The 135399-nt window shown below is 38.0% G+C and overlaps 2 protein-coding genes across 3 annotated transcripts in view; one reads left to right on the forward strand and one right to left on the reverse strand.

Moving 5' to 3' along the window:
- The first annotated feature begins 59496 nt into the window (after nt 1–59496).
- Nucleotides 59497–120926, forward strand: vcana (versican a). The gene is made up of 15 exons (XM_049470367.1): nt 59497–59811; nt 62426–62493; nt 65570–65941; nt 67238–67412; nt 68644–68771; nt 70863–71156; nt 79446–80960; nt 87246–100367; nt 101855–101968; nt 102065–102178; nt 106256–106414; nt 108260–108342; nt 116869–117013; nt 118203–118385; nt 119016–120926. Exons 2-15 carry the CDS (start codon nt 62430–62432, stop codon nt 119159–119161), a joined length of 16614 nt encoding a protein of 5537 aa, XP_049326324.1. The 5' UTR covers nt 59497–59811; nt 62426–62429; the 3' UTR covers nt 119162–120926.
- Nucleotides 120927–133078: 12152 nt separating this feature from the next.
- Nucleotides 133079–135399, reverse strand: part of hapln1a (hyaluronan and proteoglycan link protein 1a) — a 17675-nt gene continuing 15354 nt past the window's right edge. For both annotated transcript variants that reach the window (XM_007234547.3, XM_007234546.3), the window contains exon 4: nt 133079–135399. This exon is cut by the window's right edge and continues 716 nt beyond it. The gene's annotated coding sequence lies outside the window, so the exon portion shown is untranslated.

The following is a 135399-nucleotide window of genomic DNA, read 5'->3' on the forward strand; positions in this document are numbered from 1 at the left end:
CTAAAAAGTAGAAAACAAATTTGGTTTATTACAAAAGTATATTGTAAAAAGTATGCCGCTTTGGAAAAAATACACATGAAAGCTGTAATTAAAAATCAGGGTTATTCCACCAAATACTGATTTCTGAATTCTTAATACATAAGTATTGTTGTTTCTAAATGAATATGATATGATACTTGTTTTCTTTGCATTATGTATGGTCTGAAAGCTCTGCATCTTTTTTGTTATTTCAGCCATTTCTCATTTTCTGCAAATAAAAACTTTAAATTACAATATTTTTATTTGAAATTTGTTAAAAAGTTTATAGAATAAAACAACAATGTTCATTTTAGTCAAACATATACCTATAAATAGCAAAATCAGAGAAACTGACCATTCTGAAGTGGTATATAATTTTTTTTTTTGTCAATTTGCTGAAGTATAACTTTAAAACAGTGTGCTGTAGTCTGCTCAAACAGCTGTTCCAGACACACACACACACACACACAGCTAATAGTCAGGTTCTTGTCTTCATTTGCTAGTACATTCACAATATGTGACTTGTCTGCTGGAAGACCAGATGTTGGTAATGAATAGAGGATAGATGAGGATGATGATGATGATGAGGAGGAGGATAAGGACATAAAGCCACCTGCTTGAGAAGAGCTACGTACTGTATATCTCACACACCTGTCTTAAAATAGCTACTGGTGTGATATACTTTTATTGTGGGCATTAAAAATGATCTAATACTGAAATGTGTTGTCTTTAGTACAGGTACTTTTTTAGTTAATCATTGAGTCAATGTAGAATGTATTTTTTTTATTTTTATTTTAGCCATTCTACAAACTCTACAACACCTTTTTTGTGATTTACATTTTCTCATACAGTAAGGGAAAGTGAGATAATCCTGTATCGAGTTCCAGTTTGTTGTCTCTGTATCTCTGTAGAGCTACTGCAGGGGGTTCAGCTTTAAACAGTCAGCTGATAGTGGAACTAAAGGACCGTAAAGAGTGACACCAAAATAGCTGTTTTTACGCATGTTACTGATAGTGATAAGCATGGGAGTGTGTGTGTGTGTGTGTGAGATTGTGTGCTTAGGCAACAAATGTCTATGTGTGAAAGACTGCAACATTATGTGTGCATTTAGTCAAGTTTTTAGCTCTTTGTAGGGACCTGAGTAGATCAGTCCTTAGTATGATGATAAACCAAAAAAAAAAAGCTTTTAATGTTTTTTTTTAGAGATATTTGACTTGAATAAGCCTAACTGGCTCATTATTTGGTCATAATTGGCATGACTGATTATTTAAAAATTTAAATATTTGAAAATGCACTTTGTTGTTTTGGTTTTGCATCATTTTTATTGAGGAAGGTTTTTTCACCTGTCTGAACAAATTCAGATTTTGAGCCATGAAAAGCTATTATTATTATTTTTTTTATAATTTGATTTTTAATTTTTCCCATTTTCTCCCCAATTTACATGGCAAATTAACACATGTTTCCTCCAATATATGTGAAGTCATCCACTGCTTCTTTTCCAGCTGCTGCTGATGCAGCATTGCCGAGCAGCCAGGGCGCTTGGAAAGCGGCTCGGTTCTGATACATCAGATCACAGATGCCCTGTGCTGCAGACATCACCCTAGGAGTGATGTGGGGAGAGAGCGCCATCTACCCACCCGGAGGGAGCAGGGCCAAATGTTCTCCCTCTGAGTGCCGGCAGCTTGATGGCAAAGCTGCATGAGCGGGGGTTTGAACCTGCGACCTCCCGATGAAAAGCTAAATTAATAGAGATATTATGACTAAAATCACATAAAAATCTCTGTATCTCAAAAATGGCAAGTTTACAGAGGAAGGAAAAAAACCTTCTTAGGTTTCAGTGCAAGTCAATGTAAAGTGATTGTATTGAATTATTTAAAATCATTTCTATTGGTCTATTCATCGTGAAATGTTCACACAATGTAGAGTAAACAGTTGGTCAAGGGCTGAATACGAATATTGAACACTTTTTAAGCATGTTTTAATTTACAATACCAGTCAATTCAATATGTTTTGTTTCTTTTTATGGTTTTTACATTGTATATTTAAGATTAAAGACTAAATTATCATCCCAAATCACCATCTTAGTTGATCAGATTTAGATCAAGGGGTTATGGAGGACAAACCCTTTTTTGTGTACTTCTTACTATGTAATCCCATAAGTGTCCCTTAATTGTTTGATGTCTTTAATAATAATCTACAGTGTAGAAAATAAATTAAATAAAGAAATAAAAGAAAAATACTGAAGGAGAAAAGGGGTGTCCAAACTTATATCATAAACTTGAAAACGTCTTGCTTATCGAAAAAAAGAGACAATGACAAAACTACACATTAAAAATATTATTATTTTTAAATAAACACTTTACAGTTTTGTTTAGTATAAATTGTTGGGCCCTTTCACTGGAGTGTCTAAATTATATATATATATATATATATATATATATATATATATATATATATATTTTTTTTTTTTTTTTTTCATAATAACTTCATTATTTTACTTGTTTTATAGAAATAGTTCAATAGTGTTGTCAATGTGCCCCATAATAAGACTTTCATGTTCTAGCAGTAATAGTTCCCTTTAAGAAAAGAAACCCACTTAAAAAGTATTATTTAACAAACAATATTGCTGGAAAACACATTTAATTTTATATTGTATTGAATCTATTAATTTGTTTTTTTGGTATTTGATGTGGATTTTCCTTTTTTTCCCTAATTTTTATTCATTAAAATACTACCTTTACCTCTATCTATTTATGCTCATTATTTACAGTCATGTTTACAGTCACATTTAAGTCAGTGGAAGTACCCCACACAGATAGGAAAACAAGCATTCAGACCTGCATGCATGTGTGTGAGTGAGTGAATGTGATGACAGGGCCACCCATGCAGGTCCCCACCAAGTGGCCCACTAGCGGAGTGACACGGCCCCGCCCCTAAACAAACACAACCTCCGCCTGCACCTCTTCCCTCCGCAATCTGTTCCTGACTGAACCCCCTACCCGGAACACAGCCTGACTCTTCACCTGATCACCCTGCAGCAGCTTCTCCAGCTTTCCTCCATCCCTGTCCATCACACCACAACACACTGCTGGGTAAAAAAAAAACAAATACACTTTATTTCCTGCAGTAGAACCATCCACAACCATCACTGATTGTGGAAACTTCACACTAGACCTCGAGCAGCTTGAACTGTGTGTCTCTCCACTCTTCCTCCAGACTCTGCTCCCTTGATTTACAAAGGAAATGTAAAATTTACTGATGATCAGTGATGGTTTGGAGAGAAATGTCAGCTGCTGGTGTTGGTCCACTGTGTTATATCAAGTCTAAAATCAGTCAAAAAAAGTTCATATTGTAAAGTTTAAAGAGTTCAGAATTCAATATTTGGTGGAATAACCCTGGTTTTTAATCACAGTTTTTATGCATCTTGGCACATTCTCCTCCACTAGTCTAACACACTGCTTTTGGATAATTTTATGCCACACCTGGTGCAAAAAATCAAGCAGTTCAGTTTGGTTTGATGGCTTGTGGTCATCCATCTTCCTCTTGATTATATCCTAGATGTTTTTAATTTGGTAAAATAAAAGAAACTCATCCTTTTTAAGTGGTCTCTAAGTTATTTTCCAGATATAATCCCAAACTTCTTTGCCATCACTTTTACTGTCCATCAAACCATTAATTAAAAGAAATCAGTCTAATCTCACTGTCACAAACTAGATTGCCAAGGAAAGAAACACAGGAGATTAATTACGGCTGCGAGTTTTATTTACTATATAATTGGCTTTTCCAGGGGCTGGCCACAGGACCCACCAAGGGCAGCCAGGGCTCAGACCACCCCAGGCCCGGGTGTGGAGGCGCCGGAGACCACCAACTATTGGAGGATTTGATGAATTGAGCTTTTGTCAAACAACCCTGCTGTTATGACCCAGCAGGGACTTAGCCAGGGCATCCACAAACCCCAGACCACTCAGTTTGTTGCCACAGATGTGTGAGAGAAGTGTGTGTGTGTGTGTGTGTATGTTTATATGTGTGTTAATGTGAGAAGCCAGAGAAGTAGAGAGAGATGGTGTGATTGAGTGTGTATGGTGCGTATGGAAGTGGTGTGAAAGTAGGGTGAGTTTGGCTAAGGTGGTCTTCCTTTTATGATTAAGAGGGTTGTATACAATTCGTATTCATGACGTGTTTACCCTGTATGTACCAGAGCGAGAGAGGTTTAAAGAGACCTGAAGAGTGAAACAGAGAGAGAGAGAGAGACAGTGAGAAAGAGAGAGAGAATGAAAGAAATGCTAGCATCAACTCCCTTTATTTACAGAACATTGATTCATTCTTCCTTACATCTCTTCTATGGGGGTAGGATGTCCTCTTTATTGGCCAGTGATGTATATAATCTGTTGAGGTGAAGACAACTTCAGGCAAACATCAAGCTATAAGTACCACTCCTATGGTGGAGGAGAACTCCAGGCAAGTGTAAATAGATTGTAAAGTGTACTCAAACATGAAGGCTTCGCAGTTTTAATGGACTTTTATTGAATTTTAAGTTTACATGGACACAAACGCAAGCATTTCCTTTACGTGCATGTATTAAAAATGGCAAATTCCTACATGGTTCAAGCAGTACGTATGAATAGAAAATTGTATGTGGAGTAAAGATGAGCAGATAATATCCAGTTTGTCATCAAGTGCATCTGAAAATTATTAAAATGTTTAAGTAATAGTAATAGACTGGCAGTGCTTTGCAGATTTCTCCCTCTACAGCGCATGATATCAGAACTTGGTTCTGGACCAGAACCAATCTGGGTTCAAAAAAGGACACTCTACCGAGACGGCTCTGTTGTCTGTGACTGAAGCGTTGAAAACTGCCAGAGCTGCAGGTCAGTCCTCAGTGCTCATTCTGCTGGACCTCTCGGCCGCATTTGACACAGTCAACCATGACTTCCTCCTAACTATACTCTCAAACATGGGGATCGCAGACAATGTGCTGTCATGGTTCAGATCGTACCTCACTGGGTGCTCATTCAAGGTGTCGTGGCAAGGACAGCTGTCCTCAGCCCGCTCCTTATCCACTGGGGTTCCCCAAGGTTCGGTACTGGGACCCGTTCTCTTCTCCATATACACCACCTCTCTTGGTCAGGTTGTCCGCTCACACGGATTTTCCTACCATTGCTTTGCTGATGACACCCAGCTATACCTGTCGTTCTCACCTGAAGATCACTCAATCTCTGCACGGATATCGCAGTGTCTCTCTGACATATCCTCATGGATGAAGGAGCATCACCTTCAATTAAATCTCTCAAAGACTGAACTTCTGGTTATACCAGCAAAACCATCTTTTCAACACAACTTCTCTATAAGTATCGACTCTCTCTCTCTCTCACCGACAAAGGTTGCTAGGAACCTGGGTGTTCTGGTTGATGACCAACTCTCCTTCACGCACCATGTGGCCTCGGTTGCTTGGTCCTGCCGCTTTGCGCTCTATAACATCCGAAAAATTAGACCGTTCTTGACGCAACAGGCCACCCAACTCCTGGTGCAAGCTGTCGTCATCTCACGCCTCGACTACTGCAATGCCCTGCTAACTGGCCTCCCGGCCTGTGTAGTAAAACCACTCCAGATGATCCAGAACGCAGCAGCACGTCTGGTCTTCAACCACCCAAAACGGGCACATGTCACCCCGCTGCTCATTGAGCTCCATTGGCTACCAGTTGATGCTCGCATCAAATTCAAAGCTCTTACAATCGCCTACAAGGTGATGACAGAACAGGCTCCTTCCTACCTGCACTCGCTCATGAAGGCTTACGCTACCTCCCGGCCGCTGCGCTCCTACAATGAACGTCGCCTCGCTTTGCCAAACATTCACACAAAGCAATCCAGACTGTTCTCATACAGAGTTCCCCAATGGTGGAACAAACTACCTTCCACTACCAGATCAGGAGAATCTCTCGCTATCTTTAAGAAACTCCTGAAGACAGAGCTCAGTTCTTATTCAGTTCTTATTCAGTTCTAATTCAGTTCTTATCCTGCGTTCACACTGGCAGGTCACAAGTCGGTTTTGTTGCTTGGGTGGCCGATTAGCGTGCAAGGAAGCTACAGATCAAGCTCAATCCACTTCTTTCTTCTTAAGATTTATTTGTCTCCAAATTGCCCCTGTATTTGTGCAAAAACGCATCAAATAAAACAGGAAAAAGCAAAAACAGCAGTTAGAATCCTCTATGTCTTGTTCAGAGCCACATTGCTCACAGAGAAGAAGCTGTGAACCCTGGATACCTTGTCTTTGATTGTTACAAAGAATTAGTTCAGCCAATTTATGTAGAAAGTTGCATTACTGAGAGGAAAGCTCGTTTTTCACTTGTTGCTGTGTTGTGGCTCTCAGAGAAAAATGATTGATCGCCTGTGACTCATCTGTGACTGTTCATCTGCTAGTGTGAATGCAGGCTAACAGTAATAAATGTAATCTCAATTAGACTCACTAATGTTCTTACTTATGAAAAGTTCAATTAAAGTTATTATTATTTAATGTCATGAATCTGCACTGCTATCGATTGCTTCTAATCTCCGCTCAGCAGCAGTTAGAGCATTGTATGCAGAGCCTTTGAGGAATTTCAGACATGTTTGTTTAAAAGCTCTCACTGCCGCTGTTTCAGCCTCTTCAGATGGCGGCCTTTTGTGTGTCAAAAACAACACCGATGAGGAACAGCTGACAAAGGCCAACGAAAACGGCCGGCGACACCAACAGGGGATTTGAGCGACTCTTCATGTCACCTGTCTTGAAGTAATTAATACGGCTTCCTCTGTGACAACCAGTGACGACTGACCCTACAGAGAGATCAACAGTGTTGGATTAACCCCCTAAACCCCTAAACCCTGAGGTTCTGTATGTGGGTCCATGATTTTGTTCTCTACTCAGTCCTCTAAGAACACTGCATTCCCCACACTCTTAAAAATGAAGGTGATTTCACGACTTGTGTTTCATGACTTGTGTTGGAGTTTTTGGATTGCAATGTTATTCGGAAGAAAGATGAAGGTTACCAGCAAAAGTAAATGACTAAAGAATTACACTGATACATGTATGGGCAATATTTATCTACCTACACATACAGAAGAAGTGTGCAATGTACAGTGCTGGAAAAAAGTAAGAGACCACTTCAGTTTCTGAATCAGTTTCTCTGATTTTGCTATTTATAGGTACATGTTTAAGTAAAATGAACATCGTAGTTTTATTCTATAAACTACAGACAACATTTCTCCCAAATTCCAAATATAAATATTGCTATTTACAGCATTTATTTGCAGAAAATGAGAAATGACTGAAATAACAAAAAAGGATGCAGAGCTTTCAGATCTCAAATAATGCAAAGAAAACAAGTTCATGTTCATAAAGTTTTGAGAGTTCAGTAAGGTGACATCATGTAAAAAAAAAAAATAATGTGTGGCCACGCCTTATTACTCCAAGAGACTTAAAATATAACCATAATTCATTCAGAGATTAAAATAAAAATAAAACCACTTCACTCTTCATTTTTTTACTAAAGATTATTTTTTTATTTAAAGGAGCTGGGATGTAATATTCAGTTTCTTCATGGGCAATAATTTACCAAAAAAGCAAGCTTTATTATTTTCAGCTAGACTAAATTAACTTTTTCCCATGCCTTAATAAGTCGTGGCCACACCTTAATGATCTTGTTCCTATGCCTTAGTGATCTCGTTCCCATGAATTAGAATCTCATTCCCACGCCCTAATTATCTCGTTCCCACGCCCTAGGTTCTCGTATTTTTTACATGATGTCATCATAGGGGCTCCGTAGAAATCAGCTTTAATTCGCTTTTATTTTATTTTATTTTTTCGTTCCGCCTTAAATGCTGCAGCTTCTGCCGTCTGCTGCACCATTTAAGGTGGAACGGGAAAGTTAGCTTGCTAGCTGCTCATACACTAAGCACGGTGTCTTAGTGGTTAGCACGTTCGCCTCCTAGCACTGGGGTCTTGGGTTCAAGTCCCCATCTGGGTGGAGTTTCCATGTTCTCCCCATATCTGGGTGGGTTTCCTCCGGGTACTGCGGTTTCCTCCCACAGTCCAAAATCATGGAAATCATTGAAATCAGGTAAATTGGAAAAAAACTTTAAACTGATCTGACAAATTGAATACTCTAAATTGATCTGATAATTGAATACTCTAAAATTGATGTGGTGTGTATGTGTAAGTGTGTGGTCTGTATGTAAGTTTGTGTGTGTGTAAATGTATGTATGTATGTGCCCAGATATGGATTGGCACACTGTTCTGTGCAGTCCTACAGGTGGACGGTTGTTTCCGGTTGAGAGTAAGCTGTGCGCTATTGGCTGCCGATTCTCACCGGTGTGTGGATGAGTGCTTGAGTATAAATGGTTGTGTGTAAAATGTGTAAATTATAAGGCGTCCTTGGGTTTCTAGAAAAGCGCTATATAGAATTTAAACTTTCTTCCTTTCTATGTTTTTTATGCTTGTTATGAAGAATTTAACCATAAAACATTGAAACTACACATTAAACTACGTTTGAAGGGCTAACAAGCCCCATCCCTTCTGCCTACCACTCCAGCCTAACAAGAATCAGGACACCCCTACCCCTCGGGCGTGCACGCGCAAAACAGAGGGGTAAGGGGTAAGGGGTAGGGCCAAGGGGTGAATTGGGATTGGGCCATAATCCACTGCTACCAAATCTAGTTGTACAGAATACAGAAAGGTTGTGAAAAATATATTTTAAGAAATAAAGGAGGGAGAGAATTTTGAGTCTACTGAGAATTCTGAAAGTGGAAAAAATCTATTTTACACTCAAGAAAGAAAAAAGTGAAATGCGTGAAGCCCCTGGAAGTGAACTGGTAGATTTTGGCAGTGTTCATGGACCCTGTGCATTTTCCACTCTGTATCTACCCAACGCCTCTGCAATGTGGACAGACTGACTGAGAGGGGGCATGCTTTCCTCCTGATACTCGTAAACTGACTCCCACCCACCCACACAACACTAAACTCTCACCCAAACACACACACACACACACACTGACTATCCCTGCTATCTCATCTCTCCAAGATATCAGCCTATTTTCAGCATGGGAAAGCCAGCTCCCTGCAAGGCAAATTTAGCTGCTAATCCAATATGATTGATGTGTTTCTTGCTCAGAGGAAACTCACTTCTGATTACAGGCAATTGGTGGTGCCCACGTCATGGATTATTATGTAAAAATAAAAATAAAAAACCCCAAAAAAAAACAAATATGGCAACAATGGCTGGAGTATTACACCCGCACAGGTTTCCACTTTAACTCTTTGGTAAAAAGTGCCATAGAACAAGTCCAACAATATAAATACAGCATGTACAGCTCTGGAAAAAATAAAGAGACCACTTCAGTTTCTGATTCAGTTTCTCTGATTTTGCTATTTATAGGTATATGTTTGAGTAAAATGAACATTGTTGTTTTATTCTATAAACTACAGACAACATTTCTCCCAAATTCCAAATAAAATATTGTAATTTAGAGTGTTTATTTGCAGAAAATGAGAAATGGCTGAAATAACAAAAATGCAGAGCTTTCAGACCTCAAATAATGCAAAAAAACAGGTTCATATTCCTAAAGTTATAAGAGTTCAGAAATCAATATTTGGTGGAATAACCCTGGTTTTTAATCACAGTTTTCATGCATTTTGGCACATTTTCCTCCACCAAAGAAAATAATAACTTTTAAGTAGTTTCCTTTTTTCCCCAGAGCTGTATGTGAAGCAGATTTTAATTTATTAGTACAGTCCAGCAAGTGCAAACTAATATCCATGGTTCCAAATTTTGCACCTAGTTGGCCCATAAAGAAGATATTTTAATGATTTACATTTCTGGATATCTTTCAAATGTGGATGCCAGTTAATCAGGTTCAAATCTCTAACTTTCACAGAGTTTCTGGAGATGGACTTCTGAATGAACCTTTTTTCAGGGCTTATATACTGTAGCTGCACCCTATTTAAAGTAAAATCAACAATTTAAAAATATATTTGTTTTTTTTAAACGTTCAACACCTCGCCAGAATTTCCATTTAACTCACTAAAAGTGATAAATTATTTGGATAAAGAAGATTTGTCAGACAATATGACTGACAATTGCATATTCTTTCTTATACTTTACAGAACAGAAAATAGCCTACAACACTATATAAGATGTAACTGAATACCCAAAGGAAGTTGGTAACCCTGGTGGGCAAGACTTAGGGTTGGGGGGAACAGACTTATTATGAAAATAAATGATACCAGGAGCCAAAGAAGAGTGTGCAAAGAAGTGTTGATCCTACTTTGTAATAAGTGTCTTTATTAACTGTGTAGTTACACATTAAAAATCCATGTAATAACATTGTAACTACTGGTGAAGTACTCATTGGATGAATTGATTACAGTGGTACAGGTTATGTAATATGATTTCTCTTAATCTTCCTATGATAAAATCTGAGTTATGATGTTAAGTATTCAAAAACAATAAGGTGTCCTTTACCTGTAGTTGCAGTTTTATTTTATGGCTTGGTATTGTGTAACTACACAGTTATTAAAGACACTTTTTTGTGTCCAAAGGAACTTTTTTGGGAACAAAATGTTAGGTAGACTTTATCTTATTTGTAATGTGTCTCAGCTGTTCAATCTACCCAAACAAAGTGAGTTGGTTTAAACATATTGAGTAGATTCTATCTTATAAGATATAAATAAAAAATGTTGAATATATACAAAAACACAAATAATAAAATATATAATATAATTTAATATATTACAAAAACAATGCAAAGTGTGGAAGTAACCCACTGTAGATATGTGGTACTGCGGTAATACAGTATAGATTAAATATAAGGGATAGCATGTATCAGCAAAAACAACAAAAACTAAATATAAACCTGGGCAAGTATTGTATTTAAGGTAAGTGTAAATAGTGAAAATGTACAGAATGTACAGTAAATTGTCAATAGAGTAAGAGTGCAGATTTACAGGCTGATTATAGTGTGATTTTCTGAAATAATCAGCTCTGTTAAATGACTCCAACACTGAAAACCATTTAAATCTGATTTAAAGAGTTAAAATTACACATTAAAAGTGAAAATCAACTCTGAAATCAACTGTTTACCTCTGAAATTTCAACTCCCCGGTTTTTGCAGTGCATGCTGGATGTACCACATCTGTGTAGAAGAGTAGATCACCAAAACCTTAAGGAAACAAACAGACCCCAGAAAAACAACGCTGCCTTTTTGACTCTTGCTAATGAGGGTGACTCGAGGATACCACCAAAGATTTACAGCACTGCTGAGAAATGGCATTTTCCTCCAGCGCCTACAGTGTGTTATGGTAACATTTTCACTGGAGTCAGTTTTTCTTTCTTCCACACCTACACTTCCTCAGCCCACCTCGGGCCTGACCCAAAAGGCCAGTCTGATAAAGGCTGGTTTCAGAAGAACAGTGCAGAGCAGTGTTTGGAAACTGGTGCTGAACACAACTGGAGGCAACAAACCTCTTCTTCTCTCTGCTGAATGAGACAAGACTTCTGTTCAATGGTCGAAAAGGGGAGTTTTTTAGGTAGGTTAGAAGAATGTCAAGCTGCTGAGAGTATTCTCAATTCAAAAATGATGATATTTTGAAGTGTGGTTTTGGGTATAATTGTACATCATTTCAATAGGCAAATTTCTCATTTTCAAAAGGCATCAATATACATGAATGAATTAATGAAGTTACACTTATGTAGCACCTTTCTAGAAACCAAAGACTGCTTTAAAATGTTCACATTTTACACACAACCATTCATACTCAGCACTCATCCACACAGTGTACTCTCAACCGGAAACAACCGTCCACCTGGAGGACTGCATCGGGCACGACAGCATTTTATCCAGGGCAAAATGCCAATCCATATCTGAGCTCACAGTCATACATACATTTACACACACAAACTTACATACATACCACACACTTTCACATACACACCAGATCAATTTGGAGTATTACATTTTTTTCTTTCATTTTTAGAGAATACTGATCTCTATGTTTTTGGACTGTGGGAGGAAACTAGTGTCCCCAGAGGAAACCCATGTAGACGCAAGGGGATCATGGAAACTCCACCCAGATAGGGACTTGAACCCAAGACCCTAGTGCTGGGAGGCGAAGTCATTGTCTTGCCCACATGCTGTACAGTGTATTGTATTTTACAGTGTATTATACAGTGTATTGAATGTATTTTAAAGTTAAAAGGACTCATATAAAATCTTTAAAATTACTTATATTAAAGGACAATTCTGTAGGAAATAAAAGCCATGCTGAGGCTTTTTTGAACCAGCCTCGCTTACTAGCTTCCATGCTGCAGCACCGCTCATTTGTAGCTCGTAGGTTGTGTATTGGCAACCTCAGGGGTGGAGTTAGTGTTGGGGAATGAGCAGCAGGCGGAGTCATAGGCCAAAACAAACACAGATACTGTGACGCACTGCACAGTCCAAATAGGAACGTACTGGCTGAAGCTCTGCTGACAGGAGCTGCCAGTGCTTTAACTCAGCATGTTTCCTTAATATCTGATGACACATCCTGATAATTTTATCATTTACTACTGAAATTAAAATACCTATTGTTCCTTTAACATATTAATAAAGGTATAGTAAATACACATTCTCTTCTTTTACAAAAAGTAGAAAAATCTTTGTTCTAACAACATGATTCTTCTTTAACAATAAATCGACCAACAAATTCATGTGGCATGTCAAGAGCTTGCATTGTGCATTGGCCTGTCACATTGACAGGTCTATCCCTGATTGAAAATGTGTGAGATGCCAATGGATGCACCATGAACACCCACCAACCCCCACCCAACCCTACTACAACATGTGCAGGAACTGTGAAAGTATTTTGAAGATGCATGGGATGGATTATTGCAGGACCATTCCATTAGGAACATGTGTTACCCACTACTTTTTAATGTGTAGCTCAATAAATATAGCCAATTACTTTTGCAATTATTATTTTACTTAGAGGGATATTTGGCAGATTTGTATTACGAAATATATTTTATCATAATTAGCAAAACAGTGTCAAATAGGCAGTGTATGGATGATTATGTCTGTCCACTCCCTGTTTGAAACATGACAGTGACATAGTTTAGCGAATGTTTGCTAGCACAACTTGCTCAGGGCTGAGAAAATGAATCTCTGAATCAGCAATTCAACTAGACCTGCTAACCTGCTTCCATGTGGACACAAACCTGTTGACTGGTAAGATGAGTCTCTGTATATAGAGGATTGTCCATGAATGCTTTTAAAATGTTGGTCTGAAATCATAAATGTTGAATGTATCATTACAGAAAATAACTTTATATTTATATTTTGTGTTTTGCATGATGTTTGAATTGTTTCATTTTTGTCTACTGGCATAATTAAGATGTTTCCTGCCTGTTTAAGCACAGTAGGCCTAGATTTCCAGATGTACACTAAGGCTAGCCGTGGTTAGCGGCTAATGCTGCCCAACAGTGCTACACGGAGGAACCATGAGGGTTCCAGTAAGCCAGAGTGATATTAGCTAGCGATTAGTCCCACATAGCTTGTTTTAACATGGTAAATGTGCAGGCTACAGGCCGGTAATAACTCAAAATGGCAAAAGAGCTAGTGCTTAGCGTGGTTAGTGGCTAATGCTAATACTGCTCCAGCAGTGCTACCCGGGGTTAGCAGCAGGTTACAGGCAGATAATACTCAACTCTAAACGGCAAAAAAGCTAGGGTTTAGCATGGTTAGAGGGTAATGCTAATGCTGCTCCAGCAGTGCTAGCTGGGGTTAGCAGCAGTCTACAGGCTGATAAATTTTAGAGTTAAAATTGACGTAGGGTCTAAAAGGGTTAAAAAATAAAGTGCAAATTCAGGCATAGATTAAGGTTTGGGTGTAGGTTACATTCTACGATGACGTGTAGGTTGCGTTTAGGTTGAGGTTAAGGTTTCCGATGCTTTTATTTCTGGTTCTTTGTATTGCATCAGTAACTGTGCATGTGCATAAAGGTCAAACAAAATTTAGTACACACTGTACAAATTCTAAAACTGCATTTTATTTCATATTTAGGAATTCCTCTTCGAACCAGGCAAGCTGAGCAACATTACATCATGATTCTGAGGTTTCTGGACCTCCAGCCTCAAAGTAACTCTGTATAATGACTCAGAGTCTGTCAGATGATGCCGCAGAGGAATGGGATGAAGGGATTGGTTCACACCTCGGTATGCACCCCTCAGTTCAGTACATTTTTGGTATGGTTGGAAAAAATAAAGAGGTTGATTATTCTGTATATCCTCACCTTTATTAAATTTCTTTATAATCATGTTTAGTTTTTTGGGATGGATTGGTGTAATGGGGCTCGAACACTTTTATTAAATACTTGAAACTATGATGACCTACTGTTATCATGAGAGATTTATCTTTTAGGGCCAGTTGTTCAAAAAATGTAATCCGGATCAAAAATATCCAGATTTGGTAATCACATTTTTTGCTATCCAGGATCAGGTGATCTGTCTTACTTTTAAGCCAGTTTTTCAAAGCAATATTGGATTGGATCAACCTGATCCAGAAACACAGTTTTCAGGATTACCTAATCCGGATTACCAGCTATGTAAACAACAGATAGAAGAACCAACAGGGGTTGATGACTCCTTTTCTTAAGATACTGCTTATTGCAAAACAATACGAGCAATTGAGCGTTCTGCAGAGACGCTTTGCATGCCTTAACTATTTGCGAGTCGAACCACAGGGAGCATGCAACATAACACTTGCATGTATTGTCCTGCCCAATGTTGCTACCAGACGCAATGTCCCTCTCTGTGATGTTCATGATGCACCTGAGCCTGTTGAAGAACCAGGACAAACTCTGGTGTTCTTTTCAATTGTTCGAAATTATTTTTGACAGCTTCATATCTGATAAATGTTTCTTTGACATTAATATACAGTGATGAATGACAGTGACGTAGATGAAAAAATGAATATATTATTTTTGTTTGTTATTGAAATCTTTTGGGGGGTTTATTTAATGGGGTCAAGATTGTTTTTATTTTTACGTTACTATAGTAAAAGGCTTAATTGGTAGCCAATGTCTACTTTATTACTGTAACGGTTAAACAGGTCAAGTGCAAAATAGAAGTAAATGTATATACACTAAATTGTACAAATGTATTTTTTTTTTACTTTAAAACTTTGATTTTAAAGTTTTACCACATTTACTTCCTGAAATCCCCCTTGAAATTCTACCCCTTGTTGGGATCAGGGTAATCCTGTTTTTTTGGATCAAAGTTATCCAAATCCTACTGAAACGTTTTGAACAACAGAAACTGAAGGTTTGATCCATTTACAAAGTACAGACAGCAGGCAGCAGACAGCAGGCACCAGCGAGAGATAGAGGGAGAGAGAAAGACAGACGGTGCGAGTGAATGAGAGAGAGAGACAGACAGATGACGTGAGCGAAAGAGAGAGAGGGAGACAGTACAAGCGCCTAACCCTGCATTCACAACTGGAAAGCAACAGGCGACCATTTGTTTTCTTCCTGCTTGTGTGCTCCAGCTTCAGCGCAGACTATGGGCTAGGTCAGTAGCGAGTTGCTTATAGCAACAGTGCTACAGCTGCACTTGCTGGGTTACGTTCATTGGTTCCACAAGTCTCCTATAGACTGCCTGTGTACCAAACTGTGACCCTCGTGCTGTGATGGTTCATAAAGAAATACACCTATCTTTACGTCCCTTGTTCATGGGATCATATAATATATACTATATTCCTATAAATGTTGAAATCGTTCGTTTTTTTCAGTAGAGAGCACTGTACATTTCCGTGCCTGAGCTCCAGGGCTCGGCCAGTCTGTGTGGGTGGGTGAAGTAGGGGTTGGCATCTAGAAGAGACAAGGCAGTTTTTCACTCTCGCTGGATGTTGGGCAGCTCACTTGAAGGAAGAGAGTGAGTGAGAGAGTGAATAATAGATAAAGGCAGTCTCTATCTTGTCCTTGTGGGCATGTGTGTGTGTGTGCTGGCAGCCGGCGTCCTCTCGAGGATGAGGGTTTGAGTCAATACATCCTGTCGAGATGGCCGGCCCTGTTCAAGAGGAGGAGACAGGGTATCACAAACACTTTTCACTCTGTTTAAACACAGATGACACAGAGGTTCCTATTTCTCATCTGGGTGCTGAGTGTGTTAAGAGAGTGCTGTGTGTGTGTGTGTGTGTGTGTGTGTGTGTGTGTGTGTGTGTGTGTGTGTGTGTGTGTGTGTGTGTGTGTGTGTGTATGCGGGTGGGTGTGGATGTGAAAGTGCATGATGTCCTCAGTTGGCTAATTTGAACCCTTTTTGTTAATGCCATGACAACAGCAACTACTGTGCCTCAGATTTTAAGTGAAATTATCTAATTTTAAGGCATTAAATCTTATTTTTTTTTCTGATAAGAATGTTTGTCTAAACAAGCATTATGTATGCAAGTGTAGGATTTGTTTGATTATTATTAACTTAAGAAACAACAATCTTACTTAGAAGCTTCACCTTATTTTAAGGAATTTGAAACTCAAATTAAGCACATAAATTCACCAGTCATGTTAGACAGATTCTTGTGTCCAAATATAATAAGTGTTATTTCAAGGATTTTGAGATTTTGAGAAAAAAAAAGTTTGGCAAAAACTAGTTTAAAAAATCTGCTTTGGAAAAAATTAAGAGACCACTTGAGTTTCTGAATCAGTTTATCTGATTTTGCTATTTATAAGTGAATGTTTGAGTAAAATGAACATTGTTGTTTTATTCTAGCAACTACAGACAACATTCTTCCCAAATTCCAAAAATCCAAATAAAAATATTGTCATTTGCAGCATTTATTTGCAGAAAATGAGAAATGCAGAGCTTTCAGACCTCAAATAATACAAAGAAAACAAGTTCATATTCATAAAGTTTTAAGAGATCAGAAATCAATATTTTGTTGAATAACCCTGGTTTTTAATCACAGTTTTCATTCATGTTGGCATATCCTCCTCCACCAGTCTTACACACTGCTTTTGGATAGCTTTATGCCACTCCTGGTGCAAAAATTCAAGCAGTTTAGTTTGGTTTCATGGCTTGTGATCATCCATCTTCCTCTTGATTATATTCCAGAGTTTTTCAATTTTGTAAAATCAAAGAATCCTATTTTGTCCCAGAGCTGGTATTCTACATTGAAATGTATATGCTTATATTAAGTAAAAACACTGATTAAAAAAATGACTGATCTGTCTTACATTTAGAAACAAGAATCAGAATAACTTGACTGGTGACCTTTGAAAAGGAGTTGACTTAAAATAAGGTAAAAATTCTGATTAAGACTGATTAAGATATTTATTCCTAAATAAGATGTATTATTTAATAAATCACAATGCTTAGTAAGACAACACAATTGTTATTCGAGAAATATTAGATCATTCTAATTACTAAGATTTTGCAGGAACATTTGAGCTGTGTAGGATGAATTATTGCTGGACACCATTAGGAACCTCTACAAGTCCCTGCTGAGATATCTAGCATGCATTTCACACTACTTCTGTATGTGTAACTCAATAACTATGATCAGGGTTCACCCATATCAGTCTTTTTTTTAAATAATTCATTATTTCTGGTAACCTTTATCTTCTTTTTAAGATGTTAAAACTAAGTTTAAATGCATTGTGAAAGTTTGGTCTTCAGCATATCTTCGGAAAGCATGGGTCCACCATGAAAAGGAGAAACCAGGTGTCGAACCTGCCAGGACAGTGAGGACCAAGGCCAAAAACGAAAGGTATTTAATGGTTGTGTTTGAAGCCGGGTCTTTATTACAGTGAGACTGTGACCTTGAGGCAACCTCACTGAAGCCTGAGCAGCTCATCACCTTCTGGTTTGCTGGGCTGTCATTAGCTTGACTCTGCTGTTCTGGAAGCACAAAGTAGATGAGATGCTTCCAAGACTGGTGGACAGTTTTAAGTAAGTCTTGTCAAAATGTGAGGACTGACTGTCGGACAAAAGCAGTGACTGACTGATCAAAGAATTCAAATGAAAATTAGAAAAGTTCCTCTCAAGGTTTCTTCTTTTTAGTATGAGTTTAACTCTCACATTATGTTAATTTGTCAAGAACAGCAATGGTTTTCCGGGGTTAATTTGACCCGATGTATTCTTAATTTTCCATAAGATGTCTTAAACCCCAAATAATCCTTACAAGCAGTGTAAATATTTAATCACTAACTCAATTACCAATTATTTTATCAATATTTAGTGCAGTGGTGTTCCTTACCTCTTACAGGTAATGATTCTATTAGGATAATTCACTCGTTTAAAAAAAATACATGTTCAAACTTTTTTTAATGTTTCACTACTTTAATACTTTTAAAAGACCACCATATAAAACAATAGTTTAATAGTTTTTTTTTTGCAGGGAATGGTTGCAAATATGTGATATGAACCATTTTAATTGTATATGTTAATTACACTAATTAAGGCAAGCAGAAGGAGTTTCCTACTGAAAAAAATACTTTTAACTATATTTCCTAGATCTTCAAACTTTAAAACGGGTCAAATTGACCCAGAACATAACAAAAGGGTTAAGTAGGAGTTTTTCCTTTCCACTGTTGCCACCATCACTGTGGTGCTTACTAAATAAAGGCTTGGACCGAGGGGCTCTGAGTGTTCCAAAAGTCTAAAAGCACAGCCACTATGATTGGGAGTTTGATCTGGTTCAAATCCCAGCTAGGCAGCTTGCCATCAGCCGCTGGAGACCTGAGAGAGCACAAGTGGCCGTGCTCTCTTTCCGGGTGGGTAGATGGTGCTTTTACCCTTCATCACTCCTATGGTGATGTCGATTAGCACAAGGCATCTGTGAGCTGATGCATTGGAACCGAGTCACTGTACTTTCCTCCAAGTATGCTGGCTACACAACGATGCTTGAAAAAAGTGGTGGCTGACTTCACATGTATCGGAGGAGGCATGTGCTAGCCTTCACCCTCCTTGTTTTCCAATGATCGCGGATATACGTCTAAGTTGCAGCTGAATGGGTGGGACAAGCTAACTAGCCTAGATAAATTGGAAGAAAATGGGAAAAAAATTGAAGACAAAAAGGAGGCTTGGACTTGTATCTCTGTAAAGCTGTTTTGTGACAGTGTTTGTTGTAAAAAAAAGTGCTATATGAATAAAACTGAATTTAATTTAAATTGGATAATTCCAAAAACTTCCCCAGAATGCTATTTTATATTTCCTGATTCCAACAAGCTCTTTGTAAAAGAAAATTGCTGCTGTCCAATGAAAAACACTTATCTCTAAAACTGCAACTTTGCAGGAGAGAGAAAAAACCTTGTAAACTTTCAATGGAAGTCAATGTAAAAAGAGTTTATTTCAGGTCATTTTAACGTGTTTCTATTGGTCCGTTCATCAATAAATTTTGGCACAGTTTAAGGGACAGTTTGTCTGTTAAATTATGTAGTAAACTAAAAATCGACAAAAATGGAGATAAGTGTTTTCATTAGCACAGCGACGAAATTCACTTTTGACTTAACTTATAACTTGTAAACACAAACAAACAATGTAAGCACACACGTTTTTAGAATTTCCAATGCATCCAACAAATCAAGTTAAAGACATCTTAAAAAAAAAGTCTTTCTACTTCTGAACAATGCACCTAAGCTCAGTATTTTTTTTTACTGGAGCTCTGCAGAGGTATGGACGAATAAAATAGCCCATACGTTTGACAGATCTGGGTTGAAAAGCTAAGCTGAGCAGCACAGGCAGTAATGCTACTCTTGGTTCATTAATCACTGCTGTGTTGTCTCTCCTGCATCACCAGGAGGATTCTACCCTTTCTCCTCTTCCTAATTGTGCCATCAGGCATCTGCAGCTGATCCAGAAAGTATACATGGCCTCAACTTATCACATTATTTATTGTTTAACACTTTTAAGTTACTACATGATTCCTTATGTGATCCTTCATAGTTTGGAAATACAATAAAAATGAAAACATTGAATAAGAAGGTGTGTCCAAACTTTTGTTGACTTGTACTGTATGTGGACTCATTGCTGTATAAGATGGTAATGTTTACATTTTTGAAATTATTTTAGAAATTGTAGAATTTAAATAAAATTTTTAGGGCTGGACCCGAATATTCGGGTATTCGGATATTCGTTCGTTGAGTAGGTATTCGGTTTTTAATTTTGGTATTCGGATATTCGTTTTTTTTTCTCCTTTCCAGAGTTCCACCTCACTCTAACCACTTCTGTTCTCGCGGGTCCCGTCAGAATATCTTGCGCGCGGGACAGAACTGAACTGTTATTGGCTGGAGCGGGAGTTTAATCCAGACGATGCGGGAGCAAATTAATAAGAAAACTGTAATAATTGTAAAAAAAAAAAAAACCTAAAGAAAACTCTCAACGCGCAGGATGGACCGAAACACACACGCACACACCGATGGTGTTTGGACTGGGGTAAGGAACGGGACCGCACTATTCAGCGCTGCTGTTTTAATAAATATATAAGTAAATTTGAAGCATTAAATGTAGTTTATTTAATTTATATTAGGAACGTGGGGCGGGAGCGGCAGAAATGTGTATGTGGCGGGCGGGCGCGGGATTAAAAGAAGCAATTTTTTTGCGGAGCGGTAACGAGACAGAAACGCGGGAGTGTGGAAGAGTGGGTTTAAAAATCAGTCTCGCGCAGACCTCTATTATACATGATAAAAAAAACGAAACTGATTTATATAATAAAACGTAAGGGGTAATGTGGCAACAGTAGGGGCTAAATCGGTTACAAAAGCCTGGCCTACAAAAATGATGTCTGAACGAATTTCCTCTTATCTAATATAATTTAAAATGGTTTAAAAATATAAAATAATTTCTAAGCAAACGAAATATTTAATATTGAGCTTATAGCCCAAGTGCAAAAATACAAAATCAGTAATACGGCTATGCCCTGCACAATCCTTAAACCGAAATAGACCAAGTACAATAACGTCATTAACAATGACTTTCCTCTACTCTAATATAATTTAACATGGTTTAAAAATATAAAATAATTTCTAAACAAACGAAATATTTAATATTGAGCTTATAGCCCAAGTGCAAAAATACAAAATCAGTAATACGGCTATGCCCTGCACAATCCTTTAACCGAAATAGACCAAGTACAGTTTACAATGACTGTCCTCTAATATAATCAACAATGTTTAAGAATATAAAATACTTCCTGAACAAACGTTTTTTTTGTTTGTTTTTTTAAGCAAATAGCCTAAGTGTGAAAACACAAACAGCAATTTACTGGGCTGGCTTGCGCAGCGGAGAAACCGTGCAGCAGCAGCCTCCTAGCCTGCTTACGCAGCGGATAAGCCGCGTGTGGGGCACCAGAAATTCCGGGATGAAAACACAAAGAAATCTGGGCTAAAAACACAGAAAAAATATGGGGTGAAAACACAAAAATCCGGGATAAAAACACCAAAAATCCGGGGTGAATATGTCTCGTCGGTCAGAGCAAATTGAACATTTTTCAGTGGATTAAAGGGGCCGTGATTTGCTTTTTTTTTATTATTTTTTTTTACCTCTTTTTTTAAAAACGAATATTCGAATATTCGCTTCGAATCAGTGCCGAATATCCGGAGCTCAAAAAACGCTATTCGGGCCAGCCCTAAAAATTTTGGTACTTTGGGAGCTGGTTTGTTTCTGACTAGCACAGCACAACTCTCCTTTTAAAACTTCATATAAATATGTTTGAAGCACTAGAAGTAAATAATATTGGTTGGGAAAAAGCAAATTGCATGTATTTCTTTGTTGTGGGAAAGTCCCTTTTTTAGTTTATTTTTTAGTTTGAGTTATAATAGAAGAATAAAACAAGGAACTTTGAAGGACATACTATTTTTTTAGGTGTATTTCTGTGGATGCTTTAACACACTGGGATGTTTCTGCTATTTTTAGAAAGATTAAGTTCCGCCCTTTCTAACCATATATGGATTATGCTGATATGTGAAGGAATTCCTGAGTAATTAAGCTAAAAAAAACACAGGGTGCGATTTTGGACGGAAAATCCGTCTGTAGGGTTTTAGGGGTTAAACACAGTCATAGCCACAGCAGCACAGTCAATATTACTGGGTCAATATTACATAGTCAAGTTGTCAACAACGAGGCTGGGAGTATAAGACAGATGCACACACCAAGGAAAGTGCATCAAAGAGAAAACGAGCAAAGCAAAAAGCAAATATATGCCAGGAACCAATAGGAACAATGCTTTGCTCTTATGCTAAAAGGTCGTTGTTTTGGTTGTGGGTGGAGTATAGTGATTTGTACATCAGTTGAGGTGATAAATAAGCTGACCTTCTAGCCCTGATTTGGCTGTTCTTTCTTTGACTGCATGAACTGTTCCTAGGAGTTTGGGCTTGTTCAGCTCGTACCCGTGCTACGCTGAAATGTTCTTTAGCGAGGGAGAACAGTGCGGTCCCTGAGAGAAACTTCCCACCCTGTCTGTCTGAGTTGACTTCATTTCCTCCAGATCAGGCTGTTTCCTGTGCTGGTGTAATGTCACTTTAGTGTTTTTTTTGCTCTTGAGAAACCAACAACATTTGGAGTATGTAGTATATTTAGAAGTTATTTTAATGGGATTTCTATTGCAGCTGTACATATTTTAGAGATATTAATGTCTGCTGAACAATACATGATTATGTTTAAATTAGTGCAGTCTGCATTATAGATTAAAACTAGTCATCCAAACTATGAGAAAAAAACATATGGAATTATTCAGTAGACCAAGTGTGTTAAACAAACCAGAATATGTTTTATATTTTAGATTATTAAAAAAGGAACACCTTTTGCTTAATCTTTGTACATCTTGGCTGGATTTTTTCAGCCAGCTTTATGAAGTAGAGTCACCTAGAATTATTAATTTTCGAAAAACAGCTGTGCTTGTCAAGGGTTATTTACTTGAATTTCTTGCCTCTAATCCATATTATAACAAGAACTACTCACCTAAGTAAAGAAAAAATAATAATTTCAAGGCAGAATCCTCAAGTGCAGTCGCCAAAACCATCAAAAATGTTTGGATGGACTGGCACTCATCAGGAGTTTCCTCTAAGGCACAGGATACGTTACTATGTATATGTTACTCCATTCACATAGTGTGTACTAAAGTAGGTGGCATTTATTAAAATAAAAAATATTTATATATTTTGTATTTTGATCATTTCTGGGACAATATATCGTCCACAAAAAATCTAATCGTGTCAGACCTTAGAACTGAGATTAACCCATTCAGACCTGAATTATATTCCAGTAATGAAAAATATTAGACAAATGCAGTTTTCTGTCTGTAATACACTCCAAACATGAAATATATATATATATATATATATATATATATATATATATATATATATATATATATAACATTTGCTATTTTTTTCTGTAACTAATTTTTCATTTTACAAATCATCCCTAAGCAGTCCAGTGCAGTAGGTGGGGCTAAGCTGCTGTTTGATTGGCTGATAAATGTCAATTCTGTTGGACAACAGGCCTCAATCTGTGTTACATGCAAGAATACACAAGAAATAAGAAACAGATGTTGTCCATTGCAATGAATGCAGGGTCTGAAAGAGTTAAACACAGAATATTGTTGTAATTAATCTGATTCATATTTATTAATCATTTTTCTTGGGCACCATTAGTTTAAATATGATTATCTTACTTCTCATCACATTTCTGCTTTATTTAAAACAAACAAACAAGTAAAATTGTCATGTTTTCTGATGTGTCTGGTGTCTGAGGCTGCATGTTCTCTAGACTGCTGCTGTTTACAAGGTGAGGTATGGCAAGATCCTGTCAGACTGTCAGAGTTGAGGATAGGTGGGGTTAATGGGTCACCTGGTGAGGAAAATAAACACGGAGGGAAATGATGCTTTAAAAAAGTTACACGTCAATCATTGGAGAAGAAGGCCGGCTTGATCTGCGAGGAGTCCGAGAGCATTTAATTAGGGGTATTTACATGACAGCTGACCACGTGGCCAAATGATGGAAAAGTCTCAGCTTTATATGTCTGGCTGTGAGCTTGAAAACAAGGTGTACTTCTTTTACTCCAAGCTTGAGCTATAATTTTCAGATTGGTCATGTCTTGTTTTGAATGAAGGTTTTATTTTTTTTCTTTGCTGTTTCAACTACGAAAGCGCAAAACCACGGTGTACGATGAACAAAGCCCGCAGTCTACTACCAACTACTGCCGCAGTCTAGGACTGTGTGGGTTAAGGCAGATGTTGAAATGCGAAGCTGCCAGGAGCTGACATCAGAAGGGCTGGATCTAGAACAAAGGGTTTAGGAGGCAGGTCTGGTGCTTCTCAGGCACACAGTATACAGTAGTTCAGTTTTTACCACTGGCATCCACATACCTTGTAAACACTGAGACCACCTATGATTCCGGCTATAAGAGTAGATCCCGTTTCCCAGGAACAAACTGTATTTAAGTGTATTACAGCCTAGGGTCCATTACATGATCGTCATCAAAGGCCTGGTTAGTGTCCTGTAAAATTAAAATGAAAGTTCTGATTGTAGTTGAATAAAACTCGGGACCCTCTGTCATAAAGTCTAATGTTCACAAGCGAATTAAACTAAAATAAAGAGTTTTCTTCATGATTTTTTTTAGCAGCAGCAGTAGGCCCACACATGCAGAACATCAATAACTTAGCATATTGCAGCATTATGGGCCTATCATACATCTGAGCAAGGCGCGTCACGTTGCTCATGGGTGTGGTGGTCTGAAGGTGAGGTGTGTTCAGGTAGATTTCTGGCGTGTTGCTATCTTGCAGTGGAAAATATACAGTAGGTGCTCCACTGACTGATATGAACCTAGACAATAGTCAATCATCAGAGTCCCTTCCTATAGGTGCACCCAGCGCGCTGTTAAACACACATACAGACGCACTGCAGAGCGCAAACCCGACTTTTACCTCAACAATAAACAGAATAAAGAATAAAATAACATTGCTGTTACTTTAAATGAGCTGCTGGTGTATATTCACAGCCTGAACGAGCAGGTCAATATCCTCTGCTGAGACCCACAAAGCAATGTGCTGTTAAAATACAAATGCGCCAAAGTCAGAGCTCACCTGGCTCTTAAAGGGAATGACACCTAGCACACTGAATGGTTTATTTAAGCACATGAGAGGCAGTGCTATAACTTGTAATATTGGCCCGCAAGCCAAGTGCGGTAGATCAGGACAGCAGTGCCAATATTACACGTTATAGTGTATTATTACAATTACCACAGTTCGATTATCACTGTTTACTAAAAGATTTTGAGTTAAAGAGGATGAGAAAATATGATCTGTTTGGTTATAAAAACTTGAGTTCCATTGATGTGCTGTTTGTAGCTGCGCTGTTTGGCTGGTATGCTCTGCATCATTGCTAGGTTACCTGTATGTGGCAGAGTAATACATGAAGAGCTAAGGTTACAGTGCATTACCGGCAGATAATGGCACTCACAGAACACCTCTCAGCCAATCATATTGCAGGGTTGGAACTAACTGTGGTATAATTCATGTTATGCCCAAAAGACACCCATAATTTATTAAGAGAGTTAATATTCAAGACGTATTTTTTGCTCCCTCATGATATCAAAAGCCTAAATCCAGCTGTGCGATTCACAGCTGGTAATTGACTGGTGCACTATAGATTGCTAAAAAGGGCTCTAGGAGCGTGAAGACCAGAACATGCCTCCTATGATACATGTTAAAACACCACCAACACTTTTTCCAAACAGCCACCAAATCACCATCACTAGGCAACCAGCCTTGATAAACCCAACTGTCTCTACTATTCAGAAAAGGCTTTTTACTAGAGTTTGTTGTTATGCTCTTAGTGAAAAGAGCATTGAGTGAGGTCAGAATGTTGGATGATCAGCACCCCACCCGAAATCAAACCAAAATGAATTAAGCACCATCATTCCAGAAAACACAGTTCCACTGCTCCTACTGTATTGGCATTCGGCTAACTGGTTAATCACTGGGCTAATTGGTTAACACTTCCCAATAGGGACTAGACTAGTGGATGTATATTTGCACATATATATTTTTTAGCTCCATGCATTCATTAGAAGCAGAGTCTTCAACTATTTGGAAAGGTAAGTATGGCGTTTTTGAAGGTTACTGAAGCTCTAAACAATCAAAGGATTGAAGCATTTGTGCTTCTACTTTTAAAACAATTTATAACATGATTTTTTAGCATTTAAAGAGTTTTACTACTTGAGTTTCCAGGCTTTAATTTCCATAAAATTTCTTCTACCTCTCTTACAGTACCCTTCTCCAACTGAGTTCCCAAAAGGCAATCTTTAGGCACTCATGGCAGACCTAAAGCAGCCCCTCCTCAGAGTTACAACGAGGACTTCTTGGAAATAACAGCATGGAAATGCCGCCGAGCCTTATTAAACTATACTGCAGCCAAGTGACTGCATTACTCCACAGAAGCAAGAGACACAATCATTTCTGGCACCGCTGCAGAGCTATCCAATCACTGCAAACTTAACTACTTTTGGCATTCTTTTTTTTTTTCAAAGGCATTTTCTTCATGCAGCCACTCCCTCTTCTCGTACTGCAGAGATTGAATAAATGACTGTTCTTGTACTGCTAATGAGAATCGTTTTTTTTACTGGGCCATCAAGATTCACCTCAAAGCAATTATGTACATTTGGGGATTCTATATGAGCCATTATATAAGAATAAACAAGAGTTGTTGGTGACTTCATATGTATACATCTTGTCATATTGTTGAGAGTGAAAAGAGCTTATGTCATAGCAACAGCAATCTAACAAACATATTGTTCATTAAGTGCTTCTTTGAGTTGCATAAATGGTAGGGAATGTAGAGCACAGGCTTATATTAAGCCTATATAAAAATAAAAAAATAATAATAAAAGAATCTAGACTAAATTAAACCTCAATCTGGAAAAAAAATTACAAATGGAAAAATAATAATAATAATACAGTGTTTCTTACATTTATGTAGAGTTTTATTTCATCGCAGACAGTATGAACCCAGTTTATTTCATATTTTGTCTGCTCAACTTCAATTAATTTGTCAATATACATCTATTCCTGCATTTCAGGCTTGAAAGACATCACAAACAAGTTGGAACACATGCAATTTAAAGCTAGTACTGTATTTTTCGCACTATAAGGCGCACTTAAAATCCTTAAATTTTCCTTTAATAGCTTTGGTTTGAAGTTCAGAGGTGAGTACTATCGGCCTGTATCCAGCTTCTAATCCTGGCTAGCTCTGGTGAAGCAGTTTTAGCATTACCCGCTAACCGCTCTACTAGCTAGCTATTTTGATGTTCAGAGGTGAGTATTATCGGCCTGTATCCAGCTGCTAACCCCGGCTAGCACTGCTGGAGCAGTACTTTTATTGCTGAGCACTAGCACTTAACTGCTAATGCTAGCGCTGCTGCACCCAGCCTTAGTGGAAATCTGGAAATCTAAGCTTATGGTTAATAAATGTAAGCACTTTACTCACCCAAATAAACAGTTTTCAGATAGATTAACATCCACTGCCTTTAATTTCTTTCTTTTTTAAGAATTACAGTTTTCTTTACTCTCACCACCCAGTGGTGAAACCTGCTGAATTAGAAGGAAAACATGGTGACACCCCTGTTACTCACTAGTGTTGCATAACGCACTTTATAATCCAGTGCACCTTATGTATGAAAATACACCAGAAAATAGACATTAATTGATAGTACGCCATATAATCCTGTGCCAAAAATATGATAATAATGTTGAGGTTAAGTTAATTGTACTTATGATTTGGCACAAAAGCATGAAAGGCTGAATGTTTGAGGAGCAAAAGAGGGCAGAGGATATCCAGCTTGTCAACAAATGTATGAGAAAATTATTTAAATTATTGAAAACACAATGTTCCTTAGAGAACAATTGGATGCATTTTGGATATTTTTCCGTAGATATTATTGTCACAGTGCATAATATAATTAAATAATTCAAGAAATTGTGTGGACTTTTGCTGCACAAGCCAACTCTTGGAAAAAATATAGTATAGTTAAAATATAGTTAAGTGCATTAAAAGTATGTTTAAATTAGGTAAAGAATACTAAAAGTGCATTTTGAATTTAATATACTTTATACTTAAGTATTTTATACTTAAATACACATTAAATATACTTTCACTGTATTTGCATTAAATGTGTTTTTAAGCAATATGCTTAAAATTATACATTGTGTTGATAGAAAAATGCTTAAAGTGCTTAAAGTGCACTTTAGTGTATTTTTTCCCCAGTAGCATTAAGGAGTACACAATATGTGCATCAATACGCAAAGTAGTACATTTACAAGTGTATAAAAAAGGTGTGTAAAAAAACACATACTTAAATCTTCTTAAGTTGTACAAAAAAAGTCCTCAAAAGCTTGAGTGCTAATGCTTTTTTGTTGTGTATAAATATAGCTTAATTACAAATGAAACATACTTGTTGCCATAAGTAGTTCCCAAATAGTACATTTAGTATGTATTTTAAGTACATATTTTAAATTTAAAAAGTAAGTATTTTCTATGTTAAGTATATTTTTGAAAAAATATACTTTATACACTTTGTCACGCCTGGCCCTGTTTCCTGTCTGTCCTCGTGCCTGTGTTGTCCCACGTGACCCGTGCCCCTGTGTTCTGTCAGTGTTTTTCCACTCACCTGTGTCCATTTGTAGCTCCGCCCCTCATTAGTCTGTCCCCAGGTGTTACCTGTTCTCCTTCCCGCCTTGTGTGTATATTTAAGCATCTCAGTCATTAGTGTTTCTGTCGGTTCTTGTGCGTGTATACGTCTGTCACGGCTGTGTTAAATCCTGCTTGTTAATTAGTCTCTTGTTTCTGTTTGATTTATGTTTTGTTTTCTGTCCTTTAATAAATGATACTTGCGTTAGCGTCCGCTCTCCTCGTCCAGTCTTTCACACAGCGTTACAGAAGAACCGACCTTAATTATGGACGCTGCAAGTAATCCGTTTTTTGGATCCAGGCTGGCTATCCGACCCACTCCCTTCTCTCGCGGCGTTCAGGAGGAGTATGCGGCTGAAAACTCCTCCACTTCCCGGCGCCGGAGGAGAAGAGGTGGGCGGCGGCGCTCTCAGCGCTCCCTCTCACCTGTGGAGGATTTTCGGAGCGGAGAAAATTTTGGGGGGGCGATACGGGTTGGTGCGGTTAGCCTCGGTCCTCTTTACAGAGGAGGCCGGGCTATCCGGGAGCCGTGGGACTTTCTTGGCTGTGCTCCCAGCAGCTCCGAGGACGAGGAGCCTTTCTCCCCACCAACCCGCCTTCCGCTGCCTGATCCCGCACCTGTTTGCTGGCCGCCTCGTGTTTCCACGCCAGCTCGCGTGAAGCTCGCGGCCGAGACGCCGCATTCCGTGAGGTCCGTGGATGGGACGCCACACTCCGTGACTCCCGTGGCTCATCCGCGCTCCTCGACTCTTGCGGCTGAGACGGCGCACTCTGTGAAGCTCGCGGATGAGACGCCACGCTCTGGGACTGCTGCGGTGGACGAGCCGCACTCCAGGAGTAATAATCCAGTCCGGGTTTTTGTTTCACCCGCGGCTCTAGGCCTCGCAGCAGCAGCGCTGGATCTCCACACGCCCAGCTCCGAAACTCACTCGGCGGACACGCCCATCTCCGAGGTATCTTCGGCTGCTGAGCCACGCCCCCGGACTCCTGCCGTGTCTGCAGAAGCTGTTCAAGTCTCTGTCTCTGCTGAAGCTGTTCAAGCCTCCGTGTCTGCTGACAATGCTCAATTCTCAGTGTCTGCTCCAGCTGCCCAAGTCTCCGTACCGGTGCCAGCAGTTCCAGTCTCCGTACCAGTGCCAGCTGCCCAAGTCTCCGTACCAGTGCCAGCGGTGCCCACCGCCAATGTTCCTGTGTCAGCGGTGCCCACCGCCTATGTTCCTGTGCCAGCGGTGCCCACCGCCAGTGTTCCTGTGCCAGTGGTGCCTATCGCTCCAGCTCCGACGCCAGCTGCACCCGCCGCCGCGCCTGCCCAAGCTGCACCCGCCGCCGCGCCTGCCCAAGCTGCACCCGCCGCCGCGCCTGCCCAAGCTGCACCCGCCGCCGCGCCTGCCCAAGCTGCACCCGCCGCCGCGCCTGCCCAAGCTGCACCCGCCGCCGCGCCTGCCCAAGCTGCACCCGCCGCCGCGCCTGCCCAAGCTGCACCCGCCGCCGCGCCTGCCCAAGCTGCACCCGCCGCCGCGCCTGCCCAAGCTGCACCCGCCGCCGCGCCTGTCCAAGCTGCACCCGTCACCACACCCACGCCAGTTCCAGCTCCTAGAACTATGTTTGGGCCCAGGCCCCGTATTTCCAGGCCTGCTCCTAGGCCTCCTGACTTTGCCCCCAGTTATGTGCCCAGGCTATCCCCACAGACTTTTGCCAGTCCTGGGCACCCACCTATGTTTTTTGTTCCCTTGTCTCTCCCTGTCCTGGTCCCCATATCTGTGTTCGTTCCTGTTCCTGTCCCCTGTGGTTTAACTGTTCCTGTCCCCGTCACTGTGCTAGTTTCTGTCCCAGTTAATGTTTTTGTCCCTGTTCCCCTGTCCAGTCCTGTCCTGTCTGCATCCCTGTCTAGTGTCCAGTTCCCCGTCCAGTCTCAGTCTCCTGTCCAGTTCCCCGTCCAGTCTCAGTCTCCTGTCCAGTTCCCTGTCCAGTCTCCGTCACCTGTCCAGTCTCAGTCTCCTGTCCAGTTCCCCGTCCAGTCTCAGTCTCCTGTCCAGTTCCCCGTCCAGTCTCAGTCTCCTGTCCAGTTCCCCGTCCAGTCTCAGTCTCCTGTCCAGTTCCCCGTCCAGTCTCAGTCTCCTGTCCAGTTCCCCGTCCAGTCTCAGTCTCCTGTCCAGTTCCCTGTCCAGTCTCAGTCTCCTGTCCAGTTCCCCGTCCAGTCTCAGTCTCCTGTCCAGTTCCCCGTCCAGTCTCAGTCTCCTGTCCAGTTCCCCGTCCAGTCTCCGTCACCTGTCCAGTTCCCTGTCCAGTCTCCCGTTCGGTCTCCTGTTTTCCCCGGCCTCTCCCTGCCGCCAGCCCCCGGGGTTTGTTTTTACGCGCCTCGGGAGCTGCGCGTTTAGGGGGAGGTTTCTGTCACGCCTGGCCCTGTTTCCTGTCTGTCCTCGTGCCTGTGTTGTCCCACGTGACCCGTGCCCCTGTGTTCTGTCAGTGTTTTTCCACTCACCTGTGTCCATTTGTAGCTCCGCCCCTCATTAGTCTGTCCCCAGGTGTTACCTGTTCTCCTTCCCGCCTTGTGTGTATATTTAAGCATCTCAGTCATTAGTGTTTCTGTCGGTTCTTGTGCGTGTATACGTCTGTCACGGCTGTGTTAAATCCTGCTTGTTAATTAGTCTCTTGTTTCTGTTTGATTTATGTTTTGTTTTCTGTCCTTTAATAAATGATACTTGCGTTAGCGTCCGCTCTCCTCGTCCAGTCTTTCACACAGCGTTACACACTTTTCTTTTACAAGGGATCCATGATCCTCAATCCTTTAGACAGCACTGCATCAAGAACCGTCATTCAACAATAGCTTATAGAACCACATGAGCAAAGGGATTACAGCTCTACAACACAGAGTTACATTCACAAATGACAAATGACAAAACTTTACTGTTTAAGACAAAAGCTATATGTTAACCATGTCCAGAAGCGGAATTGATTTCTCTGGCCTTGGAGGCCTCTCAGATGGACCATCACACAGTGAAAACTTATATTGTGGTCAGCTAAATCAGTATTCCAGACCTTTTTGAGAGAAAAGGACAATGTGAGCTAAGTTATTCTTTGGGATGATCTCAGATCAGTACTTAAATTCTACTATTAAATACTGCACTTACAGCACTTTATTATACAAGCTTGACTTCAGTTGATTAATCTTTCTCAGTGCTATTAACTCCTGAGGATAGCAAATAAAAGCTCAATGTAACAGTAAAGTAGTAATATTACTCATAAAATGGGTCAACAGCCTTTTTTTCCTGGCACTATAATGTCAAAGGTGGTCTTCCATTCCTCAATCCCATAATGTAATGACTAATAATGAATCAGTTAACATTGTTCTCCTTTCTTTAGCATTCAACAGGAACTCTCTCTCTCTCTCTCTCTCTCTCTCTCTCTGCCATTGGCATTTCTACAGCCAGATGATCAGAGGAGTGATCCACTGTGTCCTAGCAACTAAAACATTTTAATAAACAACAAAAAAGAGAGAATTCGTCTCAATCCTAAACTCGTGAAATCAAGACTCTATTTTTAGCAAGGCAGAATTACAAAATAAATGTATTTTCACATAGAGAGATCTCACCAGCTCTATCTTGCCATTTTCTGTCCCTTTTAGAATGAGCCAATTAAGGGCTCTGTCCGTTTTATGCAAAAAAAACTGCCATGTTTATGCTGAGGGTTTGAGAGTTTACCACACATTAGTTTTAGCTTGTGCTAAATGACCAAACATGAACATGAACTGCAATAGAAGAACAAAACTCAAAAGTGCACTTACATTTCCCTCATCTGCTGACTTTGCCACGGACAGTAGGTATAGATTCCTCCTTCAGACGAAGCATAGTTCTCAACCTGCAGACCGCAAAACTGATTTAGTGGGTGGGGCTTTGGTAGGGGTTGAACAATTGAAACAAGAATTTGAATTTTTATCATGTCTTTGTTGGTCCAGGTATTAAGAAACCTTCTAGGAAAAGTGGAAATGTGTTTTTACCACTGAGAAAATGCAACCGGACTGAAGTGTTAATTAGAATTAATGCTCAGTAACCAGTGGAAGTGATTTAGTTAATGAATGTCCTGCCTGGATCTGACCAGGGACTTATCTGGAAATTGTTACAAAGCCATTTTCATGGCTTGAAAATAGAAAAAAACCTTTCAAACAGAAGCCAAAGTAGTCAAAGAGAACACACCTTCTTAAAATCTTACCAAATGCAAGATTATTAAGGAATAAATGCTTGTCTTAGATTAATCATGGAACACCAAGATAATCCTTGTGAGCTGTGGGACAATGTGTTAGACAGATGAATTTAAAGTGAAGCTTAGGCCCTGTTACATCTGATGAATATCTAATGCTGCTTTACAAAGTAGACCCACTGATATTTCTGTTGTGTGTACAGTATATGTATTTTAGGCAGTAAGAATTAAACACATTAATTACCAGAATCCCTGGTAATGATTAATGCCAACCAGTCATACCTGTGCAGCATGGTATAAAAACACAGTCCAAAGCATAAACACTTAGTTGCTGTTGGTGTTTGGTAACAAAGGGTATAACAAATTACAAGAAAAGAAAAGAAAAGAAAAGAAAATGAAGTTATTAAAGAAACCCAAGGCAAGGATACATAGATGGTAGTGGTAGTGTTAGGTCTGACACATAAAATGTATCTGCAAAATGATGGGTCGCAGCATCCAGGGGTAATGCTTAGCTTTGACCTTGAACTGTGCTTGTAAAAGTCCCAGTTGAATTTTTTTTAATTGATTTCTATTTTTTTCCCATTTTCTCCCAATTTAGCTAGGCCAATTGTCCCACCCATTCGGCTCCTCCGAGACATGTGAAGTCAGCTACTGCCATTACCAAGTAGCCAGCTCGCTCAGAGAAAAGCACAGTGTCTCGGTTCCGATACATCAGCACACAGACGCCTTGTGCTGATCGACATCACCCTCTGGAGTGATGAGGGAAAATAGCACCATTTACTCACCCAGAGAGAGCAAGGCCAATTGTGCTCTCTCAGGGCTCCAGCAGCTGCTGGAAAGCTGCATGACCGGGATTCGAAACAACAATCTCCCGTTCATAGTGGCATCGCTTTAGACTACTGGACCACTCAGCACCCTATTCCAATTGATTCTGATGCAAAACCTTGGAGGAAGGTGGCCAGCTTATGGCACTGCTGTGAACCTCATTCGCTCCAAGTTTTGCCAAAGGATCTTAATTAACCTGCCTCCAGCAGCTTGTGAGTTTGCCAATCTGCTGATCAACATCCTCCAGCTCTTTAGTGAGGTACCTCCTAATTGGTAGTGGGTGGATCCCATGTCTGATTCCAATTAAACACCATCAGGTGCAGAGTAACTAAATAGCTGCCAAACAGGACCATGACTTAGCCTTGTTATACTGTCCTTGGTGGTGCTACAGTATAGCTGCATAAATTTAGAGCTGTTTAACACCATCACATTACCCTCACGCACCACATACTGTACTAGTGCATCTCAAAAAAAGTGAATATCATTGAAAATATACTTTATTTCAGTAATGCAGTAATGTGAAGTTCATATATTATGTAAATGTATTAAACACAGAGTGATCTATTGTAAGCATTTATTTCTTTTATTGTTGATGATTATGGCTTACAGCCAGTGAAAACCCAAAAATCAGTATCTCAGAGTTATTAGAATTAGAATATTATATATTAGAATATAATATTATATGTTATACATATATTAGAATATTATATATAACCAAGTGGTTCTTTTGGCAGTGTGCCAAGTCCTGCAGGAAAATGAAATCGGGAAAACACTGCACGGACTTTAGACTTGATAAAACACAGTGGACCAACACCAGCAGATGACATGATTCTCAAAGCCATCACTGATTGTGGAAACTTCACACTAGACCTCAAGCAGCTTGGACTGTGTGCCTCTCCACTCTTCCTCCAGACTCTGATATAAAATACAAATAAAATGCAAAATTTACTGATGGTCAGTGATGGTTTCTATATAATACATACATCTCACATTGTAAACTGAATTACTGAAATAAAGTAACTTTTCAATGATATTCAAAAGTTTTGAGACCCTTTGAAGACCATGCATCCCCAGTTTCCTCTTTTTTTTTGAAAAACAAAAATAAGGCCACCCTAGTTGCTAGCAACGTTGATTCTTTTCCATTTTCTTTTCTTTACCACCACATGGACTGAAAAGTTCACACTGTAAATTTGCCTAAGGATGTGCACATTAGAAGAAAGAAAGAAGTGAAAAGGATGTGCATGTAAGTGTGTTAGGAAGTGTTAGTGTGTGTGTGTTTGCATGCACATTAGCAAGACCGACTCACAGGTCAGACCTGCTAAGCCATTACTCATCTCCGTACAGGACCCCTCATTATTTGTAGAAATTGCAAACAGCAGTGTTCGCAGGCAGCATCAAGCAGGACAGGGCTCTTACCTAAATTCTTGGAACATCAACCTTTACAAGCGCCCGCTTCTAAGTAGTGTGTGTGCCCCAGCGTGCACGTGTGTAATTTCCTACAAACCTGCATGTGTCGGGTTTCTCATAAACATGGCAGGGAAAGCAATGACATGTTAGCTATACTGTTTAATTGCCCTGCAAATGCAGAACAGCTGACTGACAGCAAAAAAAAACTGTGTAGCACATTGTTTTATTGACTCGAACTGGAATAATATGTGGTTAGCATCATGTGTGAGAGTATGTAGAGAAGACGTTGCATTGCGGTTTCCACCTCATCTGTTTGTTTATGACTTTTCGCTGTATTGCTGTTCAGGATAATAGCCTTAGCACAATGATCTAAAAGACGTCACACGTATTTGGATCATTCACACCAGTTTTCTTTCCACTCCAGCTCTTTTGTGCCTCAGCATTTCGCTCATTTACAGTAAGCTCTGGCTGTCTTTATCGTGCCATACGAGCCTTTCAACCCCCCCCTTTCCTACGTCTCGTTTTCCCTCGGATCTGCCTGTTTTCATGGGAGAGAATGGGTGTAACACATTGCATCATCAGCGCAAAGAGCGACTGTGAGAATGTGCTGTGGTGGGATTGTACAGAGCTGTTTACAGAGAGACCAATGTCTGCCAAGCAGTGTTAAGCACTGTAAGAACTGTACTGAACATTAGATGTAGATTGAGATAATTAATGCAACAATTTTAACTTAAAATCTTGAAACTTAAAAACTAAAAAACAGGCTAATCGCTTATTCCTATTAGAAACCACAGTACAAGGTGTGAGATTTTAACTGTACCAGCAAATGTAGCTCAGTGGTGGGGGACTTCACACTTGGAAATGGAAGGTACACACTGCAGACTCTAAAGAAATCCAAGCACTTAACACCTTAAAATGGACAGCTGCAGAATTAAATGTCCCCTGTGCTAACTGCAGGCCCACTGCAACAAGGCAAGCAAACCAATCAATTGCCTAGGGGCACTGTGCTGGCCCTGACCAATATTCTCAGAACGTTCAATCTGCCAAGTTTTTCTGTCAACATTCTTATTTATTTGTTTTAAACATTCTGGTAACATTGTTGTAACGTCACTTGTGCCTTTTAATTTTTAGTTCTTCGCTGGGAACATTATGTAAGAAAGCTTGTAATGTTTTATGTGGCACCTGTGAGCCGCTGCACTGCCGTGGAGCTTTTGAGGCTTTTGTAAAAGAAAAGCTAGTAGTAAAAATACACAGATTGTATTGAACAGCTACTTTATTACGATATAATGTAGTGGTTACGGAATACAGGATTTTCTTTTTCTATAATGTGTGTAGACTTGCTATTGGTGGAACCATGCACGTACACTAGACAGTATAGTTTTAAAAAGGCTTACACTGTATTTATGTAAATATATTATTGTGGTTTTGTTTTAAAAAAATGTTTAGACTTGGTCTCTGCTTGTCTCAGACACACGTCAGCTTTATTTGTTCAATAAAAAAACAATATCTCTGTTTTTGTTGATTTTTATTTTACTACATAATTTGAACACCCAAATTGTCCCTTACACTGTGTCAAATTTCTTCAATTTCTTGACGCATGAACCAATAGAAATTCTCCAAAATGTCCTAAATTAAACTCTTTTTACATTGACTTCCATTAAAAGTTAAGAAGGTTTTTATCTCTCTCCTGTAAAATTGCTCTTTTAGAGCTTTTCATTGGACAGCAACGAAATCCAACTATACCTTTTGGGTCTATGGGTGGGTTTTCCCCTAATAATTGATCTAGACCAATCCTGGCATCCAATCCTGCATTCCTGCCCAGTTCCTCAGTGGTCAGTGTTTGGACAGTGTTTTGTGTGTCTGGTTTAATCCCTGTAGTGAATATAGTGTTGCAACATCAGTTGAAGAAAAAAAAAGTCATGGTAGATGTTAGGTCCTCTCACTGCACGTTTCAAAGCCTTCCTATTGCATCAGCCTGGTTCTGTTATCATCTCCACGGGTCTTGGCCCAGCTAAAGCACCTATTATGCAGACCCACACTTCTTCAGAGAGAGAGAGCTGAAGGAGAGTACACTGCTTGTGCATTTACTCTGATCTCGCTGAGTTCTGGCCCACCATCATTATTCTCTATGGCTTTGAGCCCTGGAGCTCTACTTAAGATAGAGTATTTCACAGTATTTCAGTCTGTTATATCTCACTGATTCTCAAACAAGCTCCGGGGGAGCGCTCAGCTTATTTGTCAACATGGAGGTCCTGTGGAAACGGTTTGCTGACATCACGATCATTCTGTTCCACACCAAATTGAAAACTTCTGGAATATAATCAAGAGGAAGGTGGATGATCACAAGCCATCAAACTAAGCTGAACTGTATGCATAAAGTTATCCAAAAGCAGTGTGTAAGACTGGTGGAGGACAACATGCCAAGATGCATGAAAACTGTGATTAACATTCAGGGTTATTCCACCATATAATATAACTCTTAAAACTTTATGAATATAAGCTTGTTTTCTTTGCATTATTTGAGGTCTGAAAGCCCTGCATCTTTTTGTTATTTCAGCCATTTCTCATTTTCTATTTGGAATTTGGAAAAATGTTGTCTGTAGTTTATAGAATAAAAGAAAAATGTTCTTTTTATGGAAACATATTCCTATAAAATGCAAAATCAGAGAAACTGATTCAGAAACTGAAGTGGTCTCTTAATTTTTTTCCAGTGCTGTATGTGTGCTTAATTCTGACTTGTATTCAATATGTGAAAAATGCAATTCAGTCTGAAAGGCCAGATTGGAATTCGTGCAACTTGAGGTGTATGCAATTTAACAAATTTAACAAATTTCCTGTGGTTTGGATTCAGGTTTGGACTTTTTAGTTATGAAAACGACCTTAGAAGTGTAATTAAGCACAAACACTTACTTCTTTCAGCTTGTTAATAGAATATTTATGCTCACTACAAATCACTGTGAGAATTGGCAAGAAAGTTCACATTCAGTTTTCTGTCTGAACCCACAATGTTTGTCCAGTTGCATTCTTAGGGTGTGCTTGTTTGTCCAGTCTACACTCACTTGTGGTTCTATGAGGAACTACAATATCTGTTTAAAAAAAAAGGTCTGAAATCTCTCTAAACATTGACTGAATTTCCTTCTGCTTGCATCATACAAATATTCGATTGTGTGAATAGAATTTTATGAACATTGGATTTGGTGAGAAAATCGTATTTGGGACACTTTCATCTGCTGTGTAGACGTAGCCTATTGCCGATATATTCTGATACCTCTGTTGGGATTTACTTCCCTCGTAAATTACAGTGTTGTTCATTTAGAATACGAGTCTGCTTCTATTCTCTCAACATCATACAGCTCTGTATCAAAATACACAATAATCTGTAACAATACACTTCCGTTTCTCTGATTTTGCTGTTTGTAGGTAAATGTTTGAGTAAAATGAACATTGTTGTTTTATTCTGTAAACTACAGACAACATTTCTCCCAAATTCCTAATAGAAATATTGTAATTTATAGTATTTATTTGCAGAAAATGAGAAATGGCTGAAATAACAAAAAATATGCAGAGCTTTCAGACCTCAAATAATGCAAAGAAAACCAGTTGATAATTATTAACTTTTAAGGATTCAGAAATCAATATTTGATTAAATAACCCAGGGTTTTAATCACAGTTTTCATGCATCTTGGCATGTTCTCCTCCACCAGTCTTACACACTGCTTTTGGATAACTTTATGCCTTTACTCCTGGTGCAAAAATGCAAGCAGTTCAGCTTGGTTTGATGGCTTATGATCTTCCTCTTGATTATATTTCAGAGGTTTTCAGCTTGGTAGAATAAAGGAAAACATCAATAAGTGGTCTCTTTTTTTTTTTCAAGAGCTGTATGTAAAAAGTGGCCCAAATGTAGTTTGTGTTTTGTCATTCACACTGCCACACAGATGACACTTTTGTGAGAACAGAACATATCCTTACTCTATTCAAAAGCACATACTTTCTTCATTAGCATTTACTCTAATCTGAGTGATGAATGTTTTCCCTTGTATGCTCTCCCCTTTAAAACCACACCTCCAGTGTCTGTAGACACATAGACACATCTGTAGAAAAAAAACAATTGTGTCTTTTTCGAATAAAAAACATGCTGATGGAAGATACAAAGTTTTCATAAGGCTTTAATTAAATGGTGAAATCTTCATGCAACTACACACTGTAAAAATAATCAGCAGCATACTTTCTTTTCCTTAATATTTTAAAGCAGTATTATTCATAAGTGGGAAGGGGTAAAATATTCTAATTTATGAAAATGAAATGGTAATCTCTGTAACCTTTAATACAATCATGCTAAAATCAGAGTAGTCTGGTAGGTTAGTTTGATGTAATGGCTCTCTACATAATGACAGTATTTCATGAATGAACCAAATGAACTAATATGCTCTGAGTAATTACACCTTTTTATATAAGGCAACAAAAGGATGGAAAGGTAAGTGGTACAGTTCAGGATTATCAGTTTTTAATCCAGTATCATCTGATCAATGCTGACCATCAGCCTTGTCCCTTGTGCCCAAGGATCCCTCCAGATTCTTTGAATCTTTTGATGATATTATGTAATGATACAATGAAGGACATAATTATTTGATCCCTTGATGATTTTGTAAGTTTGTAGACCCACTGACAAAGACATAACAGTCTATATTTTAAGGGTATGTTAAATGTAACAATGAGAGATAGACCATTAAAAATGAAATACAGAAAATCTAAATGAATTGGCATTTTGCAGAGAGAAATAAGTATTTGATCCCTTTGACAAATAAGACTTAATATTTGGTTGCAAAACCCTTGTTTGCAAACCCAGCAGTGAGATGTTAGCATTGAGTTAATGCCAAGGAGCTCATTTTTTGTAGGAGCCAGACATCTTAATGGTTGGCAGAGGATTAAATGCAAATACATTGATAGAATTTATATAGTGTGATTTTCTGGATTTTATTTTTGCTATTCTATCTTTCACTGTTAAAACTAACCTACCCTTAAATTTAAAGACTGTTGATGTCTTTTGTCAGTGAGCAAACTTACAAAATAAGCTTAATTATTTCCTTCATTGTACATGGTGGGATATCCAAAGTCTTCATGTTGAGGAATTTTTTTCTAAAATTCTTCCATGATTCTTAGATTTTGCAGAGCCTTTCCTCTCTAAAATTGTATTTTTATATCCAATCATGTGTTCTATTTGCAAATTTCTCCAACTTTCTCCTACTAAATTTTATCTCTTCCAAACTTGCAAAACAATTTTTTTTGTATTATTCTTGTATGTGATGCACCTTCTGCTAATGCTTTTAACATGTAAGGCCACATGTTCACAAGAATTCCAATCACTGCTTAGATGAGTCTGCATGTGGCTTAACAAACAATTTGACTCATTTTCCTTTTAATTTGTAGCTTCAGACCATGAAATATTTTTTGTGGAAAATTCCCCTCACAGTCTCCGGGGTGAAAGAAATTAACAAACAAATCTGTGGTTTCAGTGAAGGGTGTGACCTATCCCTGACAAGCTTGTCATTTGCTGAACCAGAAGCAAGCTAAGTAATATGGGCTCACGCTCGATGTTTTTGTAGTTTTTAATGCAGTGTGTATTCCTTTTGTACATTATGTTTTTTACATTTCAGGCACTATTGTCAAAGCAACTGTTATGTACTATTTCTTTAGTTGTCAATTGATTAAAAAATTTAATCGTGATTATATTATATTCCGTGATTAACTGTGATTAATGCCACATTTTCTTCATAAGACACATGTTTTTTTATAGTGGATATTTAAATGTAAATAAAATAATTAATATAAGAATTGTAAGTGCAACTATGTTTATATTAGTGGTGTTAATTAAAATATTTGTATTTTAATATTTGAATTTTAAGCTCTTTTTTTGTATACCCAGGGTTGCCAGGTCCAATAAAAAACATCCAGCTCAAAGTCAGTCTAATATCCACCCTTGAGGAGCAAACTAGTTTTAAAAAAATGTCTGTCACACATTTAAAGCAAATGGGAAAACGTCTATGAGTGTATCACTTCGTATCTTATTTTTAAGGATACTGATTTATTTTCAGTATATACATATATTTATAAGTCATAATAATATTGTAACATTAGTGTTTAATTGGTTCTGTTATAACAGTTTTATATCCCAGTCAAGAACAGTTAATAGTAACATAGTTAGCAAAAAAAAAACTGACTTTTACTTACTATTTTCTGTTCTTGTCCCTCCTGAAACCTCTTCTCTCCTCTTTAACAGTTTATTTTCATCTCCTTGTGATTTCTGATTACATTGCAATCTCTCTCTCTCTCTCTCTCTCTCTCTCTCGCTCTCTTTCTCTTGCTCTCTTTCTCTCCTTTATGTCATTATGTTCTCCTGGTTCTTATTGTTGTAATCAAGGAAGACTGACTTTAGTGCCCACCGTGTTGACATAAAATTCTAGGCAACACCCACTTTTTTTTTTGACGGCCGCAGTAATTTTTAAAGGTAAAATTTAAGCCCAAAAAATCGCTCCCTGCCACCCCTGTATTTTCACCCTGGATTTTCAAACAAGATAATTTATTGGGAAAACAATGAACCTGGCAACACTGTGTATGCCACATACTCACTCTCCCTTGTAGGCTTCTTAGGAACATGACTTCTTTGGAGGTGTTTTTAACTTTAACTTAACCTCATCTACAGTTTTCACTACTGCAGTTTACATTTGAAAAAGTGGTAACTGTGATACAATATGAAAATGTGGGCCAAAACAATGCTTACCCAGCCAACATGGTTATATCAGACTGGATGGATTGAACATAGACTATGTGTTCCAAGTGTGTTCCAGGTGGGCATGGGCATGGGGTTTGTATACACAGTATCTTTTTTGACTGGTCCCAGTTGAGATTACAAAATGGCTTTCCCATCATTACAGCACATTATAATCACACTGGAATTCTGTCTATTCCTCATGTGAAGTGTACAACCCAGACAGAACCCATGTTTAACCCTTCTGGTTCCATCACTGGCCCTGATGGCGCACATCACTGACATCCAAATGTGGGGCCAACATGGAAAAGGTGGATAAAACTTTCTTCTTCCAAGTGCAATCCCCAAATGGGCATCTTATGTTGGTATTATTATTATTTTTTTTTTCATTTTTTAACAACCAAATCTGACATGATATTGAGCTTTATCTTTATTTTTTTGGTGTCAAAAACTTTATCCTTAATAACAGTGACATTCAGCCACTGTCAAACCAAAGTCAAAACAACAAAAATTTAAGGTAAAAACATACAGTTCACATTTCAAAAAGTGGTAACTGTGATAAAATATATCAAATGTGGGCCAAAACCATGCTTACCCAGCCAACACGGTTAAATCAGATTGGATGGATTGAACATATGCTAAGTGTGTTTCAAGTGCGTTCCAGGTGGGAATGGGTGTTAATTGGTTTGTATACGTAGTATCTTTTTACTGGTAGTTGAGATTCCCAAATGGCATTCCCATCATTACAGCACATATAAATTACACATGAATTCTGTCTATTCCTCATGAAAAAAATATGAAACTTGTATATTATATAGATATATTACACACAGAGTGATGATTATGGTTTATAGCCAATGAAAACCCAAAAATCAGTGTCTCAGAAAATTGGAATATTATATAAGACTAATTGGTTCTTTTGGCAGTGTGGGCAGAGCGCCAAATCCTGCTGGAAAATGAAATCTGCATCTCCATAAAAGTTGTCAGCAGAAGGAAAGCATGAAGTGCTGTAAGATTTTCTGGGGAAACACTGCACTGATGGTTTAATGATGGTTTGGAGAGTCATGTCATCTTCTGGTGTTGGTCCACTGTGTTATATCATGTCCAAAGTCAGTGCAGTGTTTTCTAAGGGTTTAGGAAAATATCTACGCTGATGGGAATGGTGGTTTGGAAGTCAGATATGTTCAGGTAAATTTCTGGCGTGTTGTTATTTTGGAGGCAGAAAACACAGGTGCGCCACTGACTAAAACCTTGACAACAGTCAATCATCAGAATCCAGCGCGTGCTGAGCCTAAACCTCACTTTTAACTCAACAATACACAGAATAAAGAATAAAATAACATTGCTGTTCCCTTAAATAAGCTGCTGGAGCACCTTCATAGTGTGAACTCGCATGTCAGTATCCTCTGCTGTGACACACAAAGCGCTGCACTGTTTAGATACAAACATGCAAAAGTCAGAGCTCCCCTGTCTTTTAAAAAGTAAATATTAGGCAAGTGACACACTGATTGGCTTATTTCACATTACGCCCAAAACACACCCATGAATAATTAAGAGAATTAGTTCATGCTTTTTGTGTCTTTCGAGGGCGTATTTTTTGCCAAAGACACACTGACACTTTCTAAATCCAACTGCATGAAATGCTATTGAATGGTGTGCTAAAGATCGCTAAAATAGGGCCCTAAGCCTTTTTGCATTTGCCATGTGTTGTTACATTAAGTCTGTGATCTCTGACGGCTTCATTTTTGAAGTGAAATGATATGAAACCTGATCCAACTCTGAGTTTAACTGGCTTTGTTGGCCTCCTGGATGTCAGAGCGCATTACTCATCAGGCTACCGTCTCCCAGTGGCCTGCGCCTCTGTTCGTGCAGGGAGAGGTAAAGGTATGGAAGTAAAGCAGCAGGAAGGCCATTATAAAATGAAGGAGTAGATTTCAGAGCGATACGCACGCTGTGAGGGGCCTTCCTGCTACCCCTCTTTGAACTGACTGTGAGGTGTCTTTCCTCTCATCCATGTCCTCTTAGCTTCTCTGACGAGTTGGACAAGAATTTGATATTTAGTCAGTTTAGTCACATGTTTGGGGTAAAGATTTCGTAACATATCAGCAGGAGATTACAACTGTAGATTAGAACACAGATGAAACTTTGAATGCAGTGATCATTTATGTAATGGTGATAAGTGATAGTGGCAAGAGGCCATTCACCGTCTGGCCATTAACTTCGTTGATGTATTTTTGGGATAAACTAAAAATAATGTTATGTTTAAACAACAAGCAATAGCTAATTTTAGCACTAGAGTTACCATACAATTTGAATATATTTTTTGCACTATAAAGGGCACTGGATTATAAGGCGCATTATTCAACACTAGTAAGGAACAAGGGTGTCGCCATGTTTTCCTTCTAATATAGCAGGTCTCGCCACTGGGTGGTGGTGTGGGGGAGTAACTAAAAGCTAAGCTAAGTTCTTAAAAAAAAACACTTTCTTTTAAAGTCAAACATGTGCTGGATGTTAATCTACACAAATTATCTCCTGAAAACTGTTTATTTGGTTGAGTAAAGCGCTTCCATTCATTTATATTAAGCTTAGATTTCCAGATTTCTCCAGTACTAAGGCTGGAGCATTAGCATTAGACGCTAGCGCTAGCCAGGGTTAGCGGCTAATGTCGCTGGGTGTTCTGGCAAGCCAGGTATATTCTAGCAGTTCGTCCCTCATAGTTTGTTTTAACATGCTAAACATGCAGACTACAGCCCAATATACTCACCTCTGAACGGCAAAAAAAGATAATGGTTAGCAGCTAATGCTAATGCTGCTCCAGCAGTGCTAGCTTTGGTTAGAAGCAGGCTACAGGCCAATAATTCTCACCTTTGAATGGCAAAAGAGCTAGTGCTTATGCTAGCTAATGTTAATACTGCTCCAGTAACTTTTTTGCTCCTTACAATCTGACTGGTTAAATACATACATAAGGTGCACCGGATTATCAGTGTGGGTCAGAGGCCTGCCTCTTGGTGCCGGCTGATACACTGTGTAGAGTCTATATATTTATGTCTATGTTATTATCAGTTCAAAGATGGCGGGGCACAAAGCTGAAGCTAGCACTATGGGATGTAAAGAGGATAATAAGCTTCTGGTGCACTTTTTAAGTTAATAATGCCTCATTTTAAATGTCATGGCTGTCCAGATTCTAGCAAGGAGGTGTGGAGCTACTATGTGCTGGATAACGGTGAAAAAAGCAATAATTATCGGGGCAAATTATGCCCTGTGTCACCCAGTCTAAAGGGTGTTTGGACAAACTGTTAAAATTTCTGGATCTCAGAACGCTGTGGGAGAACGAAGCTGTGCTATTCATCTAAGGTAAGTACTTTTTACAACAGAATTCTACTTTAATTCTACTTAATTCTACTTTCCCCCAATGCCAACAATACATTCTTGAGTAAAGGATGATATAGTGATATAGTGTTCTTAAAGAGGGGAGTTCTGATTATTGAGAAATATTGAGGGGTCCATGAACCTCATATGTATGTCAAGCCCACTGTTTAATCTAAAGCAGGCTCAGTGAACTGACAACTCAGCTGGTGACCAGGAACTCCATTTTTATAACATAATAACTCTGGCTTATACGTCTACTTTACAGCCTGGCATACAGGGAGAGGATTACCAGTGGAACATTAGGAATACGCCTGGCAAGGTCAGCTCAAGTTTGGTAACTGCAATTTAAGGGGGTAAGAGTATAGTAAGCTTTAGATTTAGATAATATGTAGCAACAGTCAGTTAACAGCTTATAACTAAAGAGATGCCTGGGTTTTCCTAAAAACACTTATCTCCATTTTTGTTGATTATTAGTTTACTACATAATTTGAACAGACAATCTTTCCCTCACACTGTGCCAAAATGTCTTGATGAACGGGCCAATAGAAACTCTTCAAAATTACCTGAAACAAACTTTTTTTACATTGACTTCCATTGAAAGTTTACAAGTTTTTTCTCTCTCCTGTAAAGTTGCTGTTTTGGAGATAAGTGTTTTTCATTGGAAAGTGACGATATGTACAGGACATACAGAGAATTGAAATTACTTTACCCTCCTTCCCAAAAATTACAGCAAGTACAGAAAATAAGATATATAATATAAAAGAATGAGAGACACCATATGTACAATACAACAAGGACACCAATAGATATATGTGAGATAGAAGACAATAGTGCAACAGTGATGGGGCTGATTGAGATGGAATGACAGTACAAGTATAAATAGAACCTGTATAACAGTAGTCCTAATCAGTACATTTCTCTGAGAACGGTATTAAGGCAGATTTTTTTTTTTTTTTGCTACGTTGATGCATTTTTCAACAAGAAAGTAAGTACAGAAAATAAGATATATAATATAAAAGGATGGGAGACACTATATGTACAATACAACAAGGACACAAATAGATATACGTGAGATAGAAGACAATAGTGCAATAGTGATGGGGGGTGATTAAGATGGAATGACAGTACAAATATAAACAGAACCCGTATAAACAGTAGTGCAAATATGGTTTAATAGCTTAAGGCTGGTAAAGTGAATGAGTGCGTAAAGTGTGTATACACTGTATATACCGAATAGATAGATAGATACCAAAAAAAGGGCTTCACTGTCATCATAAATCAAATAGTCCAAAATTACTCTTTCCAGTTCTGTATAACAGAATTTTGGTCACAAATGTGAAGTACCTGAATATAGAGAATATACATGTTCTTAAAGCCCTTTGCACCCACAGATGCTCTTCATCTTCTGTGACTCAAGGGGAATTAGGGGCCCCCTTTGCTTGTGTGGCATTAACAGACTTGTATAGGGGTCTCATAATCTGGCTTGTTTCGTAATACTGCTCCAAATAGGGACCAGATGAGGTGAGATGTTTGTCTTTTAGGTGATAGCCTGTACTGTGATACCATATACAAATCGAATAACTAACTTCTACAAGAAGATACATACTGTGTAACAGCCTCTATAACCTCAAATCAGAAAAATAAAGTCCTAAAATCTTTAATTTTGTTGCAGTTTCCATGGAAAGTTGAGATTTTGAGGAGTAGAAGATCTATAGTTGTCAACAAATGCATGAGAGAATCATTGAAATGTTTAAGAACTTTCAAGGAAAGATTGGTGGATTGAAGATTTCTCCCTCTAAAGTGTGGGGGCGACAAAGCGGCAAGCGACACAGAGCTAAATTTTTCTCAACTTTATGCAACTGAATTATGACGCGGTGAAGTGACATTCTAACTTGATTGGCTTCTAGTTTTTCTTTGGACCTATCTCATACAAGGCGTTCCAACGTCCTCAAGCTTCTGCTCTCTGAATTTCTATTTTTTTGTTCATTCCTGTTGAGTGGGGTGGACCCATGTCAATCTGCGGGAACGGCTATGTTTCCAGCTCAGGTAAATCGCAGAAACGGCCAATAGTCCAGCAAGTTTGGGAGTTATAGCTGGAGAATAAAGTGGGCAAGCGATTCCTTTCTACAATGACATTAATTTTTGAACATGCTTTTTTATTCATCCTATTGTAACAGTGTTACAGTGCTACAGTTGCCTCCACTGGGTTATACCAGGCCGTTTTTATATTCTGGTTCTTTGGGGTGGGGGGGCTACAGTACATGAGACTCTATTTTCCCACTAAGGGTGGTTCAGTGACGCTGGAGCGATTGCTAAATCGCTACACTAATTTTCTCCGTTCCCCAGATGGTTGAGCACACATGCAGAGATGCATACAAACACACTGTAAATCATGAGCATTTTTGTGGGCCGATTATCCATTACAGGCTATGACGCGTTTTGTCACCATCATGGTTTACTTGTGAGCGTCGAGGGCCTTTAGCCCAGGGGAAACTCTGATGGTTGAAGATTCATTTATGAGAGCAGTGTGTTTCACAGCGAGGCGTCTGTTTAGGGTTACTGTAACAGTGCTCAGCACACACCTGACTTCCAGGATCGACGTAAAACTCATAACTCATAACTAATAATACTTATTATACTCACCCAGTTTCCCCTGATCCATGGTATTATTGGATCTGGTACAGCGTTTTCCTTTTTTATTTTGGTTAATTCACTTTATTAAAAAAAAAAAAGTCAAACAACTTATATTATATAATTATACTTATATTACAGGTGTGTCATCAATAATTTGGCTTTTTTGGCTATTTTTTCCAGCAGTGATTTGTAGTCATGCATTACAACTTATTTATTTGGAAAAAAACAAATACGAAAAGACCAAACTTTAACATCTACCTTAAAGCAAAAAAACAAATACTAGGCATGTTTTTCACAGGTTTTCATTAATTTTGCCATTTTGTTTGACCAATGTATGTATTAAAAAGCCTAAATGTATTAAAATGCAAGAAAAAACTACAATTAAAAATCTAACTAAATTTTTACACTAACCATTTTAATATTCCAGCTGGTTGCAATCTGATTATGTCATTAAACATATTTTTGTTCTGTATAAACTGTTCCCTTGCTGCTTGATTATTTTTAAATATTATTGGTGAACTAAAATTGCACTGTAATTTTGTTTACCAAATATTTTATGTTTTTTTTTTTTTATTATTTTGGGAAATAAATTTGAACGGGTATCTTTTTTATATTTAAAAAAAGCCCCCCCCCCCAAATGATTAGGTTAATTACTTAAATGAATGAATGAATGAATGAATTAATTAATTAATTTGTCATGTAGCAAGTCTACACTGCACAGAAAAGTGTTCTTTAACACATAACAACAATAAAACCATTTATGGTGCTATAGAACCATTTTACATTGACATGACAGAAGTCATGGGATAGCAGTATGTAAAGCGATCATGACTATGGTTGACTATGAATTATCTCAGGAGGTGATTTGGGAATGCCAACACCCGTATAATGCTTGGATGTTCCCTGCCCAGAAATCAAGCGCTGCCACTATGATCAGGAGATTGCCGGTTCGAATCCTGTTTACGTAGCTTGCCATCGGCTACTGAAGCCCCGAGAGAGCACAATTGACGTTGATCTCTCTGGGTGGGTAGATGGCGCTCTCTCCCCACATCACTCCAAAGGGTGATGTCGATCAGCACAAGGCGTCTGTGAGCTGATGTATCGGAACCTGTGTTCCTGCGCTTTCCTCCAAGTGCACTGTGATGCTACACCTCAATTTGAAAAGAGGCGGTGGCTGACCTCACATGTGTCAGAGGAGACATGTTCTAGTCTTTACCCTCCTGGTGTTGGGGCATCACTAGTAATAGTTGGAGTCCCAATGAGTGGGTTGGGTAATTGGTGTAAACTGGGGAGAAAATGGAATAAAAATGAAAAAAAAAAAAAAAATAGAAAAGAAAAGAAATCACAGCTACATAAAATGCAGGATGTCTGACAGATAAATCCAGGTCAGTGCAGCGTTTTTTAGCTTCCAATGGACATGGAAAAGTCATGGGACATGGGATATAAGGTCCTTTTAGTGTTTTTATATCATGCAAATTGTTTTACGATATTTGGTTGGGTGAAGATGGGGGAAGTATACAAGGTTTTTGTTCATGCAGAATAGATTCATAAACCTGGTTGTTTTTTATTGGCTATTAAGCAAAAGTGCATTGCAAACTTAGAGACTATACCCCTCCCAAAACAAAATATAAAATATCACATCAACTCTCTACAACATCTAATATTATACTGATAATATAAAGCTTTTAAAAAATGGTCAAATATCATTTGTTCAGACCCTTTACAAACAAAGTTAACAAGAAAGTGAATTCAGACTAATTGTGATTTTTTTTTTTTATCTAGACTAAACACATTGAAAGCACTGAAAGGTTGATCTTGCTATAAAAAAGGAAGCTTAAGCTTAAGCTTTTGGCAAAGTGGCTAAATGTCTTGATCTGGGTTGCAATCTGATTTCCATTGCACCAAACTGCCTCATTTAAAACCACACCAGGTTTTATTATTTTTTTAGGTTAGCAATATGTGTTAGCATGAAGCTAAGTAGCTAAAGTAGCTGACACTTTGGTAGCATTTGTGATGGCATTCAGAACTGGCTGTTTTATTCCTGCTCTGTAATTTATTGTGTAAACTTCTTTCTTTTGATGGTCACGCTAACATGTGCTACGTTGTGTCAATATTCCAGGCAACGTGTTTGAGGTAATTCTGGCAGTATTCTTTGGTAGCGGGTGGTGATGCTTAGCATGAAGCAGTACACTGCTTTACAATGGGGGGAAAAAATGAGGAAACCACAATCAGTTTACTGTAAGTTGCTGAAAGCCAACCTTCTGTTTCTAATTATGGATCACAGTAAGTAAGCAATTATTGTAGGTAGGCATCACTTATACTTATAATCTCCAGAGGAAATAGTTGAACATTTGTACATAATTGATAGCACTGCTCAACTGAACTAGTAGCTCTTACATATGTACAGCATATGTGGACAGTAACTGAGCTGCAAAAATCACTGCTCTCTGCTTTAACTCTGGAGAGGATTTGAAAAGCAATACTGAGTGTAATGTTGAGATTTAGTAATTTGAGTATAACTTAAAGCTGTAGTTTTAAACATAATACATTAATATAGTATGCACAGTAAATGATAGATAGTTAGTTATTATTTGGTTCACTGTATTTCTGTCCATGTTGTCTCTTAAAATATCCAACATAATTCTGAAAGAACTGAAAGTATCTGACAGACCTAAAGCTAAAATACTTTCTGAATCTGAACATTGTAACTATGCAACAGCTCTGGAAAAAAATGAGAATTTCTTTGATTTTACCTAATTGAAAACCTCTATAATATAATCAAGAGGAAGATGAATGATCACAAGCCATCAAACCAAACTGAACTGCTTGAATTTTTGCACCAGAAGTAAAGGCATAAAGTTATCCAAAAGCAGTGTGTAAGACTGGTGGAGGAGAACATGCCAAGATGCATAAAAACCAGGGTTAATCCATCAATTATTGATATCTGAACTCTTAAAACTTTATAAATATGAACTTGTTTTTTTTTGCATTATTTGAGGTCTGAAAGCTCTGTGTCTTTTTTGTTATTTCATCCATTTCTCGTTGTTGAAATGTTGTCTGTAGTTCATCTGTAGTTTACTCAAACATATACCTATAAATAGCGAAATCAGAAAAACTGATTCAGAAGCTGAAGTGGTCTTTTTTCCAGAGCTGTATAAAAACGTTTTATCTCAAAAAAGGCAACTTTAAGTCAATATAAATAGATTTTTGTAAATTTTGTAGCATTTCCAATGGTAAACTTACTGTGAAATTCTGAAATAATGTAAAGAAAAGCTCCCAAAAGTATAGTCTAAAAAGTCAGAAATGGCAAACAAAGTTAACAAGAAAGTGAATTCAGACTAATTGTGATTTTTTTTATCTAGACTAAACACATTGAAAGCACTGAAAGGTTGATCTTGCTATAAAAAAAGGAAGCAGTTTACAATGAATGCTAGTGAGTATGACTTCTGGCTAAAAATGCTGACGTAGTTTAAATGGAAACTCTTACTAATAAAATGCTGACGAGCTTAAGCTTTTGGCAAAGTGGCTAAATGTCTTGATCTGGTTTGCAATCTGATTTCCATTGCACCAAACTGCCTCATTTAAAACCACACCAGGTTTTATTATTTTTTTAGGTTAGCAATATGTGTTAGCATGAAGCTAAGTAGCTAAACTAGCTGACACTTTGGTAGCATTTGTGATGGCATTCAGAACTGGCTGTTTTATTCCTGCTCTGTAATTTATTGTGTAAACTTCTTTCTTTTGATGGTCACGCTAACATGTGCTACGTTGTGTCAATATTCCAGGCAACGTGTTTGAGGTAATTCTGGCAGTATTCTTTGGTAGCGGGTGGTGATGCTTAGCATGAAGCAGTACACTGCTTTACAATGGGGGGAAAAATGAGGAAACCACAATCAGTTTACTGTAAGTCACTGAAAGCCAACCTTCTGTTTCTAATTATGGATCACAGTAAGTAAGCAATTATTGTACTGTATAACAACTTGTTTAGCTAAGAATGCTAACCTGGGACAATGCTAACCATTCTATGTATTTATTGTTTCCTTTTCCTAAATTGGAAATGAATACTGAGGTCATCCAGACTATGAATGAACACATAAGGAATAATGTATTAAAAGTGCTGTAAATTTACGGTTTCTGAGGCAGGTAACTCTGATGTTCTTATCATGTGCAACAGAGGTAACTCTTGCTCTTTCTTTCCTGGATGGTGCTGATGTGGGCTAGTTTTATCATAACATATTTTAATGGTCTTTGTCACTGCACTTAAAAATACTTTCAAAGTTCTTGCATTTTTTTGGACTGAAGTATTTTTTTTCTTTACTTAGTTAAGTAGTTCTTGCCATAATATGTTTTTAAAATAGTGTACAATCATCTATATGTTCCTACATATTATTACTTTCAGTAAATAAGGAGTAGTAGGCCTACTAATACAGGCTTAGTTCAGTTATTTACTTATAAGAAACTGCAGCTTACAAACCACAAATTTTGGCTGTTAAAACCCTGAATTGTCTTGAGTTAAAACTATAACTGCCATCAAATATGAACACTAATGACCGTTAGTTTGGCAAAATAACGATATGGCAAACCTCAGACACATTGCATCATTGTAGCGGAAATAGGGCCTATTTGTATGACAGGATTTTTACATAAAACTTAGCTGTTTACTTGCATTTGCAGCTGCCAAGCTATGAGTTAATGACTGTATTTGGCTTTGAGTAAAAAAGCTCAGTCTAAATACTGGAAGATCCCACACACCATACAAAAAGCCATGGAATAGCAGAATGCAAACTGATTATGAAGTGTTATATCGGGGAATGGCTTGGGAACGCCCATATCTGTATAAGTTGGGAGGTTATATCTTGTGAGTGAGGTTGATCGCTGGCCAGAGTGCTCATGGCAAGGCAATATAAATTAGCAGAGTTTATAGCTTCTGGCTCAAACAGAATTCAAACACATTTAGTGCGAGAGGCAAAAGTCATGCCATCGAGGAATTCATCTGTTGTCAAGTTTGCAGATTATCTTAAAACAGCATTTATTTTGAGGTGTTATCTTGTGCGTGGCCAGTGTACTCATGGCAAGGCCACACATATTATCATAGTTGGAGTCTGAGGCCAGAGAGTGGGTGCCACCTAGATGGGATGGCATTTAATTTTTAAAGCTATGTGGGCATATAACATTCCTCAATCCACAGTTTCACATGTGTATCGTATAGGGGTGTAACGGTATGTGAATTCTTTATAATCCATCACAGTAAGGGAGATTACGGTTCAGTTTGCGTAAATGCATGCAGAATACATGGTACTGCCTATAGGAAACTTGTGTAACCAATGAATGTAATGCGTAATTAATGTTAAAAGGAGTGCTGCACCCGTTGCTGCACTGAAATTGCGTCCTCCATAGAAAATGAATGGTCGCATTTCGCTTTCCAGTGTGAACGCAGGGTTAGGCGCTTGTACTGTCTTTCTCTCACTCTCTCGCTCTCTCACACGCCCTCTCTCTCTCTCTCTCTCTCGCTTTCTCTCCAGTAATATGTTTAGGAAAAAGTATTTGTAGTAATCGGTTAAAGTATTGCTGTTGTTTTTGTTCTTAAAGCGCCACAATCAGGCTCATTGGTTGTTTGTTCCAACAAGATCTAAAAGATGGAGCCTCCCATGATGACAGTAGGAGGGAAATCTGGTTTTAAGCATTTACATTACAACATTACAACCCAAAAAAAAACAAAACATGAATATAATAAGGTTCCATTGTTATAAGAAGTTAACAAAGGTGACGCTATACAGAATGCCCAGCTTCTTTATTTTTTTCCACCAATCATACTGAAAACGAACTGAAAACATACCATAAACATACCGAAACGATTTTACACAAATATTTTTTTAATTTGTTATATATTTGTACCATGTCATATGCAAGCTAAAGGACCCTGCACTGACCTGTGGATATATACTATATGTAGGGCCTTTTGAATTGAATGTAGAAGTAAGCCAGATGTCAGAAGTGATGATCATTGCCGTTTACTATGCTGTCCACTGTGGGTGGTAATGCCTTCTATTACATTTTCCTAAAAAATATTGTACTTGTTTGTAATGTTAAATACCTACAATACATACCTGGAAATTGAATGTCTCACCCATCTGGTACCCACTACCAGTCCTCACTCAAACTCCTCAACCTTAACCTCACTCACAAGATAAGACCTTAGCACTTATACAGATGTGGGCATTCCCAAGCCATCCCCTGAGGTAACGCTTCATGATCTATTTACATCCCTGCCATCCCTTGACTACATCTGGTACTGGATGAGGTTCTATTCCCTGTGAAAGCTTATAAGAAGTCATTGTTTTCCAAAAGTTCACTTTCCGGCACAAAATACTACAATTTTCCACTAAGAGTCATAGAGGAGAGGTGAAAAGCCACGTGAACAATCCCTTGGGCTGCTGCTGTGTCATAGCCCTGGGTGCTGGGTGACAGGTGCCAGTCTGTAATTAAGGCCAGAGTTCCTAACTCTCCACGCCTTGACTAAATACATACATACTCACTTGAACTGTGATTAGCACTTCTCCGTTGACTGACACCTGGTGTCTTCACTCCTGCAGTGATGGACAGTTGTTCTTTTCGGTGGGAGGCCTTTCAATTATATTTTATGCTCCTTCTGAAAGCAGTCTCTTAGTTTGTAAAAGAATTTATTAGTAGAGCAACAATTATTGTTTCTGATCCTTAGAGAGTTCTTTGCCGTGAGGTGCCCTATTGTTATTTAGACATTAATGACTTTGTTACATTATTTTGCGTAGTCCCTGTACAGCTGTGGAAAAAAAAATAGAGACCACTTAAAAATGATGAGTTTCTTTGATTTTATCAAATTGAAAACCTCTGGAATATACCAATTTGCACCAGGAGTGGAATAAAGTTATCCAAAGGCAGTGTGTAAGACTGGTGGAGGGTAACATGCCAACATGCATGAAAACTGTGATTTAAAATCAGGGTAATTCCACCAAATTAAGAACTTTCTTATTTTCTGCAAATAAATGCTCTAAATGACAATATTTTTATTTGGAATTTGGGAGAAATGTTGTCCGTAGTTTATAGAATAGAACAACAATGGTCATTTTACAAAAAAACTTATACCTATAAATAGCAAAATCATTGTTGAAGCAGGCCTGCCAACAATCCAATAAATGCTTGTCTGGCAGTAAATATGGCAATCGGTCAGGTTAAGGAAGTGTTGCAATCTGACATAGACTTCAATGGGAAAGAAAGCCATGCAGTGTGTGGGTGAGCATTATCCTACCAAACATGGTAATTGGACTGATCTGTTTTCTGTGAATCAGCTGAAAGAGTTTGGTGTCAAGGATCATATGTTTTCTAAGAGCCGTTTGGATGGCTGGTGGTTGAGAACTATCAGAAGACTTTGTCTGAAGGAGGGATCTTTACCTACTGTCTACTCTCTGAGGCAGAAGTACTTTCAAATAATGATTTAGCACAAGTTAACACTAATGTGTTATAAACACTCAGCGTATACATGACGTGCCCACGAAAAAGCCCTTAAATGTCCCATTCTGAAATGGACTGAAACTTGCAAGAGTAGAGGTGGTAAGGTCTCAATATGTAAGAGTGATTTTGTCTAAAGAACTTAATGAGCATGTTTTGTTTAACCCATAGACCTATTCTAATTAGTGTAAAAATAAGTATAATATGCCCCCTTTAAAGAGCAGTTCAGCAGTTGTTTTCCTTAATTTTGTACCTTTACATTTACCAAAGGACCCCTAAAGAACTTTTTTTTAGGATAAATAGAATGTTCAACAGAAGTCAATTGATCTTGATCACAGCTTGATTAAGCTGGCGATCATAATCCCTGGGCTCAGAAGACACATGCCACACTTCTGCTATTGCTTTACAGTTCTAAGCTGCCACAGTTCCAGCCGTTCCAAATCAAAGGACACCTAAACACAGCTGCCTGCATCAAAAACATGCCTAAAAAGAAGCATCAGAAGGTTCTGCAGAGTTGCCAATTCATTTCTAGCCTTTTATTTCTTCAAAGATCAAGCCATTACTAAATTCCTTTTAATGGAACCTGACCAGAGCTCTGTCCGCTTCCTAAAAGGACGTTTCCCTATTGTAAATAACCTTGTGGTCGAGGTGACAAGCCTGGTCTTGAATGGTTGAGGGATGCAGGGAAAGTGACAGGCTTCTGCCACAGTGCTGGTCCATCCTCTTGTTGTAACACGCATCGCCATCCTCGTTGAATCCCCTTTCACCCCATCTACCTCCCTTCGTACAACCACCAACACTGCTCAAAAGAAGCAGCACTCTTAGAAAGTGCTGGCCAACCAACACTGATTACAGTCCACAAAGGAATGGAAAACACTCTAGGGGCTTTTACAGGAGCCCTGGAGGAGGGTGAAGAAACCACTTCCTGAGCTAAAGTCTACTTAGATTGCCACAGACAAGCTGCAAAAGTTCATACAAGGTTATTTCATGCCTTTTTATTCAAAGAGATAGCAGTCAGACATTGATGCTCACTGAAAAAAGATTTTTTAAGGAAAATACTGAGGATTTTTGATGCTAGGACATACAGTATGCAACCATATGTGGGTTTTAAATCAAGATCAAACTTACAAAAGCATAATATGTCCGTTTAACAGTTGAAGAAAACTCAAAATTGGTAAAGAACCTTTACTAGGCAAGGCATTTAAAGAGTCTTTACTCATCAAAGGCAGCTTTTCCATTGTATTGATTGAAGAACCTTTTGTGGCACCTTTACCAGGGTGCTGCTTCTGCTGCTGATGATATAAATACACTTGTAAGACGCAACCATCAATATTTAGTACCACATTAACCATTGGGCAACAACCACACATCCACCTGGCACACCATAGCAACCACCTGGAAAACCATAGCAGCAGCTTAGCAACCAACTAGCAACAACCTAGCAACTACTAAATAGCATTCACCTTGCCACACCTAACTACAGCAAAGAGAACTACAAAACAACATAACAACCACCTAGGATACCATAGCAACCACTTACCAACCACCTGGGATACCACAGCAACTATCTATTTGTCTGCCTACATGTCAGCCCATTCTTCCGTCCCTCTGTCTGTCTGCTTGTTTCTCTGTCCATCTTTTAGATTCTTTTAAGTAGCCACATGGTTTGAGGACAGATCTGCACACTCTTTTTTTAATTTTAATCTCAGTGTCTTCCTGAGGAAGAGTCACCTGGAATAGTTTTCTCAGCGTCTTGAAGGGGTTCCTGAAGGTGCTGAATAATAAACTGCTTCCTTAATGGTTTTCATGTATTTAATATGAATCTATAATGTAGAAAATCTATAAAAAAAGAAATAAAGAAAAACATTGAATGAGGAGCAAAACTTTAGAGCGGTACTGTATATCTGTCATTATGCTCAGGTATAAAGGCTGATAAAGTCATAGTAGTGATGGTAAGAATAATGAAAGTAATGATGATGGTTAATGGTATAACAAATTGCATTAATCAATCACCTAGTCAATAAATCAATCAATAAACCACTGAATTGCTAAACTGTAAAAACTCTAATAAAGTAATTCAATGAATAAAACTAAGATAAAACAGCCTGTTTTTCAGATATAGTATGCATTATTAATACTGTACCATGCTTTTTTTTTATTAATGTGAACTGATAAATCACTAAATATGTTGAAGACATGCACTCTCTTAGAAATTAAGGTACTACAAAGGGGTTTTTAGGTCATGGCGTAGAATAAGCATTTTTTGGTATCATGAAAATTTATTTTCATATTAAAGACGTTTAAATTATTGGATATAAACGTTTCTTATCATTTTAAATATGCTTCACTTTCATGTCACTTCACAAAAATGGTTATTTTATGAAATCAAATTGGTTCTTCTGTAGCATCACTGAAAAAACCCTGTGTAACACCTTATTTTTTGAGAGTGGCTTTAACATTTGGCGGGGAATTATCTTTCTCAATATTGACAAAAGGGACTCACTCAGGGATGAAGAGGGAGGAGGACGTCGCTGGCATCAAATTTGCATACGTCTGTGGTGTTTCTTTTGTGCGTGCGAGCGTGCACGTGCCAGTGTGTAGTTTTGTGTGTTTGTGTACGTATGTATGTGTGTTTGTGTGTGTGTGTGTTGTACGCCTTAAAACGATTTAACGCTGCATTAGGCTTGAATAAATGCTGTAGTTTAATGGAGTATCGTTTAATAATGTTAAATTGACTATATTTCATCTAATATGAGGGGTATACGGCATATATATTGGTATCACCAGATAAATTAAGCTTTATTCTTTGTTTCTTTGTTTGATTCCAGTTTCTAACACGTGCTATAGAGTGTTCAGAATGTGGTTTCTGTCGACTCAAAATAAGCCTACATAATTCCTAACCTCACTAACAGCCATCACCATTGTGTGAGAGTTTGATATACAGTAGTAGTCTACATAATCGTTATATGGCTGTACAGTGTGTTACTATGTGGAGCTGTTAATAGTGTAGGAACCCCTCTTCTCCTCCTCCTCCTCCTTATCAGTGTGTGTGTGTGTGTGTGTGTGTGTGTGTGTGTGCACATCAGTGGTCGGACACTCCCTCGTGTGGAAAAGATGGGCAAAAAAGAGGAACCTTAAATTCCCATTCAAACAAACCCAGTACAAAAAGCAGCATATTTCTATCTTCGTTATGTTTTATTTTTATTTTAATTAAAAATATTATATCAGTAATACAAAAAAAAAAAAAAACATTTTATTATTTAACATTTTCGTCACATTTTAGTCAAATTGTACTAATACAATAGACCAATAGAAATGCTTTATATTTACTTGGAATAAAACCATTTTACATATTTTTTAAAAAATATATATTTTTTAAATAGTTTAGTTCGTATGTTTTTTTTTCCTTTAAAAACAATACTTTAATTATGTATTTTTAGAAAAACGTTAATTCAAAATGCATTCACGACAGAGATAAGCTCTATATGTTAATAAATGTTTCGCCCCCAAAAATAATTTTTTATCTAACTACTTTTTAAACTAACTATCTCACGTTGCCAAGTATTTCTTGGTATTAAAACTTTTATTTAAATATAAAAAATAAGACTTTTATTTAATTTCATTTGTCCTTTTTCTTGTGGTTAATCTGTACTTTTTTCCAGAAAATACAACAACTGAAAAATATATTCTTTATTATTTAACATTTTAGCGTGAATACAACTTTTATTAAGGTTTTTGTTTCTAAAAATGCTAAAAAAAAACAAATTATCTCATGTTGCCAACGTATTTCTCACTATTAAATTATTATTTTTTATTTATATGTATTTTATTTTATTATTTACAAAGACTTTTACCTATGAAACCTATGAGGATGCTTTAGGTGTTTAGATGGCACGCCTGTGTTAGGTTAAGGTTAGATTATGAATGTATAAGCCTGCTCATTGAGTGAATATGTGGTTTTAAGGACTTTCTGAACACGACTCATAGACCCCCTCTCCTAAGCACCCTCCCCTCTCCTCCCCCCGCACCGACCACCCCACCCTCCTGTCCACTCACTTTTCGGCTGGGCAGCGTTGTGCGCCCCTCCTTCTCCATCCCTGGCGGAATAACTGTGAGTGGATGAGCTGCTGGAGCTGGCCGCAGATCTGTAAGGGTCTCTGAACAGCGAGCAAGGCAGCCAGAGTCACTGCAGCACTCACTCTCACTCACTGCAGGAGAAGAGGAGCAGGCAGGGCTGCTGTCTGGGGAATAAAGCTCTCAGCCGCAGGGACACACACACTCATATATACACACACACACACACACTGAGTCTTCGTGGGCACTGTTTTATGCTGTTTTATATGGACTCTGGACTCGCACTGGAGCTTAACACTGGAATTTAAGGACGTCTGAAGACTGCTTTACCTTTGGAATTATATTTTATCATTAAAGGTACAGTATCCTTCAGTGCACTCAGTTTAAACTCAGAACAGTGTGAACTTCAGAGACGGACACTGACAGAGACGGTTAATGACAGTGATGAATGACTAGGGATGCTCTGTAGGGTTTAACGTAGACAAGACATCTTAAAATATGATCTCGTGCAAGTTCTCAGTTTTTGGGCTGGTTTAAAACACACAATGCTGATTATAGTGTTAATACTGTAGTTAGGCTTATTTTTATTGCCTTTACTGGATCTATACACACGTTTTTCACATGATTTTGACTTCATTGGATTGACTGGCAACTCAGTTGGAGTTAAATAAAAAAAATTGAATTAAATACAAAAAATTGCATTGACATCTGCTGAAAGAAAGTATTTTGTTGGAGTTTATTTGAAAAAATGGTGGAAAAACCATCTTTTTCCATTTTTCATTGATTCCCCTCCCATTTACTGCTGTCTCCAGTAAAGCCCCAATTTTGGAGATACAGGTTTTTGATTGGACAGCGTTGATGTGTAAGGCAGAAAGCAGGTGCTGTGGTTCGGCTCGGCAAAAATCGGCGGTGGCGAAACTTGACGAAGTTGAAGATAGATTAACCGCTTTGTTTTAACTGCAGATAGAGTGGATTTATTGCAGACAGTAGTCTATAGAGTGGCGTGGTGGTAATGAGGATGATGAAGAGAGAGGATGACGGCTTGAAGATAGAAGGATGGCGTTTTGAAATGTGGCAGTCCTGAATGTGTGGCTACAATCCAATAATAAATAGATAGATAGATAGATAGATAGATAGAGAGAGAGAGAGAGAGAGAGAGAGGGAGACAGAGGGGGGCCTTTATTTTAATAATTGTCTTTATCCACATCTATTGTCACTTGATTTGTAAGTATTGCTGGTTTTATTGTATTGTCATTTAAAATGTTATTGCTGTAATGCTTTGGAAATATTGTTGTATTGTTGTCATTACGGTCCCTTGTAAGACAGATAGACCCTGATATATAAAGAGACAGAGATTAAACTTTGCTAGCTAACATTGCAAATTGATAATTAGCCTAATGTCTAGCCATAATGTCTACAAAGTAATATATATTTAACTAAGTATCTGTTAAAAAAAATGGTTAAAAATGACAAATTCTTTGAGTAATATGTCACAGCTTCGCCCCTAAACCCCAATTAAGGTCCACTTCTGGCTAGCTAGCTAGTTAGCCAATTGTTGAGGAAACCTGAGGTAACTAAGCTAGCTAATACGCTAACAGATATTTACACATTCAGCTCACAGTTTGATAGCTAGAGAGAGAGAGAAAGGGATAAAGAGAAAGAGAGAGAGAAATATTTATATTAATACTAGTCTTTATTCACAGCTGTTGTCACTTGTTTTATAATTATCGCTGCTTTTATTTATTGTTGTGTAATGATGTTGCAGTCATGCCAATATAGCTGCTTTGAATCTGACTTAATCTGACAAAGATAGAGAGAAAGAAGGAGGAAGAGACCTTGAGAGAGAAAGAGAGAGAGGGAGAGGGAGAGAGACAGGTAGAGAGAGAGGGATAAAGAGAGAGCAGGAGAAAGAGGGAGAGGAACAAAGAGGAAGAGCGACAGAGAGGGAGAGAGAAGCATAAAGGGATACCCTGAGAGAGCAGGAGAAAGAGGGAGGGAGAGGTAGAGAGAGAGAGATAGAGAAAGAGAGACAGAGAGTGAGGCTCTGAGACAGATAGAGAGGGAGAGAGAAACAGAGAGAGAGAGAGAGAGAGAGAGAGAGAGAGAGAGAGAGACCCTGAAATAGATAGATAGATAGATAGATAGATAGAAATAGACCCTGAGATAGAGAGAGAGATAAGAGAGATAGATAGATTATTTTTTTCTAGCTAGCATTGCCAATTGAGAATTAGTCAAATTTGCCATCAATTTATTTCTCTCCAAACAGGAATATATTTTTTACTAACTATCTGTTAGTTTATTAAGTGTTAAACATTACAAATTCAAATTCTGAGAGGAATAAGTGACATGACCACCTTCACTCCTAAACCCCACTTTAGGTTGTCTTCTTGCTATCTAGGTTAACTAGTTAGCTATTTGTTGAGGAAACCTGCGGTAACTAGCTAATAAGCTAATAGGTATCCAGACAGCCAGCCCACAGTTTGATAGCTAGCACATCCTCCCGCCCCCGCCCCCCCACTGTCTGAAACTGAAAGTCTTCACAAGTCTTAATCTGCTTGTTCCAGGATCAGGGACTAAAGCCAGCCTGCTAATGAGTAATTAGAGCCTCTTCTTCTGTTGCCTGTTGCATCTTCACCTCTGTAGGGGGTTAGGTCAACGAAATACTCACTCCATTCCCACCACCCTCCCTCTCACCCTCCCTCCCAGAGGAAGTGGGTTCAGTTTGAACACCTCCAGCCAGCCAGTCAGACCACCATAGGCTTATGTGTGAGGCAAGGCACTCATTCACACCTTGTTTAACAAACTGTAACAGCCCATTTATTCCTTGGTTGGTTTCATATCAGCCTTGAAGCCTCTGAGGGAATATTTAGCTCCAGTTGCAGCCAGAAGACTGTAATGCAGCAGTTTGTTTCTGCCAGTGTGAATTAAGCTGTTCACTTTCACTAATCTGTTACTTTTTTTCCTCTTTCAGGAAGATGTTACTGAATATAAAACATATACTGTGGTTATTCTGCCTGTGCCAGACGTCCCACGCATTTGGTAAGTTCTTCTGCTTTTGGCATGGATGGAGTTTGGTCTATTACTCAGACCTACTTCAGACCTGACACTGTAGTCTGTGAGTCATATGTTGAGTTTGTGTGTGAGGGAGAGAGACAAAAAGAGAGAAAGAGATTTAAGTATAGCTCACAAAAGATGCACCAAATTTGTCTGAAAATGGCAAAACGTGAAAAGACTAAATAATTAACATATTGATTAATGACTACTTTATTTTAAGCCATGTGGTATACTGGTTGGGGTTTCAATATTTCAGTTGCATAGAATGCTTTTTTTCATACGTTTTGAAATATCCACATAATTCAATATCTGACACATAATCAAAGTAATTCAGAGAAACTTACTGACTGATTTCTTCACTGTAGTGGTAATAGAATCCTATGGCTAATGCTATATACAGTGCAAATATAGCCCTTAAATTTACATATCATTAACACCTAACTGACAACCCAGTTCACAACACCTACATAAGCCTTTAACAATTTACATAAACCTATATAAACCTTTCTAAATGCTTATTCCAACAAGTGTCAACTGTTATAAAGGCTACTTTTGTCAGTTTAGATATTTTACTTTTCTACTCGTTTATCTCAACAACAGTAAAAAAAAAGTTAAAAAAGTCTTAAATGTAAGTGAAAGTCAATTTGAAGCCTTTCTATTGGTCAATTTGATGTAAAATTTCAAGAACTGATTGTTTCATGTTTTGTGAAAACTCAGCAATGGTTAAAAATAGAGATGCAAGGTTTTTTGCATGACAAGGCTAAAACACAGGTTTTGTCAGTTTGTCAGAAAAAAAGCTTATGTAGGTGTTATATACCCACATATTCTAAACACTGCCTTTCATTAAACCTTCAGTAAAACTTACTGGTTAATCTATTAGCGGCTTGTTAGGCTGTATATGTAGTTTATATAATGGTAAAATAAAGGTGAATAAAGTTTTTTTTAATGATCTTAAGGTTGCTATTTCATAAATCATATTAGAAAACAATGTATCAGGTTTGGTGTGACCATTTCATAACCATTTCATGTTGCAACTTTCTGTGATAAAGCTTTTGAGGGCATTTATGCATGTTTCTCTAAGTGATCATTTCTTTCCCACAAAGCAAACTTTGCCCTTTAGCCCCCCCAAGACTTAATACATTCTTGAATGCTATTCCCAGGACCCATACCTTTTAATTAGGAAACTGTCTGCCTCTGGTGAAAACAGATGGCTTCACCTCATCACTTAGAGAGGCCCTCCGCACGCTGTAGTGTATACGGCCCTCAGGGGTCATCCCACCTGTCCCAGAGCATTCCACACTTTGTTGCTCAGAGGACCCAGTGATTTCCCTTTGTTTAAACAGTGATGACTCAAATCATTTCCACTCTGTAATGAAAGTGAGGGCCTTCTAAAATTAGATGACTAAACTACTGTTGCTTTTAGTAGTAGTTGTAGAAACTGTAACAGTAGAAACATTATTAAAAACATCAGTAGAAACATGAAAAAAACTTAAGAGTTTAAATGACAGGGTAACAATGGTAGCAGCTACAGGAGTAACAGTATTAACAGTAGTACAATAACAATTGTAATAGTAGTAAAAAAAATAAACAGTAGTAGAAATGGTAACAGTATTAACAACAGAACTAACTATCGTAGTATTAATAAGTAATATTAGTAACAGTTGTAGCAGTAACAGTAGTAAGAATGACAGTAGTACTAACAGTGTTAGCAATAACAGTAGTAACAGTACAAACAATAACAATATTAGTAATGATAGTAACAGTAGTAGTAGCTCCATAGTAACAGTGTTAACAATAAAAGTTATGACAGTAACAGAATTTACAGTAGTAACAGTGTAAACAGTAACATAAGTAACAGTATTATAATAACTATTGTAACAGTAATATTAGTAACAGTATTAACTATAGCAGTAGCAGTACTAACAGCAACAGTAGAAACAGTAACCATATTAAGGACAGTAGTAACATTAGTAGTAGCAACAGTAGTAACAGTGCTATCAACAACAGTAATACGAGTATCAGTACTAACAGCAACATTAGAAACAGTAATAGTGATAATAACAGTAGTAACAGTAGTAGTAGCAACAGTAGAAACAGTAACAGTATTAATTAAAGTAGTAACAGTAGTAGTAGCAACAGTAGTAACAGTGATAACAAAACAGTAATACGAGTAGCAGTACTAACAGTAGCAGTAGAAACATTAACAGTAGCAACAATATAAAAAATAACAGTATTTAAAGCAGTAACAGTGAGAATATAACAGTATCAGTAGTTACCATTAACAGTAATACTAGTAAGAGAAGCAACAGTACACCTAGTATCAGCATTAACAATTATACTAGTAACAGTATTAATAGTAACAGTAGTAACAGGAGCAATAAAAAGTGTTTATTGAGGTAAATTGAATGATTGCCATCTTATCAGTTCTCTTCCAAACAGATGTTACTTCCCACTGAGATCCTCAAAGTGGGGAAAACACCTACCTTTTGCTTTGCTATTTTTGATTGAGGTTGATCCTTGTTTGCGCTCCCTGCTGTTCTGAAGCGTATGAGAGAAGATTTTTAATCCGTGTTGATCTCATCATGGGAAGAGGATTCAGGATGTGTGATTCAGATGATTTACGCTAAAATATCTACATTCTACCAGCTTAAATTCTCTATATTGCTTTTACAGATAGATCGGATGCCTATTTCTATAATTTCTAAATGTTTATGCATCTCTCTCTCTCTCTGGCGTATGTCCTTAGACCCTCAGTTCTGTTGCTGCAAGCCAGTCCAGTGTTTCATTATCCTATTATGTCTATTAGACCTTGAGTGCCATTTGGTGGCCGGAATTTGGGGCAGGTAGTCATCACATGTTCCAGAGTTTGTGATGGGTCCTCACAATCACAGTGGGCACTGTCTGTGAGACCCCACTATCACATGTTTATGCATCAACGTCAGCAGATATTTTCTTAAAAAATATTGAATATTTTCACTGGCACACAAATCCAATATGAGTGCATCTTTAAACAATACCACAAAGGCATGTACCTAACCCGCTGTATTCTTTACTCCTCCAGTCTCTAGCTCCCTAACAGTGATGCGGCCAGTGAGCGGCTCTCTCTCGGGGAAGGTGGTCCTGCCGTGTCACTTCTCCACCCTGCCCACCGCGTCGCCCAGCAATACCACGATCTCAGCAACAGACTACCTGCGTATCAAATGGACCAAGATGGACGGCGAAGTGGAGTCGACAGTCCTTGTGACCCAAAACGGTGTCATTAAAATCGGGCCGGGCTACAGGAACCGAGTGTCTGTGCCAAGTCATCCGGAAGACATTGGGGATGCCTCTTTAACTGTGGTCAAACTACGGGCCAGTGATGCTGGAACTTACCGGTGTGAGGTCCTGTATGGCATTGAGGACACTCAAGACACGGTCAACCTGAACGTCAATGGTGAGCAACTGGTTATGTATATATTTACTTTAGATTAGGTTACAGGACATTTTTGTTTTATTTGTTAGAAATTGTACAAATATTCTTGTTTAACCCTTTAACATGCTTATCAAGAGATATAAAAAAACTCAAGCTGGTCTTAATGTACTGTATTCTCCCACTACAGTTTTACTGCTACTGTAGTCTTTCACATCATTTAATTAGGCGATTCACAGACATCCGTAACTTCTGTTCAATAATCGAAGAGGCTTAGTGTTTAAAATATACCCATATATATATATTTATGAAACATTGAAGTTGACAATTTGTGGTAAAACCCAAACCACACATGCAAAATAATACTAATAAACTTTACGTTGTACAAAAACGCACGATTCCAAAAACATTTACCATAACTATAACTGTAATATTCTTCAAATAATATTGTTGCCTTATAAATTCCACCAAATACAATCTGCATGTGTGAATTTCTTTGTGGATAAGATCTGAAAAGGCACGTTACTGAAAGATACAGTGATCTGTTGTGTATTTTATTAGCATAAAATATCATAGCATAATATTGCCGCTATATAACCTCTGCTGATTGGTAAAGATGGCACAATCAAGTTGGGTTAAGTTCAACACCCGTTTAGTGACTTAAAATGTACTCAATGTACCAATCAGTAGAGCAGAAGTTAAATGGTTCATCTGTATCAGTTATTCTTAACATTTTTCAAATGATCTATTGCGACATTTTAATACCTCGTTTTTACATTATATTATTTAACGTCACAATAGTATCCCATACACTTCGACTACATCGTAAGATCTTCTCTTGAACTTGCTGCGGTGTCTCATAGTCTCCTCCGAGACCGTTCCCCATCTCAGGAGCTTTATGATTTATGGCTGGACCCTGAGAAAGGATGCAATGGGTAGGGTTCGGAGAGTTTTGGCTCTGGAAGTCCGGCAACTCCCATCTCTCTGCGAAAGACTCCGCCATTTTAATTGGAGCCATTACTCATTTAGTTACTGTGTGTTTGAAAGCCACCATTAGGGTGGACGGAATGTCCCTTCACCCACGCGCTCGTGTTATTGTTACGATTCAACACTCGCTTTATTAACTTGTTTATAAGTGACCCGCAGTAATGTTTTTTTTTTCACACTGTGGCTTCATTTGTGTTTACTTTGTAACATCTGGTTTTAGAGTCATTTTAATATTTTTTCTATTGTGGAGAAACTGATTGTTGGATGTTTCCTTTCTCAAAGCATCATCATCAGCACCATTGACGCCACACTGTTTCTTCTTCCTGTTTACAGGTGTTGTTTTCCATTATCGGGCAAAGAGCAGTAGATACACCTTGAACTACAATGAGGCTGTTGAGACCTGCAGAAATGTTGGGGCTACCATTGCCACTGTGGATCAGTTGAAAGCTGCCTATGAGGATGGATTTGATCAGTGTGATGCAGGCTGGATAGCAGACCAGACAGTAAGGTTAGAATTCCGCTTTGTTTTGTTATATTCTTTTTCTAGTACTTGTACCTCTGTTACTATTTTACTACTCTTACTCCATTACTATTGTACTTGCTACCACTATTACTTCCTCTACTAGCTCTGTTACTACTGTGATTACTATCATTACTCCTGTTACTACTTACTGTTACTTTTCTTACTGTGCAGTTTCTTCTCTTACTTCCGGTACTATTACAGTTTTCTGTTTATACTATTACTTTTGTTACTGTTACTACTGTTACTATTCTTCTTTGTATAGCTTGTATTAGTGCTGGGCGATATGGGAAAAATCATATATCACGATATGGATTTTTTTTTTTATTACGATAACGATATATATCATGATATACCACGTTTAAGTATATTTTCAGTTATTCTTAGAAAAATATGACAAAATAATATCATTGCTTACTTTTTTCCAACTTTATTTCAAAGTGACATTAAACCAAACTTTCACAAATGAGAATTACTACCTTTTATTGCAGCAATATATATGTATCAAATGAAAACAGATGAGGTAGATGCAGTAGCTAATTTTTTCAAAAGAACAATGTGTCTCCATTGTTCAGCTCTCTTGAGTTTAATAACGTAAAGCACGTCGTAAACCGGCGTGTCCGTCAAATAACGTAAAGCAGCGTCATGTCACAAAACCACATTATGAAGCTCATTTTTTGCGAAGATTACTTTATTATCATTTATATAAACCGAGTTTATGCAAAGTGACCACGCCAATACATTTCATCGTAGCCTACTTTATATATTTGCATGAATAATTGATGAAATTACTGTAGAAACGATAGGGACGATAGAAGGTAAGTAGCACGATACACACTTTTCTATCGTCCCCACGATATTTATTGTAATATCGCACAGCACTAGCTTGTATTGTTACTACTAATACTATTGCTATATGTCCTATTAATACACTTCCAAATGAAAAGGGGATCTTTTAAAAACTCCACACAAATACCACTTTTCCCCTCCAAGATTCTTGTAAATGATATGGATTAAGAGGTTCTTCAGCTCTTTAAATGGTTCTCTTCACCGAAATCTGTAACAAAAAGCATTCTCTAAAGAACCATTCATTCAGAGTTCTTCAGGCAACCATAATTGGCTCTTTTTATGACAGTCTTAACAGGCTAAATGCCCTAATGAGCGAGCTGGTCTACGAATGCTGAGTCATGAGATGTTTCCTCTGTCCTTGGATCCATAGATACCCCATAACTATGCCAAGGCCTGGCTGCTCTGGGAACTTGCCTGGAAAACCTGGCGTCCGCTCATATGGACTTCGACAGCCTGAGGAGACCTACGACGTGTACTGTTATGCAGACAAGCTTGACGGTAAGAGAGAGCAGGAGAAAAGGTTTAATATAGAGTACATGACATTTTCCTTGGGCTTACTAAGAAAGCTATGAAAACATCTTGATTGGATGAGCTTCCAGACTTTTGACCTTCCAGAGTTTGGACTTTGTTAAAAGTCGTCTGAACTCCCAAAAATATGTGATAATAAACATCATTGCTTCTGGCGCATCTGCTGATAGCAAGGAGCCAGAGTAGTTAATTTGTTGATTTTGGCGCATTGATGACACATTTAGTGTGGTGTTAAACCACAGTCATATAGTTACATCAACCAAAAATGTACTGTAAGACGGTCACAGGGATCAAGAACGTCAGTAATGTTCAGAATTGGACGAGGAGTACTTTAATTATTTTGCCTTTTACACCCAGTCTCAATTTCACTGATGATAAAAGAGCAGTGGGTAGTTTTATAATTACAGGCTGTAATTCTGTATCTGTTTCTTTGCATACTTTATTACACTGTTCTCCAATGGAGAGACCACCACAGAACAGCTATTATTTGGGTGTTGTGTCTTTTTTTCAGCACTGGCATGGTGGTGGTGTGTTAGTAGTGTATAGGCCGATCTATATGTATTTAAGCGATCTATAGGGCATGTTGGTGTGTCTTTGGTATCGTGAGGAGCTCCAAATGCACAAAAGAAAGGCATGTACTAATTCATTTAATGAATCATCCATGTGTTTTGGGTGTAATGTAAAATTTACCAATCAGTCAGGTGCGCTCTGACTTTTGCGCATTGGTATCTTAACAGCGCAGCTCTTTGTGTTTCTCAGCAAAGGATACCGACCTGAACATTCCCACTGTTAAGGTGCACCAGCAGGTTATTTTCTGGAACAGCAATTTTATTAAATTTTCTACTCTGTTTATTGTTGATGTAAAAGCTGGATTTGAGCGCTACAGCACCTGCATAGCTAAGATAGGTAAGGAAGGGTGATTATGGACTGTTGTCAGGGTTTTAATGGGTCAGTGGTGTACCTGTGTTTTCTGCCACCAAGATAGAAACATGCCAAAAATGTACCTGAACACACCTCACTTTCAGACCACCATGCCCATCAGTGTAGATTTATTCCTAGACTGTGGACAGGGTGTAAGGTAGCAAAATGCAGAGTGTATGATAGGGCCCCATGTGTTGATACGAGTGGGTTAGACACCTCTGAGTTACTGCATCATGTTGGCAGCATCCTGTAACCACTGATAAAAGACTAGAGGTCCTTCATCAAGGTGATGCAACTGGCTAGCAGTGTCTAATAGTGTGAACAGTGAGTGAGTGGACACAGTGTTTAAAAACTCCAGCAGCACTGCTGTAACAGATTAACCCAGACCAGCACAGCATACTTTACTATTTACGTCAAATTTACTGACATTATGTTGAATGTCACTGCTGTACTAAGAATGGATGACCCACCACCCAAATAATACATTACCTGCTCTGTGATGGTCCGCTGGAGTCCTAACCAATGAAGAACTTGGTGCAATGAGGACCAAGTGTCCTATTAACTCAGTAGAGCTAAAAAATGGATTATTAATCATAATGTTAAGCTTGATCAGTCGACATTCCAGCAGATTGCAGGTGTTGCATTGTTCTCTCAGACAGGAACGTGTGCTGTGCCTCATATGGACAGAGACTGTATGATCGTTTGTCCCCAAGTTAACAGCATCCCCAAATTGCAGTGACTTCCTGAAACGCCCTGCTGTATGCTGTGGTTTTAATATGCTCCATTTCCTAATGAAAGCAGATTTGAGGATGCTAGACTGGCTGTAAATTACTAAGATACTATGGAAACCTTGGTTATAACTTTTGACAGTTACGCCCAAGTCTAGGCGAAAACATGCACACCCTCCACTGTGATTTTTCCCCCACTACTTTCATTTGCATTTAATTTACCACATGTGGAAAACATTGTACAAGCTGAGAAAACATTTTGTTTGCAACACTCGTTGTCATCAGCTTGTTTAAAAAGACAAAGTATGTTGCGCTGATATGCTGCAGTTTATTGATCGTGTATCAAATATATAGGACCAGTAGTTAAAAGTTTGGACATGCCTTCTCATTCAATATTTTTATGTCCATGCAGGCGAGGTGTTCTTTGCTCCTACCACACGGAAGATGTCATTTGAGGAGGCCAAGGCTGACTGTGAGAACAGGAACGCAGTACTGGCCTCACCTGGTCAGCTCCACTCCGCCTGGAGGAAAGGTCTGGACCGCTGCGACTACGGCTGGCTCTCTGACGGAAGTGCCCGCCACCCGGTCGCTGTACCCAGAATGCAGTGTGGCAGAGGTCTGCTCGGGGTCCGAACCATGTACCGCTACCGCAACCAGACGGGCTTCCCTGAGCCCACCATGAAACTCGGAGCATACTGTTTCAAAGGTACTGTTTTCAACTATGCATGAATTACAGCTAAACTACTGTATTTTAGGTTTAGGTACCAGTAGTTAGGACTTCAGGAGCTGGACTGAAGACCCTGTGAAACAGGTTAGCTACCAGAATAATTAGCAAGCGACAATGGAATGAACCAATTATGACTAATCTATGGTGCTTGTTTATTATTAGGTTTAATTATGCTATGAATAGAATATGAATATTTAATGAATATAAATATCACCTAACTAAAGTCACAGAACTCAGTATTTTGAAAAACTGTAATGCACAGTTACTCTTTTACGTTGTATTTGTTTACAATATAAAAATACAACCCCCTCCTCCCCCCAAATCATTAATATGATCTTGGCAACAGTCACCCTAAGCATTGCAAAGCCTTAGCTTATTATGACTACTAAATCAGGCCTGTGTCAGGTCACCAAATATAATTAGAAATTATTTATTTGTACACTGAATTAAAGTAAGGCTTAGTTTTACATTCTTCAATTTAAATTTGCAAAGCTTTGTGATGCCATTAAGCAATAATTGGTCTCTCTAACCAGCAGAACATTATTATTAAATAGCAAAACTCCTCATGCTCCCAAAACGCTGGTAGGAAAGGCAAATCTAAACCTCCATCACTTCCAATAACCTGCAGAAAAGGGGTGTTAAGAAAGCTAAATATTCACTCTGTAAGACATTGTAGATATTTTTTTAATTATTTTTTTAATGAATTGGTAAAAAGTATTTTACACTATTAGAAGAGTATTTGTAATGGATTCACATTTGAGTTACAAAAAATAAAAATTTTGTTTTGCAATACGATCCCCAAACGTTCACAGATCCGATCAAAGCAAAATTGTGTGACTGTATGAAAGTCAGTGTTTGGAGCAATTTAATAATTTACTTATCAATGTTTGTCTTAAATTGCCAAGCACATATAGGTTGCCAGATTGACACACAGTGTTAGGTGATCAGTGAATATATACACATTTGCAATGTCCAAAATGCCAAAATATCTTCTATGCTAGTGGTGGTGAATTACCTAAATTTCCAAGCTATGGTTAGCAACCTTACTGAAGCTCAGTGATTACCTGTTTAGCTGAAAAATAAGCCAGCTCACCTGTTTCCATGGCTACAAAGCACAGTTACAGTTCGTGTGCTGTTGTGACTGGGGGAATGGTGGGGGTGGGCAGATTCTAAGACTACATTCCACACAGATTACCATGACTTACTATCACACAGTTCAAATAAGAACATACTGATTCCTAAAGCTTTGATTAAGCACTGATGATAGCCTCGGTATGCATACTCATTGTAAAAGCTTATTGTAAATATGATGCGAAAATGTATCACGATGCCGGAAATATTGCCTATCTGTGAGAATAAAATCTGTGATGTTAAAAAATATGCTGATAAATATCATGCATTGTGGGCATAATTGTGATAAAGTATATTTAAGTTAGACCAGCACTGTAACTAGATTTAGTGGAGGGTCTTCTGGGAGTTTTTATACAATCGCTGCAAATAGATACCTGGGAGATCTTGGAGAAACAGATGACAACTATGTAGCCAGACCTCCAGCTCCTTGATGTCATTTCTTAGAGTGTGCGTAATCTGGTCCCCCACCCATACAAGCACATGCATTTACTCTTACTCTTACACACACACACACACAGTTGGCATGTGGTTCTCTGCATCAATAAACCTCCCTCTTTCCCACATTAGTGACAGTAAATCCAGGCAGAAGCGTAGACTGTGTATGTTGAAGCTGGTTTTATTTGTGCTGGAAATGGACGGCAATTGTTTGTTAAATTGAGAGAGAGAGAGAGTGAGAGAGAGAGAGTGTTCACTCCGGTTCGAGACGTGGTGCACTGGAAAAGTTTACACGATTCTTAACAGTCTGTGGAGCAGTGGTCCTCTGACCTCACTCCCTCTCGCTTTGGGTTGCCGCCCGTTTCCTGGGAAACCGACTTGGGCTTGGTTGGAAAAGTGAAATCATATTTCGTCTCACGTTGTACACTCTCCAAAAAAATAAAGGTAGCAAAGAGGGTCTCTGGAACAAAGCCAGAGAACAACCACTTGAGGCTGAGTTAAGATCCATTTCATTATTTAAGACTCATCAAAGAATAAGCATATTCTAAACAATCAGTTATTTTCTTTAGTGTAATTTGTTCTTAATGTTAAAAAGTTGTAATGTATTGTCAAAAAATAACAGATTTCTCTGTTATTGGGTGATATATGGTTATTTATTTAAAGTACACAGTTGGTAATCCAGTGTTCTTTGGAGAAATAATAAACACTCAAACTTTTAAGAAATGAATCCTTTATATCAGTGACTGAAGACACTTGATGATTGTTCAGCAATAAAAAATAATTTCACCTAATATTAATCAAAATGTCTAATATTTCACCTAATATTTATCAAAAGTCAAAAAAGTAGTAGTTTTTTTCCCCTCCTGCCCCACCTCTAAACCCATACATCACCAGTGCCCCTCCCAAAGTACTTCTCCCAATTTTTAAGCATCCTTCAAATTTGAGCTGAGGGTGGAGTCAGATAAAAACCCGGGGCCTACCTTTAAGAATATTCCATAAACAAAGTAATATGTTTTTAGAAAATAAGTTACAAAATGTGTATTATTAAACAAATATGTTATTATTATTATTATTATTATTATTATTATTATTATTATTTAAGTTGTGTTTAAACTAAATATATATTACAATATCATATTTATATTTACATATACATTACATTACATTATATTTAATTATATATGCAAAGGTTTGAGGACTCTTGATCGAATTGCTTCTTTTGGATTTTCCTCTAGAAAGATAAACTTATGCTCATTCTAAAGCATTTACTGTTTAATGAAACATTGTCACATGAGTGTGTTCAAAAGTTATGGCACATTAACTACAATATGCTACATTAATAATACTTTAAATAATGATACATTTGTTTCTTGTTTAGGGTTTGATCATTTATAGACACTTATGAAATAATTAACATTATGTAATTTGACCAGGGGGTGGACATTAGCATGAGACTGAGAGAAAACATGTGAATACATGGTTTAAAATGTAAAGTTTATCAATATTTGGGAATCTTTGGAAAACACAAGCAAAACTCACCTGGGATCCTATCTTCCATCTTTTGCAAGGTGCATTGTCATGCCTATTGCTTCTTACTCTTCACCAACAGTCTATTTTCATAACCTCCTCCTGTATCAACAGGGTTTACGCAACAGTGCTTGTGAATATATTCATGCCAATGGGCACTGTGGTCTCAAAATGAGGTGTGTTTATGCTAGAATGTTATCTTGGCAACGGAACACAAAGGACACTTATGACTAATAAAGAGAATAAGTACATGCCTTTTGCACTTTTTTGAGTCGGGCCAGGTTTACTTTTCCCGTCGTTACGATAGCAAAGACAAACTAAGCTAAAATAGGGCTCCCACTTTTACTTCACGTCATTCATTAGTTTATCATTCCTAAGTTCGTGATGTATTTTACAAGATTCCTTATTTCACAAAGCAGCAAAAAGGTATGACCCTCTCCTTATAAAAGCTTCTTTATTTATTTAATTTATTAGTATCATCTTGACATTTCAGCCCACAAAGCCTTTATCAGATCAAAGTTTAAAGAAAACCTGTAAAATCGGCCACGTTTAAAACTTTAATAGGTGATTTCCACTAGGATGTCCTCAGGCCCTGTCGAGGTCTGTAACCATCACCGTGAGAAAGTGCCTAGGTGTTATCTGCTGCGTTTCCTCATATCTTCCATCTACCTCTCATTTCCGCCCACCTTCTCGTCACTTGCACTCGCGCTTATCAGAGCAGACATGTGAATAACGCAGAAACAAGCGGCATGGCTCCAGAATCAGTGGCTGCTCTGACCTCTGACCTGCCGGGACTCTATCTTTTCAACTGAGGCTAATTTAGATAACTTACCTCCTGCCGAGCAGGGCGCTCATCCAGAATGACAGCCTGCTGTGATAAGTACTGAACCCTGGGGGTCACCCAAAACAGGATACTGTGACCTCCCTGTTTGTTGGGTCTATTTTAGCTCATTCAAATCTCTTTGGGGTCTGTTTGGTTTCCCAAGTGCTGTTGGAGTTGAGTATTGTTGAGGATTGTATAGTGTTTGTTGATCAGTAGCTTGGGTTTGGCTTTTGTGGTGTCGACATGGCAGAAGGCTAAAATATCTGAAAATGAGCCAGGAAATAAATGAGTTTGTTTGTTTTTATTGCGTTTTATTGTGTGCTTTGAGGTTTCCGTCCAATCGCAGATGGTCCAGATGAGTATCTGTGGGTGTTTATTTAAGGCCGGTGGTGGACTGTTTGAAGGGCAGGGGTGAACAAATAAAAAAGACACCTTTAAATAACATGGGATTAGGGTTGCAACGGTATGAGATTTTCACGGTATGATAACCGTCTCAGAAAATACCGCGGTATCACGGTTATCACGGTATCACAGTTTGTTACATATATTATTAAACTGACCCTTAAAGAAATGACAACAAAGGTTTTTTGTTCAATTAACTATTTATTGTAGAAACCTGGAACAATTATAATTTAATGTCTCCTTAAAAAAAATAAGCTGTACACCATCAGGTGAAGGAAATTAGTTTTTTCCACTACTCTTAAGGGCATTAAGAGTGTATATAAAAAAATATATATATATTATATATATAAATATATATATATATATATATATATATACACACACACGTTACACACATTACATGTCCTCTAAGAAGTAAAGATTCTGTATTTAAAATATTCAGTACAATTATTTAAGTTTAAATTATTTAATATCTGATAAACTGAGCCTGGGTCAGTGTCTGATCAACAACTGTTGTAAACGTCCGTTTTACTGCCAAGTTGGTAAATAACCAGATACTGCAGAAAGAGGGGATTTATTTCTGACATGATCCTCACAACAGAGATTTCTATTTTAAGGCTTTCACACCGAGTCTGGTTTTAACATATGAAAAACAGGCACAGCAGAATTTAAAAATGAACGCATGTAAATGAATGGCGTCTTTCACATCCAGTCCGGCCAGAACCTTTACACGGACAAGTGAATCCATCGTAGCACGCACTTCACGCCTGTACCTGCGTGCCCAAATTTCGGATAACTCAGCGCTTTTGCGGGCGCTTACCGCATTGGTTGTGCACGACTACAGAGAGGTTTTATTTAGGTTCAGAGTAAAATTATAAACTAAACACATACTTTGCGCTGCACAGCGGGGTGGTGTTCTTGGAGATGGGAGAACAGGATTGACGTATGTCCACCTTTAGCTGTGATTTTACGGCCACATTGATTACAAATCGGATAACCATCCTCGGGTGCGTTCGGCGGGTATCTGAAATAGTCCCACACTGCTGATTTTAGTTTAGCCTTTTTTTAGGCGGACGGAGATTTGTTTAGTCTGATGCACTTTCTGCTGTTCTCACCGCTGTGTGCTGAGTAGCTGAAGCGGAGCAGAGTTGCGCATGCGCGGGTGAGTTTCTCCGCTGGCTTGCCTTTTACTGGTAATAAGCAAACACACCGTGTTTGCTAACCGTGCATTTTAATACCATGGTATACCATATGATAACCGTGCATTTTAATACCATGGTATACCATATGATAACCGTGCATTTTAATACCATGGTATACCGTGAAACCGGTTACCGCTGCAACCCTACATGGGATGTTTCCACTGTTCAAAAAGCTATGATGCAACATGTATGAACACATAAGATTATGTGGATACTTGATTAAGATCAGCTCTACGTTATTAGGCTAAAAGTTATTAGGCTAAAGAAAGCTTAGGTTAGTTTAGGTTACAGTCTGTCTTAAAGCTCTGAATATTCTAGGGGGTGTGGCTAAAACTGATAACTAACAACTAAAACTTGTTTTAGTTGTAAATGTGTCAATAATTACAAGAATTTAGTTTGTAAATTGCTATGTTTACTATCAATAAAATACAATTTATCTCATTTTGAGGGCACCTATGGCACCTAACACAATATCACAATATTACAACATAATTACTACTACAAAAATATTCTTGCTGATATGAAAATATTTTTCTTTGAACAAGGCCTCTATTCTATTCTAAAGCATTGTCAAAGAATACATACATACATGCATCCATACAGAATGCAGCATGTAGAGTAAAGTGTTAATTGAATTGCTAATAATTGAAAGTGATAATTATCTCCATTTAGAAACATTATCTTCTTTTCTTTTGTTAAATCAAAATCCTCAAGTACTGCAGTGTAAATTTCCAGACTATCGTTTAGCCCCTGGACCCATTTTTTGCATTGTGGAACCGAGTGCATTGAGTTCTCTGTTTTCTCACAATGACCTGTCTAAAAACCAGTGCCAGCCATTTAAAGAAAGAATAAAGCCTCACTCATTGACTGCAGCAGACCACAGTCTGCCTTTCTGCTGGGGAAAATAGTGCCTCACACCTTACATCAATGATAGCTGGAGAAAGAGAGGCAGAGCGTGTGCTTAATGCAGAACAGCTGGAGTTTTGGCTACGGTTCACGTCGCATTAGAGAGGAAAGCTTCCCTAGGCTGTCACATTTCACTGTGTTCACCCAGTGAATAATGAGTGTTTGAGGGTACTTGGTTACAATAAAAATAAGACATTTATACCTTTTTCTAAGAGTTAAATTAACTCCAAAATACTTTGGGTTGCTATTGACCTATGACCTCATTTCCCTTTTCTCCAATAATGTATTTAAATGTTTTCATAGTGTTTCATAGTGAGATCGTAGCAGATCATAGATCATTTTTTGTGTATATGTAAGTGAGGCATTTTGGGATTTAACAGGTTAATTGACTGAATAGATTGATTGCAGATAGTTGGCAGACAGGGTAGACAGGTAGGTAGGTAGGTAGATAGATAGGTAGACAGATGTATAGTTAGGTACAGTGCATATGTAGACAGACAGATTGTTGGTAATATGTAGATAGGTAGTCAGACAGACAGATAGACTAGTAGGTAGGTAAACAGATGTATAGTTAAGTACAGTGGGTATGTAGGCAGACACACAGACAGACAGACAGATAGACAGAAAATGACAACCACTGGAATATAATCAAGAGGAAGATGGATGATCACAAGCCATTAAACCAAGCTGAACTGCTTGGTTATCCAAAGTTATCCAAAAGCAGTGTGTAAGACTGGTGGAGGAGAACATGACAAGATGCATGACAACTGTGATTAAAAACCAGGGCTATTCCACCAAATATTGATTTCTGAACTTTATGAATATGAACTTGTTTTCTTTGCATTATTTGAGGTCTGAAAGCTCTACATCTTTTTATTTTTTCAGTAATTTCTCATTTTCCACAAATAAATGCTCTAAATGACCATAACTTTTCCGAAGCTTTAGATAAATAGATGTATGTAAACAAATGAGCATATATAGATTGATAGACAGACAGACAGGGAGAAAAATGCTAAAATAATTTTATTGACAACTTACCATACTTTTAGAGTTAGAGTTAAATCGTTAAACCACAGTTAGCATTCTGCATCTCAAAGGGAATTCTTGGAATATTATTTTCAAAGAGACCGTCTCTGTTGAGCAATGTTGGGGCATTTCATTTCTTAATAACTTCATAATGAATTTTGCAATAAAGAGAAGTGTATATTATTCTTATGTGTTAAATTTATTATAGCAAACATCTGTAAACCATGAGCTGTCGTGGGAACAATCTACTTAACAAAGACTGTCCTGTTTACACAATTCCAAACAATATGATTGTGATGTGTTTGGTTGTGTGGACCAGTATAATTGATTTATGAATGGATTTATAGGCTACAGAACTGAGACAGTCCTTGTTGGTTTTTTTTTCCTGGTAATGTGTGTTACAATAGAGCAGCATTTTCCCAGGAACCATGATAGATCTTAGTGTAACATTGTGTTCATTTTGTACATAATGGGGGAGCCCTTTGAGATGTCTGATCTTTTGTCTCAGACAGACATGTTCCAGAGTTGCACAGACCATCTCTCATATTCTGGATCTTGAACTTTGAAAACAATTATGTAAAAATTTGCCAGGCAGTCAACTATTAGATAAAAATATATTGTATTTGAATACCTAAGAGAAGGTGTAGGAGGAAATGACTACACTCTGACGGCAAATGAAGTTGGATGACATGGAAATAAATGATGCCAAAAGCCACTAAATGTAATAGATTTTCAAAATGGCCTGCTAGACTTTTGGTTAAAACTAATATTTGTATGGTATATAGACTTTTTTCTTTTTTTCTATTTTACCTGTAGGTCGTGAGCTCTTCAACCAGACAAACTGGGTGGATGTCACAATCCAGGGTGGTACAACCACCTCACCGACCACAGCCCAGACTACCTCCTTTGGCACAGAAGCAACCCTGGAACATAATGAATCCCCTAACACACAGGCCATGTCTGTCGATGATTCTGGGAACCTGGACCCAACAGAGCCTCCCTCCATGTTTTCCACAAGCATGGCCCCACCAACCGTTACACATGCTTCTGTCAACCCTGAATCACAGACTAGCCCACATGTGGCAGCCGTGACAGTGGAATCTGAAGAAGATGACTTTAACATTGAAGAAATTGGCATGAAAGTCCCAGACGTGCTACAGGAACGTGGAGATGTCGTCCGTGTAGAATCTACAAGAGAACCCGGCACAGAGACACCACCTGAATATACGGAAGATCACAGTGTGATTAAAGTGGGCACAGTTCCTCCTGATGTTCCCCTCCCGGCATCTCCAAGCACAGATCCCATGTTTGCTGAAGGAAAAACTGAGGAATCTACGGTGAAGTTCATGCCAGACTCCATGTTGACAGATTCGGAAGGAGCTTCACAGTCTGGTACAGAAGAAACGCCAGGAGCTACCCAACCAACAGTGGAGATCGGTGGCACTCAATCATCTTCATCAAGTAAACCAATAACTTCCACACAGAAAGACCACCTAAGTTCACCCCAAACGCCAGTGCATATACTCTCACCAGATTCCCAGGAGAGCAGTTCCAGAGCAAACATGGAAACAGATGATGCTGGCTTCCCTGGTACCACAGGTATTCATCATCTGACCACAGTAGAAAATATATCTCCTACAGAAGAAACCCAGACTACTGCTCTTCCTGACTATGATGACAAAGCCACTGAGGTTGGTGTTGAGGCTGGACCACCAAGCCAACCAAACACCAGTCCAAAATATGACGTGTCAGATGTCTCAGAAGAAGTTACCACCCCAGCAACAACTACTGAGCCCACTGTTACATTCACAACCTTCATGTGTAACACTCAGCCTGGATCTCAAACAGAATCGACAACCTCAGAAATGGAAGCAATAGAGCAATCCACCAGCCCTGTTGAAGATAGCTCTCAAGCATCGATTGACTCCGTCACCAAATCACCAGAGTTAACAGACCACGAAACCCTGGAACCCATTAGCACCACACCTCCTTCTCAAGCGACCACACCAGCATCATCTAAACTTTCCACACCCATCGGGATGGAAACTACCTCTGCACCCAGTGAATCATTGTCCGAGAACCCATCAACAAGTAAAGCAACTGTAGTGGACGAACCATCTGCAGGAGCTTCAGGCACTACAGATAATACCCCTAGTTTCACTGAGACAATGCTAGAAAGCAAGGACACCCCCACAGACACTGATACTGAGCAGAAGTCACCGGTGACTGTTTCTCCTTCTACAAGTTCCGCAAATTGTACCGTGTCGGCTGATGGTATGTCCATCCATGTGATCGTCATTAACATTGACAAGCAGATGGAAAATATTACAGGTAAGAAGACCTGCCTTTGAACTATTTTATTGTTTATCTATTGTCTTGCCCCCTGTAGCAGGATAATAGCAGATATAGGGCCATTAGACAATAGTGCTCTATACTCTTCATTCTACCCTACGCTCCCCATACTACCCTAAACTCCTTACACTGCCCTGTAGTCCCTATACTAACCTATACTCTCCACACTACCCTAGTCTACCCTATAATTTCTGAACTACTCTATACTCCCCATACTATACTCCTTATACTATCCCATACTCCACATACTACCATACACTCCCTATACTACCCTATGTTCCCCATACTACCCTATCCTCCTTATAACTACACTCTACTCCCCATACTACCCTAGTCTACTCCATACTATCCTGTACTACCCTATGTTCCCCATAATACTCTATACTCCCTATACTACCCTGTAGTCCCTATACTAACCTATACTCCCCATACTACCCTTGTCTAACCTATAATTTCTATACTACCCCAAACTCCCCATACTATACTATACTCCTTATACTATTTTATACTCCTTATACTACCATACACTCCCTACCTTATACTTCCTACACTACTCTATTCTCCCTGTACTACCCTATACTGCCTATACTACCCTATATTCCCCATACTACCCTATCCTCCCTATAACTACGCTTTACTCCCCAAACTACCCTATTCTACCCTATACTACCCCATACTACCCTATATTACCCATACTACCCTATACTATCCTGTACTCCCTATATTTCCCATACTATACTGTACTCCCTACAATACGCTATACTCCCTGTACTACCCTATACACCCCATACTATCCTGTGCCCCCAACACCTTTCTGCTCTCTCCTATACTCCCTATACTACCTTATACTCCCCATACTACCCTAGTCTACTGTATAATTCTTATTTATCCCCATACTATCGTACACTTCCTATATTTCCTACACTACCCTATGGTCCTTATAGTACCCTATACTCCCTATGAATGAGCACATGGTTCTGTCAGGAGCAGATGCTTGGATGAATTTTTTTTTTCAGTGTAGCTGACCTGTGGATGATATTAGGTTTAAGAAACAATGATCTACTGTATGATCTAATGTAAATATATAGCATAGCAGTACTATCCATGGTGCTGAATAGCTGGTTTCTCAGCTATTTTCTCAAGTTGTTAATGGGTATGTTATAGCTTAATAGCGTAATAGCTTAATTGGTCTGTTATAGCTTCAGACCTAAGCATTTTAAAATGTTTTTATAACACCTGTCATCTGAAGTCTTATTGAACCATGCAACCAGGTGTTTTTGCTTGTAAGTTAGGTATATCCTTTTTTGTCAGACCTGTTTGTAAGTACTGGTGAATGGTTGGTGGGCTTGAGGGCGGGGGGGCAAGCATGTCAAATCCACTGCTGCGCTAAAGACCTGATTTAATGAGGCTTCATTGTCGTTTTTGTGTGTGGAACAGAAAAGGTCTCTGAATAGATGTCTTCACGTGGGTTCTTTATAAGCGTGCTTTGTTCCGATAATGCTGAGATTAACCAAAGTGTTCTTTAGACTTGGCACTTGCAAACCCTTCTTCTGTTCATTCTCTGTGTGAAACCACTCTTAGCTGCTTTCAAATGAGGATCCCGCTGCTTTGTCGTTTGTTCGGATGCTTAAAAAAACAACTGCCATTTCTTTGTCTGCTTTAGCTGCTGTGTAAGAGGGATCTTTGCTGATGATCAAGATATTTTTTACAACACATTGTGTATCGAGATCTGTGAAGGATTTCCATACGAACACCCAAATCACTGACTTTATTAGAGGAAGCACCATGGATACAGTGTCCAGGAATCGTCTGGCTGGTTTTTATATATTTTGTTTAAATGCAAGCCACTTTTTAAATAACCAAAGTGACTGTTGGTTAGCGTGGATTTCAAGAACTCTACGCGGATTAGCTTTGTGAAGTAAACAAGGCTTGTTTACTGCCATTAAACAAGAAGATATATTGCAGTGGTGACCACAGTAGTTCTCATTCGCATGCATTGTGTCAACTGAATGTCCTGACGTCGGCCATGTTTTAAGTGTTTGTAAAGAGGCTTGAGACAGTAAATTAAAGTAATATGTGTATTTAGCTCTTAAGCTAACTGGCATTAGTACAGATTGCTCTATATGTGGTCAAACTTGTGCTTTTTTGCGTTAATTCATGTGATTAATTCAGAAACTTAATATTTTTTTACCTAATTTTATTGTATTACCAAGTTTACTGAAAGTCTGGTGTTGTCCTTGAATTCAGAAGATAGATTACTTTTCAATTATGTGGAAATGTGTATTAAATCTCATAACTAACTCTCATTATTCATCTGTTAAATTTTACTCAGTACAAAAATATATATATATAGAAATAGAATCAAAGCTGTCCTTAGAAATAATATAGTATATATAAGTAAAAAAGGGCTTGAGCCTGTTTGCCAGGCATACAACACTACACACTATATATATATATATATATATATATATATTTTTTTTTTTTTTAATAAATAACGGCATTTAAACTGTTTAAATGAAATTTTTATTCATAATTAATCACAAAATATTGTTGTAATTAATAAAATTGAAATACTCTGCTAATATAAATAGCAATAGCAACTGACCGCACTACGTCTTACCTGTTGTTGGCATGCTCAGCCCATGTTTGCTAATTATTTTAGCACTTTAGCACAGGTGATGTGTCACTTTTTTCTTGCTATGAGATCAGTGCAGTCTGGTTTAACTGGCCTGTTGATGGAGGGACTCCACGCCGTAGGTTCTCTCCACTTTTTTCCCAGTTTCTGGAGGTTTGGCAGGCAGGCACCTTGGCCCAATACCTGAATAAACACAGATGCCTATTAGCACCGTGAAGACTGGGCACCACAACAAGGCTGATGTCACCTCAACAGCCTCTAGAGTCTCTCTCTGTGAAGACAGCTGAGCAACCACAACCTGGTTTTGTGACAAAGTGTCAAAGCGTGATTACAGGCCACTCATTATTATGTGAAATATGATTGGATGTGCTTCAGGGATGATGGTCACTTAGCCAGGTCTACTCTTGTGTGATATAAACCAGTGGAAAAAATGTGTTCCATCTTGAGTGGCATCATTTTAACAGACATTTATTTCATTGCAGACAGTAGGAACCCAACATTTTTCCCCCCACAAATGTCCCTGCAGTATGGGGAAATTTAGGGCTAAAATTGTGGTAAAACGTATAGTTCTGTGATTTAACACCTTAAAATGCCTTGTCCCGTATACAGGCTAGAGGTGTAGGTGATACAAATCCCTTTTTGGCTTTGAAATCTCCTACAGGACACTTGGAGAAGCTGACTGTTTTCTCTCTACTGCACTTAATAATTCCAGATCAGTAACAGGAATCAACCCAAATTCTGCAGGTTTGAAAATAGATGTAGAAACTAGACAAACAAAAGGATGTGAACTGTTTGATTTGTATTTTGGAAAATGTTGATTTTAAGATGAAGTTCAGGAAATAGCCAATTTTATGATTTTATTCATCAGCAGATGAATTATAATTCATCAATTCTATTACAATTACAATTGTGCTTTTTAGTAATGTTCCTTATCAAACAGGAAAGTTTAAAAATCTGAACATTTAGTGGTGTTATATCAGGCAGATAACCAATAAAAAAGTGGCCTTATAAGGGGGAAAACAGCAGATGTCATCAAGTAAATGTAGTCTTGATATTCAAGAAATACTTTGAGGAGAAAAGATGTAGGTGCAGATCATAGCGAGTCCATAATAAATGCATGAGAAAATTATTAAAATGTAAAAAAAAACAAAGAAAGAATAAAAAAGCATATGAATAACATTAAATAATGCAAGAAATTCAGTGAATAAGGGGCAAGGGCACAAGCCTAAGCAAATCATCCATAATCTCCAGTCATGCAGACAACACTGCTTTAAGAACCGATATTCAACAATGGCAGTTTCATCACTGATTAAGGTTGTTTTTAAACCAGCACAATTTAGTTTAGTTTTAGTAAAGTGGACTCTGGTTTGTTTGCACCCTTAAGGACCAAAACAACTGTACAGAGACCAGCGAGTGAAGGTGGTCTTTCTTTGGTTCTAAATGAACTCCGGAGAGGTTTGTTTGAGGTCAATATACATGCTGGTCTGAAAGATGGGAGCTTCTTTTTGTATTTAATTTTTTGCTCCCATATGGACAACATGGTCGTGTGGTTTGTTGGTGCGCAATTTGGCGCATCTGTTTGAAAACAAACCAAACCAAGGGGGAAAAACGCCTTAAGTAATAAACAAACTCATAAACTGATTCGAACAAGAGAAATGAACTACAAGTCTGGAAACACCCATGCATTAATTGTATGGTTCCAGTGGTAACATGTATTGTGGTCACACAAATCATTATTCAGATGTTTTTTTTGTGAAATATAAACGGAAGTAGACCGAATTTTGAAACAGAAAAAAAGAAACTAAGGACCTCATAATGTTGCATACCTCAAGACTTATCACCTGAAACATGTCCTTGCTTGATGTCCTAAGTGCCAAAATGTCTTTTAAAAATTTACAGAAACGGTAAATGCTGTTGCAGGCCTTAAATCTCAAGACAAAACAGAAAATATCTTGGGTTCATACTGTCATCAACTGCATAAAATAAAAGTAACAAAGTAACAAAGTAAATGGAAGAAACACTACCGATACCGGTACATTTTACTGCACATATACCACAACAATATTCATACTATTTCTCATAACCAAAAAATGTAAATATTTCTGAATCTATACCACTATTAACCACGAGACTACTCAAGTTATTATGTGGTGACTGGACTTTAGCCCACAGGGTGATCGTTCTGCGCCTGAGGTAATGATTTCAACACAAGAGTGCATTTATGTCTGCCTTCAGCTGCCTGCAATTCTCGCCCCTATGACTATGCTGCAAGCTGTTTTATGTGAGGTCTACGTTAACGGATGAATAATATGGCAACAGGGCTTTGGTCAGTGTTCAGTGCAGTGCCTGGAGACTGGAACAATGTGGGGGAAAGCAGAGGAGACAGAGGGGAGGAGGTACTAAAATCTGCTTTTCCAGACTGTGTAGCCTGAAACAGGTGTCTTCATCTTTAACCTCTGGCCTTGCAGGTGTTGCAGCACTCAGCCACTAATCTGGCCAGAGCTAAGCTTGTGGGAAATGCTGGTAACTGCGAGCTTTGAAACAGTATGTGGTGGAAAGGTTTAGTGCTTAGTGTGTGGTGAATGAATAAACAGTGGATTATATTCAGTAGGCAATTAGGATGGGTAATGGAAATTGATTGTAGAGGGTTATAAAACGATTGTTATCATCTGATTGTTTTTATTGTTTTTGAGGCCATTTCCATTTTTCAGTAGATGTCTACTCTTGACATCAGTATGTGAAGAGACGAAAAACCTGCATCTGAAAGTTTCTATCAAGCACACCCTATTAGTGTGATTCAGCATCTGATTCCTGTACAGCTGATAAAGATGAGCAAGCTAGAATAAAGGCAGCATTCATCCTAAGCGACTGACCCCTGGGGATGAGCTCTTAATCCTGCCAGTGTTCTCACTCTTTCTGCTTTCTTTACTTTTCATTATTTACTTTAAGCTGCCTTTATGTTCCTTGGTTGGTTTTGTATGTTTTATCTGGTTGTACTTTTGCTGTTCTCTCTTATTTTGGAACAAATAATACAAAGCTATATGGCTGTTATTGTATATACCATATTTGTCTTGCAATTGGCATTGTAGTGTTGTTAGCTCGTGATTTTGCATTGTCTTGTTAAAAAAGGGATGGGCACCCCTACAATATGTCATCTTCAAGGCATCGTATGTTGCCTTGAAGGTCATTTTTGCCTTTGGCCTAGAACACACACCATCTGTTTCTTTCGAAAAGATCTGGAATATTAATTCTTCTGACCACAGTGAGGCAATGGTATTATTTACTTTAGAGGGAGAAGTGTGCAATTTCCTCCCAAATTTTCTTTAAGGAACACTTTTTTTTCAATAATTTCAATGTCATTTTGTTGACAAACTGGAAATCCTTTGTCATTTTTTTCTCCTAAAAGACTCAGCCTTTCATTGATACAGGTTTTGTACCATCATTGTGTTGTTTTACCCTATTACTAGCCTTAAATTGCCTTGTCCCAAGTTTGTTTGGAATGTGTTGCAGGCCTGAAATGCCAGAATGAATGCATATTAACATTTATATTAACACATATTAACAAGCAGTGATTAAAAATAAGTTGATTCCATCTAATTTGGCTTTTATTTATTTTTCCTATTGTACAGCGGACCTGGACTCCCTTCTTTCCATGGGCCAGATCCCTGTTGTCCCAGAGGTACCCCATGACCTCATTCCTTCCCCTGTGGATGGTGAGCCCATTTTGAACAGTCCTACTCATGAATTTGAATCTCTTGATGCCACCACTCTGCCCACACTGACAACATCTCAGTTTGATTACATGATCGAGGTTGACACAACACAGGATGAGTCACATGAGCCAAGTCAAGGTGTAACCTCAGATGTTTTCTTTAGCACAGTGGAGCCAACGTATGATTATAGCCATGAACCGTTTCATGTAGAAGCATCCCCTGCATCACATCTTGTGCCAGATCCTGAATATGAGACACTCATGCATGAGGGAACCATCGTACCAAGTACATCCTTTGCAGCTACAACTGTGAGAAGCTCTTCTGTAACACTCCACCAACCATTGACAGAGTCTGCATCAGAAGCTTCTACAGACACTTCTCCAGAGCAGAACACAACAGTGCTGTCATCTACAGCAGATCCCAACACTAGAGTAGTCACTAAAGATCCTAACCAGGTGGAAATAAGTGTGGACGTTTCGTCCAGGACCCCACCAGCTGGCTCAGAAATGTTAACTTCTAAGCCAGTAGATGGGCTAGAGTCATCTGTTCCTGTCGAGGACACTACACAAGTTCCGGATATTAAAACAGTGGAGACACCAGGCAGTTCCTCAGCTGCAACAAGAACTGAAAAGCCAGTAGTTGTGTCCTCCACTGATATGGCCGAGGCAGTCACAGTCACTTTCTCTGAAGAGGACAGTAGCATAGCAAGACATGAGGCAACCAATTCTGAGAGTAGTGCTCCAACTGTGTTTACCATACCTCAGAATGTATCTACGACTGTTCCATACCCTGTAGAGATTGAAACAAAGGAGATTTCAACCTCAACCACCACAGGGGCAGACATCACTAATCTAAAATCCACTACTGCAGATCCAAGATCAGATGGCAGCCAAGCTCTTGATTTCTTTTCAACAAAGCCTTCATCATTGGACAGCATAATGTCAGAAACTGTAAAGTTCCAAACAGAAGGGACAAAAATATCTACAGAACAGGTGTCTACCAATGATTTCTTTGTGGAAACATCAAGCGTATTTGACAAATCAACTGTGGCACTAACACCAGTGGTTACCTTATCTGCAGAGGAGAAAACCCATGAAGATGTGCTCTCAGTTACGGGTTCAGAAGTTCCTACAGTGCCAGGTTTTTCATTTTCTGACAGTGATGGTTCAGGAGAACCGACAACAGAGATTTCAGTCACAGAATCCTTTACAGTTCTTCCACTGGATACTAATATTACAATTACAGCTGATGAAAATGTCACTAAAACACCTCAGATTGTCCAAACCAGTGAAGATAAATCAGTCCAGCCTGACCATACATCCTCTTGGAGTACAACAATGGCACCTGAGAGCCCATCTGAGAAAGTGAAGGCAAGTTCAAGTTCAACACATGTTGTGACTTTTAAAGAGGGTACATCAAAAACTGAGACATATAGCACAGTGCCTTTGTCCACTCTTGAAATAACTGAGTCCAGTGTAGTCCATACATTTAGTGAAGTGGTTACTCCACACACAACTTTAAGGAGTGATGTTTCCACTGAGTATGGACCAGATTCTACTGTGCTTCCCAAAACTACAGCAACCACAGGGTTCTCTGAATCAGTGGAGTCTACAGAGTCAACATCATTGCCTGTACATTCATCACCCCAAGCTTTAGGTACCATTTCTACCATTTCTACCATTTCTTCTTCAGTCTCTGCAAGTAATTACACCACCAATGAGGCAACAGTGGAATCAGTGTATACAGTACATGCCAAAACCACTAAAGAAATCACTGTTGGTGAGGATACTACTGTTGCACCAGTTCATGCAGGTTCTTCAGAGGGTGGCTCAGGTGATGACTCAGAGGTGTTCACAACAGTGCATCCTACAGTGGTCTACACCACATCACACAGTCTCGCTGGCACAGAGACCATGATAGTCCAAACAGAAGCAACACCAGGGCCATCATCATGGTCATCCAAAGTGCCTATTATTGATGCTTCTGAAGTAATGTTCACCTCAAGAGAGAGCACACAAGAGATAACAGATAGATTTAGTGTGGAGTCCATAGGAACTGCCTCTATGATGTTTAGTACTGGGGAAACAATAAGCCAAGCTACACCATCAAGTTCAGAGTCAGCTTTCATCCTTCCTGAAGCAGTAGGGACAGATGATCAGACATTTGGTAAATCCACCCTTTCCTCACCATCTGTAACATCATTTTCAACTGCAGGCCAGGGAGGTCTTTCCACTTATTCCACAGCAATAAACCTGCATGTCACAGAGCTACCTCACTCTGAGGTAACATCAGTAAAAGTCCAGGTTACTACCACAGCACCAGCCATGATGGGCTCAAGTCATACTGTCAAATTATTGACTCCTACAGATGGAACAACAGTACAACCAGCAACAGACTACACAAAGGGAGCAGAGAGTGGTAAGCCATCTTCAGCTGTACCAAGTGCTCATATCACTTCAAGCTTGTTTTCTTCAACAGGGGATAAGTCATCTGCTGTCACGGACATTGATTTGTCCAGCACAACCCCTTTTGCTCAAATGCACAGTACAGTATTTGAAATTGAACAGGACACAGAAAAAACATCAGGGAGCATTTCTACTACTACTGTTGCTCCAAACTCAGTCTCATCTGATTCAATACTGCCAGGGTTTGACTGGTCTGGTCCATCTGTAACAGAGGTGGTTGTGAGTTCACCATCTTTACTAAGTACACTGAAACCAACACTCTCATCATATCAAGGCACTGTGGATGCTAAGTCCTCGACAAGTTCACCAGCACAGCACACCAGTGAAGCAGACTCAGGAGATAAAAATACTGAGTTTCCTTTTGTTGGTCATCTGACACAATCAGTCATCCCAGCTCAAACAAGCTCAATTGTTAGTCAGGCTACTATGTCGAATCTACCTACTAGTCAAGCTCCAGAGGAGCCAGAGGGTTCTGTTGAGAATAATGAAGATGTATCTAATGTGGGCATTCTTGAAGCAGGTCCTCCTCCACAAACTCCATCAACCAAGGCTGACCAGTCTAGCCTATACACAACAGAGGCAGTTGAAACTGCTCCTACTCCAACTGAGTCACAGAGACCAAGTGAAGCAACAGAAATGACAACTGACCTCAGCCATCCTACAGGTGAATCAATCACAGAACCACAGTCAGAAGATTCATTATTGGAAAAGACTTCAGTCAAAGAATCAACCAGTGTCACAATCACTTCAAGCTCATTGTCTTCCACATCAGATGATGAGAATTCTGGTGAGAAGGAAATTGAATTGACCAGCACAACTTCTTTTGGTCAAGTGCACAGTACATCTGCAACTGAACAGGATGTGACAGGATCAAGTGTAGGAGCAACCTCAGAGAGTACATCTGGTCATACTACAGCTGCACCAATATCAAGGTCAAGCCATAGATCAACAGAGTCTCAATGGTCCAGCCAAACTACGGCAGAGACTGTTGAACCCATTCATACTACTGAATCACACAGTCCAAGCTACATGACTACAAAGACTAGTTCAGCAGGATCATCCCAATCAATTCAGACTACAGTAGAATCTTTCAGTAAGTCAGATGACACATTGTTAGAGAGGACTTCTGTGGAAGAATCAACAAGTGCCAGTACATTTACAACTGGACAAGACACACAACAGGACACAGAAAAAACATCAGAAACGACAGCTGACATCAGCCATCCTTCTGTAGTATCAATCCAACCAATCCACAGTACAGCAGAATCTTTCAGCGAGTCAGTCAAAGAATCAACAGGTGTCAGTATCACTTCAGGCTTATTGCCTCCTGTGCCAGAATTTTCAGGCGATGGGGAAGTTGATGTGTTCAACACAACAGCAGGGACAATTTCTTCTAGTACTGTACAGTCTATCACATCTGTCCATACTACAGTAACAACATTGTCCCAGTCAAACCACACAACAACAGAGTCTCACTGGTCTAGCCCATCTAAAACAGAAGAAGTTGAAACCGTTCTCACTCCAACTGAGTCACACAGCTCTAGCTCCCTGACTGACACTGACATCAGCCATACTTCAACAGTATCAATTCACAGTACAGCAGAATCTTCCAGCGAGTCAGTCAAAGAATCAACAGATGGCAGTATCACTTCAAGCTTATTACCTTCTGTGCCAGAATTGTCAGGTGATGGGGATGTTGATTTGTTTAACACAATAGCAGGGTCCATTTCTACTAGTTCTATACAGTCTATCACATCTGCCCACACTACAGTAACACCAATGCCCCAATCAAGCCACAAAACAACAGAGTCCCACTGGTCTAGCCCATCTAAAACAGAAGAAGTTGAAACCATTTTCTCTACAACGGAGTCACACAGCTCTGGTTCCCTGACTGACACTGACATTAGCAATCTTTCAACAGTTTCAATCCAACCAGTCCACACTACAGCAGAATCTTTTAGCAAGTCAGTCAAAGATTCAACAGATGGCAGTATCACTTCAAGCTTATTGCCTTCTGTGCCAGAATCTTCAGGCGAGGGGGAAGTTGATCTATTCAACACAATAGCAGGATCCATTTCTACTAGTACTGTACAGTCTATCACATCTGCCCATACTACAGTAACACCAATGTCCCAATCAAGCCACAAAACAACAGAGTCCCACTGGTCTAGCCCATCGAAAACAGAAGGAGTTGAAACCATTTTTACTACAACTGAGTCACGCAGCTCTAGTTCCCTGTCTGACACTGACATCAGCCATACTTCAACAGTATCAATCCAACCAATCCACAGTACAACAGAATCTTTTAGCGAGTCAGTCAAAGAATCAACAGGTGGCAGTATCACTTCAAGCTTATTGCCTTCTGTGCCAGAATCTTCAGGCGACGGGGAAGTTGATCTGTTCAGCACAATAGCAGGATCCATTTCTACTAGTATTGTACAGTCTATCACATCTGCCCATACTACAGTAACACCAATGTCCCAATCAAGCCACACAACAACAGAGTCCCACTGGTCTAGCCCATTTAAAACAGAAGATGTTGAAACCATTTTCTCTACAACTGAGTCACACAGCTCAGGTTCTCAGACTGACACTGACATCAGCCATATTTCAGCAGTATCAATCCAACCAATGCACAGTACAACAGAATTTTTCAGCGAGTCAGTCAAAGAATCAACAGATGGCAGTATCACTTCAAGCTTATTGCCTTCTGTGCCAGACTTTTCAGGCAATGGGCCAGTTGATTTGTTCAGCACAGTAGCTGGGACAATTTCTACTAGTACTGTACAGTCTGTTGCATCTGCCCATACTACAGTAACACCAATGTCCCAATCAAGCCACAAAACAACAGAGTCCCACTGGTCTATCCCATCTAAAACAGAAGGAGTTGAAACCATTCACACAACAGCTCAGTCACACAGTTCTAGTTCCCTGAGCGAAAAGACAACTGACATCAGCCATACTTCAACAGTATCAATCCAACCAATTCACAGTACAACAGAATCTTTCAGCGAGTCAGTCAAAGAATCAACAGGTGGCAGTATCACTTCAAGCTTATTGCCTTCTGTGCCAGAATTTTCAGGCGATGGGGACGTTGATCTGTTAAGCACAATAGCAGGGATCATTTCTACTAGTACTGTACAGTCTGTCACATCTGCCCATACTACAGTAACACCAATGTCCCAATCAAGCCACAAAACAACAGAGTCCCACTGGTCTAGCCCATCTAAAACAGAAGGAGTTGAAACCATTCTTACTACAACTGAGTCACGCAGCTCTAGTTCCCTGACTGACACCAACATCAGCCATACTTCAACAGTATCAATCCAACCAATGCACAGTTCAACAGAATCTTTCAGCGAGTCAGTCAAAGAATCAACAGGTGGCAGTGTCACTTCAAGCTTATTGCCTTCTGTGCCAGAATTTTCAGGTGAAGGGGAAATTGATCTGTTCAGCAAAATAGCAGGGACCATTTCTACTAGTACTGTACAGACTGGCGCATCTGCCCATTCTACTGTAACCACAATGCCCCAACCAAGCCACACAAAAACAGAGTCCCACTGGTCTAGCCCATCTAAAACAGAAGAAGTTAAAACCATTCACACAACAGCTGAGTCACACAGTTCTAGTTCCCTGAGCGAAAAGACAACTGACATCAGTCATACTTCAACAGTATCATTCCAAGCAGTTCATACTACAGATGAATCAAACACTGATACAGAGGACATGTCTTCCGGTGATGGGGGCTTTGGTTTGTCCAGCACAATCTATTTTGCACAAGTGCACAATACATTTACAACTGGACATGATTTGGCAAGACCAACTGTAGGAGTAACATCAGGCAGTACATCTGGTCATACTACTACAGCAGCAGCAGCAATAATATCAGGATCAAGCCATACAACAACAGAGTCTCAATGGTCTAGCCAATCCACTGTACAAACTGTATCTGAAATCATTCCTATCACAAGTGAATCCCCTAGACCTGTCCACACTATAACAGAATCTAGTTACAAATCACCAGGATCAACAGAGGAGTCACTTATTAGTTCAACTTCTTTACTAAGTACAAAGAAACCGTCAGTGGAACCACAGTCGGTTATCCCATCTCAGACATTTTCTCATGCAATTGATGAAACCTTTTCTGATACAACAACTTTATTTTCAAGCACTGTCACCAGCCCTTCAAAGTCATTTACTACTCAAGCCCCTAATGAGCCAGATGGTTCTGCTGAAGAACCTAAAGAAGGATCTACTGATTTATCTAGTGTAGCTGTTCTTGAGGCAGGTCCTCCATCACAACGTCCATCAACAGAAGATATGCCAGCCACACCATCAGTGGCAATTACCAAAGAGACAACATCAGCTTTTCCCACTTCGCCTCTAACAGTTACAGTAACAGCCTTCACAGGTGATAGGGAAGATTCAGGAGAGCAAAGTGCAATGCCTAAAACAGCACCAGATGACAGAGAGAGAACCAGCAGCAGTTCAACCACGGCTAAAACATCAGTAACATCACATTCATCACCATCTAAAATTGGTATGGATGGATCCGGGGACTTTGACACAGAAGATGATCAATTGTCTCCAACATTTGAAGCATCTGCTGAGGGTATATCAGAATTACCAACAACTGAAGCAAATAAAGAGGTTTTTGTACAAACTGATGAAGCAGAAATCAGTTACACCACAAAGAGCCCACTGGATTACTCAAGTATAGGAACAGTTACACAAATCATGCAAGATTCTCAGGCTACATCAACAGTTTCTACAACTTCTACAAAAAAGGACATTACAGCTCCATCTTTAGAGCTTGGTACTGATGGCACAGAGGATACTACAGTTGAAATGGAAGGAAGTACTGAAGAAGGTGGTTCTGGTGATGGGGTGTCCAGTGATGAAGTTGAATCGCATCCTCCTTCTCAAAGTCCACCAACAGTTGATACAGTGCCGATCTCACAATCAGTGTTAGTTGGGGAAAGTGAGGGAACCAAGTTGCCAATGACCAAAACTACTGAAGAGTCATCATCATTTGTTCCCACCTCAGCTTTGACAAGTTCAATGATTGCCTTCACCACTAAATCAGCAGACCATGGTGATCACATGTTTACAACTATACCACCAACTTCTGTCATTGGTGTAACAGAATCAGATGTTTTCAGAGAGCAAGCCACCACCAGCAGCAGATCACTTTCACAGACCACTGATTCAGCTGTAACAGGTGATGAGCTCTCTGGAACCCTTGAAACAACCTCAATTGCTACTCATTCATTTAAAACAGATCAAAGTTCTGATTCTCACTTCAGCACTACTATGCATTCAACAAAACACACATATTTGGAAGGATCTGGGACCTCAGACTTAGAAGGCTTTGAGGATGAGATGTTGGAAACACCAACAACAAAAGCAACTATGGAATTTTCTGTAAGAACAGATGAGGCTGAAACCAGTGAAGGCAGGAGCACATCAACAATTCATGATCTAACAGTTGAAAGTTCTACTCATTCCACATTGTTCAAATCTGAGTATACATCAACAGTGTCTTCCAGTCCAGTTCATGGACAATACATGACTTCAGCATTAGATGGTGGTAGTGGAGATGCAGAGGACAATGCACCTGAAAATGAAATTACTGGAGATGATGGATCGGGGATGCTTAATGTTTCAACAGAAACATCTGAAGTGTCACTTCACACAATTGTCAGAGAGGTGACATCTGTGCTACCCACCTCAACTTTGACAGGGACAGTAGTCGCCCCCACAAATGAGGAAGTTGGTGGAACAAGTGCAACACCAGTGCTGTCCAGCACAGCTTCAGTATTGGATCACACTGGAACAGATGACCAACAGATAACAACACATTTAACAAAAGATGGACTAAGCTTTACCACTGCTGTCACTAGAAGTTACACTGTTGAAACAACTACGCAAAGTGTTGCATCCAGTGAAGTTCAAACATCAGAACGTGAACTGGTCCACATTTCAACCACACAGTTTACCCTTGAGGGGACATCAGACAATTTAGAGATGTCTACTTCTACAAAGGATTCTTCAACCATGACTTTGGATGAAGTCAACACCCAGTCATCCACAGAGTCAGTTCAGAGCTCTCAAACTCCTCATCTCTACCAGCAAACCACAGACCACCAATATACAACAGCAATCCCCTCTATTAGTGAGATTAGATCTGGCTTACCTAGCACAAGGCCTCAAGGAACAAGCAGTGTTTTCCTTTTCCCAGAAAATGAGGATGAACTTCTTTCACCAGTTACAGACAGTATGAGAGACACTAGCATTAAAGTAGAGCATTTTACCAAGAATGACATCATTGATGCTGACACAGTTTCTATTTCAGAGCTCTCGTCACTTTTTTCCCCAACAATCAAGACTGAGGAAGCTTCAGATGTAACACCAGTCACCATGACACTACCATCCTCCAGCATATTGACAACAGATCATGAAGGATCTGGGACAGATAATCATTTATTTTCAGAGCCTAAAATACCATTGCCAGCCACAGAAGGACTGATGGCTGGTGTAAAAACTACAGCTTTTGGCTCAGCTGAATCTTTGTCAAGTAGCTCCATTAAAGAAGAGGACTCAACATCATCAGAATATACTAAAACCATTGCAACCTCAAAGGGCATGACTCATGAGGCATTCACATCTTCATACTCTGGTGAAACAATCCAATATTCCACTCAGAGTACCTCACATTCAAGGTTCAGCACATTGCATCACTCGGATGTCACTCCTCATCCCAGCAGCACCAGCAAATACTTTCCAGGTCACACCACCTCCTATCGTACCCACAGCACACATCAGCCCACATTTACCACCACTCATCCCATCTCCACTACCACACACCACAGTGATGCTATTACCAGATCTAGTCACACTAACACTGATCATCCTAAAACAACCTCACATTCAGTGTCTACCACAGTTCATGCTGCATTTAGTACAACACAGGCAACATTCAAGACTGGTGAAGCTTTTACAACAGAATCTACAACATTGGAGGGAAAAGTCTTAGACAGAACTTCCATTCCATTCACAGGATTTGAAGGTTCTAGTGAAGGTTCGGACCTGGGTGAGCAAATTCCTACATCTACACCCCGTCTAGCTTCCTTGTTATCTGCCTCTACAAGTAGTCTACCACCTGTTGATTTGACTCCATCCAAAGAAGACTCTACAGTGGATGATACTTCAACTTCAACACTAGAATATGAAACTGTTCAACCTGATAAAAGTACCAGCTCTGGACAAAATGCAGTTTCGTCAGTCACTGCATCACAGAAACCATCAGGAGTTTCTTTTGTTGATGAGTCAGAAACAGGTAGTACACCTGATATGGAGAGTCCTACTGCAGGTGAATTAACTACAATGTCTCCTGAGTCAGAAACCAATGAGCTATTTGGTACATCTAATGGTACACCTAAGCATTTTGTGACCACCATGCAGCCTAAAATACAAACTAGTGAGTCTCTACCTGAAACTGACGTTGAAAATGCCACACAAGCAACTGCTGAATACACAGTAACTGACACAATGACAACAAGAGTAGATCAAGGATTGGAGGAGATAACAGCAGAGACAGAATCAAGAACCTCAGAGAGACCACTGCTGGAGACCACCACATGGAAGACAACAAGTCAATTTAATTTATCCACAGAGGAAAGCTCAGGTGATGAGCCAATCGAAACAACAGTCTTTCCCAAAGTTACCACAGCCCACCATTATCTTTCCTCCACCGGTTCTGAGGCTAGTGCATCGACAATATTCCCAACATCAGTCCCTTTCAAAATGACAGTCACTTCTCAGCCATCTACAGATACAGAGACAGAGGAAGAAACTGAAATGTCTAGGCCCCACATTGGAACCACACATTCTACAACTTTGCTGTCTTCAGTTACACATAACACAGAACTTGTAGGTACATCCACTGTCATCCCCACATTTGAAGATCAAACCAAGGCAGAGACAGATACTGATGCAACTGATGAATCCTTTGTATTAGAGTCCAAACCAGTTTTTAGTTCTTCTGAGACCACCTCACACTTTGAGAGCACCTCCCAATCTGAGAGTGAAACCTTTGAATCAAGCTCAACTGTTATTCCCAGCAGCATAAGCTCTGAGAAGCCAAGTGTTTCAGAGACAGTTCCTACTGAGATGTCCACTATGTCTTCCACACAGCATTTTACTGTGGTAGTGGCTCTGGGCACAGAGAAAGGCACTTTGCCAGAAGGAAGTGAACGAGATTTTGAGGACCACGCTGATGACCACACAAATCAATTCACAAGTCAGTCCCCACCACTGTCTAGCAGTTTAGAAAGCAACAAAGAGCTGACTACTACCCTTCCAAGGTCTAGTGAGATTCAACAAGTCATTTTACCATCAGCTACCACACCAACACTTCTACAGCCTGATGATTCCGACTCTAGTCCTGGCGGTGAGGAAACTGTCTCAGAGGTACAACAGGTAGTTGGCCAAACTAATGAAACTGTGACTCCTAGAACAGAGGTTCAAGAAAATATAGATGAATCAAGCCAACACACAACATCACCAATGTTATCGGCTAAAATCACTACTGAATCAGTTACTGCCGAAGAGCATAGTGAGAGCACTGTTACTGAAAAGTCTGAAAGTGTAGCAACAAGTGATATAGCGAATCTACAATCTGTGGCCCTTACTGTTGAAAATTCAGAATCAAGTAGTACATCTTTTGTGGAGAGCTCTACTACCAGTGAATTAACATCAGGTACATCAGCCAACCCCATCACAAATGAGACAGTGGACTATGATGCTACATCTACACCTGATCTTAATGCTACTGCATCCACCACTGAGTATGAGAGTGAGACTAATATTGAGACCACCACACAATCTGAAATGAGGACTGGACACTTTGAACCCAAGAATGAAACTGGCTTTGAGGTTACTACAGAATACGATATCAACACCCAAACACAAACTGTAAAAGATGATGAAACCAAGACATTCTCAACAGAGTCAGTCACCAATGAAGTGTTGGGCTATGATGCCACAAATAAACCAGTTCTAAATGCTACTTTTACCATCATTGAGCATGAAAATGAGACTAATATTGAAACCACCACCCAATTAGATTCTGAATCCGAAAATGATTCTTCCATTGAAGTTACCACACAATACAATACTAACACCCAAACGCAAACTGTAAAACCTGAAGAAACCAAGACATTCTCAACAGAGGACGTTGAGACTGACAAGACAGATGAAGTAACAGCAGAAACCTCTTTTGATACCACCACATGGAAGACAACTAGCCCATTATCCTCATCCTTAGAAGGAAGAAGTGATCAGACCACTGAAACTGTAAGCCAAGACTCATCTCCAGTTTTTACCAATATGGCCGCAGTAACTTCTGCATCTCTGCTGTCAAAAATGACAGGTACACCCCAGCCTTCCTCAGAAACCCAGGCAGGTTTCCAAACAACAATCATTTCCACGGTGCCTTTGTCCACATCAGACAATGAGGAGGCTACTCAAACTCTTGGGACCGCAGAAGAAACCGTCTCATCTACAAAAGACACTCCAAAAGCAGAAGCAATTTCATTCAATTCTGAAAACACATTGTCGTCAACTGCACCTACAACAGAACAAAAAACAGAAGCATCAACTTTTACACCTACAGTTGAAGATCAAACCCAAAATGAAGACCTGAACTTTACTGGACAAAATGGCACCACTGCATCAACATTAAATTCTGAGGATACTTTGTCACCAACTGCTCCTTCAACACAGCAAAAAACAGACACACCAACAATTACTCCGGCAGTTGAAGATCAAACCCAAAGTGAAGCTGTGGATTCCACCAATGCATCAACAGAGTCAAACACCCAAGTTACATTGGACAATGATGACACATCTAGACCTCTTTTAATCGAGTCTCAACCAGATTTGAGTCATCCTAAGACCACCACCCAATCTGAGACAGAGACAGACTTTGAGAGTACTGCGCTTCCTGAAATCGAAACCTCAGAAACAAGTTCATCTATTGCTACCAGCAGATACAGCACAAGTTCCGAGAGCTCAAGCATCTCTGACCTAAGTCCTTCCACACCTTATGACAGTGCCCCAGAAGGAACCACACTGTCTAGATACGATGGCTACGATGGCACAATATCTGCTACTAGTGCCACAGAAAACAGTGTAGAAGAAGCAACCGCCTCTGTTCCATCATCTGATGAGTCAGTTCAACCGGTCATTTTATCCTCCTCAGTTACCTCAGAACCACTGTTCCAGCCTCATAAACCCGACTCCGGGTCTGTTGGTGATGAAACTGTATCACAGAACCTACAGGCAGTCGGCCACATTGAAGAAGCTGTAACTCCTAGAACTGAGATACCTTTTCTGGAAACTCTGGATTATACATCATCACCCTCTGGAACTGGTTCTGAAGAAGATATAGGCGACCCCTCATTGGTCGAGGCTCTACCCTCTAATCCACATGTGCAGAGTGCGACGCCCATACCTACGGAACACACTGATCTGGGATACACAGTCATTGGAGAGACGTTTGACATTCCAGGTATGACAGTAGATATATACAGACGAAAATTGTTTTTTATCTTGTTATGCATGTGTCCACCCTGTCATGTCAAGCTGAATGACAGGGTGGACAATTTTAGTGAAAATTGGCATTTGAAGAAAATATGGTTGCCCTAGCATTCCAATCATTTTAAATTGTTCTTAATTTCAAAGACACATTAATTGTCTATTTTTTATATTTTAATTGTTTTTAATTGATATTGTACTATGACAGGATGGACAGCTTACACTGTCCATTTATCTTAGCTACGTAAAGAGACAATATAGAAAATATTTTGAGAAAAAAGTCTAATGAAGTATAAGTATTATGAATCACTTAACATGCAGCAAGTGTCTTCCGTCTAGGGGTGGGTGATAAGGCCCTAAAATGATATCACGATATTTTAAGGTACTTTTGCAATAACGATATTCTTTCAGTAAAGTTTAAAGTAACCTTCAAAATATAATGCTACAATAAAATAAATATTACAGTATTATTTCGTATAAATATGACAGTTTAATACATTCAGTATGTTTATCTCTCTAAGTAACAACAAAAATCTACCACAGAACTAAAGTGCAGCATATTTAGTGCATGCATATGAACTGCAAGCAAACAACCCAAACTAAATACAGTAAATAACAAAACTATAAAATATAGTGTTTTTTTATTGTGTAATATTTATTTGGTAATATTATTGCATATGATAGAGTATGACACACCCTCATACTTCAGTTCCTTTTAAAATGAAGTGTACAGGTTATTATGTCACTGATATTAAAGGTAACTTACTTGGACACTAATATATAGCTTCATATTTTAATTTAAAACAAAGTAAAGTAAAGTAAAAAAAAAAAAAAGTTGGGGACACCTATTATATTATTGTTGACCCATAGTATTATCACTTTATACAGCTCTGGAAAAAAAATATCACTTAAAAATGATGAGATTCTTTGATTTTACCAAATTGAAAACCTCTGGAATATAATCAAGAGGAAGATGGATGATCACAAGTCATCGAAGCAAGCTAAACTGCTTGAATTTTTGCACCAGGAGTAAAGGCATAAACTTATCCAAAAGCATTATGTAAGACTGGTGGAGGAGAACATGACAAGATGCATGAAAACTGTGATTAAAAACCAGGGATATTTCACCAAATATAATTTTTTAACTCCTTAAACTGAGAATATGAACTTGTTTTCTTTGCATTATTTGAGGTCTGAAAGCTCTGCGTCTTTTTTATTACAGCCATTTCTCATTTTCTGCAAATAAATGCTCAAAATGACAATATGTATTAAATGTTGTCCGAAGTTTAGAATAAAACAACAATGTTTATTTTACTCAAAAATATACCTATAAATAGCAACATTAGTGTTCTCTTAATTTTTTTCCAGAGCTGTATCTTTTAGTAGTTATTTCATATAATTTCCATTGCTAACTTTTCTTCTTTTTTTTTCTTTCTTTCTTTATTTTTTAATCAAATCTAGGTGTTTATTCATGCACTAGTGATTCCTGTCTTAATGGGGGCTCATGTGTTACAATGGGTAATACTCAAACCTGCAGCTGTCTACCTGGATTCAGTGGGGAGCATTGTGAGATAGGTATGCATTCTGACATACATTACATACATTACATGATTACATACATTTCCTTCTGTGTATGCATTATGCTGATTTTGATCTTCGGTCACATTGTAGACATTGACGAGTGCCACGACAACCCGTGTCTCAATGGAGGTACCTGTGTGGATGGGGTGAATTCCTTTAGCTGTGTGTGCTTACCGAGTTACACAGGAGCGCTCTGTGAGCAGGGTAAGAGCACAATACACTTCAATAGTACTGCAAACATCACTCAGTACATTCAGTACAGTACAATACAGTAACATGAACTAGTTGTAGTTACCCAAACCATGCAGGACCTCATGAAACATACACTGAATTCAGAATAAAAGTGAGGCTATTTCATCTTGTTTCATCAATGTTAATAAGATAGAGGTCTATTGATTTTAGAGGGTGTGAGAGGAATATGTACTTAATAAATTTGTTAACGTTAGAAAAAAAGAGGTTGTTACAAATGTAATCAATGCTTTTACATGCATTCAGGAAATAAGACAAGGGGTTTACATGAGTCAGGCAATAACTTTGCAACCAGCCAATAAACTCACAAAGGCATGTTTGACAAAGCCATTTGTAAACTTGGACCCAATATACCAACAGATATGGAGTTTTAGAATGAGAAAACCGAAAGAAAGAGAGAGAGAGAGATTACGTATATACATGCACTGTGAAATTTAATTACTAAGCTAAAATCAGCTCTTTTATTCGCTTTCTTAATCAGATATCTTGCCCTTTATGTGAGATTAACAATTAGAGAATGCTGTTTAACAGTGATAACTGCAGAAATCTGATGATTACGGTTGGATTATTACTGACTGCTGGTACACACACTTGCTGTTGACTACCAATAAACCAATAAACTGAGAAACAAACAGAAACAATGATGCTGCACTAAATTCTAACAAGAAAAAAAGAAAAAAGAGACTATTTCCTCTTCACAGTGTTAATAAGAGAGAGAGGTCTGCTGATTTCAGAGGATCTTAGATGTACATGCACTTAATAAATTTGTTAAATGCAGAAAATTACAGTTTTTAATATTTATTTGCTCAATGAGTTTACAAGTATTTGGTTAATCAGACAATGAAAAAACTCTGGGTTTACATGAATCAGACAATAATCTGATATTATCTTTGAAACCAGCCAATTAACTCACAGAACATGAACTTCCATACACTGCTATTTGTAAACTTGGACCTAATTTACCAACAAGTATGGATTTTCTGACCCTAAAAATGATCGATATCAGAATAAGTGTATACATGCTCTGTAAAATTTAATTTCTGAGCTTTCGTAATCAGATCTCTAGCATTCTTTGCCTGATCTAACATCTAACATCTAAGATTGCTTTGTTTACCTGAGCACTTAATTAATCAGATAACTACAGAAATCTGATTATTAAATTATTATTAAATTATTATTGAGTGCAGGTAAACCCACACACTATTGAAGACCAGTAAATAGACCAATAAAGATGCAAATACAATTACCTTTTGATATGTTATGATTTTATGTTATTCATAGACTCTTAAAGCATTGCTCTTTTGTGCATACCCATCAGTTGAGGAGCAGATCAACAGTAGTTAAAGCAGTAAAATTATCTAGTTTATTCAGTAAAACACAGCATAAAATATATTGTTATAAACTACTATGTTTAGCAATGCTACCGTCAAAATAGGTGTGATATTATTCACAGCTTTGGCATCTTTTAAAATGTGAAATGTAGAATGCAGCATTAAATCCTAAGGGCAAACAACAGTAATGCAGAAATATACTGCATTACCATAAAACAACGCTTATTTACACTAAAGAATGAAACACCGCATAAGGCCAAGAGAAGGAGTCATTAAAAGCACTTAAAATGTTCGATTTTATGAATCGTACTTTATTAGTCTCAATCCACTTCAAAACTGACCTTTAAATCACACTTACTGTCTTTTAAATGCTTCTTAATAAACCGCTAATACTGTATATTAAGCCTTTTACTGGAATACAATCTTGGCTTTCAAGAGGTTCCCCTTCAGCATCTTTCCCAAAGGAGTTTGATGATTAAGTGCTGGTCATTAGCGTAGCTGCCAGGGCTAGACTGTTCCAACTCAGGCCATTTTAAACAAGATATCTAAGACTGAAACAGTGCAGCCTTTAGTAGTGCAGCTGATCAAGAAACGATTGATGGTTCATTGTTTTTGTAGCTGGTTTTTATAGTTTATAACTGTTAACGTTGGTTGTGCTTTAAGTTGTATTTCCATTTAAATGGTTTCTACAGCTTTGAGGGTTTGAGGATCTTTTTCCTTGTTTCCACTGTGAGCTTTGGCTTAATAATATGGGATTGTTTTTGTTTTAGACACAGATTCCTGTACAGCTGCTTTGTTACAAGAGCAGGATGTTAAAAAAAAAAGTGCTGTACAAATACACTTGACTTGACGAGCCTTGACTTGACCATTTTTTTTTGGGGGGTCAGTCTGGAGCAAAATGACTCATATGCTGAAATTAATAGATATTTCGGTAACACTTCCTATGAACCCTGTATTCATAATGCCTTATGTATGCATTTATAATGCATTATATGACATGCATAATACCTTTTAATGAATGTAATAAGGCTGTATAATAACTCATAGGTAGTTACAGTGACATTTATAATACATTATAAACTATAAGTGTAAGGGTTTATAAAAAAGGGGCTAGTAATGCCTTATTATATCTGTATATAAGAACATTATACAATTTAGTGTTGTACCAAAATATACCAAATCTGTGTTATAGTGCATTATAAAACTACAGTGTTCAATGCTCTTATGAACAGATATTATAAGGCATTGTAAGCCCTTTCTTTATAAACCCTTATACTTGTAGTTTATATTGTGTTTTGAATGTCGCTGTAAGTACTTATGAGTTATTATAGCGCCTTATTACAGTCATTATAAGGTATTATCAATCAATCAACCTTTATTTAAACTCGGTTAGGGTTAGTACATTGAGGGTGGCTCTCATTACTTAGCCGAGCAATTACATAGGGAAGGGATTGACAGAAATAACAACAACAACAACAACAAAAGTAGATAGAATAAAATAAGTAATAAAAAAGCATAAAAAACAGCATTATAATAAGGTAAAAGAATTATTACAAAAATAAAAATAATAATGAAATATAAAACAAATAAGGTAAAAATAATCATTTAAGAGTAGGAATCATAAAATCATAGGTAAAAAAATGTAATAGAACTAATAAAAATTCAACTACAGATGAATAAATAAAAAACTAAACACATAAAATAGTAAAATATAAACAAGCAATAACTAATAATAAAAGAAAAAACCTAAAACAAACTAACATTAAAAAAAAAAAAAGTTAACTAAAAAATAAAATAAAATAAAAATTAAAATTAAATAAAGAAACTTAAAACATACCAAAGATAAAAAAAAAAAAAAAAAAAGATAAAATGAACTGAAACAGTGTCAGGCTGTCTGTTTTAGCTGTCTCTTTTATGCATGTCATATAATGCATTATGAATGCATTTATACAGGGTTCATAGCAAGTGTTACCGAAATGTGTTAAGTAAATTCTTATTTGCTTAAGGTTATCCTAAACTATCATAGCTATCAAGAGTCCTGATCTCATTTAATTGGTTTATAGTTTATAGTGGGAGGATGAAAGGGAGATAAAATCAGAAGCCATTCAAAGATCAAAAAGTTCCTACACTAAATGTGCCGTCAGATTTACGGTACTCCTAAAAGTTGACGCAAAGATAAGAACTGTAAATGGCAGCATAGAAAATTAGAGTATTAGAGGTAGTAGCCAATGTATTCACCCTTTAAGTTTAGTTTGAACTAATTGGCTAATAGATGTTCAACTGACATTCAAAAAACATTCATCTGAATATTGAAACTAAATTGTCTGTTAAATGCAACTAAACCCTAAATTGAATGTAATTGATTTACAATAAAACATAACCCTAATCTAAATCTTTAATCCAAAACGTAAATCTGACTCTCAACCTTTAAAGCTTTAAAATGTTAAGGTTATGGTTCAGAATGTAGTCAGATGTAGAGTAACATTCAATATAAAATAATTTTCAGTTGTATTTAATAGACATCAAGTTGAATGTTAGTTGAACATCGGTTAAGCATCTATAAGGCGTCTATAATGGACCATCCAAATATAGCAATACCAGTTTACCATGCTAGCATTCTAGTAAAAAGTGACCTTTTGAAGTCATTCGAGGTTCTATAGAATAGAAAATTGTTAATCTCTGCATTTCCTCTCCTCTTCAGATACAGAAACATGCAGCTATGGCTGGCACAAGTTCCAGGGCCATTGCTATAAGTACTTCCCCCACAGACGCACCTGGGACTCAGCCGAGCGCGAGTGTCGCCTCCAGGGTGCTCACCTTACCAGCATTCTCTCCCATGAAGAGCAGGACTTCATCAACCGTAAGTGCTGGAGTGTTACGAGTTTGCATGACTGGATTTGTTTCTGTGATTGTTTATAATCTGCAGGCATCGTAATAAATTTCATTTCAATGCTAATGAGACCCAGCTTTATACAGTACAAAAAGTATGTGAACCCTTTGGAATTGTATGTTTTTTTTTTTGAATTCGTCATGAGATTTGATATAATCTTTAACCAAAAATGTGTGAAATATAAAATTATATAAAATACAAAAATTGATAAATCATGTCTTCATTAAGAGCAACCTTAAAAGCCTGTGGTAGTTGAAAAAGATATGTGATTCCTTGTGTTAATGACCTCAAAAAAGCATACCTGGAGTCTTGCTAGCTTCAAGATGGGAATTAGAGCTAATTTGACTGATAAAAACCAATCACACAACTTTTAGACTTTGTTTCACATGAGAAGGATATGCATACTGTATGTAAGGCATGCCGCACCCAAAAGAGCTTTCAGAGGATCTGCAATCAAATATCCACCAACAACTGATTCCAAGAGTTTACTTACCTACTCCACTATTATTTTCATTGCAATGCTAATGACATCCACCTTTATGCAGTACTTTATAAAAAAAAGTATGTGAACTTATTTGGGATTTCATGGTTTTATTCTTTATACATTTGTCATAAAATGTGATCTGATCTTCATCCAAGCCAAGAATATTGACAAATATTTGTGCCTAAAATAATTACACAAAAACAATTATGATAATTCTTGTGTTCATTAAAAACAACCATAATAACCTCATAGTGGTAGTGTTAAAAATATGCAATCCCTTGTGTTAAAGACCACAAAAAGTGTTGGATTTAGAGTCAAGCGTCAGCGTACTTGTAGTCTTGCTAGCCTGGAGGTGAGGATTAGAGCTAGTTTGACAGATAAAAAACAATAAATGCATATGTGAGCCATAACGTGCCAAAGAAGGGTTTTCATAGGATTTAGCAATGATTGGTTCCAAGGGTTCCAAGAGGGTTGATTGAGTGTGTTCAATAAAGTGATATTAATTACATTAGGCACATTATATTTGTCAACACCATTGACTTTGATGAAGTCCTCCTTACTTTCTCTTACTTGTTTCTGTCAAAACAGAGGTCTAACTTCCAGTTCCTAATATTGATAAAAGCAAATAAAAATGGGTGGGTTCTTAGTCATACCCAGCACCTAGAGGTTGTTTTTGACTCTTTATTTAAATTTGCACACATTTACTATAACCTCAAAGCTGGACTACTGTAATTTAATTCTCTTCTATCGAAACTAACAAATGATAACAGACCACACAAAATCATGCACCTCATATATCAAGACTGTTGTCACTGTTGTTCTGCTTCTCTTTACATCATGTACAAATATTTTATGATAAATGGACCAGTAGATATGATACAAAATGACTTTGATTTGATGATTTCTTTAACTGGGTAAAATTAAGGCTAGTACTTATACTTGTAATTGGCACAGGATTACCCTTTTTCAGCATTAAAAAAGCAATAAAGTAAGAAAAGTAAAAAATGAACCCTGTAACCCATAATCCATTCTCAAATCCATGTCTCTTGACTTTAAGACTTTGTTTTAAGTCCCTCGACAGTTTGGAACAATAGGAAGCTTTGCCAGAGCCTTAAAAATAGGCTAATGGCTTTTGCCCAGGGCCAGAATTACAGAATAGAGAGGTGAAGTTTATAGCCACATGTTTTCACCACTTCACTAGAATGGAGCACAGTTTTCTTGGGCTTGAGAAACAGGAAGCTGCTTAAAACTGCCTTTTATTTTTAAAGACCGAACAGACTCGCCTAATATGGCAGAGGAATTAACCTACACGTTCTGTTTTACCCCTGCAGGGCTTGGCCGCGACTACCAGTGGATCGGGCTGAACGATAAGATGTTTGAAAATGATTTCGGGTGGACTGATGGCCGCGTTGTGGTAAGAGACGTCACTGAGATTTATGTCCTTCTTTTGCGAGACGATACATGGAAAATTACTGCGATTGATAACCTCTAGGATTGATTGGTGCCTTATCTACAAATGCCTACATTATAAACAAACTCCTAGGATTATAATTTGTTCATTTGTGCTGCTGAGGTTAAGGTTGGGGTAGGGGAAACATTTATATGTTTAGAAATTATAGGTTTTGGAAAATGACTGAACATATCTTCTTTTGTTGTGTGAAATACTACAGTGTACACAATGTACCAACAACAGCAGATGACATGTTTCTCCAAACCATCACTGATTGTGGAAACTTCACTTCATTAGACCTCGAGCAGCTTGGACTGTGTGTCTCTCCACTCTTCCTCCAGACTCTGATCTCTTGATTAACAAATGAAATGTAAAATTTATTGATGATCAGTGATGGTTTGGAGAGACATATCATCTGCTGGTGTTGATCCACTGTGTTTTATGAAGTCTAAAGTCTGTGCAGAGTTTACCTGGAAAATCTTACAGTGCTTCATGCTTCCCTCTGCTGACAACTTTTATGTAGATGTGGATTTCATTTTCCAGCAGGACTTGGCACACTGCCCACACTGCCAAAAGTACCAAATGGTCTTATATAATATTCTAATTTTCTAAAACACTGATTTTTGGTTTTTCATTGTCTGTAAGTCATAATCATCAACAGTTAAAGAAATAAGCACTTAAAATAGATCACTCGGTGTGTAATACATCTATATAATATATGGGTTTCACATTTTAAACTGAAATTACTAAAATAAATCAGTGGTTCCTGGATTTTTCCAGGCACTCCTAGAACTTAGTTATACAAGCTTGACAGTTTGTGTACCCCTTAGAATTCTCTATATTTCTGCATAGTTATGATTTAAAACATCATTAATTCCTAAAAGTAGATGAAGAGAACCCAATTAAACAAATTAGACAATACATTATATACTTTATAATTAACTTAATTTTCTAAGTATACCAAGTATACTATTTGTGTCTCATTTGTTTAACTGCGTTCTTGTTACCTACTTTTAGGTGTAAAAAATCTGATCTGAATCTTTCAAACACCACTGTAATTCAGACACTTGGCATTTATTTGCATCTTTGTATTAACTCATTAGTAATCCTTAGGGTGTAATAAAATGCACAAACAGGATTAGCGTTTCTTACGATGTCCCCTTTGATATTTATCACTGTCTCTCTGTGTACGTATGCAGAAAAGGAGGGGGGGTGGTGTGGATTAGAAAGGCGCGCCTCGATTGTTCTTTGAGCGAGATGTTCCTCCAGCACACAGGAAAGTGGCTAATTACTGCTTTGGGTCGTTTGGTGCCGATTGGGCTATCACTTCAAAGACCCAGGCTGCAGTGTTTGGGGGATGGGGAAGAGGGAAAGGCCTTAAGGGGCAGGAGATAAGCGGTGCTCATCCGTGGAGGTCCTTTCCCAGCTGAGAGATTAAAATAAACCTGTGAATGAGCGGAATGAGTGGAAGCTGACAGGTGTGGACAGGTAGCGGCTCTGCTCAGGAAGCGGAGAGGAACCAGCCATACAGATGGGCAGCACCTGGGGTTGTATAGAGCAGTGAAGGATAAGGCCTAAAGGGGTGTGAGTGGGTCTAAAATGAGTGTGTATATGTGTGCGTGTGTGTGGTAAAGGTGGCAGGTTAGATGATGTGCTAATGTGCTCAGAACTACAGTATTTAGACCTGTACACATAAGACATTGTTAAGACATAAATCCCTATTTTTAAGTAGTCCAGTAGCAGTGCTGTATGGCCCGGACAATCTGTTTTTTTTATTTTCTCATCTTATTATTGGCTTTATTACTGTTTATCACTTTACCTGTCAGACATCTAATTCTACTCTTTACTGCTGAAACTGAGACTGAGACTAGTTAAAAATGTTGCCATATGGGTCAGCCAAAATGTTTCCTGTACTAGTTTTCTCCACTCTTTTAAAGGTGTAGGAAACAGTACTTACAGCTCTCTACAGGCTTTTTCTCTCTATTCTCTCTAAAGCAAAGACTTATACTTTTAACAGTTTCAGAGCTCTCTGTGTTTTTTGTGTCTTTTTTCTAGTTATTATGATGACAATGGGAATGTGCTGTGTAAAATGTACTGTAGTGTTAAGTAACTAAATCTGTTCCAGTATGGATTTACTACAGACAAAGGCTTTATAATTTGTCTTTTTTCAAATCAATTTCTTAAGCTCAGTTTTTATTCCCATTGCTGCTTACCAGCTGTAAGCTTTTAACCAATGAATTGTTTGCTAAAATTACCATTTTTAAACAATATATGATTTTCTTTACAATTATAAAACTTTTTTATCAGTTTGTAGTTAATTTGTTTCCTTTAAAAAAAAATTGCCCTAAAAGTTTACTGCAAATTATTCTACACTGGATTTTGTACCATTGCTGGTTATTGACTGGTCCTGACTGGAGGTTAAATAAAAAAAAATGTAAAAAACAAAATGGAGTGTACTGTATGTATGTAGATATTGTTAAAAAATAGCTTTGTCTTTATTTTAGAAAATCATCCAAAGGAAAACATAACTGTAAGTAGATAAAAACAGTGATTAAAAAAAAATTACCACCAGCTCTAAATGCATGTATTCAAATAATCTCAGTGACATCTGACTTATTTGAGCAGCTTTTCTCTTGTCAAATGTAGCATTTTAATCTATGTGAAAATACAAAGTGCACAGCTCAATCTTCAGCCTTTTGCTGTATTTAGGTCTATATTGGCCATTATACTGTACATTAAACTTAGATGTATTGTAAGGTATTTGCACCATCTATAAGGCTGGTATATAACTATATAACTATATGGCCACAAGTTTTGGGACATCTGCTAATTCATTATTTCTTTAGAAATCAAGCATTTTAAGGGTATATTTTGTTATATGTAACTGGAGTAAGCTGCTTTTTTCTATTGTCTTATTCTATTGGCTGCAATTCTAGAGACTAGAGGTTCTTGGTTTTAAATGACATCAAATGTTTTTTTATAACATTTTGATTACCTTAATTACACAAAAGCATACAGAATTTGTTACTGTAAAGTTGCCTGTGTAGCCTCATATCAGTCAGATTGAACCCTGAGTAATAAGCCTGCTGTTTATGGAGGATTGTATGCATACATGTGCATACATGAGTACAGACAGTGGGGTGAAGAGGCTGTGAGGAGATAACGATGAGTGTTTGTATAAATTAGGATGTCATTGAGGTTGTCCTGAGAGTAAAAACTGTATCATTAGCGAATGTCTTCAGGAAACAGGGGGTCTCCTGTGGAACAGCGTAATAACAGGACACGTGGCAAAGTGGTTCTGAGCGGCTTTGAAGAACCAGCCGCGATCCACAGCGCTGCTGAAAGATGGCAGCCGTGAGCAGTACAGTCACACTACAGGGAGCATTCCAAAGATAAGAGCCTCTCAGCTGTTCAGCTCAATTGCTTCAGCTGTTGCAACCAGCTGATTGACTAGATAAGGGCTGTCGATTTCTGACGACCTTTGGAGGTGATTCAGTGCAATGATGTAATTTCACACAATTTACCACTATTTGATTTGAATGTTCTGTCAAAATGATCTTAAACAAATACTTATATATATTTATATATATCTGCATAAATATGACCTAAAACATTGTCAGGTTTTCACATATGTCCTAAAAGTAGATAAAGAAAACCCAGTTAACCCTCCTATTATCTTTGGGGTCAGTTTGACCCCATTTAATGTTTAAAGCCTTTGAAAAAGGGGTTGACATTAGTTTTGTGATTCATATTTACCGTCTTCTCCTAATTTGATAAAGACAGAAGTAAACATAAGATGTTTAAAATATATCAACTTCAATGTCTGTTTTATTAGGCTCTTTTATTGGCGTAAAACATAAGAAATCTCAATATTTTACACATATTTGTGTGGTAATAATGTCGAGTTCACAATTACATTCGGTTTTATTATCTTTCTCTAAACTTACCTTCAGTTTCGACCCTGACTTAACAACACAATACTTATAATACTTATATAATAGTAATAAACCACTTATGATAATACCAGAACCACTAACAATTTGTCAAATAAACATAAAAAAAATGGTAAGGAAACTTTGCTAACATGTTTATTTATCTGGGATCATAATAATTTTTGGAGGTTTAAATTGCTGGGATCATATTGACCCAGAGAATAAAGATTGTTTATGAATTGGAGGATAGCAGGGGGGTTAAACAAATGAGACAAAAATATTATACTTATATTATATCTTCATTTATTTATTGAGGAAAATCATCCAATATTTCATACATTACACTGGCTTGGAAGTATTTTAGCTTATTCCTCCGTACAGAACAGCTTTAACTCTAGGATTTTGGTGGGTTTCCTTACATTAACTTCTCACTTCAGGTCCATTCACAACATTTCCATTGGATTAAGGTCAGGAATTCGACAAATACATTAACATTAACCATTTTTTCATAGAATGATTTGTGTGCTTAGGGTCATTGTCTTGCTGCATGACCCACCTTCTCTTGAGATTGAGTTCATGCACAGTTGTCCTGATACAGTATTTTCCATTAGAATTATCTGATATAGAATATAATTAATTGTGACTCCATCAATGAAGGCAAGCTGTCCTTCCCCAGATGCAACAAAAAGGTCCAAACCGCAATACGACCACCACCATGTTTCACAGACGGGATTAGGTTGTTATGCTGAAATGCAGTGTTTTCCTTTCTTCAAACATAACGCTTTTCATTTCAACCGAAAAGTTCTAGTTTGGTCTAATCTGTCCATAAAACATGAATTTTGAAAAAAGTACTCCTGATCCCACCATATCTGGCTTTAATACAATCAGATCCAGAATCTGAAAGAAATCCTTCTCTGGACGGTTGAAACCGTAAACTGTAAACAAACATGTCCCAATACTTTTGTCCATGTACAGTAAATGTCAAGGGCATGGAGTGCTGACAGCACATGAAATGTTTACAGAAAGCAACGGATTGCGTTGCAAAATCAGCATCTGCTGAAACCACTTGTTTGACACATTTGCAGCAACACCCACAACACAGTAAAATCATGACGCAGTTGCTTGCAATTCTGCTTACAGTAGAAGAAGAAAATGAGGCATAGTTACTATATATCTGTAGTGTAAAAAAGAGCCTACAGCATATTGTTTGAATGTAATGATGATATACAGCTCTATAAAAAATTGGAGACCACTTAAAATGATGAGTTTCTTTAATTGTACCAAATTGAAAACCTCTGGAGTATAATCAAGAGGAAGATGGATGATCACAAGCCATCAAACCAAACTGAACTGCTTGAATTTTTGCACCAGGAGTAAAGGCAGAAAGTTATCCAAAATCACTATGTAAGACTGGTGGAGGAAAACATGCCGAGATGCATTAAAACTGTGATTAAAAACCAAGTTTTATTTTACAGAGATGTATATGTAAGTGATTACAATATTAGAGCAAAAGTTAAAAACTGTATATTGCCATCAGATCCCAAACAAAAACCTGGATTCATCTCTGTAAAGACAATACTGTTCCAGTCTGTAGCAGTCCAGGTTTCTCTTTCATATGACTAATGAAAGCTTTCCTAAAGACTCGATCAACTGGGCAAAGTTTCTAATCAGACCGCAACTGTAGTAAATAAAGATAAGAATAAGAGTTTTGTGGCAATCCAGGATGCACATTTTTTGTCAATAAGTCTAAAACTAGTCTTTTTCTCGCATAAACCGTCCATTTTTTCACTGTTTGGTCTCTGCCCTATCACTTTTCTTTTTGGCTTTTGCATTCTTTCCATCTAAAGCGAGAGCTATGGCTGGTGACATCATACTCGGGCACTGAGGTACTTTATGAAAGGGGGCAAAGACAGGCAGGAAACTTTGCTTACAAATTATAGGACCCAGAACTGTCCCTAAAAAATACAGTGCAGCCTGTCTATGCGATCGTGTGGAGTTCATCATCTGGTGTTGCTAGTATACAGGGATGACATTTATTGTAGTGCTTTTGCCAGTGACTGTGGCCAGCTGGCTGTCTGGTAGAAGGGTGCACATACTGTATTGGGAGAAATGATCAGAGATCTGTTTTGAGTCCAAAGTTTCATGTAGCCTAGCATTGTTTGCATGCCCTCCCAGCCAACACATGTACACCCCATACTGATGTGGGGCTCACATGGCTGGAACGTGACCAAAGTCAAGGTGGGCATGGGCTCTAAATGAGCTTATACATGTACTTGTATATTGTCGCTAGGGGTGGGCGATATGGCCATAAAATAATATGATAATTCATGGTATTTTTGCGATAACAATATTCTTGGCGATATGACAAAACATTCAATTAAAACGTAAATATTTCAAGAATACACTACTGCAACAAAATGAAAATGAAATTTAAATATTGCATAAGATACGATATGGGACACCCCTAACTGAGATATAATACAAGAAAAAAATACAAGAATTTTATCCCATTTGTAACAGAAGTTAATGATCCAGAATGTCGTGATACTAATAATACACTCCAAATATCTCCATATATCCTGGATTAAAGTAAAATAAATGATACTGGACGATATTTCATGATATAATATCATTCACAATATTCAAAAAAGTTGGCGATATTTTTGTGTACGATACGATATGGCTCACCCCTAATTGGGTCTGGTACCTAGTCAGAGTTTCCAAATAGACCAATCGTTACAGCCCAATTTTATCTCATGTGGGTCCCATTTAGACCCCATGCAGTGCAATGTAAAGCCCAGGTGTGGCCTATGTATAGCCCCTCATGGCCTTATCAGTGAATCGTTGGCTTAGTGGACATCAGTATTTGGGGCCAACATGGAACCTTTGGAGAAAATGTTCTGGTTCCCAGAGCTCTGACAATATTTTATCATTTTTATATGAATATGATGCACATTCTTCCTTCCTTAAATTACTCTTACTGTGTAAATTACAGTCTTACTGTAAAACTGTACCAGTTTTGATTCCATATATACAGTATGTGTAAGTGTAATTTCGAGACCTCACACTCTACATTTGGAAAATAAGCAGCAAAAACATTATTCTGTATGTATGATGTCACAAATAAACCTATTTATTGATATTTTCTTATTTCCAGCTATGAACTCCATATAAATGTATTTATATCCATTTACACATTTTAACATATAAGGAGTGTTTCAATCTGGAAAGCTTTATTAATGGGGTACAATAATGAAATGAACTCTGCAGTGCACACTGCCCCTAGTGGTAGTTCAATTTTACCTTTCACTACAGTAAAGAGGTGCACAGCTCCCCCTTGTGGACTCTGATGTGTACTACTACTACTACTACTGCTATCTGTTTTCCTTGCTTACAAATCTCTATTTATTGCTGTTCTGCTCTGCATTGCTGCGCATTACATCAGTACATCATCAGTGATTCTTAAGCATCTTTGTAATACAGATATGTCACCTTAATGAACCATAAGAGAGATAAATAAGCCAGTAATCTAAGTGTATTATCACATCATTCAAAAGATATGCCATTAGCAAGCTGCTGACTGCCAAAACACCAATCATTTACTCTTAAAGCGGCTTTCAGAAAACACTGCAGCATTTCAGTACACTTCCATTGTTTATCAGTAAGAAGGCTGTATTGAATTCAACCAACATCAGTGGCAGCTAGCAGGCTTAGTCTGGGGGAAGAGGTCACTTTATTTTGTTACCCATTTAATAACAGGATATTATAAAGGTGTACAATTATTCCTGTAGTGTTTTAATAGTACATTTTAATACATGTTTAGACTTTATTTATGGAAAAGGAATTCTTAATAAGGGTTACTCTGAATATAAACGTGCTGTTTGTCATCAATTATAGATTATCAGATTAATAGAATACACATTTAATACGCTTTATATACGTGTCAAAAAAACTGATTGAAATATGAAAAATTATAGAAATTCTCGCCAGATTTCACAAAACATGGTGCACAATTTTAATAGCTAGGGATTCACCGAAATGGAAAATTTTGGATAAAATCGAAGACTGAACAAAATTATAAGCATGGTCAAAGGCCAAATAACAAAAAACAGACCCTTTTATTAACAGAAATATTTTTTTGTCTCTGTCTCCCTATTAATTATTATGTACATCCAAGACTGGAGCAAAATAAATTGTATTATTTCAGACAACCTACTGAAGTGGTTTGAGTGATGTAATGTGCATCTGTTTTAAATGCATCATCTAAGTGCGTTTATTTTTGCTTTTGGTGTTGAATAATCCTGTTAATCCGTAATGTGTGTAAACAGGATTAAAGAATCCCTTTTCAGGTACTACTGTACAGCATTCTCATACAATGCACAACAAACAGTTTCACATTTTACAGTCCAGTAACACTGTAATGTGTGTGAGGGTAATGAGAAATAAATCTACTGAGACATTAAGTAAAAGGGCTAATACTGTTTTTATGCACTTTATGTATTAAAAAGTGGGTGTTTTTAGTACCTAGCACTAATAAAGTTCTATTCTTTTCTTGTAGCAATATGAGAACTGGAGGCCCAATCAGCCGGATAGCTTCTTCTCCTCCGGAGAGGACTGTGTGGTGATGATCTGGCACGAGGACGGTCAGTGGAACGACGTTCCCTGCAACTATCACCTCACCTTTACCTGCAAGAAAGGCACCGGTAAGGAATTGTTTTTCAGAAATGTTCAAGGATGTGGAAGAGTGTATGTTAATACTGTATCTTATGAATTGATGTATGTGTGTTGGTTTTTATGCAAAAAAATAGAAGTTACTCTCAGGAAGAGAAGCTTTCTTACATTGTAAATGAATACTAATAATAAGTCATACAGACTATAAATGAAAAATGATAAACAAACCAAAATACTTTTATCAGCTTTTATCTGGGGAGCTGTTAACTTGTGCTTTTTGAGGCCGATAGAATCGATGAACTGTCTAATGTCTGCAACAGAGGTAACTCTTGCTCTTCCTTTTCTGAGGTGGTCCTGATGAGAGCCAGTTTCATCATAATATTTAATGGTCTATGTGACTGCTCTTGAGAATATTTTCAAAGTTCTTAAAATGTTTTGGATTGATTGATCTTTATTTCTTAAGTATTTTAAGTATTCTAAGTATTTTTACGTAGTTAAATAGTTCTTGCCACCATTACAATTGATTACAACATTACTTAATGTATTTTTCGCACTATAAGACTCACTTAAAATCCTTTAATTTTCCCAAAAATCGACAGTTCGCCTTGTGTATGCATTCTACCAGTCAGGTTGTAAGGAGAGGTACAGCCACTCTGCTGAAGTACAGAGTTATACAGGAGTTTCAGTAAAGTTTCTCCAGCACTGAGACTGGAGCACTATTAGCATTAGCCACTAACCGCTAGCTCTTGCGCCGTTCAGAAGTGTGTATATCAGACAGTAGCCTGCGTGATTACTGTGTTAAAACAAGCTACGTGGGACGAACAACTAGCTGATAGCACCCTGGCTTACAGAAACACTCAGGGTTCCTCAGTGTGTCACTATCAGGGGGCATTTACTAGTGCTAAGTGCTGTCAGCCATGGTGAAAATTGTTGCTAAACATATTGGACATTTAAGCTTACTGTAAATAAATGGAAGCACTTTACTCACCCAAATAAACAGTTTTTTAGAAGGACACACTTGTTTCTTATTATTGTTGCTTAAAATACATCTTATAATCCGGTACTCCTTATGTATGAAAATAGACCACAAAATAGACTTTCATTAATAAAACATTATTAATAATATTAATATTAATATTAATAATACAGCACATATGTTTTTTCTGACTTTAGCATTAATCTACAATTTCTCTCTCAATTTCTCTCCTCTCCTGCTCACAGTGTCGTGCAATCAGCCTCCTTTGGTGCAGAACGCTCGTACCTTTGGGCAGAAGCGGCCTCGCTACGAGATCAACTCGCTAGTCAGGTACCAGTGCATGGAGGGCTTCATCCAGAGGCACGTGCCCACCATCCGCTGCAGAGGAGACGGCTCATGGGACCTGCCCAAAATCACCTGCATGACCCGTAAGCTATATTTTTGTATATATATTTGGTGCAAAAAAAAACAGCATTAGACATCACTAAAAGAACACCATACCCACTGTAAAGCATGGTGGTGGCGGCATCGTGCTGTGGGATTGTTCTGAGTCAGGTTGTAAGGAGAGGTAAAGCCACTCTGCTGAGCGCTACTGGAGCACTATTACCATTAGCCGCTAACTGCTAGCTACACTGTAGCCTGTGTGTCTGCTGTGTTAAAACAATACTGCTCCAGTCTCAGTGCTGGAGAAACTTCACTGAATCTCCTGTTTAATGCTGTACTTCAGCAGAGTGGCTTTACCTCTCCTTACAACCTGACTGGTAGAATTCATACATGGCCCCAGTATCAGCTGAAGGAAAAAAAAAACAATCCCACAGCACGATGCTGCCACCACCATGCTTCACTGTGGGTATGAAGCATGGTGGTGGCAGCATCGTGCTGTGGGATTGTTTTTTTTTTCCTTCAGCTGATACTGGGGCCAAGGTGGACGCACAAAACAGGTTTCAGGTTTCTGCTAGAAAGCAAAGAAATGAAGCAAAGTGCCTTGATTGAGACATCAAAGTGTATTAAAAAGAGATGAAACAAGAATAATAAAGTTTTCTCCATTTTCCTTCCAGCCTCCAACTACCAGAGGTCGTACAGTCGCAGGTATCAGTCCTTCGGCAGAATCTACGGCAACCATCGGAGGAGATCTGCAGAAAAATCAGATTCACCCCAGAAGCACCATCGTCATGCTTCAAAAGACAGCCGGACCAAACCTTAAACTCGCTACGACACGTGTGCTCCCAGCGACGAGTCTTTTCTTCGAGGGAGCACTAACAGAGACTCTTTAAACTCCACATGATGGACCTTCATGTGATTTGAACGACCATAGATGCATAAGTATATATGGAAACAGGACAAGGACAATGATCTGAGGTTTAGATACTGGAATCAATGCAGTGCCTTTTCAGTATTTGCAAAAAAAAAATCTTTCAGTGTTTCCGCTGGATGACTGATTCTCTGCTAGAAAATGTACAAAACTCCTTTCTATTTCTGCTTAGGATCACACCGTGCCTTCTTTGTTGAACGCAGAATGCTTAAATGCAGAAAAATCAGCAGGTTTTGTAGATCCGCAAGAGCCACAAAGATCAGACAAGATGCATTTATTGACTCTGAGCCAAAAAATGTCCCAGCACACATTTTTGAGGAGGTTGTGGTTCCATGTTTTCTTATGAATGATGAGACACAAGTGTTCTTTAGGTCTGCAAAAATGAGAACCATCCTGAAGATGCACTTTTTTAACACTAAATGAGGAAAAAAACTACTACAGAAACAGTAGTTCAATGTGAGCTTTGGTTCTTGATTATTGATGCACTCTAGATGCAAGAAATCTCAAATTCAAAAACATAAAATATTAAGAAAATTAAAATATAAAGAGCACAGTATGTTGTTTAGTTGTAGAAGATACGTAAAATGACCTGTTACAGAAATTACAGGAGTTTTGGTTCTTGTTCCATTACAGAAACTTTAGTTGCACACTGTAAGGAAACTCAAAATCAAAAATTAATTAATCAAGAAAACATAGCTTTCTGTTCAAAACTAGTAATTTTTTAAAGAAATCTCACCAAAAACAATTCACCACAAAAGAGCAAAAAAAAAACAAATCTTTTCAAAAGAAAACTTAAGTGCCTTGAATGAGACAGCGAAGTCTATTAAAGACTATTCTGAGGCCATTTTTTGATTCATCTCGCTCTACAACGAAGACAAGGTTTCACTTACATGTAACTCCTTCAGTTTTAATCCTTAAACTTAACTTTTCTTCTAATCCTTATAAACGAGCTGCTGCGCTCCCAGCTTTCCTAATGCTTTCATGACGTCTCTGGATGATGTAAAACTACTTTTTGAGAGAATGTACTTTGTGAATTGCTCAACAAGACTTGAACCAAATGCCTTTTTAACAGCATGCATGTAATTTATTTTATGATTTTTTTTTCAAGCTGCTCTTCATCTTCTTGTGGTTGGGTTGCAGTTGGAAATGCAACATCTCCGATATTTAACACGTCCTGGCAATGCAGATTCATACGGAGGACTGTCGCCAAAAGAACGACCTGTGACTGATAGGATATTCGCTAATCAGACACACAGAGGAAATGGAAACTGACACAACATTAGGGGTGTTTTTATTTTTTATTCGATGGACTATGTTCAACAGAACCCACCAAATCTATAATCCAGTACAGCTTTGCTTCACAGAATATCTTCACTGCACATCTTCATTCATAATCATGGGCCACGATCCACCATTTGTTGTTCATCCCAAGTGTTTTTTTTTTTTTTTTTTCAATTTATTTGAATTCTTTTTTGTGTTTGTCAGTTGTGTTTTACTCGAAAATGCACATATCTTTTTATATTTATAGTATAACATGTTTATTGTATAATGTGAATGTCTGGGGTTGTGTGTGGAAAAAAAAACTATTGTAAGAAAAGTTGCTTTTTATACCTACCATTTGTCACCAAAGAGAAAAAAAGAAAGTTTATTCCATTCATCTGCGACTCTTGGTCTTCTTCCTTTGAAAGATGGTAAAATTATGAAGAAAATAAAGCTAAACACTAGGGGATCTAGGTGGTTCTAGAGATGCCACTATGTTCAGGAGATCACTGGTTCGAATCCCGGTTATGCCGCTTGCCATCAGCTGCTGGAGCCCCGAGAGAGCACAATTGGCCTTGCTCTCTCTGGGTGGGTAGATGGTGGTCTCTCCCCACATCTCTCCAAAAGGTGATGTCAATCAGCACAGGGCGTCTGTGAGCTGATGTATTGGAACCGAGCTGCGCTTTCTTCCGAGTGCACTGTGATGCTACTCGGTAATGCTGCATCAGCAGCAGTTTGAAAAGAGGTGGTGGTGCTGACTTCACATGTATCGGAGGAGGCATGTGCTTGTCTTCACCCTCCTTGTTTTGAGGCATCACTAGTTTTAGGGGAGTACATCTGAATGGGAGACACAATTGGCCATATAAATTGGGGAGAATAACAGGAGAAAATACATTTTGAAATAAAAAGATTAAGGCTGCTTTCACACCTACCTTGTTTGGTCCAGATTTTCTGACTTTTCTGTTTGGATGTGAACCGAAGTATCAGGTGAAAGGGGTCAAGTTCCAAAGGAACAGAGTTTGGTTCGACCAAAAGAAGAGTTCTCAGTCCAGATCTACTGAACCATGGTCCAGTTCGTCTGCAATGTCAAAGCACTTTTCTAGATCGTTTTGACTTTCTGACCAATTATGTTCTTTACACAAACCAGAGAAAAAATAATTGGTATCCAAAATTTTGAAGTATTCACCTTCATTACTCTGTAGGTAGAAGCATAGATACTAGGGTTTAAAATACTTCTGTAGAAGTTGGCTATTTACTCAAGTAAATGTGTAAAAGTACTGGTTTTAAAACTAGTAAAGTACAAAAGTAAAAGTAATATAAAGTGGAAAAAATACCATTAAATACAAAAGCTTACACTGCCACAGGAGCTTATAGTGGACTACCCCTTAAAAGCACATTTCGCTGGAAGACATACTCGGCGGGTTATATTGTAAAATATCTCAAAATATATTTTGTCGCTGTCCAGTGAAAGCAGGTCTCTCAAAAGCAGTTACATAACAGTAGTGAGATAAAAACCTTCTTAATTTTCAATGGAAGTCAATGTAAAAAGAGTTTATGTCAGGTAATTTTGGAGAATTTCTACTGGTACATCAAGAAATTTTGACACAGTGTAAGGGACAGTTTGATCAAATTATGTATTAATCTAAAAATCGAGATACCAGCGACGATATGAGCTATTCTTGATTACGATTTAGTTTTTTGTTGTTGTTGTTGTTCATATGTAACAACTGAAATGTCAGGTTTACTCCATTTTTTTATTTAGATAGAAGATATGCCACAATATCTAGCCATATAGAACTACGGTTTCAATAAAAATGTGTGCTTTAGGAATATACACTTTTCACAGACAGAAATCTTGTTTTGGAAACATATTTTGTGTTACCTGTTAATATAATAATGTCTAGTGAAAAGCTAATTGTGGCTACTTAGAAGAATCTAAAGTATAAAACATATTCTTATGTGTTTTACAATTTGTGTTCCAGTATAGCTAGAATATGTCTTCAGTATTAAATGTACAATATAAAAATACTGGTCCTGTATATTCCTTTAACTGTGGCTTCATTCCAAGGAGTTTAAAAAAAAGTGTTTTCTTTCTGGACTTTTCTGGTTAAAAGAAAAAGAAACAACTTCAATAGACCTCAAATCAACCACGAAAAAGTGTCATTTTTCAAAAAACAAATTTTACATGTTGACCAGCAGATGGAGTGAGTGATTTAGTCTAGAGATGCAGCATGAGCTTCTTTGATAGACAGTATCTCAGTGAATATGTGATATGCATGGGGTGTTACTGGTAAGAAACTCTTACTGATTAAAGAAACAGAAACAGTAGAGATATCGTATTTATAGGTGTATTTAAAAAAAAAATCTGTATCACTTTCTATGAATATCATCTCTGTTCTGCTCTAACAATAATAACAATACTTCTGCTCTAATAATAACACATTATAATGCATTTATAAGGATGCATTATAAACATGATTAAACATATTTATAAAAAAATATGATCCATCATAAGCCATTTTCATTATTATGTATTATTAAATGTGATCGTAATGCATTAATAGCTGAGTTTATAACATGTTATATGTCAATACCAAGAAACTCAGTCCCAGCTTGCAGAATTATGCATTATGACTAAAAAAAGCTCTATAATAATAGTCTAATTATTTTAAACCACTCATTAATTATTCTTGTCTTGAATATAATATTAGTTATAATCTATTACTGTATATAATAAAGACACTTTTGTATTATAACCTCCAGCAGCACAAGCAGCAGCAGCATTAGCTTAGCACAGGCTGGCGCCCAACTAAGGCACGCTGGCTCGCAGCACGCTGTGCTTACCTCAAAGTTTGTGAAAAAAAAAAAAGTTAAAAAAATTCGTCAGTAACCTCGGCCTCAGTCTGATAGCCAGAACGGTAACCAACCAGGCTAGGCTAAGCTAATGCTAACCTAAAGCAAGCTATGCTAACCTAAAGCAAGCTATGCTAAAGCTATGCACAGTCCTGCAGGCGCAGTTAGCCTGCCAGCTGGCTAACAAACACCAGAAAACAGTCAGAAATGCTCACAAACACACAGCTTTCACGACTCCAGGAAGCAGGAGAGGAGAGTTTTAGCTTTATTTCAAGTTCCTAATGTTTACCAAACCCCTTAACTTTCACTGCTCTTCACTTATTCCCAATTTTTATTTCAAGCTAATGTTTGTGGTGTTAGCCTGTATAAACCACACTCTGTTTTACAGTTAAAGTTCTGTTATAGTGGAACTACTTTTTGGCAGAAGGCGCAGTTTACATTAAAGCATATTCATTATGAATTTCTTGATTAAGGTTCTCTGATTAATTTCCTTCATTCATTATGTAAAAAAAAAGTTGTATAAAACATTATTCGCAATATAATTTGTGTTGTTTTGCTTAATTATACATCTATACAGTCTAATAGAGATGACATTTATAAAATCCAAATTCATGCCTACACTTTTAAATGTGATAAGTTGATCTTACTTTAAAAAAAAAAGAGGAAACCTGTTGCCTTGAATAAGTTAAGCAATTATAACTGTTATTTTCAAGTTAAGTTCACTTTATGCTTGCTATTTAAGTGTACTCAAATCATAGTTAAATCTACACAGTTTACTTGAGTTGTTTCTACTTTAAATAGCTTGTCAATGCAAGTTGTTTTTTTAAGTGTGTAAAACCCGATAAGTTGACTAAATTCAAAACTTTTGTTGTATCCGATTGCCTAATAAATTTTAAGTTCATGTAATATAATTTTTAAGTACAGTGAACTTAACAAATACATATACATATATATATATTTAAAATGAATATTTTCTTGAACTTCTTTTTAGTCTTCTTTCTGGTTTTATTCAACTATTTTTTTTAAATACTCTTAGAAAAGTAGATGAAAGAAAACAGTAAAAAAGCAAAAGTATTGAGAGCACAGTGAGAACACAGAGGTACTGCAGCTCAGTAAATGAAGCTTGTTCTACAGTCTACAACACAGACACCAAGCATTTAATTATAATAAATAAGATAATGTGTGTTATACATTATAACATGTTATGAATGTGATTGTAGAGTCTAATAGAGATGACATTCATACAAAAATACTCAAAAAATTTAACTTAAAGGATTAAAAAAACTACAGTTTACGTAGCTTGCACTGTATTAACTGACACACATTAAAATAGTTTTTATGCTGTTTTCAAATTGTTTTACGTTTGTTCAACACATAATGTGCATTTTAAACTGAAACTAAGCACACTGATCAAAATCTGCTTAATTTTGTCCTTTGTTTATTTTTTCTATACAACATTAATTAACATTAATGAGTTGGCACAATTAAAATGTTTCAGTTATTATGTATTTCATTACTATGTACTGGAAAAGTATTGGAAAAGATAAGGCCACTGGTTGCAGGACCTTAATACATTTTTAAATTGGGAATGTTACTTTTGTAACTGGACAGTTTTAAACACTGATTAATACGCATTTTTTACTTTTCTTCTTTTTTGTCTAAATTAGTAAAGTCTTCTAAGGGTTAACAATCAGCCGTGCCACATGAATTATAAACTGTCTGATTTAACTCCATGCAGGGAAGTTTCAAGGCATTTTGGGGCCCCAAGCAAAATGGACTCCAACACATACCATCACCAGTCAAAAATGTAATAATGTTATAAGAAATAACATTGGATTAAGTGTAATTCAAACAGCAAAACAATGGCATAAAACGCTCTGTAATCACCATCTGAAATGTTATAATGGTGTTCAAAATTGAGACAAAATTCACTGTGCCTCGTCTCTTTCACACAAAGCGCTGCTACAAATATAACCATATAAAACTCAGATAAGTTAAATAAGATAAGTAAGGACATGTAACGTTAATCAAATACTGTGTGTTGTTTCCCTGATTGACCATCACATAGTTTAAACGGCCTCTCACACAGTTTATCGTAGCATTCAATTCACAACCATTCATTATCTGGGGGCCCCAGGCCATCTCGGGGGCCCTAGGCAATTGCTTGGTTTGCCTGTCCTGTTGCAATGGTCCTGGCTCCATGAAATAAAGATTCACATGGTTTTTGCTGTATATCACAGCACAGGTTACCTCAGTTGACCCCGGACTGTTTTGTCAGCTGTGCAAACAAAGGGCATCCAAAGATGATCTGACTGGACATGCAGAAGGTGTCGTCTCATGCTCCTTTCCCACACGGCACACTGCGGCCAGCCGAGACATTTGACGCCACTGAACTTAAATCAAAGCTACGCAGAAGATGATCGCCGCTGGACTGATGTGCAGTTAATCTTCCTTGTAGCAGAGCTTCGAGAGTCCCACAGGACCCCCTGTTGCTCTTTGTTGTCTCTCCACGTCCTAAGCGGTTGCGAAGGTCAAGCTAAAATCAGACCGGAGCGCAGCAGGGTCTGGAAGCAAATGTGCCCAGTCAGGGATTCTGGCTGCGGCAAGTTCTTGTGGGATTATGAAACAGGAAAAGGGAGCAGTCCATGGAAGAGTGATGCCCTGTTGCAGTAGAAAATGAGGTGCCAAAGAAGTGACCAGCCTTGAAGGATTTACTTGTTTTAGCGAAGAAAATCCCCCCGGAAAAGAGACAGTGAGACAGCAGCTTTGAAGGGTGCTGAGGGATGCAGGGCTTCAGAATGTCCTGAGACAGCCATTTGAAATAAAAGAGCATGGCAGGTTTGACTATGTAAGGATCATTATCAGGATACTGTGCTTTTTGACCCTCAAAACTACACAAATCTTTCACTCCTGATGAAAATCCTAAGACTAGTTAAGAAATTGCAAGAATTAAAGAAGTAATGGTTACAGGAGACGAAAACTGTTGAGCTGCTAATTTATTGACAGTTGCATTTGCTGTCAAACATGAGAAAAAAAGGCCTCTCACAATGTCAAGCCATCATTGCAGAAGTTGGACACAATACGACAATCGTTTTACATTTATTAAAATATTCTGTGGGTTATGGAACAGGCAGGGTCTGATTGGCCCAAATTAAGGCCATTACTGGTGCTGATTACAGCTCAGAAACCAAGGGACGGCATCTGTGAAGGAAGGGCTTCATAATAAAAAACACATTTAAAGGACATGTCTTGTTCAACACCACAAAATTGCTCATTTGGACTCGTTGGGAGCACCAAACATCTGATAAGAAAAACTGTAACCTGGAATGACAAGAAGGTCCCACCTGATATGTTTCCTACACAGCATAGTGTTTGATGTTTTGACAAGTTCGGCACTGCTGTTAACTGAAAGCTGTGATTCCAGGTGTCTCTACCTCATAAAGCTGGGTGAGAAAATCCAGCCAAGATGTGCAAAACTATTATCTATAAGCAAGATGCGCCTACATTGAGTCTAAAGAATATAAAATACATATCATATTCTTGTTTGGTGAACACTTTTTTGTTTACTAAATAATTCTATGTATTTCCTTCATAGTTTGGATGACTTAAGCATTAATCTACAATGCAGAAAATTAATGTAAAATAAGTAATGAAAAAACACTGAATTAAAGGTGTCCCCTTAGAAGTTTTGACTTGTTTTGTTTATGAATTCTTGCACAATAGTAGTTGTTGAATATTCTCACAATGTTTTAGTCTATAAATATTCTGGTCTTTTTATGAAAAGCAGGTTTTGCTGATTTAAGTGATTGTTTTCTTTCAGATTTATATTACAGTTACAGTTTCAAATTCAGAGCTTTTTTTTTTTTTAAAAGTCAGAACAGTAACTTTCGGGAACTAATTTATTAGCCGTGGTGAGTAAAATATTCTGTGGTAGTCTGGGGGTCCTGTTAACACTTTAAAGTTGGCTGGCTGCCCACTCGTTCACCTGAGGAGTACAAATGGTAGCTTCAATGGCAGTAAAATCCTTGGAGGAGAACTGTTCTCTAAATCTATGATGTGTAAAGACAGTTTTCTTCTTCATTTTTTATGCGTCGGAATAAAGCTTTGGCTGCTTTCCCGGCTATCCTTTTTTTCTTAAGAGAGTTTAAAAAAAAAGAATAGACACGAATCTCTCAATTCTGTCGTGCATTTGAAGGCTACTTTCACAGTACTATGATCTGTTTCAGTAGACTAGTAGCACTAATGGGTGCTCCTTCCTTCCTGATCCAGTTCAGAGTTCACATCCAACACACCAGGCTTTAATATTCAAATGCTGCTGAAGACTTTCATTTCCTGGATCAGATACAGAGTGCTAGAGTTTTGAGCTAAACATTATAAAGTGTTATATCTTTAGAAATACACTCATCCAATAAATAATTGCACCCAGCAGGAAGTGCTGGATTTCAATGCTACTGCAGAAGGAAGATAAAGATTACCAGTAATAGAGAAGCAGCTCTGGAAAACGATATAAGACCACGTAAAAATTATGAGTTTCTTTAATTTTACCAAATTGTAAACCTCTGAGATATAATCAAGAAGAAGATGGATGATCAGAAGCCATCAAACCAAGCTAAACTTCTTGAATTTTTGCACCAGGGGTAAAGGCATAAAGTTGTTCAAAAGCAGTGTGTAAGACTGGTGGAGAAGAAAATGCCAAGATGCATGAAAACTGTGATTAAAAACCAGGGTTATTCCACCAAATACTGATTTCTGAACTCTTAAAACTTTGCATTATTTGAAGTCTGAAAGCTCTGCATCTTTTTTTGTTATTTTAGCCATTTCTCATTTTCTGCAAATAAATGCTCTAAATGACAATATTTTTGTTTGGAATTTTGTCTGTAGTTTATAGAGTAAAACAACCATGTTCATTTTACTCAAACATATAGTTATAAATAGCAAAATCAGAGAAACTGATTCAGAAACTCTGCATGAGAGTTGTAGAGGTTCCTAATGGTGTCCCATGATAAACCATTTCATGTAGCTTTAATATGAAGGTAATATATTGATTAAACGAAAGAATTTCAGTGCGTCACAAAGAGGACCTTTAACAGTTCAAGGTCAGACTGTGCTGGTATTTATGTAAAGAGGACTATAAAGAGACTATTATAAAGTTCTTGTAAATGGTCCAGTTTATTAGGCTGAAATAGTTGGGCTATTGTATGATGCATGTAAACATAGCTAACGTTAGCAACAAGTTCTAAAACGCTTTCCAGTCGTGCAAAATCGCCCAGCATGGTTTGACATCTGCCACCAGCAGCTATTGCTATAGCAGCTAATGGGGAACTAAATGAAACAATACAATTATACTTGACGTGTACATTTGTAGAACTAGGCTAGTGAGCTATTTAGGTTTATAGCTAAATGTACCTCTCAAACTTACAGAATCCTGATTTTTTCATTTCAAAAGCAAAAAAGTATGTTTAAATGACAAAGAAAAGCATATAAAAATGAGAATGTTTCCCATCAACAGAAATCATCTTAAAATAGCGAAGAATTATTGCAAAAATAAAGATCTGTTTTAATATAACAAGATAGTATTGTAAAATGAGTATCTAAACGAAGTGACTTAGTATCTCAAAATAATGACTTATTATTTTAGAAATAATGACCTAGCCTCTCAAAATAATTAGCTAGTATCTTAAAATAGTGACTTAGCATTTTAAAATATTGTGACAAAATCTTAAAATAGTGGCTTAGTATCTCAAAATAATGAGTTAGCATTTTAAAATAGTGACTAAAAGTCTCAAAAAAGATCTAGTATCTTGAAAAAGTGACTTACCATCTCAAAATAATAAGGTAATATCTTTAAATAGTGACTTACCATCTCAAAATAATGAGCTAATATCTTAAAATAGTGACTTAGTATGTCAAAATAGTAACTTAGTGTCTCAAAATGATGAGATCGAATCTTAACATTATTACTAACTGTTTTAGAAATAATGACTTAGCATCTTAAAATAATGAGCTAGTATTTTAAAATAGTGACTTAGCATTTCAAACTTAACAGCTAGTATCTTAAAATAGTGACTTAGCACTTCAAAATGATTATCTAGTATATTAAAATAGTGACCTAGCATCTCAAGATAATGAGCAAGTATCTTACAATAGTGACTTGGTATCTCAAAATAATGAGACAAAATCCTCAAATAACAACTTATTTTTAAAGAATAATGACTTATCTAAAAATATATAATATAATTTTACAGTAACTTGTGGGAATGGGCTTCCATATAAACCAGCATTTTTCTCTGTAAATGGCCGTATCTTGCTTATGTTCTCTTTGAAATGATATTTTTTAGAGCTTTACTGGCAGTGCTGGATCAAATTGACCCTAACAGCACATGAGTAATATCGTACATTATATTAAATTAGTCATTTTCCATGTATATGCTTAGTATTCTCCTTAAGGCCAGCTAGAGGTAAAATACAGTATTTTCCTGCGTTTTTAAACCAGCAAGCTAATTGAACTTGACCTGTAAGATAACATTAGAGTTAAGAAAGAACACACACACACACACACACACACACACACACTCACCACTTCCCAAAAATCAACATTACCATCAGTTTATAAATGCAGCCTACGTGCCACTGATGACTGCCTGTCATTGTTCTCTAATAGCAATAATAGCTTCTTTATTTCCCAGTCAGTTTGACATTTTGCTTTCGGAGTGCATGTTTATTGTTGGAGCACCTGGTTTTCATCATGCAGAGAAGCACCGCAATTATTCCAGCAATGTAAGAGAAATAACAGTCCTACTGCTATTGATTTCTTTGTGTGACAAAAAACAATGTACTCTCTAAAGCACAAATAACGCCACTTTTAGCATACTGACATTCTGTCCCTTCTTAAATAAGCCTGACGTTTTGAAAAGTGTAACACGCTAGCGGTCCTCAGCTGCCCCTGGAAAATCAGTAGATCAAGGGATCAGATTCAAATATATGCAGCAAGCCCAGAAAATCCAGATCCAACTATGAGTCAGAAGTGCTGCTTTCAACGTTTAATTGATAGCAGGCTAAAGAGAACAGTAGACGCTTAACTGATCGTTTTTCTAGAAGAACTGGTCTTAGACGGGGGACTGATTTTCCTACACTGTAAAAACAAAACTTAAAACTGTTAGTTCTCCTTAACCCTTAGCACTTTCAGCCAATTTCTGAAAATGTTTACTCCCTTAAATATTCCAAAGTATTTAAAGAAGTCAGATACCAGATCCTACAATATTGAAATACAGCATGTCTTCATTTGCCTTGTAAATATTAACAGATTGCATTGATTTGACCATGTTTTGTTCAGAAATCTACCTAACGCCTGTCATTTCCTTGTATTTCTTTCTATTAAAGAATATAAAACAGTTGTAAAGTTAGCTATATTTGAAACTTGAATTGTTAATTTGAAACAACACGTATCATGTAGTCCAATCAAGTTGCAGAGATGAGTTCAAAGCCAAATCATAAATAAAGTTGTTAGTTGAGGTAAAAAAAAAAGAAAAAAGATCCTTGACTCAGACTCAAGACTGACTTCTTCCCACTTCTGCTAAGAACACCTTTCCAACTGTTAAGCATGGGGGTGGATTGTTTTTTTTTTTGTTCTGCAGTCAGTGGCACATGAAACATTTCACTGGAACTCTAGGAACAAGATATCTCCTCAATATCGTAGAAGCAGCTTGACTCTTTTGGGAAGAGTTTACACTAGATTCTGGAACAAGTTTAAGACTTGGGATTTGATTGAGATTTGCCCCTGTTGACTTCAGACTTGACTCTAGACTTGAATGTCAAGACTTGAGACTTACTTTTTACTTGCAACTTAGTGACTTGTTTCCACTTCTGCTAAGAACACCTTTCCAACTGTTGAGGATGGGGTGGATTGGTTGTTCTTTGCTCTTGATCTACGGCCAGTGGCACATAAAACATTTCACTAGAATTGTGGAGGCAAGAAATCTCCTCAATATCTTAGAAACAGCTTGACTCTTTTAGGAAGACTTTACACTAGATGTTGGAATAAGTTTACGACTTGGGATTTGGTTGACACTTGCCCCTATTGATTTCAGCCTTGACTCTGGAATTTGGTGTCAAGACTTAAAACTTACTTGCTATATTCAACTTAGTGACTCGTTCCCACTTCTGCTAAGAATACATTTCCAACTCTTAAGGATGGGATTAACTGGTTGTTCTTTGTTCTTGTTCTGCAGTCAGTGGCACATGAAATATTTTACAGGAAGGCAAGATATCTTCTCAACATCTTTGAAAAAGCTTGACTCTTTTGGGAAGATTTTACAGTAGTTGCTGGAACTTGCTGTGAGGAAGACTTGATCGAATGTATGTTAGATGGTAATTATAAGTATCTTTTGTGGAGATATTTTAATGCCAGACATTTTCTGACTTGACTAAAACTTAAAGTTTAGGACTGAGGATTTGATTGAGACTTGCTACAACTGACTTCAGACTTGACTCTGAACACCTTTCCAACTGTTAAAGATGGGGTGGATTGGTTTTTCTTTGTTCTTGTTGACTAAAACACAGTTTAAGACTTGGGAATATTGCCCATATTGACTTGGGAATTAGGTGTCAAGACTTAAGACTTACTTTTTACATGCAACTTAGTGACTTGGTCCCACTTCTGCTAAGAACACCTTTCTGCTAAGAACACCTGTTAAGCATGGAGGTAGATAAGTTGTTCTTTGGCCTTGTCCTTCAGTCAGTGGCACAGGAGACATTTTACTAATTTGAAGGCAGGATTGAAGGCAAGATATCTCCTCAACGTCTTTGAAACAGCTTGAATCTTTTGGGAAGAACTTACACTAGATGCTGGAACATTGCTTTGAGGAGGGTTGCTGTTGGGTTGGAGGACATTTGATGACTTGACTAAGACTTGAAGATTAGGATTTGAAACTTGATTGAGACTTGCTCAGATTAACTTGGAACTCGATTGTCAAGACTTAGGACTTACCTTTTACTTGCAACTTAGAGACTTATTCCCACTTCGGCTAAGAACACCTTTCCAACTGTTCAGCATGGTGTTGGATAAGTTGTTATTTGGCCTTGTGCTGCAGCCAGTGGCACAGAAACCATTTCAATAGAAGCTTGAAGGCAAAATATCTCCTCAATGTCTTTAAAACAGCTTAAATCTTTTGGGAAGACTTTACATTAGATGCTGGAACATTGCTGTGAGGTGGAATTGATTGCATTGGGTTGGAGGACATTTCATAACTTGAATAAGACTTGAAGGTTAAGACTTGGGACTTGATTGAGACTTGCCCATATTGACTCGAGACTTGAGTCGGAACTTGAGTGCCAAGACTTGAGACTTGCATATTAATTGCATCTTGAATTAATCCCTTATTCTCCAGTCCCCTGGGTGCTTCTTTAACATGTAGGCCTAAGCTTCCTGCCCATCTACAATCTCATAGAAGCTTCTTATACCAGGAGTTAAACCCATTTCACCTGGCCAAAAACCAGGAACCCTAATCACTAGACATTCCACAGAGGCACCATAGTACAGTAACTCTTTATTACTTGCTTTTTCACCCCGAAAATTATAATTGGCACTGTAAAATTAAGTGAATCAATGCTGGCAGGCACAGTGGAATGCATACTGGCCAGGGCCCACAAGCTAATTACGTTTCATGTAATAATGAATGAAATAAAAACACCCATGAGTCATTGCGTCTTGTGGGTTTTTATTTTTCATTTGGAAAGTTGTTCTGACAAAAGTACACTGCATTTCAGAGGAAGACAAGGTTTTGATGGAGTGAGGTTTCGTGCAAAAAAAGAAACAACAGTTAAAAAAAAAGAAATAGCAGACAGTGTTGTGTGTATGTGCACTGTGGCTTTTGCAGTACAGTGTGGAATAATAGGTAGATAAAGTTTTCTTGGTAACACTTTATTAAATGGTACCTGCAATACATAGGGGCTTTATAACACATTCATAAGGACTGCATAAAGCATTTGCATAGCTTATGCAATCAGTTGTAACATATGAAGTCAGTGAGTCTGTATTGACATAACATCTCCATCAGTAAGAAAAATGTCATAAGATATTCACAAGAATCAAAGCCATGCTTTATTAATATCATTATTCAATGCTTACGGATGTATCTATAAAGCCTCTATGTAGGTCCTCTTCAAATAAAGTGTTACCGTTTTCTTCCCATCACATAAACAAACCCACATGTCAATAGAAACAGAATAGAAAATGCATAAAATATCTGGCTCTTTAAGGCAGGTGATACTGACTTATGTCCATAAGGCAACACAGCGCAAACATGCTTCATTTTTAAAAGTGGACTTATAGCTGTGCATGTTGTATAATTGTTTTAGGACAATCTGCACAGCATTCAAACTCACGGCAATAGTTAATACTGTTGTAATATTGTTAAAATATATACGTTTTGCCCATATCTGGCTATACCTTAGAAGATCAGTTTCTCAGTACTCTTAAAGGAGAAATCTGGTGTAAAATGGACTTGGAGTGTATTAAAACATGGAAATGTATGTGAACTTTTATAAAATAGCCCACCTCCATTCACCCCCTCAGTTTATTAAAAAAGAAACATTTCAGTCTTGAAATTCACAAAAAGTCACAATAAAATTGATGATTGATGCATGAATATTATAGAGATATTTTCAGCAACAGCTGGAATTCATGCATATCCATGGAATTCATTTTTTTAAACTGTTTTTAATATACTTTTAAAGTTCTAAGTGCCTCTTTTTAAATGTCAGGGCTCTCAGAATTTCTACCAGTGAGGTGTCGAGCTCCTTAGTTTTCTTGTTAATGCTGTAAAAAAAAAAAAAAAAAAAAAAAAAAAAAAAAAAAAAAAAAAATTAGCATGGCCTAAGCATGCTTTGCCCCAATCGCTTGCATTGTAAGCCCATTTCAGAATGATCGAAGAGAACAGAGGTGGACTATTTCACACAAATTCATACTGGTTATTAGTATGTTTTAGTACACCCCAAGTGTATTTCACACCGGGTTTCTCCTTTAAGCCTACACAACTGTGCCCTGCTACTGTAAATTTCATATGCAATGGAACTGCGCTTGTTTTGCAGTTTTTCACAAGCATTTAGAACACCATTGCATCGCCAGCAGCTTGTCAAAAAAATAATTGTGCCAGCTGTGCTGCTTGGAAAGAAAAAAGTAAAAAAACGAAATTATACTGTCCTAGTCCTCTTTTACAACAGTTTTAAAAAATGGACTTGTCAAAGATCTTCTTCCAAAAGAATTGGGTTATTTTTCCTAAATCAGGATACACATAAAAAGAATCATACAAAAATTACAAAAAAACACAAAGGCATTGTAATATAAAAAAAATCAAAAACAAAAAACAATAACACTTACTATGAATGCTGTATTCATGACACCTTATATTGACCATCAGCTAAGCTTTATTATAACCTATGACTTATAGTGTACCTATACTGAAGAACATGACGCGTATCTTGATGACATATTATTGTTCTTATGAACTTTTATTGTAAGGAATTATTATTATTATTATTATTATTATTATTATTTTTTTTTTTTTTTATTATTATTATTATGAAACATCCTTTTATAAAGTCAAACACTTTATAGCAATTTATAACATGCTATTTATGTGCTATTTTAGCAATTATGACTTATTATATAAGCTTACAGCAATAAGGCATACGTGTTCCGTATAATGCGTTATGAATACAGGATTCATAGGAAGGGATTTGAATCTATAGGGGGAAAAAGGTTAAACAAACAGGTTAAATTATAAATGACAACTAATGACAGTTATCTACTGTGATATTACCAATTTGTTACCAGGCTCGGTAAAAGTTTGGACCACATACATTAATGTAGATACATAAGTGTAGAACAAATGCTTGATACTGGAAAGTAAGACAGTTTTATTGTCTTTCAATACAAAAAAAAATACTTTTAGTGGCCTTTTGCTTTGACTAATAACAAGAAACGTAAGTCAAAGATTTGCTTGTTTTAGACTAAATTT

The sequence above is a fragment of the Astyanax mexicanus genome, chromosome 22 (genome assembly GCF_023375975.1).
Source record: "Astyanax mexicanus isolate ESR-SI-001 chromosome 22, AstMex3_surface, whole genome shotgun sequence".
NCBI classification, from domain to species: Eukaryota; Metazoa; Chordata; class Actinopteri; order Characiformes; family Acestrorhamphidae; genus Astyanax; species Astyanax mexicanus.

Coding starts and splice junctions, on each gene's coding strand:
- vcana (XM_049470367.1), top strand. CDS start 62,430: ATGTTACTGAATATAAAACATATACTGTGGTTATTCTGCCTGTGCCAG. Junction 80,961..87,245: donor GCAGATGGAAAATATTACAG/GTAAGAAGACCT, acceptor CCTATTGTACAG/CGGACCTGGACTCCCTTCTT. Junction 106,415..108,259: donor AGAGCAGGACTTCATCAACC/GTAAGTGCTGGA, acceptor TTACCCCTGCAG/GGCTTGGCCGCGACTACCAG.